This window comes from Oncorhynchus clarkii, chromosome 17 (assembly GCF_045791955.1).
Source record: "Oncorhynchus clarkii lewisi isolate Uvic-CL-2024 chromosome 17, UVic_Ocla_1.0, whole genome shotgun sequence".
Taxonomy (NCBI): Eukaryota; Metazoa; Chordata; class Actinopteri; order Salmoniformes; family Salmonidae; genus Oncorhynchus; species Oncorhynchus clarkii.
Window position 1 is genome coordinate 84,319,754 of NC_092163.1, and position 144,179 is coordinate 84,463,932.

General features: G+C 41.3%; 2 protein-coding genes across 2 annotated transcripts; both read left to right on the plus strand.

Annotated features, from left to right (window-relative positions):
* The first annotated feature begins 1,300 nt into the window (after positions 1–1,300).
* Positions 1,301–13,090, plus strand: LOC139369964 (acyl-CoA thioesterase 8). The gene is made up of 6 exons (XM_071109249.1): positions 1,301–1,625; positions 3,592–3,728; positions 9,439–9,664; positions 9,954–10,111; positions 10,620–10,811; positions 11,051–13,090. Exons 1-6 carry the CDS (start codon positions 1,495–1,497, stop codon positions 11,182–11,184), a joined length of 978 nt encoding a protein of 325 aa, XP_070965350.1. The 5' UTR covers positions 1,301–1,494; the 3' UTR covers positions 11,185–13,090.
* Positions 13,091–17,550: 4,460 nt separating this feature from the next.
* On the plus strand, positions 17,551–93,637 carry LOC139369527 (phosphatase and actin regulator 3-like). The gene is made up of 12 exons (XM_071108768.1): positions 17,551–17,677; positions 48,816–48,965; positions 49,046–49,153; positions 49,393–49,521; positions 49,785–50,015; positions 54,410–54,638; positions 55,470–55,708; positions 69,223–69,376; positions 88,677–88,732; positions 90,406–90,608; positions 90,709–90,785; positions 93,503–93,637. The coding sequence occupies exons 1-12, from the start codon at positions 17,551–17,553 to the stop codon at positions 93,516–93,518; spliced, it is 1,719 nt and encodes a 572-aa protein (XP_070964869.1). The 3' UTR covers positions 93,519–93,637.
* Positions 93,638–144,179: the final 50,542 nt, after the last annotated feature.

Consider the following 144,179-nt stretch of genomic DNA (forward strand, 5'->3'; position numbering starts at 1 on the left):
ACTAAACTACAGTAGTTCACTAAACTACAGAGGACGTTGTCCAGCCCTACTATAGTAGTTCACTAAACTACAGAGGACGTTGTCCAGCCCTACTATAGTAGTTCACTAAACTACAGTAGTTCACTAAACTACAGAGCATGTTGTCCAGCCCTACTATAGTAGTTCACTAAACTACAGAGGATGTTGTCCTGCTATAGTAGTTCACTAAACTACAGAGGACGTTGTCCAGCCCTACTATAGTAGTTCACTAAACTACAGAGCATGTTGTCCAGCCCTACAATAGTAGTTCACTAAACTACAGTAGTTCACTAAACTACAGAGGACGTTGTCCAGCCCTACTATAGTAGTTCACTAAACTACAGAGGACGTTGTCCAGCCCTACTATAGTAGTTCACTAAACTACAGAGCATGTTGTCCAGGCCCTCTATAGTAGTTCACTAAACTACAGTAGTTCACTAAACTACAGAGCATGTTGTCCAGCCCTACTATAGTAGTTCACTAAACTACAGAGGATGTTGTCCTGCTATAGTAGTTCACTAAACTACAGAGGACGTTGTCCAGCCCTACTATAGTAGTTCACTAAACTACAGAGCATGTTGTCCAGGCCCTCTATAGTAGTTCACTAAACTACAGTAGTTCACTAAACTACAGAGCATGTTGTCCATCCCTGCTATAGTAGTTCACTAAACTACAGAGGATATTGTCCAGGCCCTCTATAGTAGTTCACTAAACTACAGAGCATGTTGTCTGATACTATATGTGGAAGTTTGAAAGGGTTTGATCCACTTTAGGACACATACACACACACACACACACACACACACACACACACACACACACACACACACACACACACACACAGAGAGAGTAACCTTGCAGGCACAGTGATTCCTGGGTGAGTACTGCCACCTTCCGGTGATTTGGAGGTAATTGCAGGATCAGGCAGACTGGTGGTGGAGATTGTGAGACGAAGGACACTGCTGACTTTCAAAACGAATACTCAAAATCTATAACTGACCTTTAATCAAACCCTTAACTCTAACCCTATACTTAACCAATTATGGAATTATATATCGGTTTGCAGGTCAGGAGTGTCCGTATAGTGTTTCCCGTGGAGATTGAAATATATATGAGCATCAGCACAGAGGCGTTCCCTAATCTAAATATGCAAATACATGCTGGAACGCGCCAATAGAATGTCGCTAGGTGGTGTTTGGCTCTGCTCACTATGATGAATTGCATCCATTGGAAAACGACAGGCGGTGGTCTCTATCTTGGGTCAATATTTACATCCATCCACACACCAACTGAACCGTAACGTTAACACTCGGAAGGAGATTACAATCACATAGGATGGATCCTCTTTAAAAACACCACGGCCCCTCTCCACACTTCACATCCAGTAGGTGGCGGTGACGCGCAGTTATTCTAGTTTGCCAGCTGCTTGGAGAGTAGAGTAAGTATTCAACAAGAAGTAGAAAACAGCAGAGAAACATGGCAGAGAAAGTGAGTGGTGAAATGTCGGAAGACAGTTCGGACTCCGCTGCTGCGGTGTCGCAAGACCTTCGGAGTGTTCTGGTCACCAGCGTTCTGAACCTAGAGAAGCTGGAGATAGATCTGTACAGGTAGCGTACTGTTAGCATACTATTAGCATACTGTTAGCTGGAGATAGAGCTGTACTGGTAGCACACTGTAAGCATACTGTATGCTAGCTAGTACAGGTAGCATACATTTAGCATACTATTAGCTGGAGATAAATCTGTACAGGCAGCAAGCATACTGTAAGCATACTATTAGCATACTGTTAGCTGGAGATAGATCTGTACTGGTAGCATACTGTTAGCATACTATTAGCATACTGTTAGCTGGAGATAGATCTGTACTGGTAGCATACTGTAAGCATACTGTATGCTAGCTAGTACAGGTAGCATACATTTAGCATACTATTAGCTGGAGATAAATCTGTACAGGCAGCATACTGTAAGCATACTATTAGCTGGAGATAGATCTGTACTGGTAGCATACTGTAAGCATACTATTAGCATACTGTTAGCTGGAGATAGATCTGTACTGGTAGCATACTGTTAGCATACTATTAGCATACTGTTAGCTGGAGATAGATCTGTACTGGTAGCATACTGTAAGCATACTGTATGCTAGCTAGTACAGGTAGCATACATTTAGCATACTATTAGCTGGAGATAAATCTGTACAGGCAGCATACTGTAAGCATACTATTAGCATACTGTTAGCTGGAGATAGATCTGTACTGGTAGCATGCTGTAAGCATACTGTATGCTAGCTAGTACAGGTAGCATACATTTAGCATACTATTAGCTGGAGATAAATCTGTACAGGCAGCATACTGTAAGCATACTATTAGCTGGAGATAGATCTGTACTGGTAGCATACTGTTAGCATACTATTAGCATACTGTTAGCTGGAGATAGATCTGTACTGGTAGCATACTGTTAGCATACTATTAGCATACTGTTAGCTGGAGATAGATCTGTACTGGTAGCATACTGTAAGCATACTATTAGCAAACTATTAGCTGGAGATATATCTGTACCTGTAGCATACTGTTAGCATACTATTAGCTGGAGATAAATCTGTACTGGTAGCATACTATTAGCTGGAGATAGATCTGTACTGGTAGCATACTGTTAGCACTCTTTTAGCATACTGTAAGCATACTATTAGCTGGAGATAGATCTGTACTGGTAGCATACTGTAAGCATACTATTAGCATACTGTTAGCTGGAGATAGATCTGTACTGGTAGCATACTGTAAGCATACTATTAGCATACTGTTAGCTGGAGATAGATCTGTACTGGTAGCATACTGTAAGCATACTATTAGCATACTGTTAGCTGGAGATAGATCTGTACTGGTAGCATACTGTAAACATACTATTAGCATACTGTTAGCTGGAGATAGATCTGTACTGGTAGCATACTGTTAGCATACTATTAGCATACTGTTAGCTGGAGATAGATCTGTACTGGTAGCATACTGTAAGCATACTGTTAGCTGGAGATAAATCTGTACTGGTAGCATACTATTAGCTGGAGATAGATCTGTACTGGTAGCACTCTTTTAGCATACTGTAAGCATACTGGAGATAGATCTGCATAAATAGCATAAATCTGTACAGGCAGTAAACATACTATTAGCTGGAGATAGATCTGTACTGGTAGCATACTGTTAGCACACTTTTAGCATACTGTAAGCATACTATTAGCTGGAGATAGATCTGTACTGGTAGCATACTGTTAGCACTGTTTAGTCACCTTTTGGCCTGTTATTTTTATTTATTTATTTTATTTATTTATTTATAGATTTGTACCTTGTCAGCTCAGGGATTTGAACTTGCAACCTTTCAGTTACTAGTCCAACACTCTAACCACTAGGCTACACTGCCGCACCCCTATTAACAGATCAGTACAGCTAGCTAACTACTGCTCGACATTCACCTCTTTTGTTGTTTAGTTGTACTATGGCAATGTCAAGTTTTAATTGTGATGCAATCATCTGGGAAATGATGGTTCTCTCTCTCTCTCTCTGTGTGTGTGTGCGCCGCGTTACAGAGGGACTCACCACTGGGTACCCCGTACCCGTCGTCTGTTTGGGGGTCAGATTATTGGCCAGGCCTTGGTGGCTGCAGCAGAGTCCGTTGGGGAAAACGTCTTGGCTCACTCTCTCCACTGCTACTTTGTACGGGCAGGTGAGGAGCTACAACACTACCATAGCATTACCATAATATTACAACAATACCATAACACTACCATAGCATTACCATAATATTACAACAATACCACAACACTACCATAGCATTACCATAATATTACAACAATACCACAACACTACCATAGCATTACCATAATATTACAACAATACCACAACACTACCATAGCATTACCATAATATTACAACAATACCACAACACTACCATAGCATTACCATAATATTACAACAATACCACAACACTACCATAGCATTACCATAATATTACAACAATACCACAACACTACCATAATATTACAACAATACCACAACACTACCATAGCATTACCATAATATTACAACAATACCAAAACACTACCATAGCATTACCATAATATTACAACAATACCACAACACTACCATAGCATTACCATAATATTACAACAATATCACAACTCCACCATTACCACAACACCCCACAGGTTATACATATAACACATGCTTCTGCATTGCTTGCTGTTTGGGGTTTTAGGCTGGGTTTCTGGGGAAGCACTTTGTGACATCTGCCGATGTAAAAAGGCCATTATAAATGTAATCGATTGAACTTTTTACGGGGCCAGTGAGGAACTGACCATCAGTTAACATTACCACAACATGCCACAGATTATACAGTCCTCATTACCACAACATGCCACAGATTATACAGTCTTCATTACCACAACATGCCACAGATTATACAGTCCTCATTACCACAACATGCCACAGATTATACAGTCCTCATTACCACAACATACCACAGATTATACAGTCACCGTTTCCACAACATGCCACAGATTATACAGTCCTCATTACCACAACATGCCACAGATTATACAGTCACCGTTTCCACAACATGCCACAGATTATACAGTCAACATTACCACAACATGCCACAGATTATACACTCAACATTACCACAGATTATACACTCAACATTACCACAGATTATACACTCAACATTACCACAACATGCCACAGATTATACAGTCAACATTACCACAACATCCCACAGATTATACAGTCAACACTACCACAACATCCCACAGATTATACAGTCAACATTTCCACAACATCCCACAGATTATACAGTCAACATTACCACAACATTCCACAGATTATACAGTCAACATTACCACAACATCCCACAGATTATACAGTCAACATTACCACAACATCCCACAGATTATACAGTCAACATTACCACAACACTACCATAATTTTACAACAATACCACAACTCCACCATTACCACAACACCCCACAGGTTATACATATATAACACATGCTTCTGCATTGCTTGCTGTTTTCTGTGTAAGCACTTTGTGACATCTGCCGATGTAAAAAGGCCATTATAAATGTAATCGATTGAACAGCAACTTTTTACGGGGCCAGTGAGGAACTGACCATCAATTAACATTACCACAACATGCCACAGATTATACAGTCCTCATTACCACAACATGCCACAGATTATAGTCTTCATTACCACAACATGTCACAGATTATACAGTCAACATTACCACAACATGCCACAGATTATACACTCAACATTACCACAACATGCCACAGATTATACTGTAAACATTACCACAACATACCACAGATTATACAGTCAACATTACCACAACATGCCACAGATTATACAGTCAACATTACCACAGATTATACACTGAACATTACCACAACATGCCACATATTATACACTCAACATTACCACAACATACCACAGATTGTACAGTCAACATTACCACAACATGCCACATATTATACAGTCAACATTACCACAACATGCCACAGATTATACAGTCTTCATTACCACAACATGCCACAGATTATACAGTCAACATTACCACAACATGCCACAGATTATGCAGTCTTCATTACCACAACATGTCACAGATTATACAGTCAACATTACCACAACATGCCACAGATTATACAGTCAACATTACCACAACATGCCACAGATGATACTGTCAACATTACCACAACATACCACAGATTATACAATCAACATTACCACAACATGCCACAGATTATACAGTCAACATTACCACAGATTATACACTGAACATTACCACAACATGCCACAGATTATACACTCAACATTACCACAACATGCCACAGATTATACTGTAAACATTACCACAACATACCACAGATTATACAGTCAACATTACCACAACATGCCACAGATTATACACTCAACATTACCACAACATGCCACATATTATACACTCAACATTACCACAACATACCACAGATTGTACAGTCAACATTACCACAACATGCCACATATTATAAAGTCAACATTACCACAGATGACCTCATAATGACTCAATACCCCATAATGACACAATACCTCATAATTACTCAATACCCCCTAATGACACAATACCCCATAATGACACAATACCCCATAAATACACACTAACCCATAAATACACACTACCCTATAATGACACAATACCCCATAAATACACAATACCCCATAATGACATAATGACACAATACCACACAATGACACAATACCCCATAATGACTCAATACCCCATAATGACACAATACCCCATAATGACTCAATACCCCATAATGACACAATACCCCATAATGACACAACACCCCATAATGACACAATACCCCATAATGACTCAATACCCCATAATGACACAATACCCCATAATGACTCAATACCCCATAATGACACAATACCCCATAATGACTCAATACCCCATAATGACACAATACCCCATAATGACTCAATACCCCATAATGACACAATACCCCATAATGACTCAATACCCCATAATGACTCGATACCCCATAAATACACACTACCCCATAAATACACACTACCCCATATTGACACACTACCCCATAAATATACACTACCCCATAATGACACACTACCCCATAAATACAGACTACCCAATAAATACACACTACCCCATAATGACACAATACCCCATAATGACACAATACCCCATAATGACTCAATACCCCATAATGACCCAATACCCTATAATGACTTCACAATACCCCATAATGACTCAATACCCCATAATGACACAATACCCCATAATGACTCAATACCCCATAATGACACAATACCCCATAATGACTCAATACCCCATAATGACACAATACCCCATAATGACTCAATACCCCATAATGACACAATACCCCATAATGACTCAATACCCCATAATGACTCGATACCCCATAAATACACACTACCCCATAAATACACACTACCCCATATTGACACACTACCCCATAAATATACACTACCCCATAATGACACACTACCCCATAAATACAGACTACCCAATAAATACACACTACCCCATAATGACACAATACCCCATAATGACACAATACCCCATAATGACTCAATACCCCATAATGACCCAATACCCTATAATGACTTCACAATACCCCATAATGACCCAATACCCTATAATGACTTCACAATACCCTATAATGACTTCACAATACCCCATAATATCATCACAATACCCCACAATGACACCACAATACCCCATAATGAAATCACAATACCCCATAATGACATCACAATACCCCATCATGACACCACAATACCCCATAATGACATCACAATACCCCATAATGACATCACAATACCCTATAATGACATCACAATACCCTATAATGACTTCACAATACCCTATAATGACTTCACAATACCCTATAATGACTTCACAATACCCCATAATGACATCACAATACCCCATAATGACATCACAATACCCCATAATGACACCACAATACCCCATAATGACACCACAATACCCCATAATGACATCACAATACCCCATAATGACACAATACCCCATAATGACTCAATACCCCATAATGACACAATACCCCATAATGACTCAATACCCCATAATGACTCGATACCCCATAAATACACACTACCCCATAAATACACACTACCCCATATTGACACACTACCCCATAAATATACACTACCCCATAATGACACACTACCCCATAAATACAGACTACCCAATAAATACACACTACCCCATAATGACACAATACCCCATAATGACACAATACCCCATAATGACTCAATACCCCATAATGACCCAATACCCTATAATGACTTCACAATACCCCATAATGACCCAATACCCTATAATGACTTCACAATACCCTATAATGACTTCACAATACCCCATAATATCATCACAATACCCCACAATGACACCACAATACCCCATAATGAAATCACAATACCCCATAATGACACCACAATACCCCATAATGACATCACAATACCCCATAATGACATCACAATACCCCATCATGACACCACAATACCCCATAATGACATCACAATACCCCATAATGACATCACAATACCCTATAATGACATCACAATACCCTATAATGACTTCACAATACCCTATAATGACTTCACAATACCCTATAATGACTTCACAATACCCCATAATGACATCACAATACCCCATAATGACATCACAATACCCCATAATGACACCACAATACCCCATAATGACACCACAATACCCCATAATGACATCACAATACCCCATAATGACATCACAATACCCCATAATGACCCAATACCCCATAATGACCCAATACCCTATAATGACTTCACAATACCCTATAATGACTTCACAATACCCCATAATAACATCACAATACCCCAAAATGACATCACAATACCCCATAATGACACCACAATACCCCATAAAGCCTTCACAATACCCCATAATGACACAATACCCCATAATGACCCAATACCCCATAATGACCCAATACCCTATAATGACTTCACACTACCCCATAATGACAGAATACCCCATAATGGGGTTGTCACGGGAATTTCATAATTCCTATATGTGTTAATTAACCAATTCAATTTGAAATCACTGTCTGTTTCTAAAGTCTTATTAAAATGAGATAATAGTATTTATTCTCGGAGAGCGCTGCCATAGAACCACGTACAACAGTTTATATACTGTATAAAATATGACGTCATTGGTTATGGAATGAATCTCCTCTCGACCAAGACAAAGCAGGTTCAAAAGTTTATTCCAACCCTCTAGCGCACACTCATGACACACACACTATATCAAGATTAACTTCTGAAGTCTCACCATTATCTATCACTATTTAGCAGACAGTTCCAGATACGGAAACCCTGGAGAGGCTCTCGCTGTCTTATCTAAACGCCCCAGAGTTATAGTTGAGTCAGTTCAACATAGGTTAATGATCCTTTTTGCTTACTTACAACCCATTCCTCCCCAACCTAGTTGGAATGGGGATTATTATGTTTAATTACTCCTTGTTCAGGCTACATAATCTCTTCCTTATGAACTAACTTTATTAATCAGATATAATAAAACAGGGTAGAGTTTAATTAGTTATAGTTCTATTTACATGTAGATATTGTTTAGTCATTATTCATAAAATTCCTAACAAGGGTGTAAATACTTTCTGAATGCACTGTATCTAGTGCAAAGGTAATGGGGCGAACTCCGTGGAGTTCAATGTCATGCGTCTGCTTTTCGGCATGGCGTTTATTTCGGCTCGGCAGGCCTGGAGGAGGTGTGCAGCCTAACCTATAACCTCTGACCTAAACCTTCCTAACATATAGCCCTACCTCTGTGCCAGGAGACCCCAAGGTGCCAGTGCTGTACCAGGTGGAGAGGACCAGGGACGGTCGTAGTTTCAGCGTGCGGTCAGTGAAGGCCATCCAATACGGTCAGCCCATCCTCATCTGCCAGGCCTCCTTCCACAGTAACCAGCCCTCTCCTCTGCAGCACCAGTTCACCATGCCCTCTGTCCCCCCTCCTGAAGACCTGCTGACGGGAGAGGAACTCATACAGCTCTACCTCAGGTAACAACAGTGTTATAACCAGGGGTTGGAAACAAAATTATTTTCCTTTCGTTCTGATCAGAACCACTATTATTTTTCTTTTCGTTCCACAGTTCCGACCAGCAAAATAAAGTTCTGAACCGTTCAAACAATCAAAGTTGTTTTATATCGTTCCTTTATGTTCCTTTTTAAACCTCTGAAATATATACTTATAATGGTCCTGGTTCTGTGTAACTCAGTTGGTAGGACATGGCAATGCCAAGGGTTCACTCTGAACTGATCCTATCCACATTCTGTGTGTGTGTTCCAGTAAGCCAGACTTGGCTGAGAAAGCCAAACAGGGCCTGAACAAGCTGCTAGCTGACGAGGTTCCCATAGAGATTAAACCTGTCAATCCTCCAGACTTCTACCGCTGCGTTGCCATGGAACCCAAGAAGCTGTACTGGGTGCGCGCTAAGGGCCACATTGGTAAGATAAAGAGCCTGTGTATGACTCTAACCCAGGGCTGCCCTTCCCTCTTCCTGGAGATCTACAGTCCTGTGGTTTTCAGTCCAACCCTAACCTACCATACCTGGTTCAGGTATCGGTAAGCAGCTAATTAAGCAGCTAATTATTTACTCCAAATTAGGGTTGGCGTAAATCTACAGGAGGGTAGCTCAGCAGGAAGAGAGTTGGGCAGTCCTGCTCTAACCGGCCCTGCTCAGACCCTCCCTGCTCAAACCCCCCCTGCTCCAACCCCCCCTGCTCTGACCCTCCCTGCTCTAACCAGCCCTGCTCTGACCCTCCCTGCTCTGACCCTCCCTGCTCTAACCAGCCCTGCTCTGTCCCTCCCTGCTCTAACCCTCCCTGCTCTGACCCTCCCTGCTCTGACCCTCCCTACTCTAACCCTCCCTGCTCTAACCAGCCCTGCTCTGTCCCGACCTGCTCTAACCACTCTGCCAGAGGGAGATGCAGTAAGCTGTGTGTGTTGCCCTAGGTAAAGGTGATATGAAGCTCCACTGCTGTGTGGCAGCCTATGTGTCAGACTATTCGTTCCTGGACACTGCTCTCCTGCCCTACCCCGGGCAGCGCGCCACTTTCTTAGCCTCTCTGGATCACGCCATGTGGTTCCACAACACCTTCAGGGCAGACGAATGGATGCTCTACGAGACTGAGAGCTCTTGGACTGGTATGGACACATATACACACACACACACACTCACACACACACACACACACACACACACGCACACACACTTCCCACCCACTCACACACACACACACATAGAGAGACAGGTGGACACACAGAGACACATATACTCACGCACGCGGACACGCAAAGTTACAGGCAGCAGCATTCCAACTGGTTCTCTGTGTTAGTCTTCCCACATGCTAACGTACGTGTGTGTGTGTGTGTGTGTCCACCAGGGGGCAGCAGAGGGCTGGTTCAGGGACGTCTGTGGAGGAGAGACGGGGTGCTGGCTGCCAGCTGTGCCCAGGAGGGGGTACTCAGGGTCAAGGCCTTGACGACCAGCGCCGTGACGAACGAGAGCAAGCTATAACCATGACAACCTTTTAAATGGCTGATGAAGCCATGTAGAGTCAGGAGACTGTCTGCGTTTACACAGGCATCCCAAATATGATCTCTTTTCCGCCAATTGGTCTTTTGACCAATCACATCAGATCTCTTCATATATTTGTCAGAGCTAATATAATTTTTCAAAAGACCAATTAGTGAAAAAAAGTCTAAAGAGAGACACCCTGCTGACAAACGGCTGGTGGCCGCGGTGTGTTAATGATCACCTGCTGGGTGTTGATGAACGGCTGGTGGCCACGGTGTGTTAGTGATCACCTGCTGGGTGTTGATGAACGGTTTAACCTCATCCACAGGCTACATCCCCAGCCTTCATCCCCAGCCTTCATCCCCAGCCTCCATCCCTAGCCTTCAACTTCAGCCTACATCCCCAGCCTTCATCCCCTGCCTCCATCCCCAGCCTCCATCCCCATCCTTCAACTTCAGCCTCCATCCCCTGCCTCCATCCCCAGCCTCCATCCCCAGCCTTCAACTTCAGCCTACATCCCCAGCCTTCATCCCCTGCCTCCATCCCCAGCCTCCATCCCCAGCCTTCAACTTCAGCCTCCATCCCCTGGCTCCATCCCCAGCCTCCATCCCCAGCCTTCAACTTCAGCCTACATCCCCTGCCTCCATCCCCAGCCTCCATCCCCAGCCTTCAACTTCAGCCTCCATCCCCAGCCTTCAACTTCAGCCTACATCCCCAGCCTTCAACTTCAGCCTCCATTCCCAGCCTTCATCCCCAGCCTCCATCCCCAGCCTCCACCCCAGCCTTCAACTTCAGCCTACATCCCCTGCCTCCATCCCCAGCCTCCATCCCCAGTCTCCATCCCCAGCCTTCAACTTCAGCCTACATCCCCAGTCTTCAACTTCAGCCTACATCCCCAGCCTTCATCCCCAGCCTTCATCCCCTGCCTCCATCCTCAGCCTTCATCCCCAGCCTTCATCCCCTGCCTACATCCCCAGCCTTCATCCCCTGCCTCCATCCCCAGCCTTCATCCCCAGCCTTCATCCCCTGCCTCCATCCCCAGCCTTCACCCCCTGCCTACATCCCCTGCCTACATCCCCAGCCTTCATCCCCAGCCTTCATCCCCTGCCTCCATCCCCTGCCTCCATCCCCAGCCTCCATCCCCAGCCTCCATCCCCAGCCTTCATCCCCAGCCTTCATCCCCTGCCTCCATCCCCAGCCTTCATCCCCTGCCTACATCCCCAGCCTTCATCCCCTGCCTACATCCCCTGCCTTCATCCCCTGCCTACATCCCCTGCCTACATCCCCTGCCTACATCCCCAGCCTTCATCCCCAGCCTTCATCCCCTGCCTTCATCCCCTGCCTACATCCCCTGCCTCCATCCCCTGTCTCCATCCCCAGCCTCCATCCCCAGCCTTCATCCCCAGCCTTCACCCCCAGCCTCCATCCCCAGCCTTCATCCCCAGCCTTCATCCCCAGTCTCCATCCCCAGCCTCCATCCCCTGCCTCCATCCCCAGCCTTCACCCCCTTCTGCATCTACAATCTACTGAACCATGTGGTGATGATTATAATGAGTTGATTCTGACTGAATAGATTTTCTGATCAAGATAAAGATTTCCATATATATTAACTCTTTTATATATATTTTTTTTAACCTTTTTAAATTATTTGATAATTGTTGTTATGATATTTGTTGTGTCCATTGTGGTTCCATAAGCTTCCCTTATTAATTGTTCATATTTCAATAATGTCTATCTTTTCAGGAATGTACAGGAAATGTACAGTCAGGTCCAGTAATTATTGACATCCTTGATAAAGATGAGCAACAAAGACTGTATAAAATAAATCATTTAAATATTTAGCTATATGTAAATTGTTATTTTATCCTATAAATTTTGTTTAACAAGTAATAAAAAATCTCAAAAAGATTGAAATTATTGGCACCCTTGTTTTCAATACTCTAGCACCCTCCCCTTGTGAGGATAATGACACTGAGCTTTTCTCTAACATGTTTTATGAGACTGTAGAACACATGTGTTCTCCAATCAGATTCTGAATGGAGGAATGGTCTAAGATCCCTCCCAATGTGTTCTCCAGTCAGATTCTGTATGGAGGAATAGACCATTCTGATTGGAGAACACATTGGGAGGGATCTTCGTCTGTGCTTATTGACTGCTCTCTTCAATCCAAACCGCAGGTTCAAGTCTGGAGACTGCGTTGATCATTGCAAAATGTTGATTTTGTGGTCAATTAACCATTTCTTTATAGATTTTGATTAGCGCTTGGGGTGTAAAACCCACCACTGGTGTGCCTTGCCAAAGAGCTCTATTCTCCTGTCATCTGATCACAGCACCGGTTCCAATCCAAGTGCAGAATGTTGTTTATCAAACTCCAGCCAGTGCTGTGGTCAGATGGCATGAAAATAAAACAATTTGGCCACGCACACCAGTGGGGAGTTTGGCATTGATGTTATGGGGCTATTTTGCTTCCACTGGTCCCGGGGGCTCTTGTTAAGGTCAACGGCATCATGAACTTTATCCTGTACCAGGACATTTTAGGCTGGTTGCCAGGTTTTCTTTTTACCCTGCTGTAGGTTTTCACTCCAAGTGGATCTTCCAGCAAGTTCTGTGTGGATGGAATGGATGTAAACTGAACAAAAATATAAACTATTTTTTTCAATTATTTTTTAAAATATAAATGCAACAATGATTTTACTGAGTTACAGTTCATAAAAGGAAATGAGTCAATTGAAATAAATCCATTAGACCCTAATCTATAGATTTCACATGACTGGGCAGGGGAGCCAGGCCCAGACAATCAGAATGAGTTTTTCCACACAAAAGGGCTTTCTTACAGACAAATACTCCTCAACACCCTCCCATCCCCCCTCAGACGATCCTGCAGAAGAAGAAGCCGGATGTGGAGGTCCTGGGCTGGTGTGGTCACACCGTGGTCTGAGGTGAAGAAGCCGGATGTGGAGGACCTGGGTTGGTGTGGTTACACGTGGTCTGAGGTGAAGAAGCCTGATGTGGAGGTCCTGGGTTGGCGTGGTCACACGTGGTCTGAGGTGAAGAAGCCAGATGTGGAGGACCTGGGCTGGTGTGGTTACACGTGGTCTGAGGAGAAGATGCCAGATGTGTAGGTCCTGGGCTGGCGTGGTTACACGTGGTCTGCGGTTGAGGAGGTCCTGGGTTGGCGTGGTTACACGTGGTCTGCGGTTGAGGTCCTGGGTTGGCGTGGTTACACGTGGTCTGCGGTTGTGAGGCCAGTTGGACGTACTGCCAAATTCTTTAAAATGACATTGGAGGCAGTTTATGGTAGGGAAGTGAACATTCAATTATCTGGCAACAGCTCTGGTGGACATTCCTGAGACTGACAAAAACAGCTTCTATCTCAAGGCCATCAGACTGTTAAACAGCTTCTATCTAAAGGCCATCAGACTGTTAAACAGCTTCTATCTCAAGGCCCTCAGACTGTTAAACAGCTTCTATCTCAAGGCCATCAGACTGTTAAACAGCTTCTATCTCAAGGCCCTCAGACTGGTAAACAGCTTCTATCTCAAGGCCATCAGACTGTTAAACAGCTTCTATCTCAAGGCCATCAGACTGTTAAACAGCTTCTATCTCAAGGCCATCAGACTGTTAAACAGCTTCTATCTCAAGGCCATCAGACTGGTAAACAGCTTCTATCTAAAGGCCATCAGACTGTGAAACAGCTTCTATCTCAAGGCCCTCAGACTGGTAAACAGCTTCTATCTCAAGGCCATGAGACTGTTAAACAGCTTCTATCTCAAGGCCATCAGACTGTTAAACAGCTTCTATCTCAAGGCCATCAGACTGCTAAACAGCTTCTATCTCCATCAGACTGGTAAACAGCTTCTATCTCAAGGCCATCAGACTGTTAAACAGCTTCTATCTCAAGGCCATCAGACTGTTAAACAGCTTCTATCTCAAGGCCATCAGACTGTTAAACAGCTTCTATCTCAAGGCCATCAGACTGTTAAACAGCCGCTACTAACATTGAGTGGCTGCTGCCAACACACTGACTCAACTCCAGCCACTTTAATAATGGAAATTGATGTAATAAATGTATCACGAGACACTTTAAATAATGCCACTTAATATAATGTTTACATAGCCTACATTACTCATCCCATATGTATATGTATATACTGTACTCTATATCATCTACTGCATCTTGCCATCTTATGTAATACATGTATCACTAGCCACTTTAAACTATGCAACTTTATGTTTATATACCCTACATTACTCATCTCATATGTATATACTGTACTCTATACCATCTACTGCATCTTGTCTATGCCGTTCTGTACCATCACTCATTCATATATCTTTATGTACATATTCTTTATCCCCTTACACTGTGTATAAGGTAGTAGTTGTGGAATTGTTAGGTTAGATTACTCGTTGGTTATTACTGCATTGTCGGAACTAGAAGCACAAGCATTTCGCTACACTCACATTAACATCTGCTAACCATGTGTTTGCGACAAATAAAATTTGATTTGATTTGCAGTCAACATACCAAATGCGCGCTCCCTCAAAACTTGAGACATCTGTGGCATTGTGTTGTGTGACAAAACTGCACATTTTAGAGTGGCCTTTTATTGTCCCCAGCACAAGGTGCACCTGTGTAATGATCATGCTGTTTAATCAGCTTCTTGATATACCTGTCGGGTGAATGGATTATCTTGGCAAAAGATAAATGCTCACTAACAGGGATGTAAACAAAGTTTGAGAGAAATGCGCTTTTTGGGCGTATGGAACATTTCAGGGATCTTTTATTTCAGCTCATGAAACATGGGACCAACACTTTACATGTTGTGTTTATATTTTTGTACAGTGTGGAACAGGGGAGTCAAACTCATTCCACGAAGGGTCGAGTGTCTGCAGGTTTTAGTTTTTTCCCTTTCAATTAAGACGTAGACAACCAGGTGAGGGGAGTTGTTTATTACTTAGCGAACCAGTAGACGCTCGGCCCTCCGCGGAATGAGTTTGACACGTGATGTAGACTACAACAGCATCTGATAATGTGAGCATCCCAAATGGCATCCTATTCTCACAGGGCTCTGGTCAACAGTAGTGTTCTATATAGGGCTCTGGTCAACAGTAGTGCACTATGTAGGGAATAGGGCTCTGGTCAACAGTAGTGTTCTATATAGGGAACAGGGCTCTGGTCAACAGTAGTGTTCTATATAGGGAATAGGGCTCTGGTCAACAGTAGTGTTCTATATATGGAATAGGGCTCTGGTCAACAGTAGTGTTCTATATAGGGAATAGGGCTCTGGTCAACAGTAGTGTTCTATATAGGGAATAGGGCTCTGGGCAACAGTAGTGCACTATCTAGGGAATAGGGCTCTGGGCAATCGTAGTGCACTATATAGGGAATAGGGCTCTGGTCAACCGTAGTGCATTATATTGGGAATAGGGTGCCATTTGGGATGCTCATATTGTCATGATGGAGATGGAGTGTTGTATGTCAGTGAACAATTCTGTTTGTCCCCAAAGATAATCTAGTTTTTTTAGCCCAGGACTAACTTTAGGCCTAATCTATGTCAGGGAAACCAGCCCTATCCTTAAAGGGGCAATCTGCAGTTCAAAGCAGCTGTTTTGGTAATAGTTTAGGGAAAGGGTTGGAGAGATAACCAACTTTATCAAACTCAAAGACAGAGCTATGGATGCCATGAATGACTGTCAATGATAGACATAGTTTTAACCATGCCTTAAGGCTACCTGCCTGTGTTTACAATTGTATTGTTTATAAACCATGGGGTAAAACAAGCTGATTGTTTTTGCGTTCTGATGGGGTACAACAGTTGAACTAAACTCACGTGGCATGTATAAATTACATTCTTCAAGAATCCATGGGTATATATAATTAATGGGCAAATATATAAATCATTCGCAGATTGCCCCTTTAATGTCCTTAATCTTGTATGAGCTCAGCTAAAATTTAAAAAAAGGTCGCATTTTATATGAATTTTGCCATAATATCAGACAAACATGTCACTGTATCCTACGAACACCATCCCTCTCCTCTACGTTGGCACACATGCTCACGCAGAGAGGGAGATAGCTAGAGGTGGACAGAGAGAGGGGGACGGAGAGAGAGAGACGCGTCACTGATGGGTATATTATCTTCTTCCCGTTGCCTCTCGGGTCGCCTACTCAACGAAGATGTGGTTGGTTGTCAAACCGAATTAATTATCCGTTACTACCCATTACCGACTACCGCTGGATGTTCTGCTCGTGGTGACCTTGTATCTCTCCGACGCTGAGAACATCCTCAATATTGTATTTTCTTTCCCGACCGTTTTAGCCTGCCTGTCTCCAGTCTGTAGTCTGTAGTCTGTCTTCATCTCCATGGCTACCTCGAATGTGCTGGAGGAGTCCTGCATGCTGCAGAGAGTCAGATCTCACAGCGACCCGAGCAGCATCATCGTGGAACCTCGTGCCGCCGGAGCTACCGGAGCACAGCGTACTGCAGCAGGTTGGTGACTATCACTCATCACGGCTTGTCTGTCTGATTTCTATAGTAGTCCGTCCCTGATTCTACATTTCAGAATATCCTGGCCGTGTTGTGTTGGATGTAGGCTGTGTGTTGCAACATGAGTTGTGTTTTTCCCCTCCGGGTTGAGTGACGGCGTCCGCGGCACACTGCGAACATCAATCGTGATCATCCATGGGAGTGCGTTTGAATTTCGTATAAAACAAATGTAGCCTCATAAATACATTCATTTTTTCCTGAAAAACATGCATTATTAGCCATGAATAGTAACGTGTTATTTATATAAACTATAGGCTATACAAGCCTCCACAGACAAGCTGTGAATACAGGAGCCTAGTAATGTATTGGAGTGTTTGCATGAGAGAGCAGAAAACGACTGTGGAAAAGACAGTCCCTCCAGGATTTTGTGGGGATTGTTTAGGCCATTACAGCATATAACCTATAGATACTTGTTTTAATATACAGTGCATTCGGAAAGTATTCAGACCCATTCCCCCTTTTCACATTTTGTTGCATTATTGCCTTATTCAAAAATGTATTAAATTGTTTATTTTCTTCATCAATCTACACACAATACCCCATAATGACAAAGTGAAAACAGGTTTTTAGAAATGTTAGCAAAACTGAAATAACTTATTTTCATAAGTATTCAGACCCTTTGCTATGATACTTGAAATTGAGCTCAGGTGCATCCTGTTTCCATTGATCATCCTTGAGATGTTTCTACAACTTGATTGGAGTGCACCTGTGGTAAATTCAATTGATTTGGACATGATTTGGAAAGGCACGAAACTGTCTATATAAGGTCTCACAGTTGACAGTGCATGTCAGAGCAAAAAAAACAAGCCATGAGGTCGAAGGAATTGTCCGTAGCGCTCTGAGACAGGATTGTGTCGAGGCACAGATCTGGGGAAGGGTACCAAAACATTTCTGCAGCATTGAAGCTCCCCAAGAACACAGTGGCCTCCATCATTCTTAAATGGAAGAAGTTTGGAACCACCAAGACTCTTCCTAGAGCTTTTCGCACCAAACTGAGATATCACAGGGAAAGGGATGATGGTCACTCTGACAGAGCTCCAGAGTTCCTCTGTGGAAATGGGAGAACCTTCTAGAAGGACAACCATCTCTGCGGCAGTCCACAAATCAGGCCTTTGTGGTAAAGTGGCAAGACGGAAGCCACTCCTCAGTAAAAGGCATATAACAGTCTGCTTGGAGTTTGCCAAAAGGCATCCAAAGGACTCGCAGACCGCAGAAACAAGATTCTCTGGTCTGATGAAACCAAGATGGAACTCTTTGGCCTGAATGCCAACCTCATATCTGGAGGAAACCTGGCACCATCCCTACGGTGAAGCAAGGTGGTGGCAGCATCAACATCTGAGGTCAAATGAAACCAGGGTTTGGGCCAATTATATTTAAATTCCAGTCAATTCAGTGACAACAGAACCTGTGAAGAGCTGAACATACCATAAGAGTATAGGGAGCGTATTTGGGCGGCAGGTAGCCTAGTGGTTAGAGCGTTGGGCCAGTAACCGAAAGGTTGCTATATCGAATCCCCGAGCTGACAAGGTAAAAATCTGTCATTCTACCCCTGAACAAGGCAGTTAACCCACTGTTCCTAGACTGTCATTGAAAATAAGAATTTGTTCTTAACTGACTTGCCTCATTAAATAAAGAAAATTGAGCAGAACGCATGATCCAGTAGAGTAACAGAAAGGGGACTCAATCAAACATATTGTGATATGTTTTCATTTCCTGTCCCTGACAGTTGTTCCAGACTATTGTACTCTTATTTAAACTAAACACACACACAGCTCCCAGGTGGTGTAGTAATAGAATAGTGTTAACAGCTCAGTGTTTTGCTATAGAGCAACAGTACAACTGGGGACCAGCTGATACAGTAGGTCCCCAGTTGAACTAGTAACACTACTAAATGTCACTATATATATATATATATAGTACCAGTCAAAAGCTTGGATACACCTACTCATTCAAAGGTTTTTCTTTATTTTTTACTATTTTCTACATTGTAGAATAATAGTGAAGACATCAAAATGATGAAATAACACATATGGAATCATGTAGTAACCTTAAAAGTGTTAAACAAATCAAAATATATTTTATATTTGATATTCTTCAAAGTAGCCACCCTTTGCCTCGGTGACAGCTTTGCACACTCTTGGCATTGTCTCAACCAGCTTCATGAGGTAGTCACCTGGAATGCATTTCAATTAACAGGTGTGCCTTGTCAAAAGTTAATTTGTGCAATTTCTTTCATTCTTAATACGTTTGAGCAAATCAGTTGTGTTGTGACAAGGTAGGGGTGGTATACAGAACATAGCCCTAGTGTCCTTTTGGCTTAGTGGTCTGATTCCTCGCCCTTGCTCTGAAAGGGGTCTTCTGAGGACAGACAGCTCTGTTGCTCAGAGCTCACAGCGTAGGAATGAAACAGCGTAGATACCACAATTGGATGGGGAGTGGAGGCCAGGTGGCTTGGAGACCAGTCTGGCTTGAATTCACCCACTTAGACACAGCTACTCATCCGTAGCTTGGGTAGAAAACATATTTCTTTGTCTTCAACCTTGTGTTGCGTTTTGGGTTCGTTGACTTTTTAGACCTTGGCTGCAGCTCGGGTCACTTAGTCTGCTATGTTAATTCTTAACTCGAATGTCTTATACCCTCGGGTCAGAAGTGGGCGTAACCGCCTTTAGGGCAATTCTCTGTGCATACCAGATTTGACTCAAATCCGATTTTAGACAACTAACTTCACATTTAATCTTTACCAAAACATTATCTTTGATTTGGACATTTTCCACACAACGTACAATGTATAAGCATCAAGCATATACTAGGAAAACTCTTAAAACTCTTAAATGTTTTCGTAATAACGTCATCTATTAACCTTTAATAACAAAACAAAAATGACATACATTTTCATATTCCATCTATCGTCATGACCACCATTGTGGCTGACGGAAACCATTGTTCCAAAGTCCCTTTATTTCATGTTTAATGTTCTGAGGCTGGTTCTCCATAGTAACAGGACAAAGGAATTTTGTCTGTTGCCTAAGATTTACCATGGGCGTGAGGGGTCATAAAACCCCCACATCCCTTGAGATCCCTTCTCCTCTGGTGGGGATGAAATCTCTCTGCAGGATTGTGGTCATTGGTAACCTGAGCCGAGCAGGACAGTCATGACACTATCTTACCAGTACAAATCATGATTGGATGCGTCTCCTGTCTGATGCCATGCATGGTTTCCCTTAGTTTGACAATGTAATCCAGACTGGTGTTTTCTCCATCTCCTTAGCTATCATCCCGTAGCACGCGCTCACCCGTAGCACGCGCTCCAGCAGGTGTATCTCACTGATCATCCCTAAAGCCAACACCTCATTTGGCCGCCTTTCGTTCCAGTTCTCTGCTGCCTGTGACTGGAACGAATTGCAAAAATCGCTGAAGTTGGAGACTTTTATCTCCCTCACCAATTTCAAACATCTGCTATCTGAGCAGCTAACCGATCGCTGCAGCTGTACATAGTCTATCGGTAAATAGCCCACCCAATTTACCTACCTCATCCCCATACTGTTTTTATTTATTTACTTTTCTGCTCTTTTGCACACCAGTATCTCTACCTGTACATGACCATCTGATAATTTATCACTCCAGTGTTAATCTGCAAAATTGTAATTATTCGCCTACCTCCTCATGCCTTTTGCACACAATGTATATAGACTCCCCTTTTTTTCCACTGTGTTATTGACTTGTTAATTGTTTACTCCATGTGTAACTCTGTGTTGTCTGTTCACATTGCTTTGCTTTATCTTGGCCAGGTCGCAGTTGCAAATGAGAACTTGTTCTCAACTAGCCTACCTGGTTAAATAAAGGTGAAATAAATAAAAATAATAAATAAATATCATACTCGAATTCCACTGATTTTAAAATTCGGTCCTCCAGAAAGTGGAGAACATACACATAACGTTAGCTAGCGAGCCAGCCAGCTAACGTTAACTAGCTAACCGTACACTTTAACTTGACATTAGGTTTATACAGTTTTACTATGCAATACATTTCTAGAAAAGCTGCGTTCGACATGATAACCTAGACATACTGACCAGCTCCAATAGATAGACGTGTGCTCTATGGCAGACCAATCCAAACTCATCTCTCAGCATGTCCAGCCCACTCATTATCTTAGCCAATTATGGCTAGCGGGAAGGTTGCCCCCTCTTTTTCTGTTGCTAAACCAACTAGGCTTGTAATTTAACAAATGGCATACAAGTTTGATTTTAAAGCACATGAAAGTTCACATGTTTGAGCATTTCTGGCAAAAAAAATGCATTTTGATAAAAAAATAGTTAATGTTCAAACGGCTCTCCTGTGAAGTCGTGACTTGCGCCATACGCCTAGTTTCCTGAATCGGGTCACATATAATGGCAAGAACACTGGGGACACTGTGTTAACTAACCTCCAGACGAGCTTCAATGCCATACAACTCTCCTTCTGTGGCCTCCAACTGTTCTTAAATGCAAGAAAAAAATAAATGCATGCTCTTCAACCAATCGCTGCCTGCACCTGTCCACCCGTCCAGCATCACTACACTGGACGGTTCTGACTTAGAATATGGGGACAACTACAAATACCTAGGGGTCTGGTTAGACTGTCAACTCTCGTTCCAGACTCACATCAAACATTCCAATCGAAAGTTAAATCTAGAATTGGCTTCTTATTTCGCAACAAAGCATCCTTCACTCATGCTGCCAAACATACCCTCATAAAACTGACCATCCTACCGATCCTCGACTTCGGCGATGTCACCTATAAAATAGCCTCCAACATTCTACTCAACAAATTGGATGCAGTCTATCACAGTGCCATCCGTTTTGTCACCAAAGCCCCATATACTACCCACCACTGCGACCTGTATGCTCTCGTTGGCTGGCCCTCGCTTCATACTCGTCTCCAAACCCACTGGCTACAGGTCATCTACAAGTCTCTGCTAGGTAAAGCCAAGCCTTATCTCAGCTCACTGGTCACCATAGCATCACCCACCCGTAGCACGTGCTCCAGCAGGTATATCTCACTGGTCACCCCCAAAGCCAATTCCTCATTTGGTCACCTTTCCATCTAGTTATCTGCTGCCAATGACTGGAACGAACTGCAAAAATCACTGAAGCTGGAGACTCATATCTCCCTCACTAGCTTTAAGCACCAGCTGTCAGAGCAGCTCACAGATCACTGCACCTGTACACAGATGGGCCATCTACCTCATCCCCATACTGTATTTATTTATTTATCTTGCTCCTTTGCACCCCAGTATTTCTACTTGCACATTCAATTTCTGTACATCCTACCATGCCAGTGTTTAATTGCTATTTTGTAATTACTTCGCCACCATGGCCTATTTATTGCCTCAACTTCCTTATCTTACCTCATTCACTGTATGTAGACTTTTGTTTTCTTTTGTTCTACTGTATGTTTTTTTTCCACTAAAAGGGATCAGCTAAATATTGCGGAAAGATTTTTTGGTTCCATCAATGTAATTGTCTGCATCATTTCCAATCCCCCATATATTTTGGGGTAAATATATATATATATCCATACACACATGCATACATATACACATATATACATACACATACCTATATAGACATACATACTTTTTAAAAGAATATACCTTTATTATTATTCCCCGCAAACCCTACCTTCTTGTTGCGTGTCTGATAATCTACCATTTTATAAAGGAGTGGTTAAACATGCTAATAATGATCCTCTGAGTATATAAAAAAGGTTTGGTAAACCTCAGCTGGTATGACATCCAGCCATGGAGGCTTTAATTGTATCAATAAGTTCCTCCTCTGTAATTTGGCCTTCACATGAGTTAAATAAAGGTGAAATTAAAAAAACAAAAAAAACCCAGCTCAAATAAGCAAAGAGAAACAACTGTCCATCATTACTTTAAGATATGAAGGTCAGTCAAGAAAATTTGAAGAACTTTGAAAGCTTATTCAAGTGCAGTTGCAAAAACCATCAAGCGCTATGCTGAAACTGTCTCTTATGAGGACCGCCACAGGAAAGGAAGACCCAGAGTTACCTCTGCTTCAGAGGATAAGTTTATTAGAGTTAACTGCACCTCAGATTGCAGCCCAAATAAATGCTTCAGAGTTCAAGTAACAGACACATCTCAACATCAACTGTTCAAAGGAGACTGTGTGATTCAGGCCTTCAATGGTCGAATTGCTGCAAAGAAACCACTACTAAAGGACACCAATAAGAAGAAGGGACTTGACAGGTGGAGGGGATTAGACCGGTGTAGGGGATTAGACAGGTGGAGGGGGATTAGACAGGTGGAGGGGATTAGACAGGTGGAGGGGATTAGACAGGTGGAGGGGATTAGACAGGTGGAGGGGATTAGACAGGTGGAGGGGATTAGACAGATGGAGGGGGATTAGACAGGTGGAGGGGATTAGACAGGTGGAGGGGATTAGACAGGGAGGGGATTAGACAGGTGGAGGGGATTAGACAGTGGAGGGGATTAGACAGGTGGAGGGGATTAGACAGGTGGAGGGGATTAGACAGGTGGAGGGGATTAGACAGGTGGAGGGGATTAGACAGGTGGAGGGGATTAGACAGGTGAGGGGATTAGACAGGTGGAGGGGATTAGACAGGTAGGGGATTAGACAGGTGGAGGGGATTAGACAGGTGGAGGGGATTAGGTGGAGGGGATTAGACAGGTGGAGGGGATTAGACAGTGGAGGGGATTAGACAGGTGGAGGGGATTAGACAGGTGGAGGGGATTAGACAAGTGGAGGGGATTAGACAGGTGGAGGGGATTAGACAGGTGGAGGGGATTAGACAGGTGGAGGGGATTAGACAGGTGGAGGGGATTAGACAGGTGTAGGGGATTAGACAGGTGGAGGGGATTAGACAGGTGGAGGGGATTAGACAGGTGGAGGGGATTAGACAGGTGGAGGGGATTAGACAAGTGGAGGGGATTAGACAGGTGGAGGGGATTAGACAGGTGGAGGGGATTAGACAGGTGGAGGGGATTAGACAGGTGGAGGGGATTAGACAGGTGGAGGGGATTAGACAGGTGGAGGGGATTAGACAGGTGGAGGGGATTAGACAGGTGGAGGGGATTAGACAGGTGGAGGGGATTAGACAGGTGGAGGGGATTAGACAGGTGGAGGGGATTAGACAGGTGGAGGGGATTAGACAGGTGGAGGGGATTAGACAGGTGGAGGGGATTAGAAAGTGGAGGGGATTAGACAGGTGGAGGGGATTAGACAGGTGGAGGGGATTAGACAGGTGGAGGGGATTAGACAGGTGGAGGGGATTAGACAGGTGGAAATCTTTCCTTTGGTCTGATGAGTCCAAATTTGAGATTTTTGGTTCCACCTGCCGTGTCTTTATGAGACACAGAGTAGGTGAACGGATGATCTCCGCATGTGTGGTTCCCACCTTGAAGCATGGAGGAGGAGGTGTGATGTTTTGGGGGTGTTTAGCTGGTGACACTGTCAGTGATTGTCCCTCTCTCCTCCAGCCCTCTCTCCACCGTCCCCCTCTCCTCCCCCCTCTCTCCTCTATCCCTCTCTCCTCTATTCCTCTCTCCTCCATCCCTCCTCCGTCCCTCTCTCCACCGTCCCTCTCTCCACCGGCCCTCTCTCCTCCCCCTCTCTCCTCCGTACCTCTCTTCTATTTCTCTCTCCTCCGTCCCTCTCTCCACCGTCCCTCTCTCCTCCCCCCTCTCTTCTCTATCCCTCTCTCCTCTATCCCTCTCTCCTCTATCCCTCTCTCCTCCATCCCTCTCTCCTCCGTCCCTCTCTCCTCCGTCCCTCTCTCCTCCGTCCCTCTCTCCTCTGTCCCTCCCTCCTCCGTCCCTCCCTCCTCCGTCCCTCTCTCCTCCATCCCTCTCTCCTCTATCCCTCTATCCCTCTCTCCTCTGTCTCTTTCTCCTCCATCCCTCCTCCAGCCCTCTCCTCCGTCCATCCCTCCTCCGCTCCGTCCCTCTCCGCTTCGTCCCTCTCTCCTCCGTCCCTTTCTCCTCCGTCCCTTTCTCCTCTATCCCTCTCTCCATTCCTCTCTCCTCTATTTCTCTCTCCTCTATCCTTTTCTCCTCCATCCCTCTCTCCTCTATCCCTCTCTCCTCCATCCCGCTCTCTATCCCTCTCTCCATCCATTAGAGCCTATTTAGACATATTGTATAAAAGACAGAACATACAGAGCTCCATGTATGTGTGTGTACATACAGTTGAAGTCGGAAGTTTACATACACTTAAGTGGGAGTCATTAAAACTCGTTTTTCAACCACTCCACAAAATTCTATAGTTTTGGCAAGTTGGTTAGGACATCTACTTTGTGCATGACACAAGTCATTTTTCCAACAATTGTTTACAGACAAATAATTTAACTTATAATTCACTGTATCACAATTCCAGTGGGTCAGAAGTTTACATACACTAGTTGAATGTGCCTTTAAACAGCTTGGAAAATTCCAGAAAATGATGTCATGGCCTTAGAAGCTTCTGATAGGCTAATTGACATTATTCGAGTCAATTGGAGGTGTACCTGTGGATGTATTTCAAGGCCTACCTTCAAACTCAGTGCCTATTTGCTTGACGTCCTTGGGGGCAATTTCCAAACGCCTGAAGGTACACGTTCATCTGTACAAACAATAGTACACAAGTATAAACACTATGGGACCACGCAGCCGTCATACCGCTGAGGAAGGAGACGCATTCTGTCTCCTAGAGATGAACACACTTTGGTGAGAAAAGTGCAAATCAATCCAAGAACAACAGCAAAGGACCTTGTGAAGATGCTGAAGGAAACAGGTACAAAAGTATCTATATCCACAGTAAAACAAGTCCTATATCGACATAACCTGAAAGGCTGCTCAGCAAGGAAGAAGCCACTGCTCCAAAACCACCATAAAAAAGCCACACTATGGTTTGCAACTGCACATGGGGACAAAGATCATACTTTTTGGAGAAAAAGTAGAACTGTAGAACTGTTTGGCCATAATGGACTGGTGCACTTCATAAAATAGATGAAATCATGAGGTAGGAAAATTATGCGGATATATTGAAGAAACATCTCAAGACATCAGTCAGGAAGTTAAAGCTTGGTCACAAATGGGTCTTCCAAATGGACAATGATCCCAAGCATACTTCCAAAGTTGTGGCAAAATGGCTTAAGGACAACAAAGTCAAGGTATTGGAGTGGCCATCACAAAGCCCTGACCTCAATCCTATTGAAAATGTATGGGCAGAACTCAAAAAGCTTGTGTGAGCAAGGAGGCCTACAAACCTGACTCAGTTACACCTCCTCTGTCAGGAGGAATGGGCCAAAATTCACTCAACTTATTGTGGGAAGCTTGTGGAAGGCTACCCAAAATGTTTGACCCAAGTTAAACAATTTAAAGGCAATGCTACCAAATACTAATTGAGTGCATGTAAACTTCTGACCCACTGGGAATGTGGTGAAATAAATAAAAGCTGAAATAAATAATTATCTCGACTATTATTCTGACATTTCATATTCTTAAAATAAAGTGGTGATCCTAATTGACCTAGGTCAGGGAATTTTTACTAGGATTAAATGTCAGGAATTTTGAAAAACTGAGTTTAAATGTATTTGGCTAAGATCTAAACTTCCGACTTCAACTGTAGGTTGGACATCTGTAAGATTCAAGACCCTTTAATGACACAAAAATCTGTCAGTCAGTCTATCCATCCATGACATCCATCCATCTATCCATCCATCCATCCATCCATCCATCCACCCATCCATCCATCCATCCACCCATCCATCCATCCATCCACCCATCCATCCATCCATCCATCCATCCATCCATCCATCCATCCATCCATCATGTGTGTTCTCTGTCTCCAGAGCTGCCCACATGCTTGCTGTGTGTGTCTGACCGGCTCTGTGTACTGTGAGGGAGTTGTTCAACTGTATATATGATGAAATATGAGGTTTGTACCTTTATGATATTTACCTGATTGAGATATTCCTTTTTATTTGTGCACCTTCGTTTTTGGGTCCCCTTCGTGCCCAGTGTTTTAGGTACATTCTGACCATATTATGTCTTTTCATGTCAAGTAATCTATGCCTTAAGTTGACTGGAGAACATTTTTTGTTACATATAAGCTTATTTTTTTAAATATATTTTTTGCACCATATCCCTGGATCTCATTGAATGTTTTGGCCGTTTGACTTTTGGGAACTTCAAATGTGGACTGTATGTGTCACGGATAGATGCCCACCCGGACCCTCCCCTATAGTGTCAGGTTTGCGGCCAGAGTCCGCACCTTTGGGAGGGGGGTAGAGATCAGTAGAGATCTTTTTATTCTCTCTCGGTTGGTCAGGGTGTGACTTGGGTGGGAAACTCTATGTTCTTTGCTTCTATGTTTTGGCCGGGTATGGTTCTCAATCAGGGACAGATCGTTGTCTCTGATTGGTAATCATACTTAGGCCGCCATTTTTCCTTTTGTATTTGTGGGTAGTTGTCTTTGTTAGTGGCATTATAGCCTAAGTAAGCTTCACGGTCGTTTCCTTGTTCCTTGTTGCCTACATTTATCAATAAAAGAAATGTACGCTCACCATGCTGCACCTTGGTCCGGTCATTTCCATGACGACAGCGATCGTGACAGTATGTGTCCTAAATGACCCCTCTTCATGCTTGGGCAGTGGCTATGGTGAGTTGGTAAGGAAGTCACTGCACCATCCCTCTCTCCATCCCTCGCTCCCCCACTCCTCTCTTCCATACCTCTCTCTTCCATCTCTCTCTTCCATACCTCTCTCTTTCATCTCTCTCTTCCATCTCTCTCCCCCCCACTCCTTTCTTCCATACCTCTCTCTTCCATCTCTCTCTTCCAGAGAAGAAGGGGGGGCGTGGAGGGGCAGTGAAGGGGAGAAGAGGAGAGGAAGTGTTGGGGAGGCGGTGGAGAGGAGGGGGCGGAGGAGTGGAGGAGGCGGATGGGAGGATAGGAAGTGTTGGGGAGTAGGAGGCGATGGAGAGGAGAGGAGGGGGAGTGGAGAGGAGAGGGGGAAGGGGGAGAAGAGGTGGTGACCTAATGATGATGTAGATTTTAATACATGCTTCATATTTTATTAACCAGCTCACTATTTTCTCTCTCTGCTGCTAATATTTATAATTCTATTATATTGGGATGGAGTCAGAGAGGAGAAGAAGGGAGAGGACAAGAAATGAAGCGAGAGGATAAAGGAGAGGAGAGGACAGGAGAGAGGAGGGGAGAGGACAGGAGAGAGGAGGGGAGAGGACAGGAGAAGAGGACAGGAGAGAGGAGGGGAGGAGAGGACAGCAGAGAGCAGGGGAGGGTACAAGAGAGGAGGGGAGAGGACAGCAGAGAGGAGGGGAGAGGACAGCAGAGAGGAGGGGAGAGGACAGGAGAGAGGAGGGGAGGAGAGGACAGCAGAGAGGAGGGGAGAGGACAGCAGAGAGGAGGGGAGATGACAGGAGAGAGGAGGGGAGAGGACAGGAGAGAGGAGGGGAGAGGACAGGAGAGAGGAGGGGAGAGAACAGGAGAGGACATGAGAGAGGAGGGGAGAGGACAGGAGAGAGGAGGAGAGAGAGGAGGGGAGAGGACAGGAGAGAGGAGGGGAGAGGACAGGAGAGAGGAGGGGAGAGGACAGGAGAGAGGAGGGGAGAGGACAGCAGAGAGGACGGGAGAGGACAGGAGAGAGGAGGGGAGAGGACAGGAGAGAGGAGGGGAGAGGATAGGAGAGAGGAGGGGGGAGGACAGGAGAGAGGAGGGGAGAGGACAGCAGAGAGGACGGGAGAGGACAGGAGAGAGGAGGGGAGAGGACATGAGAGAGGAGGGGAGAGGACAGGAGAGAGGAGGAGAGAGAGGAGGGGAGAGGACATGAGAGAGGAGGAGAGAGAGGAGGGGAGAGGACATGAGAGAGGAGGGGAGAGGACAGGAGAGAGGAGGAGAGAGAGGAGGGGAGAGGACAGGAGAGAGGAGGGGAGAGGACAGGAGAGAGGAGGGGAGAGGACAGCAGAGAGGACGGGAGAGGACAGGAGAGAGGAGGGGAGAGGACAGGAGAGAGGAGGGGAGAGGATAGGAGAGAGGAGGGGAGAGGACAGGAGAGAGGAGGGGAGAGGACAGCAGAGTGTAGGGGAGAGGACAGGAGAGAGGAGGGGAGAGGATAGGAGAGAGGAGGGGAGGACATCAGAAGAAAGTTGGAAACAGGACGTCCCTTTGTTGAAGGACATGGTGTCTATGTCCCTTTTCCAATTATATTGTAGGTCCCATAAGGCTCTGGTCAAAAGGGTCTAAATAGGAATGAAGTTCAGTTTGGGACTTGAGACAGTGAGTAAATGCTGCTGTTAGAAGGTATTGAAACACTTACACACACACAGACACACACACAGACAGACACACACACACACACACACACACACACACACACACACACACACACACACACACACACACACACACACACACACACACACACACACACACACACACACACACACACACACACACACACACACACACACACACACACACACACACACACTGCTGTGACGAAGGGCATCAGTTGCTGTGTGTGTGGATGGGGAGGGAATGATTCATGTGATGCAATGCAGAAACACACTGGTCTATTTAAATAACGGGTTACTTAGAGAGGTTCTACAATATTGCCTATATAGAGGAGGAAGAGCCCTATATGTTCAGTTTCTACACACCTATGGAGCCCAAAGTAGTGCACTTTATAGGGAAGTGGTATTTAAATCTTACGCTAGGAGGGCTGGAGTACTGCCGGTAAGACTTGTACGTCTGGGAACCGACTGTACGTCTGGGAACAGCCTGGGATACGGAGACACTGAGACCAGGACACGACGTAGTTACTTGTACGTTCTGAGAACCGACTGAACTATCAGCCTGGGATACGGAGACACTGAGACCAGGACACAACGTAGTTACTTGTACGTCTGGGAACCGTGAAAGTTATTTAAGATACTCTTCAGAGAGGTAGAGTTTTGGATGTTTTCTGAAGATGGGCAGGGACTCTGCTGTCCTAGCTTCAGGGGGAAGCTGGTTCCACCATTGGGGTGCCAGGACAGGGAAATGCTTTGACTGGGCTGAGTGGGAGGGGTGGGAGGGCCAAAAGACCCGTGGCGGAACGGAGTGCTCAGGTTGAGATGTAGGGTTTGAGCATAGGCTGAAGGGTAGGGAGGAGCAGTTCCTCTTGACGCTCCGCAGGCAAGTACCGTTGTCTTGAAGATGATGCAATCTTCGATTGGAAGCCAGTGGATTGTGAGGAAGAGTGGGGTCACATAGGATTCTGGATAAATTGCAGGGGTTGTATGGGACAAGCGGGGAGCCCAGCCAACAGAGAGTTGCAGTAGTCCAGACGGGAGATAACAAGTACCTGGATTAGAACCTGCTCCACTTCCTGTGTGAGGAAAGGTCGTACTCTAAGGATATTCCTCTTCCTGTGTGAGGTAGGGTCCTACTCTACGGATGTTCCTCTTCCTGTGTGAGGTAGGGTCGTACTCTACGGATGTTCCTCTTCCTGTGTGAGATAGGGTCGTACTCTACGGATGTTCCTCTTCCTGTGTGAGGTAGGGTCGTACTCTACGGATGTTCCTCTTTCTGTGTGAGGTAGGGTCGTACTCTACTGATGTTTCTCTTCCTGTGTGAGGTAGGGTCCTACTCTACGGATGTTCCTCTTCCTGTGTGAGGCAGGGTCGTACTCTACGGATGTTGCTCTTCCCGTGTGAGGTAGGGTCGTACTCTATGGATGTTCCTCTTCCTGTGTGAGGTAGGGTCGTACACTATGGATGTTCCTCTTCCTGTGTGAGGCAGGGTCGTACTCTACGGATGTTCTTATTCCTGTGTGAGGTAGGGTCGTACTCTATGGATGTTCCTCTTCCTTTGTGAGGTTTAGTCGTACTCTACGGATGTTCCTCTTCCTGTGTGAGGTAGGGTCGTACTCTACGGATGTTCCTCTTCCTGTGCGAGGTAGGGTCGTACTCTACGGATGTTCCTCTTCCTGTGTGAGGTAGAATCGTACTCTATGGATGTTCCTCTTCCTGTGTGAGGTAGGGTCGTACTCTACGGATGTTTCTCTTCCTGTGTGAGGTAGGGTCGTACTCTACAGATGTTCCTCTTCCTGTGTGAGGTAGGGTCGTACTCTACGGATGTTCCTCTTCCTGTGTGAGGTAGGGTCGTACTCTACGGATGTTCCTCTTCCTTTGTGAGGTAGGGTTGTACTCTACGGATGTTCCTCTTCCTGTGTGAGGTAGGGTCGTACTCTACGGATGTTCCTCTTCCTGTGTGAGGTAGGGTCGTACTCTATGGATGTTCCTCTTCCTTTGTTGAGGTTTAGTCATACTCTACGGATGTTCCTCTTCCTGTGTGAGGTAGGGTCGTACTCTACGGATGTTCCTCTTCCTGTGTGAGGTAGGGTCGTACTCTACGGATGTTCCTCTTCCTGTGTGAGGTAGGGTCGTACTCTACGGATGTTCCTCTTCCTGTGTGAGGTAGGGTCGTACTCTACAGATGTTCCTCTTCCTGTGTGAGGTAGGGTCGTACTCTATGGATGTTCCTCTTCCTGTGTGAGTTAGGGTCGTACTCTACGGATGTTCCTCTTCCTGTGTGAGGTAGGGTCGTACTCTACGGATGTTCCTCTTCCTGTGTGAGGTAGGGTCGTACTCTACAGATGTTCCTCTTCCTGTGTGATGTAGGGTCCTGCTCTACGGATGTTCCTCTTCCTGTGTGAGGTAGGGTCGTACTCTACGGATGTTGTAGAGCATTAACCTGCAGGAGTGAGTCAGTGCTTTGATGTTTGCAGAGAACGACAGGATGTCACACCAAGGTTCTATAGTACACTACAGTACAGTACACTGCAGTACATTGCAGTACACTACATTATAGTACAGCACACTACATTATAGTACAGTACACTACATTATAGTACAGCACACTACAATACAGTATAGTACACTGCAGTACACTACTCTACCCAGACAGGATGACCACATCAGTGAATCAACCCACTCAGGTGACGCACCCCCTCCAGGGACGGTATGAGAGAGCCCCAGTAAAGCCAGTGACTCAGCCCCTGTAAAAGGGTTAGAGGCAGAGAATCCCAGTGGGAAGAGGGGAACCGACCAGGCAGAGACAGCAGGGGCGGTTCGTTGCTCCAGGGCCTTTCCGTTCACCTTCACACTCCTGGGCCAGGAGTGTACACCACAGTACACACCACAGTACTGTACACTATAGTACACTATAGTACATTATAGTACACTACAGTATAGAACACTACAGTATAGAACACTACAGTATAGAACACTACAGTATAGAACACTAAAGTATAGAACACTACACCTTGGGGCGGCAGGGTAGCCTAGTGGTTAGAGCGTTTGGCCAGTAACCGAAAGGTTGCAAGTTCGAACCCCCAAGCTGTCGTTCTGCCCCTGAACAAGGCAGTTAACCCACTGTTCCTAGGCCGTCATTGAAAATAGCCTAGTTAAATAAAGGTAAAATATAAAATATAAAATATAGTACACTACAGTATACAACATTATAGTACAGTACAATAGACTACATTATAATACACTACAAAATAAAATAATACATTACAGTACACTACAGATTAGTACACTATATTATAGTACAGTATAGTACACTATATTACAGTATATTACACTATGCTATAGTACAGTATATTACACTATATCACACTATGCTAGTACAGTAGACACCCCAACCTAGCCTGTATAATGCAGTTAGCCTGTGGTTGCAGCAGGCAGGGGAATCAATGCTAAAGCACTTTGTTGCAAATCCCTGTTCACCTGCTGTACTGTAGATAAGACTTAGACTACTGCTGATGTAGGTGCTGCTCCCTCCCCTCTTCCTTCCTTTCAGTGGTTTATTGGTCCTATCTAATAAAGTATTTGTAGTAAATATTGAATGAAATCCATTCCATGTTTAGAGTAGCAGACGCTTGTGTTTTGTTATGGATCTGTAATTACTGTTGTTGGTTCCCCAGGGACCCATCCAGCCCGTCTCTCCCTTCCATCACTCAGACACCAGGCTGTGAGCAGTCAGAGCTCATTCTAAATCACATCCTATTGCACTATTTTTCAAGAGTGCTCATAAAGATACATGTTTTAACTTTTATTTATTCAGGGTAGCCCAATTTTAGACCAGGGCCTCATTCCCAGTCGTGCCCTGAGTACAAACATTTTGTCACAACAGGAAGAAGAATTTACATCAAAACTAAACAAGAAGAATACAATTAACCACCAGGCACAACCTCAACAATAAACCACTGACTGACGGTCGTTGCTGTGCCGTTTCAGATGAGGGAGGGCAATTAAAAAAAAACAATTATGAGCATGACCTTATTTCTATTACAGCATATTGGATCACCGTCATTCATATTTTTTATTTAAAAATATATTGGAGTAAGATCATTTATTTATTTCAGGATATGTATACCAAGTATATCCACATCACCATCAGACCATTTTATTGGTAAACTACACGGTAATGTAAAATTTGTATTTTTCCAGTGATCCAGTACGTAATATAGTAGGCACTTATAATTTGGTTGTAATCCAGAGATTTGAGGCTGTGGAACGATTCAGATTGTGGATTTAAAAGAAAACATGAATCCACAGCGTACACCTTTGTTTCTAAGTCCTGTACTTCTAAACCCTTGATATTATTGTTGGATCTGATTTTAATAGCTAACTTTTTAATGGAAATAATAAATATATATGCTGATAGAGGACAACCTTGTTTACTCCTCTTGACAGTTTAAAGGGATTGGCATCCCGCTAGCGGGACAACTTCCGGTGAAACTAGAGTGCGTGCAATTCAAATAAAATAATCATTCAAATGATGGATATTAAACATTTAGGTACATACAAGTGTTTTATATCGGTTGAAGGCTTAAATTCTTGTAAATCTAACTGCACTGTCCGATTTACAGTAGCTATTACAGCCAAAGCATGCCATGCGATTGTTTCAGGATGGCGCCCCACATCAAAATATTTTTCCCCCGGCACAAGTTTCATAAATTCACAAATAGCAATTAAATATTCACTTACCTTTTGAAAATCTATTTGAAAATCTTCCTCTGAATAGTCATCCAAAGATCCCAGCTATAACATGTAGTGTTGTTTTGTTCGATAAAATTGTTTATATCCAAAAAAGTAAGTTTAGTTGGCGCCAGCGATTTGAGTAATCCACTCGTTCAACATGCAGAGAAAAGATTCCAAAAATCTACCCCTAAACTCCTCAGATTCCCTAAAATGTAATCAAACTATAATATTTCTTACAGAAAGAAGTATGTTCAATAGGAAACCGATTTTAGCAGGTGCGTCTTGTCTATATAACATGAATTTCCAAGACATTGTCCCTGTACTAAAACTGATATTTCTTATTCGTTTTGGAAGTTACAAGCCTGAAACCTTGAACATAGACTTCTGACACACTGTGGAAGCCATAGGAATTGCATCCTGGGAGCTAGAATTCAGTCCATGGTCTCTCAAACAAAAAATATCTGGTTTGTTTTTATTTGGATTTTCTCCTACCGTATCTGTTGTGTTATAGTCTCCTACATTATTTTAACATTTCTACAAACTTCAAAGTGTTTTATTTCCAATGGTACAAATTATATGTATATCCTGGCTTCAGGGCCTAAGTAACAGGCAGTTTACTTCAGTCAGGCGGAAATTGAGAAAAAAAGGGGCCTCACCCTAGTTAAAACTTTCTGAGAAGTAGCATCCCTCTGCTTGAGCAGGGTGTTTCAGTAGGCTAAACTAGCTAGCTGTGTAAGGGAAACTGAAAGTGAAAAAAAACCAAGATCTCTCTATTTCTCTCTTGCTTCTCCTTCATTTTGGAAGAAATGAATTTGTTCAAAACTGTTAAACTTTCTCTCTCTTTGAGTCAACTACTCACCACATTTTATGCACTGCATAGCTAGCTAGCTGTAGCGGATGCTTTCATTACTAGATTAATTCTCTGATCCTTTGATTGGGTGGACAACAAATCAGTTCATGCTGCTAGAACTCTGATCGGTTGGAGTAGGTCCTCCTAGGTTTTGTATCAAAGTCAATGTGCTCAGAGGAAGATGGAAGCTAGCTGTTCACCATGGTGCTACCAAACAGAGTGCTGTTAAGGCTTCTGTAGAACTACTGTAGAACTTATTTGCCAAATAGTGTTTTAATCAGTTATTTGGTGACGTGATCATATTTAGTGTAGCTTTATCTATTTGTTTCACCATTTTTATTGGTCCTCCACTTCCTCCTCTGAGGAGCCTCCACTGTACTACAATTCATTCAACACCAGTCATAGTGGCATCAGGGAATCAAGATACAAGGATTTTTGTAGGTTATTCCAACAGTGGGTGGCACTAAAACTAAAGGAGAATTTACCTAAATTGGTCGAGACCATAGTGACCTCAAGAGTTAACCAATCCTGCGAGTAGCTTTGGTAGCTAATTGTTTTATTCATAAGTATTAGGGTTTAGGGCACATCCCAAGTTGACTGTTCTCTAAAGGTCTGAACCACAGAGACAGATATGATTCCCAGAATATTGATTGGTCATTATAGAGCCTGTCGCTGAAGAGATTCAACATGTTCCTATTACAGATTACAAGGTTTCTCTCTCTTTCTCTCTCTGTACCTCTCTCAATTCAATTCAATTTAATTCAAGGGGCAAATAAAATTTGATTTGATTTGCATGGGAAACATTTGTTAACATTGCCAAAGCAAGTGAGGTCTCTCTCTCTCTCTCTCTCTCTCTCTCAATTCAATTAGATTCAATTAGCTTTATTTGCATGACTAAACAATGTACATATGTGACCGACTGGCTCGATTTGGTCTTATGTAGCAAAATGTGTGTTCTTTTTTACATTGGATAAAAGTATGGACTCAGAGATAAAACATTGTATGTCATACACTACAGTTGAGGAACAATGGGAAAGTCATTCTGCTTTGAAAGTTGCTAAACTTGTAACCCCACTTTTGAGAAAATGTCCCTGGAATGTTTTGGTACCTCCTGGAGAGCTCTTCTTTGTCTACACCCATTCATCATCGTTTACACCCTCTTAAGCCTTAGCCCCACCCATCTCTTTAAGGATTCACATATGAGGCCATGTGTTAACCTCTCTGATCTCCCAAACCCGGAATCGGTATCGTGACTACAGCCTCAAGCTCATTACCATAACGCAACGTTAACTATTCATGAAAATCGCAAATGAAATAAATATGCCATCTCGCAAGCTTAGCCTTTTGTAAACAACACTGTCATCTCAGATTTTCAAAATATGCTTCTCAACCATAGGAAAACAATAATTTGTGTAAAAGTAGCTAGCTAGCAAAGCATTTAGCTTTAGCATTAGCGTTAGCATCCAGCACGCAACATTTCAACAAAAACATAAAAGCCTTCAAATAAAATAATTTACCTTTGAAGAACTTCTGATGTTTTCAATGAGGATACTCTCAGTTAGATAGCAGATGCTCAGTTTTTCCAAAAAGATTCTTTGTGTATTAGAAATAGCTCCGTTTTATACATCACATTTGGCTACCAAAAAAACCCCGAAAATTCAGTCCTCAAAACGCGAACTTTTTTCCAAATTAACTCCATAATATCGACTGAAAACATGGCAAACGTTGTTTAGAATCAATCATCAAGGTGTTTTTCACATATCTCTTCATTGATACATCGTTCTTGGACACACGAGCAGCTGGCAATTGCGCACCGAATTCCACGCAGGACACCAGGCGGACACTTGGAAAATGTAGTCTCTTATGGTCAATCTTCCAATGATATGCCTACAAATACGTCACAATGCTGCTAAGACCTTGGGCGAACGACAGAAAGTGTAGGCTCATTCCTTGCGCAATCACAGCCATATAAGGAGACAATGGAAAACAGAGCTTCAGAAATTCTGCTAATTCCTGGTTGATGCATCATCTTGGTTTCGCCTGTAGAATGAGTTCTGGGGCACTTACAGACAAAATCTTTGCAGATTCTGAAACTTCAGAGTGTTTTCTTTCCAAAACTGTCAAGAATATGCATAGTCGAGCATCTTTTCGTGACAAAATATTGCGCTTAAAACGGGAACGTTTTTTATCCAAAAATGAAATAGCGCCCCTAGAGATCTAACAGGTTAAACAGAGTGAGTACAATAGTGTACTAAACAACCAAAGATTGACACTAAAGGCTGGTTTATGCTACGTCTATCGACATGTCTGCATACAATTATCGCAGTGACATCATGAACATTCTATTGTCGCCCAACATAAAACTTGTTGTTGTTGTTATGAAAAGTATAAACACAAAAATGACAGGCTGTGTGACATCAGCAGCCTGGTGGTCCAAAATAACGAAAGTGTTGTATTTTAACACCAATAATCCCAATCTGTTTAAACATGAATTTAGTACATTTCAATCTAGCAAACCAGGTAACTAAAAGCAACTTTCTAAACAATGTTTTGGTTCGTTTCTAGCTTGTTAGCTAGCTAGCTAACTTTAAGTTAACTTTAAATTAGCTTGCTAGCCAGTTCAAATAATGACATATAGCTGACAACGTCTTAACTTTAGTGAATTTGGATGAATTATTTCAGGAAAATAAACTCACAACAAGATCATTATTTAAAAGTTTAGCCGCAAGCTAATTACAGAAAATAGCCTACAGTGGTGAGTGTGACGAGGGTAAAAGCAGGGCGTTCTACCAGAGAATTTTCGAACTTGGACACTCGTTCGCCTAACGTTATCCTATATCCTTTATCTAGTCCTATACGTTGTTCTTCACACACACACTGTATCAAATAACATCTAAATGTATCTGTCACATGCATAGGATACAGAAAGTGTAAACGATATAGTGAAAGGTTACTTACAAAGTAGAGTCTTTTGTTTAGACAAAAATATATATATATATCTAAATATATTTATCTTAACAATTAATCATAATCCCAACTCAAAACATTACTACCCTGCATGAATCTGAAGGTAGCTATAGCTAACTAACTAGGTTCAATGTTAGCTCCCTAGCTAACATTAGGCTATAACTAGCAATGCAAATGGCTCTGATTGGACAATAACAATAAGCGTGCAGGTTGGTTGGTCTGTCTACTCATCTTATGTCAGGCAGCAATGTAGTGCGCTGCCAACCCACAGCTCTCTGCGTCTTCCCCCAACAGGACAGGTAGCCTATCCTCATCAGAGAGGTCTTTGAAACCTTGAATAATGCTTTCAAATTTGAGGAAATGACAATCTAATTGTTTTATATATATTTTAAACATTTTATCAGAAAATGTAGCTCTGTCTCAGGTTCTGCTGTGGTACAGTGGTTGCACAACCGTTCCTCTACAGGGAACCAGGTTTAACTGTGTTTTACCCTTCTCAATGGCAAGACTGTTCTCACTGAGCCTGTAAATTTGTCAAGGTTTTTCTAAGGTTTACTGTCAATTTAGGGTCAGATAGCACTGCATTTTGCTTTGTGCTTGTGTTTCCCAAAAGGTAATGTAGTTTTGTTTTGACTGTGTTGTAATTTGATTTATTCGGATTGATTCGATGTTCTAGTCAGCCCAGGACCAGCTGGATGAGGGGACTGAGGCTTCAGTGTGTTAGTAGAACAGGTTTGTGAACTCAGCCCCAGGACCAGCTGGATGAGGGGACTGAGGCTTCAGTGTGTTAGTAGAACAGGTTTATGAACTCAGCCCCAGGACCAGCTGGATGAGGGGACTGAGGCTTCAGTGTGTTAGTAGAACAGGTTTATGAACTCAGCCCCAGGACCAGCTGGATGAGGGGACTGAGGCTTCAGTGTGTTAGTAGAACAGGTTTGTGAACTCAGCCCCAGGACCAGCTGGATGAGGGGAGTCTTTTCTTTGCTCAGCTCTTGGCATTGCAGGGCTTGGTAATGATATGAATGGGGGCCACTGTATTTTAGATGTTTCCAAAACTTAATTGCAATTTTTTTAGTTTTCATTATTAGTGGTTATTTGCCTAATTATGTCCTGCATGTCAAGGCTCAGGAGAAGACCCAGATGCAGACAGTTTCTAAGTAACACAGTTTGTTACTCAAACAGCAGGTCAAGGGCAGGCAGAGGTCAGTAGTTCAGTGCATAGTCTGGAAGATACAGAATGGCAGGGTCAGGGTAGGCAGAACGGAGACAGACAGGAGCAGAATGGCAGGGTCAAGGTAGGCAGAACGGAGACAGACAGGAGCAGAATGGCAGGTCAGGGTAGGCAGAACGGTCAAAATCGGGAAAGCTAGAAAACAGGAACCAGAGACAGACAGGAGCATGCTGATGGGCTTGACGAAACAAAACGAACTGACAACAGACTAACTGAGAACACAGGTATAAGTACACTGGGGATAATGGGGAAGAAGGGTGACACCTGGAGGGAGGTGGAGACAAGCTCAAAGACAGGTGAAACAGATCAGGGTGAGACGCTGCATGCATTGTTTGGAGTTTTCCTCTGAACATGTAGGAGAATCTTACAGAACTCTGCATGCAAATCAAATCAAATCAAATCAAATCAAATTTATTTATATAGCCCTTCGTACATCAGCTGATATCTCAAAGTGCTGTACAGAAACCCAGCCTAAAACCCCAAACAGCAAGCAATGCAGGTGTAGAAGCACGGTGGCTAGGAAAAACTCCCTAGAAAGGCCAAAACCTAGGAAGAAACCTAGAGAGGAAACAGGCTATGTGGGGTGGCCAGTCCTCTTCTGGCTGTGCCGGGTGGAGATTATAACAAAACATGGTTAAGATGTTCAAATGTTCATAAATGACCAGCATGGTCGAATAATAATAAGGCAGAACAGTTGAAACTGGAGCAGCAGCACAGTCAGGTGGACTGGGGACAGCAAGGAGTCATCATGTCAGGTAGTCCTGGGGCATGGTCCTAGGGCTCAGGTCCTCCGAGAGAGAGAAAGAGAGAAGGAGAGAATTAGAGAACGCACACCTAGATTCACACAGGACACCGAATAGGACAGGAGAAGTACTCCAGATATAACAAACTGACCCTAGCCCCCCGACACATAAACTACTACTGCAGCATAAATACTGGAGGCTGAGACAGGAGGGGTCAGGAGACACTGTGGCCCACTCCGAGGACACCCCCGGACAGGGCCAAACAGGAAGGATATAACCCCACCCACTTTGCCAAAGCACAGCCCCCACACCACTAGAGGGATATCTTCAACCACCAACTTACCATCCTGAGACAAGGCTGAGTATAGGCCACAAAGACCTCCGCCATGGCACAACCCAAGGGGGGGGGGGGGGGGGGGGCGCCAACCCAGGGTGCAGGGTTTAAATGGGGTGTTTGTCCCATTGGGTGAAATCTTGTTTTGCAAGTGGACCCCACAACTTGTTGCCATGAAGTGCAATTGGTTCAATGACACATTCAATTACTTTTAGACATATTTTTTAAATTAAATTTGAATTGTTTGGTTAATGGCGTAGAATGCCCTGCGTGCTTTCTCTCTCAGTTCATTCACTGCCTCATTAAGGTGTCCAGTTGAGCTTATTTTAAATCTGAGTAATTGTAGTGTGTGCAGGACTCTATATACAGTATTTTGTACCAATTGAGAAGTTGGTCTAATTCCCTGAGATCTGGATCTTCTCTGGAAAATCGTATTTTGGGGCTTTTAATGCGAGGTCTGGCAGTACTGCTCTAGCAGGTCCAGGCTCTGCTGTAGGCCATGTGATGTGGGTGACAGCAGGCACAGGTCATCTGCGAAGAGCAGGCATGTAACCTCTGAATTGTGGAGACTAACACAAGGGTATTTTTTTCTTTTTCTTTCTAGAACAATTTGTTGATGTAAATATTGAAGAGCGTATGGCTCAGATTGCAGCCCTGACGAAGGCCCAGGCCCTGGTTAATGAATAATGTTATTTTCTTGCCATTTCTTCCCCAAATCAAATCAGATCAAATTCTATTTGTCACATGCCCCGAATACAACAGGGTAAACCTTACAGTAAAACGCTTACTTACAAGTTCTTAACCAACAATGCAGTTTTAAGAAAAATAAGAGGTAAGAAAAATATTTACTACATTTTATTTTTTTATTTCACCTTTATTTAACCAGGTAGGCCAGTTGAGAACACCTTTATTTAACCAGGTAGGCTAGTTGAGAACACCTTTATTTAACCAGGTAGGCTAGTTGAGAACACCTTTATTTAACCAGGTAGGCTAGTTGAGAACAAGTTCTCATTTGCAGCTGCGACCTGGCCAAGATAAAGCAAAGCAGTTCGACACATACAACAACACAGAGTTACACATGGAATAAACAAACATACAGTCAATAATACAGTAGAAAGTATCTATATACAGTGTGAGCATATGTGGTAAGATTAAGAAGGTAAGGCAATAAATAGGCCATAGTGGCAAAATAATTACAATTTAACAATTAAACACTGGAGTGATAGATGTGCAGAAGATGAATGTGCGATACCAGGGTGCAAAAGAGCACAACAAAAAATAACAATATGGGGATGATGTAGTTGGGTGGGCTATTTACAGATGGGCTATGTACAGGGGCAATGATCGGTAAGCAGCTCTGACAGCTGATGCTTAAGGATAGTGAAGGAGATATAAGTCTTCAGCTTCAGTGATTTTTGCAATTCGTTCCAGTCATTTGCAGCAGAGAACTGGAAGTAAAGGCGGCCAAAGAAGGAGTTGGCTTTGGGGATGACCAGTAAAATATACCTGCTGGAGCGCGTGCTACGGATGGGTGCTGCTATGGTGACCAGTGAGCTGAGATAAGGCTGGGTTTTACCTAGCAAAGACTTTTATAGATGACCTGGAGCCAGTGGGTTTGGCGACGAATATGAAGCGAGGGCCAGGCAACGAAAGCATACAGGTTGCAGTGGTGGGTAGTATATGGAGCTTTGGTGACAAAATGGATGGCACTGTGATAGACTACATACAATTTGCTGAGAAGTGTGTTGGAGGCTATTTTGTAAATGACATTGCCCATGTCAAGGATCGGTATGATAGTCAGTTTTACGAGGGAGTGTTTGGCAGCGTGAGTGAAGGCTGCTTTGTTGCGAAATAGGAATCCGATTCTAGATTTAATTTTGGATTGGGATATGGATCCTATTTATAGACCTAAGCTCATTACCATAACGCAACGTTAACTATTCATGAAAATCGCAAATGAAATGAAATAAAGATGCTAGCTCTCAAGCTTAGCCTTTTGTTAACCTCTCTGATCTACCCATCCCGGATCCGGTATCGTGAATACAGACTCAAGCTCATTACCATTACGCAACGTTAACTGTTCATGAAAATCGCAAATGAAATGAAATAAATATGCTAGCTCTCAAGCTTAGCCTTTTGTTAACAACACTGTCATCTCAGATTTTCAAAATATGCTTCTCAACCATAGGAAAACAATCATTTGTGTAACAGTAGCTAGCTAGCGTAGCATTTAGCGTTAGCATTATCGTTAGCATTTAGCAGGCAACACTTTCACAAAAACCAGAAAAGCATTAAAATAAAATCATTTACCTTTGAAGAACTTCAGATGTTTTCAATGAGGAGACTCTGTTAGATAGCAAATGTTCAGTTTTTCCTGAAAGATTATTTGTTTAGGAGAAATCGCTCCATTTGGTGCGTCACGTTTGGCTACCAAAAAAACCTGTATCCAGGAGTGTATTTATCCCGGCAAGCTCATTAGCATAACGCAACGTTAACTATTCATGAAAATCACAAATGAAATGAAATAAATATGCTAGCTCTCAAGCTTAGCCTTTTGTTAACAACACTGTCATCTCAGATTTTCAAAATATGCTTCTCAACCATAGGAACACAATCATTTGTGTAACAGTAGCTAGCTAGCGTAGCATTTAGCGTTAGCATTATCGTTAGCATTTAGCAGGCAACACTTTCACAAAAACCAGAAAAGCATTCAAATAATAATTTACCTTTGAAGAACTTCAGATGTTTTCAATGAGGAGACTCTGTTAGATAGCAAATGTTCAGTTTTTCCTGAAAGATTATTTGTTTAGGAGAAATCGCTCCGTTTGGTGCGTCACGTTTGGCTACCAAAAAAACCCGAAAATCCAGTCTCTTATGGCTAATCTTCCAATGATATGCCTACAAATACGTCACAATGCTGCAGACATCTTGAAGAAACCACAGAAAGCACATGGTCGTTCCTGCTGCATTCACAGCCATATAAGGAGACATTTGAAAACAGAGCTTCAGAGATTCTGCCCATTTCCTGTTAGACGTTTCATCTTGGTTTCGCCTGTAGCATGAGTTCTGTGGCACTCACAGATAATATCTTTGCAGTTTTGGAAACGTTAGACTGTTTTCTTTCCAAAGCTGTCAATTATATGCATAGTCGAGCATATTTTCGTGACAAAATATTGCGCTTAAAACGGGCACGTTTTTTTTTATCCAATAATGAAATAGCGCCCTCATAGATTCAACAGGTTAATGTGAGTCTGGAAGGAGAGTTTACAGTCTAAGCAGACCCCTAGGTATTTGTAGTTGTCCACATATTCTATGTCAGAACCGTCCAGAGTAGTGATGCTAGACGGACGGGTGGGTGTGGGCAGCGATCGGTTGAAGAGGATGCATTTAGTTTTACTTGCATTTAACAGCAGTCGGAGGCCACGGAAGGAGTGGTGTATGGCATTGAAGCGCATCTGAAGGTGTGTTAACACAGTGTAGAAGAGCCAGAAGTATACAGAATGGTGTCGTCTACGTAGAGGTGGATCAGAGAATAAGAAGCAAGAGCGACATCTTTAATGTATACAGAGAAAAGAGTCGGTCCGAGAATCGAACCCTGTGGCACACCCATAGAGACTTCCAGAGGTCCGGCCAATACGTGTCTCCGATTTGACACACTGAACTCTATCTGAGAAGTAGTTGGTGAACCAGGCGAGGCATTCATTTGAGAAACCAAGGTTGGTGAGTCTGCCGATAAGAATGCGGTGATTGACAGAGTCGAAAGTCTTGGCCAGGTCGAAGAATAGGGCTGCACAGTATTGTCTTTCATCGATGGCAGTTATGATATCGTTTAGGACCTTGAGCGTGGCTGAGGTGCACCCATGACCAGCTTGGAAGTCAGATTGCATAGCGGAGATATGATTCAAAATGGTTGGTGATCTGTTTGTTAATTTGGCTTTCGAAGACTTTAGAAAGGTAGGGTATGATATAGGTGACCGCGGCAGCTTTCCAATCTTTAGGGATTTCATACGATACAAAAGAGAGGTTGAAAAGGCTAGTAATAGGGGTTCCAGATTGTCTAGCCCAGCTGATTTGTAGGGGTCCAGATTTTCCAGCTCTTTCAGAACATCAGCTATCTGGATTTGAGAGAAATGGAGGAGGCTTGGGCAAGTTGCTGCGGGGGGTGCAGAGCTGTTGACCGGGGTTGGGGTAGCCAGGAGGAAAGCATGGCCAGCCGTAGAGAAATGCTTATTGAAATTATCGATTATCGTAGATTTATCGGTGGTGACAGTGTTTCCTAGCCTCAGTGTAGTGGGCAGCTGGGAGGAGGTGCTCTTATTCTCCATGGACTTTACAGTGTCCCAGAACTTTTTGGAGTTAGTGCTACAGGATGCACATTTCTGTTTGAAAAAGCTAGCCTTTGCTTTCCTAACTGCGTGGGTATATTGTTTCCTAACTTCACTGAAAAGTTGCATATCACGGGGGCTATTCAATGCTAATGCAGTATGCCACATTATGTTTTTGTGCTGGTCAAGGGCAGTCAGCTCTGGAGAGAACCAAGGGCTATATCTGTTCTTAGTTCTACATTTTTTGAATGGGGCATGCTTTTTTAAGATGATGAGGGAAGTACTTTTAAAGAATAACCCGGCATCCTCTACGGACGGAATGAGGTCAATATCCTTTCAGGATACCCGGGCCAGGTCGATTAGAAAGGCTTGCTCGCTGAAGTGTTTTAGGGAGCGTTTGACGGTGAGGGTGGTCATTTGACCACGGACCCATTACGGACGCAGTCAATGAGGCAGTGATCGCTGAGATCCAGGTTGAAGACAGCAGAGGTATGTTTACAGATTTAGTGTTGTACCTGGTATGTTCCTTGGTAATTTGTGTGAGATTGAGGGCATCTAGCTTAGATTGTAGGATGGCCTGGGTGTTAAGCATATCCCAGTTTAGGTCACCTAACAGAACAAACTCTGAAGATAAATGGAGGGCAATTAATTCACATATGGTGTCCAGGGCACAGCTGGGGGCTGACAGGGGTCTATAACAAGCGGCAACAGTAAGAGACTTGTTTCTGGAAAGGTGAATTTAAAAAAAGTAGAAGCTCGAACTGTTTGGGGATAGACCTGTATAGCATGACAGAACTCTGCAGGCTATCTCTGCAGTAGTTTGCAACTCCACCCTCTTTGCAGTTCTATCTTGGAGGAAAATGTTGTAGTTGGGGATGGAAATCTCCAAATTTTTGTTTGCCTTCCTAAGCCGGGATTCAGACACTGCTAGGACATCAGGGTTGGCAGAGTGTGCTAAAGCAGTGAATAAAACAAACTTAGGGAGTAGGCTTCTAATAACATGCATGAAACCAAGGCTTTTACTGTTACAGATGTCAACAAATTATAGCGCCTGGGGAATAGGAGTGGAACTGGGGGCTACAGGGTCTGGGTTAACCTCTACATCACCAGAGGAACAGAGGCGGAGTAGGATAAGGGTACTGCTAAAGGCTATAATAACTGGTTTTCTAGTGCATTGGGGACAGAGAATAAAAGGAGCAGATTTCTGGGCGTGGTAGAATAGATTCAGGGCATAATGTACAGACAATGGTATAGTAGGATGTGAGTACAGTGGAGGTAAACCTAAGTGTTGAGTGACGATGAGAGAGGTTTTGTCTCTGGTGGCGTCAGTTAAGCCAGGTGAGGTCTCCGCATATGTGTGGGGTGGGACAAAAGAGCTTTATAAGGCATTTTGAGCAGGCCTGAGGGCTCTACAGTGAAAAAGAACAATAAGAACTAGCAAAGACAGCAGTTGACGAGGCATATTGACATTAGAGAGAGGCATAAAGCAATCACAGGTGTTGCTCAGGAGAGCTAAGACAACAATGGCTAAATGGCGATGAATGGGCAGAGCGGGTCAGTTAGGCACATATAGGACCTGAGTTCGGGGCTGGGTCAGACAGGTAAACAAAATTAGGTACCGTGTTGTTGAAACAGTCCAGGGGGCATCAGCTGTGTAGCCGAGTGATCATAGGGTCAAAAGAGCAGCAATAGGTGAGTCAGGGTATCACTACTATGCTAGGTGAGCAGGACACAGCGTTCAGAAAGCTAGCGGGGCGGCGACATTGTAACAGAATAGCCTGTTGAGACCACATCGGGCGATCACGTCGGCAGTCCAGTCTTGATGGATCGGCGGGGCTCCGTGTCGATAATAAAGGGTCCAGGCCAATTGGCAAAGGAGGTATTGTAGCCCTAGAATTAGCTGGTATATGGGCCTAGCTCGAGGCTAGCTCAAGGCTAGCTGGTGCTTGCTTCGGGACCGTTAGCTAACAGTAGCCACACGTTTGCAGCTAGCTAGCTGCAATGATCCGGTGTAATGATCCAGAGCGGCAGGAATCCGGTGATGTGGTAGAGAGAAGCAGTCCGATATGCTCTGGGTTGATATCGCGCTGTGCAGACTGGTAGGTTTTGTCCGAGCTAAGGCTGGCTGGTGACTGAGAAAAAGGTGAAGACCGCTAGCCGTGGCTAACAAAGGCTAGTAGCTAGTTAGCTGGCTTGACCCTGATGGAAGTTCCAGTTTTAAGGAATACAACTTGCAGATCCGTACCACATTGGGTGAGGCAGGTTGCAGGAAAGTATATTTAGTTTGTAGATAGAAAGTGAGATTAAGTTATATACGAAAAATACTGGCTATTTACACGGGATAAGACACGGGATAAGACACGGGATAAGACACGGGATAAGACACGGGATAAGACAAAGACAAACACACACGTCCTACTGCTACGCCATCTTGGGTTTATACGATATTCTGGGTATCCATGTGATTAGCTGTTCAGCAGCCTTATGGCTTGGGGGTAGCAGCTGTTCAGCAGTCTTATGGATTGAGGGTAGAAGCTGTTCAGCAATGTTATGGATTGGGGGTAGAAGCTGTTCAGCAGTCTTTTGGATTTGGGGCAGAACCTGAAATTATTTAGGTTACCATCAGGCCCGCATGCTTTAAAAAATGTGAGTGCCTGAAATTTCTTATAGAGCTCCTGGTCAGTAAATTAGGGAATCCAATTGATTTTGATTGTCCTTTCCAGCTATTTCTAATACATTGAACTTCTCATGAATTTGACGTTGTTCTGCATTTGCATCAATTTGAACGGTGTTGCAGAGGGTTTTTAAATGGGTTGTCCGTATGTCCCCATTTTGCATCTCTAATTCCTCTAGTTTGAATTTTCTTTCAGGTTTTTCCAGTTTTGCCAGAAGTTGTTTGTGTTTATGGATTCCTCAATTAGTGTCAGCTGCTTGCTGTTGTACTGTGCTTTTTTGGTTCTGAGTGTACGTTTATAGAGTTTTAAAGTCTCACAGTAATGAAGGCGTAATTCACCATTATTTTGGGTCTCTGTGCTTTTGGTTGGATAGTGTTCTAAGTTTTTTCCTTATAATTTTACAGTCTGCATTAAACCAGTCTGTGGTCGTTTTTTTGTTGTTGAGGTAATTCAAGCAATATGTACCTGTAGGTAGAGGTAAAGGGACTATGCATAGATAATTAACAGAGAGTAGCAGCAGCGTAAAAATGGGGGGTGGAGGGGGGACAATACAAATAGGTAGCCGTTTGATTAGCTGTTCAGCAGTCTTATGGCTTGGGGGTAGAAGCTGTTAAGAAGTCTTTTGGACCTAGACTTGGCGCTCTGGTACCGCCTGCTGTGCGGTATCAGATAAAACATTCTATGACTACAGTAGGGTGGCTGGGGTCTTTGGCAATTTTTTGGGCCTTCCTCTGACACTGCCTAGTATATAGGTCCTGGATGGCAGGAAGCTTGGCACCAGTGATGTGCTGGGCCATTCGCACTACCCTCTAACAGTTCCCTGTTAGTCCTATAGGTGATGCTGTGTTAAATCTGAGCTCTCTTCTCTTCCCTTCCTCTCCTCTCCTCCTCCCTCTCTCCTCTCAGTGATGGAGCAGCAGCAGGGGGAGGGTGCTCTGGGGGGTGTGGTCTCGGGGGTGCGGACCCCTCCCGTAAGGATGAACAGTAAACTGGCCAGTCTGGGGCGGATCTTTAAACCCTGGAAGTGGAGGAAAAAGAAGCAGCAGAACTCCTCAGGTGAGAGACCAAGATGGACACTTGACTTTTATCTAACGGAATGTAGGATGAACCTGCTGATATTGTTCTGTGTGTTTCAGCTGTAGAGAGGAAGGAAGCGGTACCACAGACCCCAGACCAACTGGTTAGGAGGGGCCTGGAGACCCCAGACCAACTGGTTAGGAGGGGCCTGGAGGGGACTGAGCCAGGTACACACACACACACACACACACACACACACACACAGGTACACGCACACACAGGGCACACACACACACACACACACACACACACACACACACACACACACACACACACACACACACACAGTAATAATAAAAAAGTTAATACTTTCATGCCGATAAACGTATAACTCCTGTGTGTGTTTGTTTGTGTGTGTTTGTGTGTGTTTGTTTGTGTTTGTTTGTGTTTGTGTGTGTGTGTTTAGACTGTTGTGAGGTGTGTGGGGGGGTAGAGGACCCTCCCAGCCAATCAGATGCAGAGGAGGAGGAACCTCTGGCTCCCCTGGCAACCACCTCAGAGGACCTGGTCAGCGACGAAGACAACCCCTCTACAGGTACGACCTCTAACCTCTGACCTCTTACCCCTCTACAGGTAGGACAAATGTCCCCCCAAATTTTGATTTAGGACTGCAGTGCAGTGTCGGCTGTTTTCGTGAACCTCTGCAGTCATATTATGTATGGCATCTTATAAAGGCACAATGATAGGTGATCAGAACCACAGTAAGCCAGCTGATTCATTTCAGATTCACAAGAAAACTTTTAATATCAATAATTTGACAGAGGACTGTGTTGTTGATGATGATATTGTTTGTTTCAGTGATGGACCTGACAGAGGATACTGTGATGGTGGCTGTCCCTAGCCAGAATGAGGAGGGTGGAGAGGAGGATGCGTCCCTCTGTGAGTCCTGTGTGGACAATAATCTGGGACAGGCTGAGACAGGAGGGGGACAGGAGACACCCCACCCAATGGACCCACCATCCTGCCGGGCCGGCACCCCGCCACCCCCCAACCGGCCCAAACTACTGACCAGGCTGGGCAGTCTAGAGGGTAAGTCTCAAATCAGCTTCTAGCTAGCCTCTGTTACTGGCCTGTTAGCCTGCTAGCTAACGCTAAGAAGCCTCATACTGCTGGCTTAATACGGTCCAAGCTGGGCTGACAGGGGGTTAGGTTGAACTATCACAGATCATCATAATATCTCATACCTCTCCACCAGGCTAGTATGTTATATATATATATATATATATATATATATATATATATATATATATATATATATATATATATACTGTATACAGTGCATTCGGAAAGTATTCAGACCCCTTGACTCTGTCCACATTTTGTTACATTACAGCCTTATTCTAAAATGAAATAAATTATTTTTTGCCCTCATCAATCTACACACAATACCCCATAATGACAAAGCAAAAACAGGTTTTGAGTAATTTTTGAAAAACAAATTATAAGTATTCAGACCCTTTACTCAAGACTTTGTCGAAGCACCTTTGGCAGTGATTACAGCCTCAAGTCTTCTTGGGTATGACGCTACAAACTTGGCACACCTGTATTTGGGTAGTTTCTCCCATTCTTCTCTGCAGATCCTCTCAAGCTCTGTCAGATTGGATGGGGAGCGTTGCTGCACAGCTATTTTCAGGTCTCTCCAGAGATGTTCGATCAGGTTCAAGTCCGGGCACTGGCTGGGCCACTCAAGGACATTCAGAGACTTGTCTTGGCTGTGTGCGTAGGGTTGTTCTTCGCCCCAGTCTGAGGTCCTGAGCACTCTGGAGCAGGTTTTTTATCAAGGATCTCTCTGTACTTTGTTCCGTTCATCTTTCTCTTGATCTTGACTAGTCTCCTAGTCCCTGCTGCTGAAAAACATCCCCATAGAATGATGCTGTCACCACAATGCTTCACCGTAGGGATAGTGCCAGGTTTCCTCCAAATGTGGCGCTTATAGCATTCAGGCCCAAGGGTTCAATCTTGTTTTCATAAAAATTTATTTTATTTGTCATTTGCGCCAAATACAACAGGTGTACTGTGAAATGCTTACTTACAAGCCCTTAACAGACAATGCAGTTTTAAGAAAATAGAGCTAAGTAATTGTTTATTAAATAAATTAAAGTAAAAAATAAAACACTGAAATGTCTTGATTCAATAAATATTCAATCCCTTTGTAATGACAAGCCTAAAACGAGTCACATAATAAGTTGCATGGACTCACTCTGTGTGCAATAAATGGTGATTTTTTTTAATGACTACCTCATTTGTCACGCCCTGGCCATAGAGAGGCTTTTATTCTCTATTTTGGTTAGGCCAGGATGTGACTAGGGTGGGTATTCTCATTTCCACCCTGACGACGCCCGTGACTGAACTACCCACCACAAACGGACCAAGCGGCGTTGCCGGGAGGAGCAGCGTTTTCTGTAGGAATGGAGATATTGGAATACAAGGGACCCTGGGCAAAGGCTGGTGAGTCCAAGGGAGGCGATACAAGCGGCAAACGCAGAGCGGCGACAGTACGAGGAGTTGACACAGCGGGGCAGGCACGATAGGCAGACCCAAATTATTTTTGGGGGGTGGCACACGAGGAGATTGGCTGAGTCAGGTTGGAGACTTGAGCCAACACCCTGTGCTTACCGGGGGGAGCGTGTGACTGGTCAGGCACTGTGTTAGGCAGGGATGCGCACGGTGTCTCCAGTGCGCTCTCATAGCCCGGTGCGCTATATGCCAGCTCTCTGCTAGAGTGGGCATCCAGCCAGGGCGGAGCCACCTCAGCGCGTTTGGTCTCCGGTGCGCCGTTTCGGCCCAGGGTATCCTGCGCCGGCTCTGCGCACTGTGTCTCCGGTGCGCTGTGACTGCTCAGGGTGTCCTCTGCCTGCGCTCCGCACGTGTCGGGCTAAAGTGGGCATTCAGCCTGGAAGAGGGATGCCAGGGATACGCACCAGATCTCCAGTGCTCCCCCACAGCCCGGTTCATCCTGTGCCTTCTCCAAGGACCAGGCCTCCAGTAAGTCTCCCCAGCCTGGTGAATCCTGTGCCTCCTCCAACGACCAGGCCTCCAGTAGGTCTCCCCAGCCTGGTGAGTCCTGTGCCTGCTCCACGGGCCAGTCCGGGGCCGGCAGCGAGGGTCCCCGCACCAGAGGCGCCACCAAAGTGGGGGGAGACAGAGGCGGAGGGGGGTCTACGTGCCGCCACCAAAGGGATGCCCACCCGGACCCTCCCCTTTAGAGTCAGTTTTTGGTGGATATTCTAGTTTCTTTATTTCTATGTTTTCTATTTCTTTGTGTTAGGCCGGGTATGGTTCTCAATCAGGGACAGCTGTCTATCGTTGTCTCTGATTGGGAATCATACTTAGGCAGCCTGTTTTTCCACCTTAGTTGTGGGTAGTTGTCTTTGTTAGTGGCCTGTATAGCCCTAGTGAGCTTCACATTCATTTTTTTTGTTGTTTCTTGTTTTGTTGGCGACATTTATAATAAAGTAAAATGTACGCTGACCACCCTGCACCTTGGTCCGGTCATTTCCACTACGGCGATTGTGACATCATCTCTGTATAATATACAATTATTGTAAGGTCCTTCAGTCGAGCAGTGAATTTCAAACACAGATTCAACCACAAAGACCAAGGAGGTTTTCCTTGCAAGGTAGGGCAACTATTGGTAAAAAAAATCAGACTTTCAATATCCCTTTGCGCATGTTGAAGTTATTTATTACACTTTGGATGGTGTATCAATACACCCAGTCACTACAAAGATACAGGTGTCCTTCCTAACTCAGTTACCAGAGAGGAAGCAAACCATGAGGCCAATGGTGACTTTAAATGAGGTACAGAGTTTAATGGCTGTGATAGGAGAAAACTGAGGATGGATCAACAGCATTGTAGTTACTCCACAATACTAACCTAAATGACAGCGTGAAAAGAAGGAAGCCTGTACAGAATAAACATATTCCAAAACATGTATCCTGTTTGCAACAAGGCACTAAAGTAATATCGCAAAAAAATTGGCAAATTAGGCCAAATCCAACACATTACTGAGTACCGTTCTGCATATTTTCAACAACAGTGGTGGCTGCATCATGTTATGGGTATGCTTGTAATCATTAAGGATTGGAGAGTTTTTTGAGGATAAAAAAGAAACGGAATGAAGCTAAGCACAGGCAAAATCCTAGAGGAAAACCTGGTTCAGCCTGCTTTCCACCAGACACTGGGAGATGAATTCACCTTTCAGCAGGACAATAACCAAAAACACAAGGCCAAATCTACACTGGAGTTGCTTACCAAGAAGACAGTGAATCTTCCTGAGTGGCTGAGTTAGAGTTTTGACTTAAATCTGCTTAAATCTATGAGAAGACCTGAAAATTGTTGTCTAGCAATGATCAACAACCAATTTGACAGAGCTTGAAGAATTATTTTGAAAAGAGTAATGGGCAACTGTTTCACAATTCTGTTGTGGAAAGCTCTTAGAGTCCCATAATGACTCACAGCAGACAAAGGTGTTTCTAACATGTATTGACTCAGGGATGTGAAAACCTATGTGACATTTCAAACATTTCTAAAACCATGTTTTCACTGTGTCATTATGATGTATTGTGTGTTGATTAGTGAGGGAAAAAAAATATCATCCATTTTATATTCAGGCTGTAACAAAACAAAATGTGGAAAAAGTTATGAATACTTTTTGAAGGCAAGGGGGACTCAGGCGTGGGCTCAGGTATATATTTTTTTCGGGGGGGGACTCAGTCGTGGGCTCAACTTGCTATTATGAGTTGGAATAGTAGAATACATTTCGATTTCAAAATTTGGAGGACGACCAGTGGCCCCTCATGATGAGTTCAGATTTTGTGTGGCCCCCATCCCCATCACAGTTGCCCATCCCTGCTGTAGGTCCACACCCAGCCACTCTACCCAGGAACTTGGCTAACAGAGTATTACGTATATAATGTCTGATAACAGACAGGTCCTCAACCTAATCCATGAAGAGGTCTCCAACCATAATGTCTGATAACAGACAGGTCCTCAACCTAATCCATGAAGAGGTCTCCAACCATAATGTCTGATAACAGACAGGTCCTCAACCATAATGTCTGATAACAGACATCCATGAAGAGGTCTCCAACCATAATGTCTGATAACAGACAGGTCCTCAACCTAATCCATGAAGAGGTCTCCAACCATAAGAGGTCTCCAACCATAATGTCTGATAACAGACAGGTCCTCAACCTAATCCATGAAGAGGTCTCCAACCATAATGTCTGATAACAGACAGGTCCTCAACCTAATCCATGAAGAGGTCTCCAACCATAATGTCTGATAACAGACAGGTCCTCAACCTAATCCATGAAGAGGTCTCCAACCATAACGTCTGTACCATTTTACCCAGGACCTTCACCAATTATATTTACCAACAGAGTAACAGTAACATTGTATTATTATAATACTCTCTCCAGGTCCTCACCCTTTCCCTAAGTCGGGTGCTAACCCAGAGAGGAAGAAGTCTCCAGCCACTTTCCCCAGGACCTTCACCCTGCCCAGAACCTCCCCGGATTCCTTGCTGAGAGGACGGATCACCACGCCTACTGGCTCTCCCCACCTGGGGATGCTGCACCCCCCACCACCACCCAGCTGCATCATTGAGGAGCTCCATCGCGCCCTCGCCACCAAACATAGACAGCACAGGTAGGACACCAATCAATCAATCACCAAACATAGACAGCACAGGTAGGACACCAATCACAGACAGCACAGGTAGGACACCAATCAATCAATCACCAAACACAGACAGCACAGGTAGGACACCAATCAATCAATCACCAAACACAGACAGCACAGGTAGGACACCAATCAATCAATCACCAATCACAGACAGCACAGGTAGGACACCAATCAATCAATCACCAAACACAGACAGCACAGGTAGGACACCAATCAATCAATCACCAAACATAGGCAGCACAGGTAGGACACCAATCACAGACAGCACAGGTAGGACACCAATCACCAAACACAGACAGCACAGGTAGGACACCAATCAATCAATCACCAAACACAGACAGCACAGGTAGGACACCAATCAATCAATCACCAAACATAGACAGCACAGGTAGGACACCAATCAATCAATCACCAATCACAGACAGCACAGGTAGGACACCAATCAATCAATCACCAAACACAGACAGCACAGGTAGGACACCAATCAATCAATCACCAAACATAGGCAGCACAGGTAGGACACCAATCAATCAATCACCAAACACAGACAGCACAGGTAGGACACCAATCAATCAATCACCAAACACAGACAGCACATGTAGGACACCAATCAATCAATCACCAAACACAGACAGCACAGGTAGATGGATGGAAAGCATGTTGTTGTAGGGTAAAGTGCCTTGCTCAAGGCCACAACGGTAGAGGATTGTTAGGATTTGAACCCAGCAGCCCTTCAGTTGCCAGATCAATCCCCCCTTTTATTTGAAGGTATCTATGTGCTCTGTTGTCCTCCAGTTTCCAACCAAAGGAGATACACTCTTCTCCGAAGCGTTGGTCCGACGGTCATCTGTTGCATACAGCCAGCGTGGAGAAAGAGCTGTTCGGAGCCTCGGAGAGAGAGAAGGAGAGAGAGAAGGAGAGGGAGAAGGAGAGAGAGAAGGAGAGGGAGAAGGAAAGAGAGAGAGAGTCAGATGAGAACAAGGAGAACAGACGTCTAGACGATCCTGACCGTTGGAACGACTCCGTCATCTCCGGTAAACACACACACTCACACACACACACACAAACACGCAAACGCACACATGCACACGCACACAAACGCACACAAACACACACACACAAACACACACAAACACACACGCATGCACACACAAACACACACACAAACACGCACACATGCACACGCACACAAACACACACACAAACACACACAAACACACACGCATGCACACATGCACACACACAAACCCGCACACATACACACACACAAACCCACACACACACACACAAACACACCCACAAACACACATACACACACACAAACCCGCACACACATGCACACACACATACACACACACAAACCCACACACACACACACACACAAACACACCCACAAACACACATACACACACACAAACCCGCACACACATGCACACACACAAACACACGCAAACACACACACACACAAACACACACCCACAAACACACATACACACACACAAACCCACACACACACACAAACCCACACACACACACACACACAAACACACCCACAAACACACATACACACACACAAACCCGCACACACATGCACACACACAAACACACACACAAACACGCACACATGCACACGCACGCACACACACACACACAAACACACACACAAACACGCACACAAACACACACTCAAACACACATTCAAACACACACAAACACACACACACACAACACACACACACACACACACACACACACACACACACACACACACACACACACATACACACACACACCCAACACACACACACACACACAAACACACACACATACACACGCACACACAGACACATACAAACACACACACACAAACACGCACACAAACACGCACACAAACACGCACACAAACACGCACACAAACACACACACACACGCACACACACACAAACACAAACACACACACACACATGCACACGCACAGAAACACACACACACGCACAGAAACACACACACATGCTCACATGCACACAAACACATGCACACAAACACACACACATGCACACAAACACACACACACACACATGCACACGCACACAAACACACACACATGCACACAAACACACACGCACGCACACAAACACACACACACACATGCACACAAACACACACACATGCACACAAACACACACACACACACAAACACACACACACATTCACACGCACACAAACACACACACATGCACACGCACACAAACACACACACACATGCACACAAACACGCACACATGCACACAAACACACGCACAGAAACACAAACACACGCACAGAAACACACACACGCACACGCACACAAACACACACACACACAAACACACACACACATTCACACGCACACAAACACACACACATGCACACAAACACACAAACACACACACAAACACACACACGTGCACACAAACACACACACATGCTCACACACATGCACAAGCAAACAAACACACACACATCGAATCACACATTCAGCCAATCAGTGTTTGGCTGTGCTGCTGTAGTGCACTGTGTCCTCTACTCTCTGAGGCCTCAGAGAGTATCTCTCCTCTTCTATATATACAAAGGTATGTGGACACACCTTCAAATTAGTGGATTCGGCTATTTCAGCCATACCTGTTACTGATAGGTGTATAAAATCGAGCACACAGCCATGCAATCTCCATAGACGAACATTGTCAGTAGGTCTTAGCATCATGTCTGATTCTCTGTAATAATGCTAAGGGAATAATAATGTATTGTATTTTGTATAGTATTTTCTTTCACCAAACAACATGTTCAGTCACCTCCTTGCTGAGCTGTAGTCAATGAACAGCATTATTACATAGGTATTCTTCTTGACCAGATGGGATAGGGCAGTGTGCAGTGGGATGGAGATTGCATCGTCTGTGGATCTATTGGGGTGGTATGCAAACTGAAGTGGGTCTAGGGTGTCCGATAAGGTGAAGGTGATATGATCCTTGACTAGCCTCTCAAAGCACTTCATGATGACAGAAGTGAGTGCTATGGGGCAATAGTCATTTAGTTCAGTTGCCTTTGCTTTCTTGGGTACAGGAACAATGGTGGCCATCTTTAAGCAAGTGGAGACAGCAGACTGGGATCGGGAAAGATTGAATATGTAAACACTCTAGCCGACTGGTCTGCACATGTTCTGAGGACACGGATAAGGATGCCGTTTGCTGGATTAATGTTTTTGTTATATATTTGAATTGTATTTATGAGTTTTATCGATAGACAAACGGGTAATTTTATTTATTATTTTTTTTTATTTCACCTTTATTTAACCAGGTAGGCTAGTTGAGAACAAGTTCTCATTTGCAACTGCGACCTGGCCAAGATAAAGCATAGCAGTGTGAACAGACAACACAGAGTTACACATGGAGTAAACAATTAACAAGTCAATAACACAGTAGAAAAATGGGGAGTCTATATATACATTGTGTGCAAAAGGCATGAGAAGGTAGGCAAATAATTACAATTATGCAGATTAACACTGCAGTGATAAATGATCAGATGGTTATGTACAGGTAGAGATATTGGTGTGCAAAAGAGCAGAAAAATATATAAATAAAAACAGTATGGGGATGAGGTAGGTGAAAATGGGTGGGCTATTTACCAATAGACTATGTACAGCTGCAGCGATCGGTTAGCTGCTCAGATAGCAGATGTTTGAAGTTGGTGAGGGAGATAAAAGTCTCCAACTTCAGCGATTTTTGCAATTCGTTCCAGTCACAGGCAGCAGAGAACTGGAACGTAAGTGCCAAAACAAAGGAAACACATGAGTAATGAGGGATACAAAGTATATTTAAAGCACGTGCTTTCACACAGGTATGATTCCTGAGTTAATTAAGCAATTAACATTCCATCATGCGTAAAATTACAGAGTTGCCCATTATTTTGTCTATTATGTCAAGAAGAAGAGATCTCAGTGACTTTAAAAGAAGAGATCTCAGTGACTTTAGAAGAAGAGATCTCAGTGACTTTAAAAGAAGTGATCTCAGTGACTTTAAAAGAAGAGATCTCAGTGACTTTAGAAGAAGAGATCTCAGTGACTTTAAAAGAAGATATCTCAGTGACTTTAAAAGAAGAGATCTCAGTGACTTTAAAAGAAGAGATCTCAGTGACTTTAAAAGAAGAGATCTCAGTGACTTTAGAAGAAGAGATCTCAGTGACGTTAAAAGAAGGGTCTCAAAGGAGGTGTGTCTCTGTCACCCAATTGAACACTTCTGGGAGATTCTGGAGACATTTTCCACCACCATCATCAAGACACCAAATGATGGAAATTCTCGTGGAAGAATGTTTTCACATCCCTCCAACAGAGTTCCAGACACTTGTAGAATCTATGCCAAGGAGGTGCATTGAAGCTGTTATGGCTCGTGGAGGCCCAACGCCCTATTAAGACACTATGTGATTGTTTCCTTTATTTAGGAGTAGATTATGAGACGAGAGGGATAAAGAGTAACCGAATGGGGAATGGAACCACTGCCTCCATGGGGATATGTGTCCAATGCAGTAGTACTACTACTATACCAGCCCCTGGCACTATATAATACATTGTTCACAGTATAAATACATTCACTGTCTTTATCAATAGAGTTGCAATAAACGTTATCCCATAGTAGTTGTTTAATTAATTGTTTTTCACATGTGGACTGTACTTGGCAGCTAAAAGCTGAATTACAGTACACAGCACCAAAATAAATTATCTAATGACTCTGCCTCCTCACAGCAAAGTTTGCAGAGCTGGGAAGATTGTATCCCCCATATATATAACATTCTATTGGTTGCATGGATTTCGTATAGTAATTTAAATTGAAAAATCTGAAGTCTTTACTCCGGTGTTGTTTAGCGTATCAATTCATAAACCATGTGCCATGGAACGGGTACATCAAAAATCTCTTCCCAACTATTTTGCTATTTATATGGCACAGCTGTCAGTTTTTTGGTCCTTAAATGAAATTAGTATATGTTTTAATATATCACACTTTTCTTTAACCATTTATGTTCTTTAATACAGGGCCGACAAACAAGTTCCTTACGTTTTTGCCTCTTCCATTTTCCATTTTATTTATCACGCTGCAATTAGTTGGTTGTAATTTTGGGTAGAGCAGACATTTCCATATGTCTGTGTTAGCTGCATGTGTGACATAACACCACCAGTCCTATTTATGATATAATTCACTAAAATGATACCTTTTTGAAAAATGTATTTTGTATGATTGATGCCTTTAGTGAGAGGTCTAATGCTTTAATGTTTAATCATTTCTGCCCTCCGAATTCATACTCGTTGTATAAATAGGCCCTTTTAATTTTGTCTGGCTTGCTATTACAAATAAAATTGAATCTTTTTTGTTTCTATAATTTAAAAAGCAGGTCACTAGCTGTAGGCAAAACCATAAGCAAATAGGTAAACTGTGATATGACTAAAGAGTTACAGTTTTTTACAATCCCTTTGGCACTAATTTCAGAACCTTGTGGTCATTTTTCAAAACTCAAGATACAAAACTCAAACCGGTCATCACTTGTAACACAGTTCAAAACATTGCATTGTGCATTCATATCTTTAAAGAAACCTTGCACTTGCAGAATCATTGGTTCAAATAACTAATGTATCATGAAATACCACAGGAACACTCATTTAGATCACCCACACACAAGACACACAAGATAGTTTCACTGTGTAGTTGTTCGTACAATCATTAAATATTGTAGTACAAAATATGTGATACATGTTTCATTATGGTACTACACGTAAATACATCACTGTAAAATGACTAGTAGAGAGAATACTACAGACACAGTGGAATCATTGAACAAAATATGAAATGTTTTGATGAAATACAATAAAATCACAACAGGTTTCTTTGAATCAAAGCAAAAATAATTAGCTACAAAAAAAGAAAAAAAACTACAGTAAAACATCAACTGCAGTGTTCCTCACCTGGTTTACTGTAAAACATCACCTGGCTTACTGTAAAACATCACTGCTGTGTTCCTCACCTGGCTTACTGTAAAACATCACCTGGCTTACTGTAAAACATCACTGCTGTGTTCCTCACCTGGCTTACTGTAAAACATCACTGCTGTGTTCCTCACCTGGCTTACTGTAAAACATCACTGCTGTGTTCCTCACCTGGCTTACTGAAAAAACATCACTGCTGTGTTCCTCACCTGGCTTACTGTAAAACATCACTGCAGTGTTCCTCACCTGGCTTATTGTAAAACATCACTGCTGTGTTCCTCACCTGGCTTACTGTAAAACATCACTGCAGTGTTCCTCACCTGGCTTACTGTAAAACATCACTGCTGTGTTCCTCACCTGGCTTACTGTAAATCATCACTGCAGTGTTCCTCACCTGGCTTACTGTAAAAAGCAAAACAAAGGATGGATTACTGTACTTTTATATTTCCCTCAACCCTGTCTTGTGGAGTTGGCCACAGGTTCTCATCCACATCACAATAGATGTTTTCATTAGCCAATCATCTTGGGAAGAATCTTCGGGCATGGCGAAACCAGGCCTGACACTGGTCTGCCGTGATGTCATTGCATGCGTCATCCATGGCCTGGAGAAGGGTGGCTTGTTTGTGAGGGCGCCTATCATATACCTTCCACCTCCATGTGGAGAAAAATTCCTCAATCGGGTTAAGGAATAGGAGAGTATGGGGGTAAGTACAGGGTGGTAAATTGTGGATGGGCCTGAAACCATGCTTGCACCATTTGAGCATGGTGGACCTTGTCATTTTCCCACACAATGACATAGGTCATGCCATCAGCTCTACAGACCTGATTTAGCTCATCAAGGAAGGTTACATTCAAACAGCGAATCATGTGGCTGCCTGCAACTCAATATATAGAGTATATAGTGTAGAGAGCTATAGATGTTGTTCGACCAAACATTAGAAGGGGCAAGATGCGTAATCTAAGCAACTTTGACCGTGTATGATTGTTGATGCCACACATGGTGATTCCAGCATCTCAGAAACAGCTGCCTTCCTAGGATTTTTACGCACTACAGTCTCTAGAGTTTAGAGAGAATGGTGCGACAAACAAAACACATTCAGTGTTAATGAGAGAGGTCAGAGGAGAATGTCCAGACTCATTCAAGCTAACAGAAAGACCACAAATGCTCAAATAACAGCTGTTTAAAACAGTCGTGTGCAGAAGGGCATCTCTTAACGTACAACACCGTGAATAATTCAGGCTGTTGTGGAGGCAAAAAGGGGTCATACCCAGTACTAGATAGGTGTACCTAATGCAGTGGCCGGTGAGTGTACAGTAATGTCAAATCTGAAAACATGGTCTGGAAAAGTGGTACATGGGACCATAGAAACAGTGTCTGATAAAGAATGATGATGAAATATTACATCCATAGATAATGTAGTCCAATTGGTTCATGGTCCACGGTAATTGGTGTCAATGGATCTCGTTATCCTGAAACTTTCATGATCTAAACATGGAATATTGTTCATCAGTTTCCGTAAATCTATGCATTAAGAGTAACGCAGCAGTTACTTATCATTTTGAGCAGTTGTATCAATTGATAGTTAGATCATTGTAATGAAATTAATAGACAGACATCTCAGATGTAATGTCTGAATTGCATTTTGAAATGGTAATACTTTGATTTTCAATTGTGGTATTTTTAACAGGTGATTTTAGTTCAATGAACAAATGATCTTAGCTTTTTGCATTTTGATCATTGCTTGTGAGTTTTTTGTCTAGAGTTTTGAAAAATGACATCAAGGTTCCGAAATTAGTGCCAAAGTGATTGTAAAAAACTGTAATCAGTGTGTTTTTTCCACAAATAGACACGCATTTTCCTTTCCATGGTAGCAAGATCTTATCTATTTTTGCTAACTTTCTATAAAAATTTATTGGAGTGAGATCATTTCTTTCTTTTGGGATTTGTATACTGAGTATGTCCACATCTCTGTCAGACTATTTAATTGGTAAACTACTAGGTAATGTAAAATTAGCATTTTTAAAAAATCCAATACGTAATATAGTACACTCATCATAATTTGGTTTTAATCCAGAGAGGATAGCAAAAGTATCTCCTCTATGAGGCCGTGGAGAGATTCTAATTGTGGATTTGAAAGAAAACATGAATCATCAGCGTACAATGACACCTTAGTTTTTAAGCCACGGATTTCTAATCCCTTAATATTATTGTTTGATCTAATCTTAACAGCTAAAATTTCGATGGCAATAATAAATAGATAAACCTAGGCCCTGCATGTCCCAGGCACCCTCATTATTTGACTTCTGTGATCAAAAAAGCCTTGGTTTCATGCATGTCAACATCAGAAGCCTCCCCCCTAAGTTTGTTTTACTCACTGCTTTAGCACACTCTGCCAACCCTGATGTCCTTGCCGTGTCTGAATCCTGGTTTAGGAAGGCCACCAAAAATTCAGAGATTTCCATACCCAACTATAACATTTTCCGTCAAGATAGAACTGCCAAAGGGGGAGGAGTTGCAGTCTACTGCAGCGATAGCCTGCAAAGTAATGTCATACATTCCAGGTCCATACCCAAACAGTTCCAACTTCTAATTTTAAAAATTAATCTCTCCAGAAATAAGTCTCTCACTGTTGCCGCCTGCTACCGACCCCCCTCAGCTCCCAGCTGTGCCCTGGACACCATTTGTGAATTGATCGCCCCCCATCTAGCTTCAGAGTTTGAGAGTCTGTTAGGTGACCTAAACTGGGATATGCTTAACACCCCAGCAGCCCTACAATCTAAGCTAGATGCCCTCAATCTCACACAAATCATCAAGGAACCCACCAGGTACAACCCTAAATCTGTAAACAAGGGCACCCTCATTGACGTTATCCTGACCAACTGGCCCTCCAAATACACCTCCGCTGTCTTCAATCAGGATCTCAGCGATCACTGCCTCATTGCCTGTATCCGCTACGGGTCCGCGTTCCAACAACCACCCCTCTTCACTGTCAAACGCTCCCTAAAATACATCTGCAGCAGGCCTTTCTAATCGACCTGGCCCGTGTATCCTGGAAAGATATTGACCTCATCCCGTCAGTTGAGGATGCCTGGTCATTCTTTAAAAGTAACTTCCTCACCATCTTAGATAAGCATGCTCCGTTCAAAAAATGCAGAACTAAGAACAGATATAGCCCTTGGTTCACTCCAGACCTGACTGCCCTCGACCAGCACAAAAACATCCTGTGGCGGACTGCAATAGCATCGAATTGTCCCCTCGATATGCAACTGTTCAGGGAAGCCAGGAACCAATACACGCTGTCAGTCAGGAAAGCAAAGGCAAGCTTTTTCAGGCAGAAATTTGAATCCTGTAGCTCTAACTCCAAAAAGTTCTGGGACACTGTAAAGTCCATGGAGAACAAGAGCACCTCCTCCCAGCTGCCCACTGCACTGAGGCTAGGTAACACGGTCACCACCGATAAATCCATGATAATTGAAAACTTCAACAAGCATTTCTCAACGGCTGGCCATGCTTTCCTCCTGGCTACTCCAACCTCGGCCAACAGCTCCCCCCCCCCCCCCCCCCCCCCCGCAGCTACTCGCCCAAGCCTCCCCAGCTTCTCCTCTACCCAAATCCAGATAGCAGATGTTCTGAAAGAGCTGCAAAACCTGGACCCGTACAAATCAGCTGGGCTTGACAATCTGGACCCTCTATTTCTGAAACTATCCGCCGCCATTGTCGCAACCCCTATTACCAGCCTGTTCAACCTCTCTTTCATATAATCTGAGATCCCCAAGGATTGGAAAGCTGCCACGGTCATCCCTCTCTGCAAAGCGGGAGACACCCTGGACCAAAACTGTTACAGACCTATATCCATCCTGCCCTACCTATCTAAGGTCTTCGAAAGCCAAGTCAACAAACAGATCACTGACCATCTCGAATCCCATCGTACCTTCTCCGCTATGCAATCTGGTTTCCGAGCTGGTCACGGGTGCACCTTAGCCACGCTCAAGGTAGTAAACGATATCATAACCGCCATCGATAAAAGACAGTACTGTGCAGCCGTCTTCATCGACCTGGCCAAGGCTTTCGACTCTGTCAATCACCATATTCTCATCGGCAGACTCAGTAGCCTCTGTTTTTCTAATGACTGCCTTGACTGGTTCACCAACTACTTTGCAGACAGAGTTCAGTGTGTCAAATCGGAGGGCATGTTGTCCGGTCCTCTGGCAGTCTCTATGGGGGTGCCACAGGGTTCAATTCTCGTGCCGACTCTTTTCTCTGTATATATCAATGATGTTGCTCTTGCTGCGGGCGATTCCCTGATCCACCTCTACGCAGACGACACCATTCTGTATACTTCTAGCCCTTCCTTGGACACTGTGCTATCTTACCTCCAAACGAGCTTCAATGCCATACAACACTCCTTCCGTGGCCTCCAACTGCTCTTAAACGCTAGTAAAACCAAATGCATGCTTTTCAACCGTTCGCTGCCTGCACCCGCACGCCCGAATAGCATCACCACCCTGGATGGTTCCGACCTAGAATATGTGGACATCTATAAGTACCTAGGTGTCTGGCTAGACTGTAAACTCTCCTTCCAGACTCATATCAAACATCTCCAATCTAAAATAAAATCTAGAGTCGGCTTTCTATTTTGCAAAACAAAGCCTCCTTCACTCACGCCGCCAAACTTACCCTAGTAAAACTGACTATCCTACCGATCCTCGACTTCGGCGATGTCATCTACAAAATAGCTTCCAATACTGTAGTCAGAAAACTGGATGCAGTTCATCACAGTGCCATCCATTTTGTTACTAAAGCACCTTATACCACCCACCACTGCGACCTGTATGCTCTAGTCGGCTGGCCCTCGCTACATATTCGTCGCCAGACCCACTGGCTCCAGGTCATCTACAAGTCCATGCTAGGTAAAGCTCCGCCTTATCTCAGTTCACTGGTCACGATGGCAACACCCACCCGTAGCACGTGCTCCAGCAGGTGTATCTCACTGATCATCCCTAAAGCCAACACCTCATTTGGCCGCCTTTCCTTCCAGTTCTCTGCTGCCTGTGACTGGAACGAATTGCAAAAATCGCTAAAGTTGGGGACTTTTATCTCCCTCACCAACTTTAAACATCGGCTATCTGAGCAGCTAACCGATCGCACCAGCTGTACATAGTCCATCGGTAAATAGCCCACCCAATTTACCTACCTCATCCCCATACTGTTTTTATTTATTTACTTTTCTGCTCTTTTGCACACCAGTATCTCTACCTGCACATGACCATCTGATCATTTATCACTCCAGTGTTAATCTGCTAAATTGTAATTATTCGCCTACCTCCTCATGCCTTTTGCACACAATGTATATAGACTCTTTTCCCCCCTTTTTTTCCTACTGTGTTATTGACTTGTTTATTGTTTACTCCATTTCTGAGATGTAGCCATGATTTACTATTTTACACCTATGGTTACTATGCATAACTTTAACCCATTTTATAAGAGATTGCCCAAAATTAAAATATTCTAGGCATTTATATATACTCTCCAGTCATACTTTTCAAAAACAGCTATGAAAACCAGGCCTGGCCGATATTTCATAGTATTCTATTGTTTCCAGTACTTGTCTTATATTATCTCCAATGTATCGTCCATGTAAAAAATATCTTATTAGGATGAATAATGTCTGACAATACTTTTTAAACTCTATGCGCCAAGCATTTTGCTAGGAGTGAAGTGTAAGAGGTCTCCAATTTTTTAAATGGACTGGATCTTTATATATACCACTTGGGTCCTGTTTCAGTAATAATGATATCAGACCTTCTTGTTCCGTGTCTGATAATCTACCATTTTATAAAGGAGTGGTTAAAACATGCTAATAATGATCCTCTGAGTATATAAAAAAGGTTTGGTATACCTCAGCTGGTATGACATCCAGCCATGGAGGCTTTAATTGTATCAATAAGTTCCTCCTCTGTAATTTGGCCTTCACATGAGTCTTACTGTACAGATTTTAATTTTACATTATTATTATGAAAAAAATCCATACAATTAGTTTCAGTTAGTGGAGATGGAGGAGACTGAAACAGAAACATATTCTTAAAGTATTTTACTTCCTCTTTCAAAATATAATTTGGTGAATCAAATGTACACCTTTTCCCTGAAACACCCACAACACAGTCCCCCGTATTGACCATATTCCCTGAAACACCCACAACACAGTCCCCCGTATTGACCATATTCCCTGAAACACCCACAACACAGTCCCCCGTATTGACCATATTCCCTGAAACACCCACAACACAGTCCCCCGTATTGACCATATTCCCTGAAACACCCACAACACAGTCCCCCGTATTGACCATATTCCCTGAAACACCCACAACACAGTCCCCCGTATTGACCATATTCCCTGAAACACCCACAACACAGTCCCCCGTATTGACCATATTCCCTGAAACACCCACAACACAGTCCCCCATATTGACCATATTCCCAAGCATCTACGTGCAGTCAGACCTTTGATTTTGTGCCACCAGGGCCACAATAATATGCCTTCTCTCTGATTGTCCGAGTGTGACCTCCTCCCCATGGGTTACTGCAGCCAGTGTTACCAACACTGCCACTGGCTGGGTGGGGTACCCACCGGAATCCCCACCAGCTAGGTACAAGGCCGCCAAGGTTCTCATTAGCAGTTTTAAAAATTCCTTGTATATTATGCTCTCCCTTTAGGGGACTTTGGCTTTGCAGGACCAACTCTGCCAAGCAGGCTCATAATCTTGAGGGGGCAGTGCTACTCTAGGTCTCTGACTGCATTTTGGCTGCATACAGACTGCTTACAGCAGGCCCATAAAACAGTTTGGGACTTCTCCTTAGTATCTGGGTCATTCAGGTGGGTGTCTAGGGAATAGGGTTGTGGACCGTTCCATCAATATAGGATCATAAATAAATACATTTGATATAGTTTATTTTAAAAATGTAGTTCCCCATGATAGAACAATAAATTAATCAAATGTATAATTTATTTTAAAACACTGTTCCACAATGATAGGACAATAAATAAATCAAATGTATAATTTATTTTAAAACACTGTTCCACCATGATAGGACAATAAATAAATGAGATGTATAATTCATTATAAAAGTATATCCATCATCTGAACAACATTGAAAGCTCTCTCACACCCCCTGCTCACAATAATACATTGGTTCTGGGATATGCAACCATTTCCTTTCTCACTCAACGCAACACTTTTCCAAACATAAAATAAACACACACCATCCATCCACACATACCGTGTCTTCTGTTTACTGAGTTTTTATCTTCACAATGTTGAATTAGTGCTTTTGTGTTCCAGTTAGTTATATGTGAAGATAAATAGAAAAGCCATATGTTTTATTGTATTATTATCCTTATTTTCCTCGTCTATAAGAACTTTTTAAACATAGCCATAGGGTAGTCTTTGTGTCTCTGAACAACTGCTTATCAATATATAGTTTATCGACGACGAGAGTTACTCGTTTCCCTTTTCATCTATTTTCCTTGAAAATTGGATACAATTGGATAAAGGACTTCACGCCGTTCTGCAATTTCCTTCGGTAACTGGTCATTAATGCCAATTTTGGTCCCAGCAAGTCTCTTTCTCTCTTTCTCTCAGAGGACCTGAGCCCTAGGATCATGCCTCAAGACTACCTGGCATGATGACTCCTTGCTGTCCCCAGTCCACCTGGCCGTGCTGCTGTTCCAGTTTCAACTGTTCTGCCTGCGGCTATGGAATCCTGACCTGTTCACTGGACGTACTACTTGTCCCAGTCTCTAGAGACAGCAGGAGTGGTAGAGATACTCTTAATGATCGGCTATGAAAAGCCAACTGACATTTACTCCTGAGGTGCTGACTTGCTGCACCCTCGACAACTACTGTGATTATTATTATTTGACCATGCTGGTCATTTATGAACATTTGAACATCTTGGCCATGTTCTGTTATAATCTCCACCCGGCACAGCCAGAAGAGGACTGGCCACCCCTCATAGCATGGTTCTTCTCTAGGTTTCTTCCTAGGTTTTGGCCTTTCTAGGGATAGTTATAACTGGTTATAACACTGACAGGCACCCTGCCCCGGTACTTACTGTGGTAATAATGGGTAATAAATGGTTATAACTGGTTATAACACTGACAGGCACCCTGCCCCAGTACTTACTGTGGTAATAATGGGTCATAAATGGTTATAACTGGTTATAACACTGACAGGCACCCTGCTCCGGTACTTACTGTGGTAATAATGGGTAATAAATGGTTATAACTGGTTATAACATTGACAGGCACCCTGCCCCGGTACTTACTGTGGTAATAATGGGTAATAAATGGTTATAACTGGTTATAACACTGACAGGCACCCTGCCACAGTACTTACTGTCTTTATCAATGGAGTTACAATGTGTGTGTGTGTGTGTGTGTGTGTGTGTGTGTGTGTGTGTGTGTGTGTGTGTGTGTGTGTGTGTGTGTGTGTGTGTGTGTGTGTGTGTGTGTGTGTGTGTGTGTGTGTGTGTGTGTGTAGGCACCCTGCCCCGGCGGATGCGTAAGGAGTTGTTAACGGTGAAGCTTCGTAACCGGCCCAGTCAGCAGGAGCTGGAGGACAGAAACATCTTCCCTGTTCGCTCAGACCTGGAGAGACAGGAGACACGACAGCACATAGAGACCAAGCTGGCCAAGTGAGTCCCCTATCTATCTATCTACTTGTCTACATAGAGACCAAGCGAGTCCTCTCTCTATATCTATCTATTTAATGGACAAGTGAGTTATTTACACACACAGTGTGACCTGGACACACACACTCTCTCTCTCTCTCTCTCTCTCTCTCTCTCTCTCTCTCTCTCTCTCTCTCTCTCTCTCTCTCTCTCTCTCTCTCTCTCTCTCTCTCTCTCTCTCTCTCTCTCTCTCTCTCTCTCTCTCTCTCTCTCTCTCTCTCTCTCTCTCTCTCTCTCTCCCTCCCTCCCTCCCTCCCTCCCTCTCCCTCTCCCTCTCCCTCTCCCTCAGTTCCGAAGCGTCTTTACTCCGTTTGATTTGTTGTATTTAAAAGTCTGCTTTGTAGCCTTGTCTCATGTTTAACCAGGATCGGATCATTGCTTCCTTTTGGACTACACATCTGTTGGTCTCCGCTGGTTCTTCTGTTGGTCTCCGCTGGTTGGCAGAATGGATTGTCTGACTGACCGATTGACTACATATATTTTGCATATGATATTTCATTTGTTTTAGTATGATCTGTGCCTTGATGAGTTATGTGGTCAGTTGTAGTTGAAGACATATTGAGATTTGATACTCTTTATGGTTGTGTGGTAAAATAGTTTGATATTTTGATTGTGTGATTGAGACTGGGTTTATGCTACTCTTCATGAATGGACAAACATTGCGTGACTAAGGTCACTTGAGTCTGGACTCTTTTAGGGCCGAGGTATGGACTTTTCTTGAGAAACCAGAGCTTGTTGTTTGTTATATTATTATGTGTGTGATCATTTATGTTGGTAATACAACCCACGTGTGTGTGTGTGTGTGTGTGTGTGTGTGTGTGTGTGTGTGTGTGTGTGTGTACAGATGCAGTCAGCCACACTCGTCTGGTTCAAAATCACCTGGGGAAGAATATTTGACTGCATTAAACTGACATGATGAATGTCATGCGTCCTCGTCATCACCTGGGAAATGTCAGTATTTTGTATCTTCTGTGCTGTTAGAACATCTGTATGGCCAGGGAATACAGTTTAGTGTATTGTACAGCAAAACTCAGTTGGTTTTGAAGAGGAGACTAGGGGAGAAGTGAAGAGGGGAAGGGAATCCTGGTGTGCTATATATAGCTTTGTAGTTGTCAGCTCAGCTGAAATACTGCGGCACACAGCCCTAATCAATGTCTCCTCTATGTCACACAGCCCTAATCAATGTCTCCTCTATGTCACACAGCCCTAATCAATGTCTCCTCTATGTCACACAGCCCTAATCAATGTCTCCTCTATGTCACACAGCCCAAATCAATGTCTCCTCTATATCACACAGCCCTAATGAATGTCTCCTCTATGTCACACAGCCCTAATCAATGTCTCCTCTATTTCACACAGCCCTAATCAATGTCTCCTCTATGGCACACAGCCCTAATCAATGTCTCCTCTATGGCACACAGCCCTAATCAATGTCTCCTCTATGGCACACAGCCCTAATCAATGTCTCCTCTATGGCACACCGCTGCTCTCCTCCCCTCGCTGAAAAGGAGGGAGATGGAGGCGGGTATGCAGGGTGGTAGATTGTATTTTCTCCCTGATTGACTCTCCCATTCCTGTTTTGTTGTGGAATCTTGCTGTTACCGCAGTGATCTACATCTCTACCCTCAGTAATACCAGAGGTATCCTCTCCTCTGGCTGTGTCTCAGTAATACCAGAGGTATCCTCTCCTCTGGCTGTGTCTCAGTAATACCAGAGGTATCCTCTCCTCTGGCTGTGTTTCAGTAATACCAGAGGTATCCTCTCCTCTGGCTGTGTCTCAGTAATACCAGAGGTATCCTCTCCTCTGGCTGTGTCTCAGTAATACCAGAGGTATCCTCTCCCTGTCTCCTCTCTCTCATTTGGCTATACCGTGTCCTATGTGAGACTGGCAAAGTGTCCTTAAGTTTAGACCTTACTATCTACACTGGATAAAAATATAAATGCAACATGCAAGAATTTCAAAGATTTTACTGAGTTACAGTTCAAATAAGGTAATCAGTCAATTAAAATAAATGTATTAGCACCTAATCTATGGATTTCACTTGACTGGGAATACAGATATGCATCTGTTGGTCACTGATACCTTTTTTTTAAAAAGAGTTAGGAGCGTGGATTAGGAAATACGTTAGTTTCTGGTTTGACCACCATTTGCCTCATGCAGCGCGATGCATCTCCTTTGCATAGAGTTGATCAGGCTGTTGATTATGTAATGTGGAATGGTGTCCCACTCCTCTTCAATGGCTGTGCGAAGTTGCTGTATATTGGCTGGAACTCGAATGCACTGTCATACTCGTCAATACAGAGCACCCCAAACATGCTCAATGGGTGACATGTCTGAGTATGCAGGCCATGGAAGAACTAGGACATTTTCAGCTTCCAAGAATTGTGTGCAGATCCGTGCAGATCCTTGTGAAATGTGGTTGTGCATTATCATGCTAAAACGGTGGATGAATGGCACGACAGTGGGCCTCAGAATCTCGTCACGGGATCTTACATTTACATTCTATCATAATGGCGCCGGAAGGGATGGCTGCTATTTTGTGGGGGGTTTTCCGCGTCGTTTGTAACTTATTTTGTACATAATGTTGCTGCTACCATCTCTTATGACCGAAAAGAGCTTCTGGATATCAGAACAGCGGATACTCACCTCGAACTGGAAGAATACTTTTTCTTTAATTAGTCCAACGCGAAGGATATACTGCTTCTCTGAGACCAGGTCCAAATCTCCATAATTCGCATGAAGAAAAGATGGAAATACAGTGGGTGCCTTGTGAGAATTCGTCAGCAAGTGGGTAACCCTCCTCTACCATTCAACACAGACAGTTGGCTGGGTTTTCCGTTCATCAGCAGAACAGAACAGCTACGTCTGGTAAGAAAACAGGTCGGGGTGTGTGTCTATTTGTCAAAAACAACTGGTGCGCTAAGTCTATTCATTTTATTTTTTATTTCACCTTTATTTAACCAGGTAGGCTAGTTGAGAACAAGTTCTCATTTGCAACTGCTACCTGGCCAAGATAAAGCGTAGCAATTCGACACATACAACAACACAGAGTTACACATGGAACAAACAAAACATACAGTTAAATAATACAGTAGAACAAAAGAAAACAAAGTCTATATACAGTGAGTGCAAATGAGGTAACTTAAGGAGATAAATAGGCCATGGTGGCGAAGTAATTACAATATAGCAATTAAACACTGGAATGGTAGATCGGCAGAAGATGTATTATTACGGTATCATCAATGTATTGCTCGCCTGAGGTAGTTTTCATGAGGTACTCTATCTACACAGACAGTTTTCATCCATATTTTACGTAGCCATCTATTTACCACCACAAACTGATGCTGGCACTATGAATGCACTCAACCAACTCTATAAGGCCGTAAGAAAACAAGAAAATGCTCATCCAGAGGTGGCGCTCCTAGTGGCCAGGGACTTTAATGCAGGCAAACTTAAATCCATTTTATTACATCATTTCTACCAGCATGTCACATGTGCAGACAGAGGAAAAACAACTCTAGACCACCTTTACTCAACACACAGAGATGGATACAGAGCTCTCCCTTGCCCTTCATTTGGCAAACCTGACCACAATTCTATCCTCCTGATTCCTGCTTACAAGCATAAACCAATGCAGTGACTCACTCAATACGGAAGCGGTCAGATGACCCGGATGCAACGCTACAGGACTGTTTTGCTAGCACAGATTGGAATATGTTCTTGGATTCATCCAATGGCATTGAGGAGTATAGCACATCAGTCACTGACTTAATCAATAAGTGCATCGACGACGTCGTCCCACAGTGACCGTACGCACATATCCCAACAAGAAGCCATGTATTACAGGCAACATCCGCACTGAGATAAAGACTAGTGCTGCTGTTTTCAAGGAGCTGGACACAAATCCGGATGCTTATGAGAAATCCCGCTATGCCCTCAGACTAACCATCAAACAGGCAAAGCACCAATACAGAACTAAGTTTGAATCCTACAACACCGGCTCTGACGCTCATCAGATGTGGCAGGGCTTGAAAACTATTACGGACCACAAAAGGAAACCCAGTGATGCGAACCTACCAGACAAGTTAAATGCCTTTTGCGCACGCTTCGAGGCAAGGGCTTGAAAACTATTACGGACCACAAAAGGAAACCCAGTGATGCGAACCTACCAGACAAGTTAAATGCCTTTTGCGCACGCTTCGAGGCAAGCAACACTCAAGCATGCATGAGAGCACCAGCTGTTCCGGAAGACTGTGTGATCATGCTCTCCGTAGCCGATGTGAGCAAGCCTTTAGATAGGTCAACATTCCCAAGGCTGCGGGACAGATTAATTACCAGGACGTGTACTCAGAGCATGTGCCGACCAACTGGCAAGTGACTTCACTGACATTTTCAATCTCTCCCTGACCGAGTCTGTAATACCAACCTGTTTCAAGCAGACTACCATAGTCCCTGTGCCCAAGAAAGTGTAACCTGCCTAAATGACTACCACCCCGCAGCACTCACGTCTGTAGCCATGAAGTGCTTTGATACGCTGGTCATGGCTCACATCAACACCAACCCTAGACCCACTCCAATTCGCATACCGTCCCAACAGATCCACAGATTATGAAATCTCAATCCACAATCATCTCAAAGGAGATAATTGTGGACTACAGGAAAAAGTGGACTGAGCACACCCCCATTCTCATCGACAGGGCTGCAGTGGAGCAGGTTGAGAGCTTCTAGATCCTTGGTGTCCACATCACCAACAAAATATCATGGTCCAAACACACCAAGACAGTCATGAAGAGGGCACAACAACATCCTCAAAGTTCTGCAGCTGCACCATCGAGAGCATCCTGACCGGTTGCATCACCACCTGGTATGGCAACTGCTCGGCATCAGAGGGTAGTGCGTACGGCCCAGTACATCACTGGGGCCAAGCTTCCTGCCATCCAGGACCTATATACTAGGCGGAGTCAGAGGAACGCCCCAAAAAATTGTCAGACTCCAGTCACCCAAGTCATAGACTGTTCTCTCTGCTACGACACGGCAAGAGGTACCGGAGCGACCAACCTGTACCCCGGCACATTCTACCCCCAAGCCATAAGACTGCTGAACAATTAATCAAATAGCCACCAGACTATTTACATATTGACTCGGTACTGTGTATATAGCCTTGTTATTTTATTGTGTTACTTTTTCGTTTTTTTAGCAAACATTTCTTAAATCTATTTCGTGCATAATGTTTTGTTTTGAGGGGGGGGGGGTCAAGGTGAGGAGGAGCATTTTTTTGAGGTACTGTTTTCAAAAGAAGATTCAAATTCCCATTGATGAAATGCAATTGTGTTCATTGTCCATGGGTTATTCCTGCCCATAACCCCACCTCCACCATGGGGTACTCCACTCGCCCACACGATGCCACACACGCTGTTTGCCATCTGCCTGGTGCAGTTGAAAACAAATTCATCCGTGAAGAGCACACTTCTCCAGCGTGCCATTGGCCATAGAAGGTGAGCATTTGTCCATTGAAGTTGGTTACAATGCCAAACTGCAGTCAGGTTAAGACCCTGGTGAGGATGACATGCACGCAGATGAGCTTCCCTGAGGGATTCTGACAGTTTGTACAGAAATTCTTTGGTTGTTCAAACCCACAGTTTCATCAGCTGTCCGGGTGGCTGGTCTCAGATGATCCCGCAGTTGAATAAGCCGGATGTGGTGGTCCTGGCCTGGTGTGGTTACACGTGGTCTGCGGTTGTGAGTCATTTTGCGCGTACCGTCAACTTCTCCAAAATGATGTTGGAGGCGGCTTTTGGTAGAGAAATTAACAAAATTCTCTGGCAACAGCTCTGGTGGACATTCCTCATAACTCCCTCATAACTTGAGACATCTGTGGCATTGTGTAGTGTGACAACTTCACATTTTCTAGTAGCCTTTTATTGTCCCCAGCACAAGGTGCACCTGTGTAATGATCATGCTGTTTGATCAGCTTCTAGATATTCCACACCTGTCAGATGGATGGATTATCTTGGCAAAGGAGAAATGCTCAGTAACAGGGATGTAAATTAATTTGTGCACGAAATTTGAGACTTTTTGTGCATATTGAACATTTCTGTGATCTTTTATTTCAACTAATAAAAAATGGAAACAGCATGTTTCATTTATATTTTTGTTCAGTCTGTATATTTATCTATAACTACAACAATACTTTTCCTGTAGAAAATGTGGTATGCTTCCTTGCTTGATTTAAATAATTTATGGTTGTGAAATAATTTATAGTAGTGGTAGTGACTGGTTATAGTAGTGGTAGTGACTGGTTATAGTAGTGGTAGTGACTGGGTATAGTAGTGGTAGTGACTGGTTATAGTAATGGTAGTGACTGGGTATAGTAGTGGTAGTGTCTGGTTATAGTAGTGGTAGTGTCTGGTTATAGTAGTGGTAGTGACTGGTTATAGTAGTGGTAGTGACTGGTTATAGTAGTGGTAGTGACTGGTTATAGTAGTGGTAGTGACTGGTTATAGTAGTGGTAGTGACTGGTTATAGTAGTGGTAGTGACTGGTTATAGTTATAGTAGTGGTAGTGACTAAATGAGTAATGTTAGTGACTGGTTATAGTAGTGGTAGTGACTGGTTATAGTAGTGGTAGTGTCTGGTTATAGTTATAGTGGTGGTAGTGACTGGTTATAGTAGTGGTAGTGACTGGTTATAGTAGTGGTAGTGACTGGTTATAGTAGTGGTAGTGACTGGTTATAGTTATAGTAGTGTAATGTTAGTGACTGGTTATAGTAGCGGTAGTGACTGGTTATAGTAGTAGTGACTGTTATAGTAGTGACTGGTTATAGTAATAGTAGTGGTAGTGACTGGTTATAGTAGTGGTAGTGACTGGTTATAGTAGTGGTGTGGTTATAGTAGTGACTGGTTATAGTAGTGGTAGTGACTGGGTATAGTAGTTATAGGTAGTGGTTATAGTAGTCTGGTGTTATAGTAGTGTTATAGTGGTGACTGGTTATAGTAGTGGTAGTAGCGGTAGTGACTGGTTATAGTAGTGGTGGTGACTGGTTATAGTAGTGGTAGTGTGGTTATAGTAGTGGTAGTGACTGGTTATAGTAGTGGTAGTGACTGGTTATAGTAGTGGTAGTGACTGGTTATAGTAGTGGTTATACTGGTTATAGTAATGGTAGTGACTGGGTATAGTAGTGGTAGTATCTGGTTATAGTAGTGGTAGTGTCTGGTTATAGTAGTGGTAGTGTCTGGTTATAGTAGTGGTAGTGACTGGTTATAGTAGTGGTAGTGACTGGTTATAGTAGTGACTGGTTATAGTAGTGGTAGTGACTGGTTATAGTAGTGGTAGTGACTGGTTATAGTAGTGGTAGTGACTGGTTATAGAATTGGTAGTGACTGGTTATAGTTATAGTAGTGGTAGTGACTGGTTATAGTAGTGGTAGTGACTGGTTATAGTTATAGTAGTGGTAGTGACTGGTTATAGTAGTGGTAGTGTTTACAGTAGTAGTGGTAGTGACTGGTTATAGTAGTGGTAGTGACTGGTTATAGTTATAGTAGTGGTAGTGACTGGTTATAGTAATGGTAGTGACTGGGTATAGTAGTGGTAGTGTCTGGTTATAGTAGTGGTAGTGACTGGTTATAGTAGTGGTAGTGACTGGTTATAGTAGTGGTAGTGACTGGTTATAGTAGTGGTAGTGACTGGTTATAGTAGTGGTAGTGACTGGTTATAGTAGTGGTAGTGACTGGTTATAGTAGTGGTAGTGACTGGTTATAGTAGTGGTAGTGACTGGTTATAGTAGTGGTAGTGACTGGTTATAGTAGTGGTAGTGACTGGTTATAGTTATAGTAGTGGTAGTGACTGGTTATAGTAGTGGTAGTGACTGGTTATAGTTATAGTAGTGGTAGTGACTGGTTATAGTAGTGGTAGTGTTTACAGTAGTAGTTGTAGTGACTGGTTAAATTAGTGGTAGTGACTGGTTATAGTTATAGTAGTGGTAGTGTTTACAGTAGTAGTGGTAGTGACTGGTTATAGTTATAGTAGTGGTAGTGTCGACAGTAGTAGTGACTGGTTATAGTTATAGTAGTGGTAGTGACTGGTTATAGTTATAGTAGTGGTAACACTGGTTATAGTAGTGGTAGTGACTGGTTATAGTAGTGGTAGTGACTGGTTATAGTAGTGGTAGTGACTGGTTATAGTAGTGGTAGTGACTGGTTATAGTAGTGGTAGTGACTGGTTATAGTAGTGGTAGTGACTGGTTATAGTTATAGTAGTGGTAGTGACTGGTTATAGTAGTGGTAGTGACTGGTTATAGTTATAGTAGTGGTAGTGACTGGTTATAGTAGTGGTAGTGTTGGTAGTGACTGGTTATAGTAGTTAGTAGTTATAGTGGTAGTGACTGGTTATAGTAGTGGTAGTGGTTATAGTTATAGTAGTGGTAGTGACTGGTTATAGTAGTGGTAGTGACTGGTTATAGTAGTGGTAGTGATAGTTATAGTAGTGGTAGTGTTTACAGTAGTAGTGGTAGTGACTGGTTATAGTTATAGTAGTGGTAGTGTCGACAGTAGTAGTGACTGGTTATAGTTATAGTAGTGGTAGTGACTGGTTATAGTTATAGTAGTGGTAACACTGGTTATAATAGTGGTAGTGACTGGTTATAGTAGTGGTAGTGTCGACAGTAGTAGTGGTAGTGACTGGTTATAGTAGTGGTAGTGACTGGTTATAGTTATAGTAGTGACTACAGTAGTAGTGGTAGTGACTGGTTATAGTAGTGCTAGTGACTGGTTATAGTAGTGGTAGTGACTGGTTATAGTAGTGGTAGTGACTGGTTATAGTAATGATAGTGTCTACAGTAGTAGTGGTAGTGACTGATTATAGTAGTGGTAGTGTCTGGATATAGTAGTGGTAGTGTCTGGATATAGTAGTGGTAGTGTCTACAGTAGTAATGGTAGTGACTGGTTATAGTAGTGGTAGTGACTACAGTAGTAGTGGTAGTGACTGGTTATAGTAGTGGTTGTGTCTACAGTAGTAATGGTAGTGACTGGTTATAGTAGTGGTAGTGACTGGTTATAGTAGTGGTAGTGTCTACAGTAGTAGTGGTAGTGACTGGTTATAGTTATAGTAGTGGTAGTGTCTACAGTAGTAGTGGTAGTGACTGGTTATAGTTATAGTAGTGGTAACACTGGTTATAGTAGTGGTAGTGACTGGTTATAGTTATAGTAGTGATAGTGACTGGTTATAGTAATGGTAGTGACTGGTTATAGTAATGGTAGTGACTGGTTATAGTAGTGGTAGTGACTGGTTATAGTAGTGGTAGTGTCTGGTTATAGTTATAGTGGTGGTAGTGACTGGTTATAGTAGTGGTAGTGACTGGATATAGTAGTGGTAGTTACTAGTTATAGTAGTGGTAATGACTGGTTATAGTAGTGGTAGTGACATGGTAGTGACTACAGTAGTAATGGTTGTGACTGGTTATAGTTATAGTAGTGGTAGTGTCTGCAGTAGTAATGGTAGTGACTGGTTATAGTAGTGGTAGTGACATGGTAGTGACTACAGTAGTAATGGTATTGACTGGTTATAGTAGTGGTATCACATTTTATTGGTCACATACACATGGTTAGCAGATGTTATTGGTCACATACACATGGTTAGCAGATGTTATTGGTCACATACACATGGTTAGCAGATGTTATTGGTCACATGGTTAGCAGATGTTATTGGTCACATGGTTAGCAGATGTTATTGGTCACATGGTTAGCAGATGTTATTGGTCACATAGTTAGCAGATGTTATTGGACACATGGTTAGCAGATGTTATTGGTCACATGGTTAGCAGATGTTATTGGTCACATGGTTAGCAGATGTTATTGGTCACATGGTTAGCAGATGTTATTGGCCACATGGTTAGCAGATGTTATTGGACACATGGTTAGCAGATGTTATTGGTCACATGGTTAGCAGATGTTATTGTGAGTGTAGTGAAATGCTTCTAGATCCGACAGCGCAGCAGGATCTAACAGGTAATATCTAACAGGTAATATCTAACAATTCCACAACAAAAGCTAATATCTAACAAAACCCAATACACACACAATCTAGTAAAGGAATGGGATGAGAATATATAAAATATATTGATGAGCAGTGACAGGAGGCTAAGATAGATACATACAATAGATAGTAGAATAGATAGATACAATAGAAAATAATAGATAGATACAACAGATAGTAAAGAACAGTTGGTATAGATAGTAAAGAATAGATCGATACAATAGATAGTAGAATAGATGGTAAAGAATAGATAGATACAATAGATAGTAAAGAATAGAAAGATACAATAGATAGTATAGAATAGACAGTATAGAATAGATACAGTAGATAGTAGATACAGTAGATAGTAAAGAATAGATAGTAAAGAATAGATACTAGAATAGACAGTATAGAATAGATAGATACAATAGATGGTAAAGAATAGAACGATACAATAGATAGTAAAGAATATATGGTATAGAATAGATGATATAGAATAGATGGTAAAGAATAGATAGTAGAATAAATGGTAAAGAATAGATAGATACAATAGATAGTAAAGACTAGAAAGATACAATAGATAGTAAAGACTAGAAAGATACAATAGATAGTATAGAATAGACAGCATAGAATAGATAGTATAGAATAGATGGTAAAGAATGGATAGTATAGAATAGATAGTAGAATAGATAGTAAAGAATAGATAGATACAATAGATAGTAAAGAATAGATAGATACAATAGATAGTATAGAATAGACAGTATAGAATAGACAGTATAGAATAGATAGATACAATAGATTGTATAGAATAGAAAGATACAATAGTTAGTAAAGAATAGATAGTAAAGAATAGACAGTATAGAAGATGGTAAAGAATAGATAGATACAATAGATAGTAAAGAATATATAGATACAATAGATAGTAAATAATAGAAAGATACAATAGATAGTAGAATAGATGGTAAAGAATAGATAGATACAGTAGATAGTAAAGAATAGATACTAGAATAGACAGTATAGAATAGATAGATACAATAGATGGTAAAGAATAGATAGATACAATAGATAGTAGAATAATGGTAAGATGGTAAAGAATAGATAGATACAATAGATAGTAAAGAATAGATAGCAAAGAATAGATACTAGAATAGACAGTATAGAATAGATAGATACAATAGATGGTAAAGAATAGATAGATTCAATAGATAGTAAAGAATAGAAAAATACAATAGATAGTAGAATAGATGGTAAAGAAACAATAGATAGTAAAGAATAGTTGGTATAGAGTAGATTGTATAGAATAGACAGTATAGAATAGACGGTATAGAATAGATGGTATAGCATAGATAGTAAAGAATAGATAGTAGAATAGATAGTAGAATAGATAGTATAGAATAGATAGTAGAATAGATGGTAAAGAATAGATAGATACAATAGATAGTGTAGAATAGATAGATAGATAGATACAATAGATAGAATAGATAGATACGATAGATAGTAAAGAATAGATAGATAGTGATGATAGATGGTAAAGAATAGATAGATACGATAGATAGATAGTAAAGAATATATAAGAATAGAATAGTTGGTATAGAGTAGATGGTATAGAATAGAATATACAGTATAGAATAGACGGTATAGAATAGATAGTAAAGAATAGTTGGTATAGAATAGATGGTATAGTATAGATAGTAAAGAATAGATAGTAGAATCGATAGTAAAGAGTAGACAGTATAGAATAGATAGGAAAGAATAGTTGGTATAGAATAGATAGTAGAATAGATAGTAAAGCATAGGTAATATAGAATAGATTGTAAAGAATAGATGGATACAATAGATAGTAAAGAATAGTTGGTATAGAGTAGATGATATAGAATAGATAGTAAAGAATAGATAGTAAAGACTAGATAGATACAGAATAGATAGATACAATAGATGGTAAAGAATAAATAGATACAATAGATAGTAAAGAATAGAAATATACAATAGATAGTAAAGAATAGAAAGATACAATAGATAGTAGAATAGGTGGTAAAGAATAGATACTAGAATAGACAGTATAGCATAGATAGATACAATAGATGGTAAAGAATAGATAGATACAATAGATAGTAAAGAATAGAAAGATACAATAGATAGTAAAGAATAGTTGGTATAGAGTAGATTGTATAGAATAGACAGTATAGAATAGACGGTATAGAATAGATAGTAAAGAATAGTTGGTATAGCATAGATAGTAAAGAATAGATAGTAGAATAGATAGTAGAATAGATAGTATAGAATAGATAGTAGAATAGATGGTAAAGAATAGATAGATACAATAGATAGTGTAGAATAGACAGTATAAAATAGATAGATGGTATAGAATAGATAGTAAAGAATAGATTGTAGAATATATAGTCAAGAATAGAGATAGAATAGATGGTATAGAATAGATAGTAAAGAATAGATGGTGTAGTATAGATAGATACAATAGATAGTAAAGAATAGATAGATACAATAGATAGTAAAGAATAGATGGTATAGAATAGATGGTATAGAATAGATGGTATAGAATAGATAGTAAAGAATAGATAGTAAAGAATAGACAGTATAGAATAGATAGTGGAGAATAGATAGATACAATAGATAGTAAAGAATAGATAGATACGATAGATAGTAAAGAATAGATAGATAGTGATGATAGATGGTAAAGAATAGATAGATACGATAGATAGATAGTAAAGAATATATAGATACAATAGATAGTAAAGAATAGATAGATACAATAGATAGTAAAGAATAGATAGATAGAATAGATAGTGATGGAAGCGGGGTGAACAGGCAGTGGCTCGGGTGGTTATTGTCCTTGATGATTTGTTTTGCCTTCCTGTGACATCGGGTGGTGTAGGTGTCCTGGAGGGCAGGTAGTTTGCCCCTGGTGATGCGTTGTGCAGACCTCACTACCCTCTGGAGAGCCCTGCTGTTGTGGGCGGTGCAGTTGCCGTACCAGGCGGTGATACAGCCCGACAGGATGCTCTCGATTGGTCATCTGTAAAAGTTAGTTAGGGTTTTCGGTGACAAGTTACATTTTTTAAGCCTCCTGAGGTTGAAGTGGCACCTTCTTCACCACACTGTCTGTGTGGCTGGACCGTTTCAGTTTGTCGGTGATATGTACACAGAGGAACTTAAAACTTTCCAACTTCTCCACTGCTGTCCCGTCGATGTGGATAGGGGGTTGCTCCCTTTGCGGTTTCCTGAAGTCCACGATCATCTATTTTGTTTTGCTGACATTGAGTGAGAGGTTATTTTCCTGACACCACACTCCGAGGGTCTTCACCTCCTCCCTGTAGGCTGTCTCGTCGTTGTTGGTATTCAAGCCTACCACTTATGTCGTCTGCAAACTTGATGATTGAGTTGGAGGCGTGCATGACCACGCAGTCGTGGGTGAACAGGGAGTACAGGAGAGGGCTCAGAACGCACCCTTGTGGGGCCCCAGTGTTGAGGATCAGCGGAGTGGAGATGTTGTTTCCTACCTTCACCACCTGGGGGCGGCCCGTCAGGAAGTCCAGGATCCAGTTGCACAGGGTGGGTTCAAGACCCAGAGACTCAAGCTTAATGATGAGTTTGGAGGGTACTCTGGCGTTGAATGCTGAGCTGTAATCAAAGGACAGCATTCTTACATAGGTATTCCTCTTCTCAAGATGGGATAGGGCAGTGTGATGGCAATTACATTGTCTGTGGACCTATTCGGGGGCTGGCAAACTGAAGTGGGTCTAGGGTGTCAGATAAGGTGAAGGTGGTATGATCCTCAAAGCGAGCAAAGAAGTTGTTTAATTGATCTGGAAGCAAGACATCTGTCCGCGACGGGCCTGGTGTTCTTTTTGTAATCCGTGATTGACTTTAGACCCTGACTCATACGTCTTGTGTTTGAGCCGTTGAATTGCGACTCCACTTTGTCTCTATACTGACACTTTGCTTGTTTGATTGGTTTATGGAGGGAATAACTACACTATTTGTATTCTGGTTAGGGAAGGTTTTAATAGTCACAGTGGGGTACAACATCTCCTATACACTTCCTTATAAATTTGCTCACAGAGTCAGCGTATATGTCAATGTTGTTCTCTGAGGCTGCCCGGAACATTTCCCAGTCCAAGTGATCGACGCAATCTTGAAGCGTTGAATCCGAGTTCTCTTGGGAGATAATACAGTCGGCATTTGATTGTGAGGAATTCTAGGTCAGGTGGACTTGAGTTCATGTATGTTGTTACAAATACACCATGAGTTGTTAATCATGAAACATACAACCCACCCTTCTTCTTACTGGTGAGATGTTTATTCCTGTCGGCGCGATGCACTGAAAATCCCGTTGGCTGTACTGACAGCATGTCCCCAGCTAGCCATGTTTCCATGAAACAGAGTATGTTACAATCCTGAATATCACTTTGGAAAGCATCTATTGCCCTGATCTCGGCGACTTTGTTAACTAGGAACTGGTTATTAGCGAGTAATGTACTCGGGAGCGGTGGGTGGTGTGCGCGCATCCGAACTCTCACTACAAGACCGCCCCGGCATCCTCTCCTCGGAAGGCATTGTTTTGGGTCGGCCTCTGGAATCAGTTTGAATGCCCTGGAAGATGCAGATAAAGGATCCACTTTGGGAAAGTCGTATTCCTGGTAGTAATGCTGGTTGTGCTGGTAAGTTGACGTCTCTCCGATATCCAATAGTTATTCTCGGCTGTACAGTGGTTGCTCCACTAAAAGTTTTGCGATTATGCTGCAGGACTTAGAGGTAATTTGTGGTTTAGTACGGTACCCTGTGTCACCACTTCATTGTTCCAGACTACCACAAGAGGGAGTTAGAGCACTTATTCTGCTTTTGGGTCCTACTGTGTCTCTAACTGACAGTGAAGGGCAACATAAACCTACAGTAAATATTAGTAACAATGTCTCATCCCGTGTTCAACAACAGACTTTTTTTCTCGCTCGTTTTGTGTTAATTGAAAAGAAAATAATTTCCAAAATATTGTTATTTTTTAAACAAAGCGATTATTATTATTAATTTAGAATTGTATAAAAGCCGTTGGATATTCCCACAGATATATTATCAACCCTGTTATTAGCAGGACAATATATATTGGTCATATTGGTCATGGCTACCGAGTGGCACACAATGGGACTGCCTTGCAGTCCTCCAGCTGTACCCACTGAAAGCACGCAAGGTTTAAGGCACAAGGGCCGGGGGCACGGGATGGGCTGCAGAGTCGCGCACAGAAGACTGACCTAGCCCATGGGGATGGAAGGCGGAGGAAAATTAGTGCATAGAAATGTTGTCCCAGTAAGATTTATATTCATTGTTTGACCATGTTGTCCTATTCAGCACATGGTACCCTTGTTGTGTGTAGAGATCTCAGTGGTCCCTACTGTCTACACTCCCACACACATAAACACACATCTCCGTGGTCCCTACTGTCCACACTCCCACACACATAAACACACATCTCAGTGGTCCCTACTGTCCACACTCCCACACACCTAAACACACGTCTCAGTGGTCCCTACTGTCCACACTCCCACACACCTAAACACACGTCTCAGTGGTCCCTACTGTCCACACTCCCACACACATAAACACACATCTCAGTGGTCCCTACTGTCCACACTCCCACACACATAAACACGTCTCAGTGGTCCATACTGTCCACACTCCCACACACATAAACACACATCTCAGTGGTCCCTACTGTCCACACTCCCACACACCTAAACACATGTCTCAGTGGTCCCTACCGTGCAGTGCCTTAGTCACAGCTGAGCCCTCAGAATGGCTGTTCTATTTCAGTTCTGTAACCCAGGTGTTTTGCTCCACCTCTCTCTGCCAGGGCTGGGCTGGGACATACGCTGGGCTTTATATAGACTGGAATCCCAAATGGTAACGTATTACCTTTAAAGCCCACTACTTTTGACCAGGGCCCATAGGGAACAGGGACAGGACAGAACAGAACCAGAACAGGGACCGGACCAGAAGAGGGACAGAACCAGGGACAGGACCAGAAGAGGGACAGGACCAGAAGAGGGACAGGACCTGGGACAGGACCTGAAGATGGACAGGACCTGAAGAGGGACAGAACCAGGGACAGGACCTGGACAGGACAGGACCTGAACAGAAGAGGGACAGAACCAGGGACAGGACCTGAACAGGGACGGGACCTGAACAGGGACGGGACCAGAACAGGGACGGGACCAGGGACAGGACCTGAACAGGGACAGGACCTGAACAGGGACAAACACTGTTTTAAATAGACTGATTTATTTAGAGCTGTAATGTTTAAAACACCACTCTTTTCAGTGCTTACCTGTGTGTGTGTGTGGTGTGTGTGAGAGACGAGAGGGGTGCATTTTTACTGGCTGTAAATACCAGTTGGATGCATTCACATGCTTTGAACTCATTGAGAAATGCTGATTGGCTAATGGTCAACCAGCTTTGTCAGCTATTAACTAAAAGTACAGATTTCATGCTTGTAAATTAAATATAGTATTCAAAAACCATATTAATAGATACATTTTATAACTAACTGCTGAAAATGCTTTTATCGAGGTAATTTCCTTAGTAGACGAAATTAGTGGTCAGCATGTGCGAGAAGTTAAAGTTTAGGAATAAAGTAAGAGTTTCCAACTAAATACCAGCTTCCCACTTGGTTATGAACACAGCATACTCATCTACTGTAATTGCTGCCTCAATAATGTCCAAAACAACCCACAAATAGCAAATAAATAATCTGTCTGCCTGTTGTACTTAGTATTTTAATACAAGGGGTGTGCATTATTTAGGAATCTCATCTACAGCTTTGTGTAGCAATAGGTTCAAATTTTATACAATTCTATCGGCTATGTAAACTACATTTAGGAAGTCCGATTTGATGACAGTAGAAGGAACATCAACCCTCAGTTAGAGGAGCATAGCTTTGTCTTGGTTCAGGAGAGGAGAGGCTGCCTGCTAGTGATGTGCATTTCATGAACGATTCGTTATTTTTTAACTATTTCTATTGACTCAACATTCATGAGTCGTTTTATTAGAGTGACTCGTTCATTTTGAGTTCGTTTGACCTGCTAGTGCTGTACGGAGTGGCCACAATGAGTCCTACAGCAGGATAAACACACGGCTCAGCGGTTCCAGAGACTTGCTCTGACTTTCTGTCATATGCACGCAGGAAAATAGATCATCACTGCTGGTCACTGCTGGTCACTACTAATCACTACTAATCACTAGTGGTCTCTAGTGGTCACTACTAATCACTAGTGGTCACTACTAATCACTAGTGGTCACTGCTGGTCACTAGTTGTCTTTCTGTCATATGCACGCAGGAAAATAGATCATGAAAAAAAGACAAGTTTAGAGCTAATAATTGAACGCATGGTGCAAGAATGGATGCATTTAATTGATTATTGAATGGTTTGACGGACACATAGGCTACACACAGCCTTTTCTCCTCAAACTTGAACTCGAGAACAAATCGTTTGGTGGGCTGCGGTCGCGAACAACGTGCGTATCACCCCCCTCCGCAGTCAAACAATGTATTCCGTCAAGAGTCGTTCAGTCTAGTCCGGATGCGGCCACGACTAGATGTAGTTTCAAATGTATCAACAAATAACCTTACTGGCACAGCCTAGAGACCAACAAAATGTACATTGTTTAAAGCACACGTTTTCAAGTCTCAGTAACAAATGCCAGCTCCAATAACCCGCCTATGGTGAACGTCATGTGAAGGAGAGGCTTGTGGAATTAAGACCGTTTCCAGTTTTTAGTTCACCGGTTGGGGGTCCTGCGTGCTCAGGGCTTAAATGACGCAGATCAACGAAATTTGTCGAAAAAAAATTGTTATTTTGGCTGAACGATTCGAAAAGATCCGAGTCAGTAAAAAGAGACAAACTTCCCATCACTACCGCCTGCCTGCTGAATCTCTGGCTGCAGCATTTTAAGGCGTGAACCTTTTGAGTCGTAGGTGGGAATTTCCTATCTACGTAGAAACGCACATTCCCTCCTTGCGGTGACGCTGTTGTTCTGAAGTGAAAAGGTTCTTGCTATCCGGGATCCTTGGGATCTTGCAAAAGCAAGAGCTCTCCAGCACCAGGGTACATTTATTTAACTAGGCAAGCCAGTTAAGAACAAATTCTTATTTACAATGACGGCCTACACCAGACCAGTGGTGGAAAAGTACCCAATTGTCAGAGTTGAGTAAAAGTAAAGATATACTTTAATAGAAAATGACTCAAGTAAAAGTGAAAGTCACCCAGTAAAATAGTACTTGAGTAAAAGTCTTAAAATATTTGGTTTTGAATATACTTAAGTATCAACAGTAAATGTAATTGCTAAAATGTACTTAAGTATCAAAAGTAAAATTGTAAATAATTTAAAGTTCTTTATAGATATGATTTTCTTTTTTTTTTTTTAATGTATGGATAGCCAGGGGCACACTCCAACACTTAGACATCATTTACAAACGAAGGATTTGTGTTGAATGAATCTGCCAGATTAGGTAGTAGGGATGACCAGGAATGTTCTCTTGATAAATGCGTGAATTGGACAGTTTTTATTTTCTGCTCAGCATTCAAAACGTAATGAGTACTTTTGGGTGTCAGGAAAACAGTATGGAGTTAAACGTACATTATTTTCTTTAGAAATGTAAAGTAAAAGTTGTCAAAAATATATAAATAGTAAAGTACAGACAAAAAAAAAAAAGACTTAAGTAGTACTTTAAAGTATTTTTGCCTAAGCACTTTACTCCACTACATCGGACAGCACAGCGTCAGTAGCCAGACAGAATAGTTAGAGGAGAGACCCGAGCAGGACACTCCTCATTCTGCTACAGACACTAACTGAGCTCAGTCCTTCATCTACCTGGACACATATCATCGTCATCAGACAGATTTATCATTTTACTTTCCAGTCGCGCTCAAACTATCCTTACTGTTTTATCTTGGGAAATATTTATTGAAGGGAAAAGAACGCTCTAAAACTGGACAAATATTCTGCCTTACATTCTACCCCGATGTGGAGGCGCTCTCGGTTCAGTCACAGAAGAGGGTTTCTAGACTCCAGATGGTAACTAGGAAGTGTAGATCCTGGAGCGGTTCTGCACGCCGACTCAGACATCTTTGACCTCTGCTGCTGCTAGTAGAGACTGTCTGTCAGAGACTGTGACCAGGGGACCAGGACCAGGGGGGGAACAGACAACAACATCATGGTTCAGAACGTGATTCTAGTGTTTTTCCGCAGGCGGCTGAGCCAGAGACCCGCGGTAGAGGAGCTGGAGAGTCGGAACATCCTCAAACGTGAGTATTGGATCATGATACATAGTTTATAATCGATTAAAACGAGAGGATATAACAAATATGATCCTTTATAAGGGATCATAGTTTATTATCAGTTTTAATAAGTGAAACTGTCCCACTGTCTGTATCGACTCTCCAGATGAGCCGGGTGGGCTTCATCGCAACATGACTAAATGTCAAAATTACTTCAGTGTTGAATGTATTGCCATGGTGATTAATACATGTTGCATGGAACTACGACACTACAGTTTATACTCCATTTGTTTCTTTAAAAAAAAATGAAACAATTTAAAACAACTTTGTTAGGGCTTCCCGATAAGGCACTGCATCGCAGTGCTTGAGGCGTCACTAAAGACCCGGGTTCGATCCCGGCCTGTGTTGCAGCCGGCCGCGACCGCGAAGCAGGGTACAATTGGCCTAGCGTCTTTCGGGTTAGGGGAATTAGTTGTCAGATCAATGTCAGGGTCCAGTTGTCAGATCAATGTCAGGGTCCAGTTGTCAGATCAATGTCAGGGTCCAGTTGTCAGATCAATGTCAGGGTCCAGTCACAGATCAATGTCAGGGTCCAGTTGTCAGATCAATGTCAGGGTCCAGTTGTCAGATCAATGTCAGGGTCCAGTCACAGATCAATGTCAGGGTCCAGTTGTCAGATCAATGTCAGGGTCCAGTTGTCAGATCAATGTCAGGGTCCAGTCTCAGATCAATGTCAGCGATCAGACAGTGTGGATGATCATAACTACATCACCATGACAACAAGATGGAATGCACGGGTCAATGTAGACTATCCTACTCCCTCTCTCCTCCCTCCATCTCTCTTTCCATCTCTCTCCTTCTCTTCTCTATCTCTCTCCACCACCTCTTTCCTCTATCCATCTCTCTTTTCCATCTCTCTCTCTTCTCCATCGCTCTCCTCCATCTCTACAGCTCTCTCCTCCCTCCATCGCTCCTCCATCTCTTCTCCATCTGTCTACATCTCTTCTCCATCTGTATCCTCCATCTCTTCTCCGTCTCTTCTCCATCTGTCTCCTCCATCTCTCCTCCATCTGTCTCCTCCATCTGTCTCCTCCATCTTCCTCCTCCATCTGTCTCCTCCATCACTTCTCCATCACTTCTCCATCTGTCTCCTCCATCTGTCTCCTCCATCTCTTCTACATCTGTCTCCTACATCTCTTCTCCATCTGTCCCCTCCATCTCTTCTCCATCTGTCTCCTCCATCTGTCTCCTCCATCTGTCTCCTCCATCTTCCTCCTCCCATCTCTTCCATCTGTCTCCTCCATCTTCCTCCTCCCTCCATCTATCTCTTCTCCATCTATCTCCTCCCTTCATCTATCTCATCCATCTCTCTCCTCCCTCCATCTCTCATCCATCTCTCTCCTCCCTCCATCTCTCATCCATCTCTCTCCTCACTCCATCTATCTCATTCATCTCTCTCCTCCCTCCATTTCTCCATCTCTCCTCCCTCCATTTCTCCATCTCTCTCCTCCATATCTCTCTCCTCCATCTCTCCATCTCTCCATCTCTGTCCTCTCTCCATCTCTCTCCTCCATTTCTCTCCCTCCTTCATCTCTCTCCTCCATCTGTCCTCCATCTCTGTCCTCCCTTCATCTCTCTTCCCCATCTCTCTCCTCCTGTACTGTGTTTCTGACCTGTTGTTCTTCCTGTTTCATCTCCAGAGAGGAATGACCAGTCAGAGCAGGAGGAGAGGAGGGAGATCAAACAGAGACTCAACAGGAAGTTGAACCAGCGTCCTACAGTAGATGAGTTAAGGGACAGGAAGATACTGATTCGTTTCAGTGACTATGTTGAGGTGGCCAAGGCTCAGGACTACGACCGCAGGGCAGATAAACCCTGGACCAGGCTGTCTGCTTCAGACAAGGTCAGCTCAACTCGCACAGACACACATAAACAGCTGAGCTCCTGTTTTTACCTCTACCACCTGTTGTTGTTGACATGGTTGTTGTTGATGTGTTCCCCAGGCAGCAATAAGGAAGGAGCTGAATGAGTTCAAGAGTAACGAGATGGAGGTTCACAATTCTAGCAAGCACCTGACGAGGTATGTGAGGGTGGTTTTGTGTGTGTGTGTGTGTGTGTGTGTGTGTGTGTGTGTGTGTGTGTGTGCTTTTGGTTTTACTATCCTAGACTGTTCAGGGTCTGGCCTGCTCCCCTCCTCTACAGAGGGAGTTAGTCTGAGCTCTCCACTCCCCTCCCCTGCTGTCGCTATACCCCCTTTCTATCTGACACAGTTACAAAATCCTGGATTGCTTCTCCACAGATGACCATTACCTAACTATTCTATTCCGTTTCTGTCCAGCACTGAGGACAGAGCACCTTCAGTCCATTCAGTTGTTAATAGATCACCTTCAGTCCGTTCAGTTATTAATAGATCACCTTCAGTCCGTTCAGTTATTAATAGATCACCTTCCGTCCGTTCAGTTATTAATAGATCACCGTCAGTCCGTTCAGTTATTAATATATCACCTTCAGTCCGTTCAGTTATTAATAGATCACCTTCAGTCCGTCCAGTTATTAATAGATCACCTTCAGTCCGTTCAGTTATTAATAGATCACCTTCAGTCCGTTCAGTTATTAATAGAGCACCTTCAGTCCGTTCAGTTATTAATAGATCACCTTCAGTCCGTTCAGTTATTAATAGATCACCTTCAGTCCGTTCAGTTATTAATTGATCACCTTCAGTCCGTTCAGTTATTAATAGATCACCTTCAGTCCGTTCAGTTATTAATAGATCACCTTCCGTCCGTTCAGTTATTAATAGAGCACCTTCCGTCCGTTCAGTTATTAATAGAGCACCTACAGTCCGTTCAGTTATTAATAGATCACCTTCAGTCCGTTCAGTTGTTAATAGATCACCTTCAGTCCGTTCAGTTATTAATAGATCACCTTCAGTCCGTTCAGTTATTAATAGATCACCTTCAGTCCGTTCAGTTATTAATAGATCACCTTCAGTCCGTTCAGTTATTAATAGATCACCTTCAGTCCGTTCAGTTATTAATAGATCACCTTCAGTCCGTTCAGTTGTTAATAGATCACCTTCAGTCCGTTCAGTTATTAATAGATCACCTTCAGTCCGTTCAGTTATTAATAGATCACCTTCAGTCCGTTCAGTTGTTAATAGATCACCTTCCGTCCGTTCAGTTGTTAAAAGATCACCTTCCGTCCGTTCAGTTGTTAAAAGATCACCTTCAGTCCGTTCAGTTGTTAATAGATCACCTTCAGTCCGTTCAGTTATTAATAGATCACCTTCAGTCCGTTCAGTTATTAATAGATCACCTTCAGTCCGTTCAGTTATTAATAGATCACCTTCAGTCCGTTCAGTTATTAATAGATCACTTTCAGTCCGTTCAGTTATTAATAGATCACCTTCAGTCCGTTCAGTTGTTAAAAGATCACCTTCAGTCCGTTCAGTTATTAATAGATCACCTTCAGTCCGTTCAGTTATTAATAGATCACCTTCAGTCCGTTCAGTTATTAATAGATCACCTTCAGTCCGTTCAGTTATTAATAGATCACCTTCAGTCCGTTCAGTTGTTAATAGATCACCTTCAGTCCGTTCAGTTGTTAATAGATCACCTTCAGTCCGTTCAGTTATTAATAGATCACCTTCAGTCCGTTCAGTTGTTAATAGATCACCTTCCGTCCGTTCAGTTGTTAATAGATCACCTTCAGTCCGTTCAGTTGTTAATAGATCACCTTCAGTCCGTTCAGTTGTTAATAGATCACCTTCAGTCCGTTCAGTTGTTAATAGATCACCTTCAGTCCGTTCAGTTATTAATAGATCACCTTCAGTCCGTTCAGTTATTAATAGATCACCTTCAGTCCGTTCAGTTGTTAATAGAGCACCTTCAGTCCGTTCAGTTGTTAATAGAGCACCTTCAGTCCGTTCAGTTATTAATAGATCACCTTCAGTCCGTTCAGTTATTAATAGATCACCTTCCGTCCGTTCAGTTGTTAATAGATCACCTTCAGTCCGTTCAGTTATTAATAGATCACCTTCAGTCCGTTCAGTTATTAATAGATCACCTTCAGTCCGTTCAGTTATTAATAGATCACCTTCAGTCCGTTCAGTTATTAATAGATCACCTTCAGTCCGTTCAGTTATTAATAGATCACCTTCAGTCCGTTCAGTTATTAATAGATCACCTTCCGTCCGTTCAGTTATTAATAGATCACCTTCCGTCCGTTCAGTTATTAATAGATCACCTTCAGTCCGTTCAGTTATTAATAGATCACCTTCAGTCCGTTCAGTTATTAATAGATCACCTTCAGTCCGTTCAGTTATTAATAGAGCACCTGCAGTCCGTTCAGTTATTAATAGATCACCTTCAGTCCGTTCAGTTATTAATAGATCACCTTCAGTCCGTTCAGTTATTAATAGATCACCTTCAGTCCGTTCAGTTATTAATAGATCACCTTCAGTCCGTTCAGTTATTAATAGATCAACTTCAGTCCGTTCAGTTATTAATAGATCACCTTCAGTCCGTTCAGTTATTAATAGATCACCTTCCGTCCGTTCAGTTATTAATAGATCACCTTCCGTCCGTTCAGTTGTTAATAGATCACCTTCAGTCCGTTCAGTTATTAATAGATCACCTTCAGTCCGTTCAGTTATTAATAGATCACCTTCAGTCCGTTCAGTTATTAATAGATGTATTTCTGGGAATGGATCAGTTCATCTAACACTGACTGCCCTCTCTTTCTTCTCCTCTTTCCTCTTTCTCTTTCCTCTCTCTCTCTCCTCTCTCCTGTTTCTAGGTTCCATCGGCCGTAGTGTAGTGGTGGTTTCTTCTGCAGAAGCTGGGTGGTCCAATTATCAGTGAAGACCATATGACAGTGTTCCCAGGCTCCTACCCACGGCCCCAGACTGTCCTGTCTTGATATGTGGGCTAGTTCCCGGATGTTCAACCTACAGATATCTGTCTGTCTTTGTGCCAACTTGGAGGCTGTCTGTCTCTCTGTGTGTCACCATGGAGGCTATGTCTCTAGAGCTGGCGCCCAGGAAAGATCACAGGAGACATCAGACTGATATTCTCTTAAAGGAGCTATCAAAATGTCTCTGGCCACTTTCTCCTAGACGTCAACAAATGAGAAAAAGATTAATGAAAAAGATGACAGCACTTGTTAGTTCATGAGTTGTTTCTCTCGATTCACTCCATACCAGCAGTCTAAAAGAATCAGAAAACTATTGCCATGCAACAAATTGTTCTCAGAATTTCTCTTGGTGTGGTGAAGGTTAAAAAGAAACCTACAAAGAAGGCTAAAGGATGAAAGAGTACATCCCTGAGACTGCTGCTGTGGAATAAACTGAAATAAATAACGTTGACTGTGAGTGCTTGGGGTCTGGTTTCAAAGTGGATCCTTGGATCAGCCACAGGAGGAACTACGAGGAGCCTCCAACCTGGAGGAACCAGCCTGATCGCTGCATTCACCATTCTATTTCACTTCACGCACCAATCTCACATTCCTCCTCAGTTTGAGCCTATGTCCGTGACGAGAGGCAGTATTCAAAATGTACTTATCAGCGATTGCATCACCTTCAACCAATCACTGTTTCTGAGAGGAATCTGATTGGATCAGTCATTTTCTGATGTATTCCAAACACCTATTGGATAAAGACGGATAAGTGCAGTGAGACAGAATGGTGAAGGCAGCGATCAGGCTGGTTCCTCCTCCAACCTGCTCAGAGGAAACAGCACATCTCCTTCAGAGGACCATCTGAACATTTTCCTCAACACCTTGTTTCTCCATGTTAGAGGACGGAGGAGACACATTGGAATGCATCCCAAATGGCACCTTATTCCTTATTTTATAACAGACTCTTTGAAAGCTGAAAGAACGATGGCAGACAAAGGATGTGGTGCATGTGACCAACGAACCCTTTCCTCCCCTCTTCAGAAACGCTAGTTAAAAGGCTGCAAAATTCCAGAAAATTTGGAGGGTTTCAGGATTTTATGCTTAATTTATTCTCTCCTGATTCCAGGAATCTCTAACCAGGATTTCTGGAAAACCTGGGGATTTTGGGAAAGTGACAGGATTTTGCGACCCTAAACGCTAGTCTCCCCTCCAGCACCCAGGCATCTCTCTCTATGGGCTGACAGTGTTAATGTTGTTGGTAACCATGTCCGTCTAAAGCAGGGGTATCAAGCTCATTCCACGGTGGGCCGAGTGTCTGCAGGTTTTCGTTTTTTCCTTTCAATTAAGACCTAAATAGTGACCTTAATTCATCAATCAAGTACAAGGGTGGAGAGAGAACCTTCAGAGACACAGCCACCCGTGGAGTGAGTTTAACACGTGGTCTAAAGCACCTTTGTAAGCACTATTTATCGTCTGCACAATACAAGTTGACTTTTTAAGAACTGCTTTTGTTGTAGTGTCTTTAATAAGGTGGTTGGTTGGAGTGGTCTTTAATAAGGTGATTGGTTGGAGGGGTCTTTAATGTGGTTGGTTGTAGTGGGTCTTTAATAAGGTGGTTGGTTGGAGGGGTCTTTAATAAGGTGGTTGGTTGGAGGGGTCTTTAATAAGGTGGTTTGCTGGAGGGGTCTTTAATAAGGTGGTTGGTTGGAGGGTCTTTAAAAAGGTGGTTGGTTGGGTCTTAAATAAGGTGGTTGGTTGGGTCTTTAATAAGGTGGTTGGTTGGAGGTGTCTTTAATAAGGTGGTTGGTTGGAGGGGGTTGGGGTGTCTTTAATAAGGTGGTTGGTTGGAGGGGGTTGGAGGGTCTTTAATAAGGTGGTTGGTTGGAGGGGGTTGGAGGGTCTTTAATAAGGTGGTTGGTTGGAGGGTCTTTAACGTGGTTGGTTGTAGTGGGTCATTAATAAGGTGGTTGGAGGTGTCTTTAATAAGGTGGTTGGTTGGAGGGGGTTGGAGGGTCTTTAACGTGGTTGGTTGTAGTAGGTCTTTAATAAGGTGGTTGGTTGGGTCTTTAATAAGGTGGTTGGTTGGAGGGGTCTTTAATAAGGTGGTTGGTTGGAGGGGTCTTTCAGGTGGTTGGTTGGAGGGGTCTTTAATAAGGTGGTTGGTTGGAGGGTCTTTAATAAGGTGGTTGGTTGGAGGGGTCTTTAATAAGATGGTTGGTTGGAGGGTCTTTAATAAGGTGGTTGGTTGTAGTGGGTCTTTAATAAGGTGGTTGGTTGGAGGGTCTTTAATAAGGTGGTTGGTTGGAGGGGTCTTTAATAAGGTGGTTGGTTGGAGGGGTCTTTAATAAGGTGGTTGGTTGAGGGGTCTTTAATAAGGTGGTTGGTTGGAGGGGTCTTTAATAAGATGGTTGGTTGGAGGGGTCTTTAATAAGGTGGTTGGTTGGAGGGGTCTTTAATAAGGTGGTTGGTTGGAGGGTCTTTAATAAGGTGGTTGGTTGTAGTGGGTCTTTAATAAGGTGGTTGGTTGGAGGGTCTTTAATAAGGTGGTTGGTTGGAGGGTCTTTAATAAGGTGGTTGGTTGGAGGGTCTTTAATAAAGTGGTTGGTTGGAAGGTCTTTAATAAGGTGGTTGGCTGGGTCTTTAATAAGGTGGTTGGTTGGAGGGTCTTTAATAAGGTGGTTGGTTGGAGGGTCTTTAATAAAGTGGTTGGTTGGAGGGTCTTTAATAAGGTGGTTGGTTGGTTGGAGGGTCTTTAATAAGGTGGTTGGGTTGGTTGGAGGGGTCTTTAATAAGGTGGTTAGTTGGAGGGTCTTTAATAAGGTGGTTGGTTGTAGTGGGTCTTTAATAAGGTGGTTGGTTGGTTGGGTCTTTAATAAGGTGGTTGGTTGTAGTGGGTCTTTAATAAGGTGGTTGGAGGGGGTTGGACGGTCTTTAATAAGGTGGTTGGTTGGAGGGTCTTTAATAAATTGGTTGGTTGGAGGGGTCTTTAATATGGTGGTTGGTTGGAGGGGTCTTTAATAAGGTGGTTGGTTGGAGGGGTCTTTAATAAGGTGGTTGGTTGGAGGGTCTTTAAAAAGGTGGTTGGTTGGAGGTGGTTGGTTGGTTGGGTCTTTAATAAGGTGGTTGGTTGGAGGGTCTTTAATAAGGTGGTTGGTTGGAGGGGTCTTTAATAAGGTGGTTGGTTGGAGGGGTCTTTAATAAGGTGGTTGGTTGGAGGGTCTTTAATAAGGTGGTTGGTTGGAGGGGTCTTTAATAAGGTGGTTGGTTGGAGGGGTCTTTAAGGTGGTTGGTTGGTTGGAGGTGTCTTTAATAAGGTGGTTGGTTGTAGTGGGTCTTTAAGGTGGTTGGTTGGAGGTGGTTGGTTGGTTGGGTCTTTAATAAGGTGGTTGGTTGGAGGGTCTTTAATAAGGTGGTTGGTTGGAGGGGTCTTTAATAAGGTGGTTGGTTGGAGGGGTCTTTAATAATGTGGTTGGTTGGAGGGGTCTTTAATAAGGTGGTTGGTTGGAGGGTCTTTAAAAAGGTGGTTGGTTGGAGGGTCTTTAAAAAGGTGGTTTGGTTGGAGGGTCTTTAATAAGGTGGTTGGTTGGAGGGGTCTTTCAGGTGGTTGGTTGGAGGGGTCTTTAATAAGGTGGTTGGTTGGAGGGGTCTTTAATAAGGTGGTTGGTTGGAGGGTCTTTAATAAGGTGGTTGGTTGGAGGGGTCTTTAATAAGATGGTTGGTTGGAGGGTCTTTAATAAGGTGGTTGGTTGTAGTGGGTCTTTAATTAGGTGGTTGGTTGGAGGGTCTTTAATAAGGTGGTTGGTTGGAGGGTCTTTAATAAGGTGGTTGGTTGGAGGGGTCTTTAATAAGGTGGTTGGTTGGAGGGTCTTTAATAAGGTGGTTGGTTGGAGGGGTCTTTAATAAGATGGTTGGTTGGAGGGTCTTTAATAAGGTGGTTGGTTGTAGTGGGTCTTTAATAAGGTGGTTGGTTGGAGGGTCTTTAATAAGGTGGTTGGTTGGAGGGTCTTTAATAAGGTGGTTGGTTGGAGGGTCTTTAATAAAGTGGTTGGTTGGAAGGTCTTTAATAAGGTGGTTGGCTGGGTATTTAATAAGGTGGTTGGTTGGAGGGTCTTTAATAAGGTGGTTGGTTGGAGGGTCTTTAATAAAGTGGTTGGTTGGAGGGTCTTTAATAAGGTGGTTGGTTGGTTGGAGGGTCTTTAATAAGGTGGTTGGGTTGGTTGGAGGGGTCTTTAATAAGGTGGTTAGTTGGAGGGTCTTTAATAAGGTGGTTGGTTGGAGGGGTCTTTAATAAGATGGTTGGTTGGAGGGTCTTTAATAAGGTGGTTGGTTGTAGTGGGTCTTTAATAAGGTGGTTGGTTGGAGGGTCTTTAATAAGGTGGTTGGTTGGAGGGGTCTTTAATAAGGTGGTTGGTTGGAGGGGTCTTTAATAAGGTGGTTGGTTGAGGGGTCTTTAATAAGGTGGTTGGTTGGAGGGGTCTTTAATAAGATGGTTGGTTGGAGGGGTCTTTAATAAGGTGGTTGGTTGGAGGGTCTTTAATAAGGTGGTTGGTTGTAGTGGGTCTTTAATAAGGTGGTTGGTTGGAGGGTCTTTAATAAGGTGGTTGGTTGGAGGGTCTTTAATAAGGTGGTTGGTTGGAGGGTCTTTAATAAAGTGGTTGGTTGGAAGGTCTTTAATAAGGTGGTTGGCTGGGTCTTTAATAAGGTGGTTGGTTGGAGGGTCTTTAATAAGGTGGTTGGTTGGAGGGTCTTTAATAAAGTGGTTGGTTGGAGGGTCTTTAATAAGGTGGTTGGTTGGTTGGAGGGTCTTTAATAAGGTGGTTGGGTTGGTTGGAGGGGTCTTTAATAAGGTGGTTAGTTGGAGGGTCTTTAATAAGGTGGTTGGTTGTAGTGGGTCTTTAATAAGGTGGTTGGTTGGTTGGGTCTTTAATAAGGTGGTTGGTTGTAGTGGGTCTTTAATAAGGTGGTTGGAGGGGGTTGGACGGTCTTTAATAAGGTGGTTGGTTGGAGGGTCTTTAATAAATTGGTTGGTTGGAGGGGTCTTTAATATGGTGGTTGGTTGGAGGGGTCTTTAATAAGGTGGTTGGTTGGAGGGGTCTTTAATAAGGTGGTTGGTTGGAGGGTCTTTAAAAAGGTGGTTGGTTGGAGGTGGTTGGTTGGTTGGGTCTTTAATAAGGTGGTTGGTTGGAGGGTCTTTAATAAGGTGGTTGGTTGGAGGGGTCTTTAATAAGGTGGTTGGTTGGAGGGGTCTTTAATAAGGTGGTTGGTTGGAGGGTCTTTAATAAGGTGGTTGGTTGGAGGGGTCTTTAATAAGGTGGTTGGTTGGAGGGGTCTTTAAGGTGGTTGGTTGGTTGGAGGTGTCTTTAATAAGGTGGTTGGTTGTAGTGGGTCTTTAAGGTGGTTGGTTGGAGGTGGTTGGTTGGTTGGGTCTTTAATAAGGTGGTTGGTTGGAGGGTCTTTAATAAGGTGGTTGGTTGGAGGGGTCTTTAATAAGGTGGTTGGTTGGAGGGGTCTTTAATAATGTGGTTGGTTGGAGGGGTCTTTAATAAGGTGGTTGGTTGGAGGGTCTTTAAAAAGGTGGTTGGTTGGAGGGTCTTTAAAAAGGTGGTTTGGTTGGAGGGTCTTTAATAAGGTGGTTGGTTGGAGGGGTCTTTCAGGTGGTTGGTTGGAGGGGTCTTTAATAAGGTGGTTGGTTGGAGGGGTCTTTAATAAGGTGGTTGGTTGGAGGGTCTTTAATAAGGTGGTTGGTTGGAGGGGTCTTTAATAAGATGGTTGGTTGGAGGGTCTTTAATAAGGTGGTTGGTTGTAGTGGGTCTTTAATTAGGTGGTTGGTTGGAGGGTCTTTAATAAGGTGGTTGGTTGGAGGGTCTTTAATAAGGTGGTTGGTTGGAGGGGTCTTTAATAAGGTGGTTGGTTGGAGGGTCTTTAATAAGGTGGTTGGTTGGAGGGGTCTTTAATAAGATGGTTGGTTGGAGGGTCTTTAATAAGGTGGTTGGTTGTAGTGGGTCTTTAATAAGGTGGTTGGTTGGAGGGTCTTTAATAAGGTGGTTGGTTGGAGGGTCTTTAATAAGGTGGTTGGTTGGAGGGTCTTTAATAAAGTGGTTGGTTGGAAGGTCTTTAATAAGGTGGTTGGCTGGGTATTTAATAAGGTGGTTGGTTGGAGGGTCTTTAATAAGGTGGTTGGTTGGAGGGTCTTTAATAAAGTGGTTGGTTGGAGGGTCTTTAATAAGGTGGTTGGTTGGTTGGAGGGTCTTTAATAAGGTGGTTGGGTTGGTTGGAGGGGTCTTTAATAAGGTGGTTAGTTGGAGGGTCTTTAATAAGGTGGTTGGTTGTAGTGGGTCTTTAATAAGGTGGTTGGTTGGTTGGGTCTTTAATAAGGTGGTTGGTTGTAGTGGGTCTTTAATAAGGTGGTTGGTTGTAGTGGGTCTTTAATAAGGTGGTTGGAGGGGGTTGGACGGTCTTTAATAAGGTGGTTGGTTGGAGGGTCTTTAATAAATTGGTTGGTTGGAGGGGTCTTTAATATGGTGGTTGGTTGGAGGGGTCTTTAATAAGGTGGTTGGTTGGAGGGGTCTTTAATAAGGTGGTTGGTTGGAGGGGTCTTTAATAAGGTGGTTGGTTGGAGGGGTCTTTAATAAGGTGGTTGGTTGGAGGGTCTTTAAAAAGGTGGTTGGTTGGAGGGTCTTTAATAAGGTGGTTGGTTGGAGGGTCTTTAATAAGGTGGTTGGTTGGAGGGGTCTTTAAGGTGGTTGGTTGGTTGGAGGTGTCTTTAATAAGGTGGTTGGTTGTAGTGGGTCTTTAAGGTGGTTGGTTGGAGGTGGTTGGTTGGTTGGGTCTTTAATAAGGTGGTTGGTTGGAGGGTCTTTAATAAGGTGGTTGGTTGGAGGGGTCTTTAATAAGGTGGTTGGTTGGAGGGGTCTTTAATAAGGTGGTTGGTTGGAGGGGTCTTTAATAAGGTGGTTGGTTGGAGGGTCTTTAAAAAGGTGGTTGGTTGGAGGGTCTTTAAAAAGGTGGTTTGGTTGGAGGGTCTTTAATAAGGTGGTTGGTTGGAGGAGTCTTTGAGGTGGTTGGTTGGAGGAGTCTTTAATGTGGTTGGTTGGAGGAGTCTTTAATAAGGTGGTTGGTTGGAGGGTATTTAATAAGGTGGTTGGTTGGAGGGTCTTTAATAAGGTGGTTGGTTGGTTGGAAGGTCTTTAATAAGGTGGTTGGTTGGTTGGAGGGGTCTTTAATAAGGTGGTTAGTTGGTTGGAGGGGTCTTTAATAAGGTGGTTGTTTGGAGGGTCTTTAATAAGGTGGTTGTTTGGAGGGTGTTTAATAAGGTGGTTGGTTGTAGTGGGTGTTTAATAAGGTGGTTGGTTGGAGGGTCTTTAATAGGGTGGTTGGTAGGAGGGTCTTTAAGGTGGTTAGTTGGAGGGGTCTTTAAGGTGGTTGGTTGGAGGGGTCTTTAATAAGGTGGTTGGTTGGAGGGTGTTTAATAAGGTGGTTGGTTGTAGTGGGTCTTTAATAAGGTGGTTGGTTGGAGGGGTCTTTAATAAGGTGGTTGGTTGGAGGGTGTTTAATAAGGTGGTTGGTTGTAGTGGGTCTTTAATAAAGTGGTTGGTTGGAAGGTCTTTAATAAAGTGGTTGGTTGGAAGGTCTTTAATAAGGTGGTTGGTTGGGTCTTTAATAAGGTGGTTGGTTGGATGGTCTTTAATAAGGTGGTTGGTTGGGTCTTTAATAAGGTGGTTGGTTGGAGGGTCTTTAATAAGGTGGTTGGTTGGGTCTTTAATAAGGTGGTTGGTTGGAGGGTCTTTAATAAGGTGGTTGGTTGGTTGAAGGGTCTTTAATAAGGTGGTTGGTTGGTTGGAGGGGTCTTTAATAAGGTGGTTGGTTGGTTGGAGGGGTCTATAATAAGGTGGTTAGTTGGAGGGTCTTTAATAAGGTGGTTGGTTGTAGTGGGTCTTTAATAAGGTGGTTGGTTGGAGGTGGTTGGTTGGTTGGGTTTTTAATAAGGTGGTTGGTTGGAGGGTCTTTAATTAGGTGGTTGGAGGGGGTTGGAGGGTCTTTAATAAGGTGGTTGGTTGGAGGGGTATTTTAATAAGGTGGTTGGTTGGAGGGTCTTTAATAAGGTGGTTGGTTGGAGGGGTATTTTAATAAGGTGGTTGGTTGGAGGGGTCTTTAAGGTGGTTGGTTGGTTGGAGGGGTCTTTAATAAGGTGGTTGGTTGTAGTGGGTCTTTAAGGTGGTTGGTTGGAGGGGTCTTTAATAAGGTGGTTGGTTGGAGGGTGTTTAATAAGGTGGTTGGTTGTAGTGGGTCTTTAATAAGGTGGTTGGTTGGAGGGGTCTTTAATAAGGTGGTTGGTTGGAGGGTGTTTAATAAGGTGGTTGGTTGTAGTGGGTCTTTAATAAAGTGGTTGGTTGGAAGGTCTTTAATAAAGTGGTTGGTTGGAAGGTCTTTAATAAGGTGGTTGGTTGGGTCTTTAATAAGGTGGTTGGTTGGAGGGTCTTTAATAAGGTGGTTGGTTGGGTCTTTAATAAGGTGGTTGGTTGGGGGGTCTTTAATAAGGTGGTTGGTTGGTTGAAGGGTCTTTAATAAGGTGGTTGGTTGGTTGGAGGGGTCTTTAATAAGGTGGTTGGTTGGTTGGAGGGGTCTATAATAAGGTGGTTAGTTGGAGGGTCTTTAATAAGGTGGTTGGTTGTAGTGGGTCTTTAATAAGGTGGTTGGTTGGAGGTGGTTGGTTGGTTGGGTTTTTAATAAGGTGGTTGGCTGGAGGGTCTTTAATTAGGTGGTTGGAGGGGGTTGGAGGGTCTTTAATAAGGTGGTTGGTTGGAGGGGTATTTTAATAAGGTGGTTGGTTGGAGGGTCTTTAATAAGGTGGTTGGTTGGAGGGGTCTTTAAGGTGGTTGGTTGGTTGGAGGGGTCTTTAATAAGGTGGTTGGTTGGTTGGAGGGGTCTTTAATAAGGTGGTTGGTTGTAGTGGGTCTTTAAGGTGGTTGGTTGGAGGTTGTTGGTTTGTTGGGTCTTTAATAAGGTGGTTGGTTGTAGTGGGTCTTTAATAAGGTGGTTGGTTGGAGGGTCTTTAATAAGGTGGTTGGTTGGAGGGTCTTTAATAAGGTGGTTGTTTGGAGGGTGTTTAATAAGGTGGTTGTTTGGAGGGTGTTTAATAAGGTGGTTGGTTGGAGGGGTCTTTAATAAGGTGGTTGGTTGTAGTGGGTCTTTAAGGTGGTTGGTTGGAGGTGGTTGGTTGGTTGGGTCTTTAATAAGGTGGTTGGTTGTAGTGGGTCTTTAATAAGGTGGTTGGTTGGAGGGTCTTTAATAAGGTGGTTGGTTGGAGGGGTCTTTAAGGTGGTTGGTTGGTTGGAGGGTCTTTAATAAGGTGGTTGGTTGGAGGAGTCTTTGAGGTGGTTGGTTGGAGGAGTCTTTAATGTGGTTGGTTGGAGGAGTCTTTAATAAGGTGGTTGGTTGGAGGGTATTTAATAAGGTGGTTGGTTGGAGGGTCTTTAATAAGGTGGTTGGTTGGTTGGAAGGTCTTTAATAAGGTGGTTGGTTGGTTGGAGGGGTCTTTAATAAGGTGGTTAGTTGGTTGGAGGGGTCTTTAATAAGGTGGTTGTTTGGAGGGTCTTTAATAAGGTGGTTGTTTGGAGGGTGTTTAATAAGGTGGTTGGTTGTAGTGGGTGTTTAATAAGGTGGTTGGTTGGAGGGTCTTTAATAGGGTGGTTGGTAGGAGGGTCTTTAAGGTGGTTAGTTGGAGGGGTCTTTAAGGTGGTTGGTTGGAGGGGTCTTTAATAAGGTGGTTGGTTGGAGGGTGTTTAATAAGGTGGTTGGTTGTAGTGGGTCTTTAATAAGGTGGTTGGTTGGAGGGGTCTTTAATAAGGTGGTTGGTTGGAGGGTGTTTAATAAGGTGGTTGGTTGTAGTGGGTCTTTAATAAAGTGGTTGGTTGGAAGGTCTTTAATAAAGTGGTTGGTTGGAAGGTCTTTAATAAGGTGGTTGGTTGGGTCTTTAATAAGGTGGTTGGTTGGATGGTCTTTAATAAGGTGGTTGGTTGGGTCTTTAATAAGGTGGTTGGTTGGAGGGTCTTTAATAAGGTGGTTGGTTGGGTCTTTAATAAGGTGGTTGGTTGGAGGGTCTTTAATAAGGTGGTTGGTTGGTTGAAGGGTCTTTAATAAGGTGGTTGGTTGGTTGGAGGGGTCTTTAATAAGGTGGTTGGTTGGTTGGAGGGGTCTATAATAAGGTGGTTAGTTGGAGGGTCTTTAATAAGGTGGTTGGTTGTAGTGGGTCTTTAATAAGGTGGTTGGTTGGAGGTGGTTGGTTGGTTGGGTTTTTAATAAGGTGGTTGGTTGGAGGGTCTTTAATTAGGTGGTTGGAGGGGGTTGGAGGGTCTTTAATAAGGTGGTTGGTTGGAGGGGTATTTTAATAAGGTGGTTGGTTGGAGGGTCTTTAATAAGGTGGTTGGTTGGAGGGGTATTTTAATAAGGTGGTTGGTTGGAGGGGTCTTTAAGGTGGTTGGTTGGTTGGAGGGGTCTTTAATAAGGTGGTTGGTTGTAGTGGGTCTTTAAGGTGGTTGGTTGGAGGGGTCTTTAATAAGGTGGTTGGTTGGAGGGTGTTTAATAAGGTGGTTGGTTGTAGTGGGTCTTTAATAAGGTGGTTGGTTGGAGGGGTCTTTAATAAGGTGGTTGGTTGGAGGGTGTTTAATAAGGTGGTTGGTTGTAGTGGGTCTTTAATAAAGTGGTTGGTTGGAAGGTCTTTAATAAAGTGGTTGGTTGGAAGGTCTTTAATAAGGTGGTTGGTTGGGTCTTTAATAAGGTGGTTGGTTGGAGGGTCTTTAATAAGGTGGTTGGTTGGGTCTTTAATAAGGTGGTTGGTTGGAGGGTCTTTAATAAGGTGGTTGGTTGGTTGAAGGGTCTTTAATAAGGTGGTTGGTTGGTTGGAGGGGTCTTTAATAAGGTGGTTGGTTGGTTGGAGGGGTCTATAATAAGGTGGTTAGTTGGAGGGTCTTTAATAAGGTGGTTGGTTGTAGTGGGTCTTTAATAAGGTGGTTGGTTGGAGGTGGTTGGTTGGTTGGGTTTTTAATAAGGTGGTTGGCTGGAGGGTCTTTAATTAGGTGGTTGGAGGGGGTTGGAGGGTCTTTAATAAGGTGGTTGGTTGGAGGGGTATTTTAATAAGGTGGTTGGTTGGAGGGTCTTTAATAAGGTGGTTGGTTGGAGGGGTCTTTAAGGTGGTTGGTTGGTTGGAGGGGTCTTTAATAAGGTGGTTGGTTGGTTGGAGGGGTCTTTAATAAGGTGGTTGGTTGTAGTGGGTCTTTAAGGTGGTTGGTTGGAGGTTGTTGGTTTGTTGGGTCTTTAATAAGGTGGTTGGTTGTAGTGGGTCTTTAATAAGGTGGTTGGTTGGAGGGTCTTTAATAAGGTGGTTGGTTGGAGGGTCTTTAATAAGGTGGTTGTTTGGAGGGTGTTTAATAAGGTGGTTGTTTGGAGGGTGTTTAATAAGGTGGTTGGTTGGAGGGGTCTTTAATAAGGTGGTTGGTTGTAGTGGGTCTTTAAGGTGGTTGGTTGGAGGTGGTTGGTTGGTTGGGTCTTTAATAAGGTGGTTGGTTGTAGTGGGTCTTTAATAAGGTGGTTGGTTGGAGGGTCTTTAATAAGGTGGTTGGTTGGAGGGGTCTTTAAGGTGGTTGGTTGGTTGGAGGGGACTTTAATAAGGTGGTTGGTTGGTTGGAGGGGTCTTTAATAAGGTGGTTGGTTGTAGTGGGTCTTTAAGGTGGTTGGTTGGAGGTGGTTGGTTGGTTGGGTCTTTAATAAGGTGGTTGGTTGTAGTGGGTCTTTAATAAGGTGGTTGGTTGGAGGGTCTTTAATAGGGTGGTTGGTTAGAGGGTCTTTAAGGTGGTTAGTTGGAGGGGTTTTTAAGGTGGTTGGGTGGAGGGGTCTTTAATAAGGTGGTTGGTTGGAGGGTCTTTAATAAGGTGGTTGGTTGGAGGGGTCTTTAATAAGGTGGTTGGTTGGAGGGGTCTTTAATAAGGTGGTTGGTTGGAGGGGTCTTTAATAAGGTGGTTGGTTGGAGGGTCTTTAATAAGGTGGTTGTTTGTAGTGGGTCTTTAATAAGGTGGGTGGATCTCAGTGGTTTATTGGAGGATTAATGCTTTCTCTGTAAATATAGGGAACGTTACTTTATTTACCGCGAACGCCGATCAGTGTTTACCCATCTATCTTTTTACCACTACATCAATGGCTGGGCTGTTGAATAGTACCTGTAGTGGTGATGGTTCTTCGACGGAAATTGAGAGTTATAACTTTATTATATAATTCTCTTTCTGAAAAGCCTGTCACTAAGCATGACGTCTCTAAACCATGGCTGGACAGGACACCAAAACAATTATATATTCAGAACTGTCTGAATTTATCAAACACGTAGTTTCTATGTTTCATTCCTCTCAATTCATTCCATTTCGGTCATTATTATGAGCCGTCCTCCCCTCACCTGCCTCCACTAGTCTTCAGCACCTTATAGCAGGTTAAGTGCAGTGTTACTGTTTTTCACGGCGTATATTACTAGACAGTTTGACTGCTGACTGAAGATCTTAGCTAGCTACCTACTGTTCACCTTGGTTGTTGTTCGTCTCTGCACTGGTTGGCTGAGAATGTTAGCAGAAGTAGTTTGTAGACAATACGCTGTGTATGTAGCCTGTTACAGAACCAGAACGTAAGTCAGACCCTGGGTTACCTGTGTACTGTACGACAGATGGCAGCTTCCCTGTCCAACACAACACACACCTAATATATTAGTCTTTAATCCCTAATTACAGTCTCAGAGCAGTTTACTCTCTAACCAGTGTTGAATCGTCCGGGAACAAACAGGTACTCTCGAACCCAGTGTTGAATTGGGCCGGAACAAACAGGTACTCTCTAACCCAGTGTTGAATTGGGCCGGAACAAACAGGTACTCTCTAACCCAGTGTTGAATTGGGCCGGAACAAACAGGTACAATCTAACCCAGTGTTGAATTGGGCCGGAACACACCGGTACTCTAACCCAGTTTTGAATTGGGTCGGAACACACAGGTACTCTCTAACCCAGCGTTGAATTGGGCCGGGACACACAGGTACTCTCTAACCCAGTGTTGAATTGGGCCGGAACAAACAGGTACTCTCTAACCCAGTGTTGAATTGGGCCGGAACACATCAGTACTCTAACCAGTGTTGAATTGGACCGGAACAAACAGGTACTCTCTGCCCAGTGTTGAATTGGGCCGGAACACACCGGTACTCTCTAACCCAGTGTTGAATTGGGCCGGAACACACCGGTACTCTCTAAACCAGTGTTGAATTTGGCCGGAACACACCAGTATAGAGTACCTCAGATGTTCTACTATCTATGATAGAATAAAGGTGTAGTTCCGGCTACTAAATATAAACAGCACCAGTACTGGAACGTATTTTAGTCCACGGTTTGTTTTTCATTACGTTTCTTATTAGATCAACAGAATGTGTCAGACCAATCATCTGTGTACTGTCCAGCAGTTTCCCTGTTCACCAACACACACAGACCCCTCACTGCTCACAGTCATGACTAGCTAGGCCTGTATATGGAGCAGCCTGGACCAGAGAGGTGAGTGGGATGGAGGGAAGGATGCTCTCTAACATGTCCAACACAAACCAAGAACCCTGATTGCTTGCAGTAATGACAACTAAATATGGACCGGGAGTTGAGTGGAAGTGAGGTAGGGATCGAAAAAGCTTTGTTTTGGAATCAATCAAACAAATGTATTTATTTATAAAGCCCTTCTACATCAGCAATTGTCACAGAGTGCATATACAGAAGTCCAGCCTAAAACCCCAAATATTTGAAAAAAACATGTTTCCTTTATTTTGACAGAGTCGATGCTGAGACCAAATTTTATTTGTCACAAACACATGGTAAGCAGCTGTTAATGCGAGTGTAGTGAAATTCTTGTGTTTTTAGTTCTGACAATGCAGTAATAAGGTGTCTTTATTTAGACAGGGAGTCAGTGCTGAGACCAAGGTCTATTTATTTAGACAGGGAGTCAATGGTCTGTCATAATATAATAGAGACAGTAGATCTAGATGGTCTGTCATATTATAATAGAGACAGTAGATCTGGCTGGTCTGTCAAAGTACAATAAGGACAGTAGATCTAGCTGGTCTGTAATAATACAATAGCGACAGTAGATCTCGCTGGTCTGTCAGAATATAATAGAGACAGTAGATCTAGCTGGTCTGTCTTAATATAGAGACAGTAGATCTAGCTGGTCTGTCATAGTATAATATAGACAGTAGATCTAGCTGGTCTGTCACAATATAATACAAACATACAGACAGTAGATCTAGCTGGTCTGTCATATTATAATTGAGACAGTCGATCTAGCTGGTCTGTCATAAGACATTAAGCACAGTAGATCTAGCTGGTCTGTCATATTATAATAGAGACGGTAGATATAGCTGGTCTGTCATACAATAATATAGACAGTAGATCTAGCTGGTCTGTCATAATATAATAGAGACATTAAATCTAGATGGTCTGTCATATTATAATAGAGACAGTAGATCTAGCTTGTCTGTCATAGTATAACAGACAGTAGATCTAGCTGGTCTGTCATATTATAATATAGACAGTAGATCTAGCTGGTCTGTCATAATATAATAGAAACATACAGACAGTAGATCTAGCTGGTCTGTCATATTATAATAGAGACAGTCGATCTAGCTGGTCTGTCATAATATAATAGAGACAGTAGAACTAGCTGGTCTGTCATACTATAATAGAAACATACAGACAGTAGATCTAGCTGGTCTGTCATAACATAATAGAGACAGTAGATCTAGCTGGTCTGTCATAATACATTAAGGACGGTAGATCTAGCTGGTCTGTCATATTATAACGGAGACAGTCGATCTAGCTGGTCTGTCATATTATAATACAAACAGTAGATCTCTCTGGTCTGTCATAATATAATAGAGACAGTAGATCTAGGTGGTCTGTCATAATATAATAATGACAGTAGATCTAGCTGGTCTGTCATAACATAATAGAGACATTTAGATCTAGCTGGTCTGTCATATTATAATAGAGACAGTAGATCTAGCTGGTCTGTCATAATAAAATAGAGACACTATATCTAGGTGGTCTGTCATAATATAATAATGACAGTAGATCAAGCTGGTCTGTCATAATATAATAGAGACATTTAGATCTAGCTGGTCTGTCATATTATAATAGAGACACTATATCTAGGTGGTCTGTCATAATATAATAATGACAGTAGATCTAGCTGGTCTGTCATAATATAATAGAGACATTTAGATCTAGCTGGTCTGTCATATTATAATAGAGACAGTAGATCTAGCTGGTCTGTCATAATACATTAAGGATAGTAGATCTAGCTGGTCTGTCATATTATAATAGAGACAGTAGATCTAGCTGGTCTGTTATAATATAATAGAGACAGTAGATCTAGCTGGTCTGTCATAATATAATAGAGACAGTAGATCTAGCTGGTCTGTCATATTATAATAGAGACAGTACATCTAGCTTGTCTGTCATAGTATAATAGACAGTAGATCTAGCTGGTCTGTCATATTATAATATAGACAGTAGATCTAGCGGTTCTGTCATAATATAATAGAAACATACAGACAGTAGATCTAGCTGGTCTGTCATATTATAATAGAGACAGTCGATCTAGCTGGTCTGTCATAATATAATAGAGACAGTAGAACTAGCTGGTCTGTCATACTATAATAGAAACATACAGACAGTAGATCTAGCTGGTCTGTCATAACGTAATAGAGACAGTCGATCTAGCTGGTCTGTCATATTATAATACAAACAGTAGATCTCGCTGGTCTGTCATATTATAATGGAGACAGTCGATCTAGCTGGTCTGTCATATTATAATTCAAACAGTAGATCTCGCTGGTCTGTCATAATATAATAGAGACAGTAGATCTAGGTGGTCTGTCATTATATATTAATGACAGTAGATCTAGCTGGTCTGTCATAACATAATAGAGACAGTTAGATCTAGCTGGTCTGTCATATTATAATAGAGACAGTAGATCTAGCTGGTCTGTCATAATATAATAGAGACAGTATATCTAGCTGGTCTGTCATAATACATTAAGGACGGTAGATCTAGCTGGTCTGTCATAATATAATAATGACAGTAGATCTAGCTGGTCTGTCATAATATAATAGAGACATTTAGATCTAGCTGGTCTGTCATATTATAATAGAGACAGTAGATCTAGCTGGTCTGTCATAATACATTAAGGATAGTAGATCTAGCTGGTCTGTCATATTATAATAGAGACAGTAGATCTAGCTGGTCTGTCATATTATAATAGAGACAGTACATCTAGCTTGTCTGTCATAGTATAATAGACAGTAGATCTAGCTGGTCTGTCATATTATAATATAGACAGTAGATCTAGCGGTTCTGTCATAATATAATAGAAACATACAGACAGTAGATCTAGCTGGTCTGTCATATTATAATAGAGACAGTCGATCTAGCTGGTCTGTCATAATATAATAGAGACAGTAGAACTAGCTGGTCTGTCATACTATAATAGAAACATACAGACAGTAGATCTCGCTGGTCTGTCATATTATAATGGAGACAGTCGATCTAGCTGGTCTGTCATATTATAATTCAAACAGTAGATCTCGCTGGTCTGTCATAATATAATAGAGACAGTAGATCTAGGTGGTCTGTCATAATATAATAATGACAGTAGATCTAGCTGGTCTGTCATAACATAATAGAGACAGTTAGATCTAGCTGGTCTGTCATATTATAATAGAGACAGTAGATCTAGCTGGTCTGTCATAATATAATAGAGACAGTATATCTAGCTGGTCTGTCATAATACATTAAGGACGGTAGATCTAGCTGGTCTGTCATATTATAATAGAGACAGTCGATCTAGCTGGTCTGTCTTATTATAATACAAACAGTAGATCTCGCTGGTCTGTCATAATATAATAGAGACAGTAGATCTAGGTGGTCTGTCATAATATAATAATGACAGTAGATCTAGCTGGTCTGTCATAATATAATAGAGACATTTAGATCTAGCTGGTCTGTCATATTATAATAGAGACAGTAGATCTAGCTGGTCTGTCATAATATAATAGAGACAGTATATCTAGCTGGTCTGTCATAATACATTAAGGACAGTAGATCTAGCTGGTCTGTCATATTATAATAGAGACAGTAGATCTAGCTGGTCTTATAATATAATAGAGACAGTAGATCTAGCTGGTCTGTCATATTATAATAGACACAGTAGATTTGGCTGGTCAGTCATAGTACAAAAAGGACAGTAGATCTAGCTGGTCTGTCATAATATAATAGCGACAGTAGATCTCGCTGGTCTGTCATAATATAATAGAGACAGTAGATCTAGATGGTCTGTCATATTATAGAGACAGTATAATAGACAGTAGATCTAGCTGGTCTGTCATATTATAATATAGACAGTAGATCTAGCTGGTCTGTCATAATATAATAGAGACAGTAGATCTAGCTGGTCTGTCATAATATAATAGAGACAGTAGATCTAGCTGGTCTGTCATAATTCATTAAGGACAGTAGATCTAGCTGGTCTGTCATATTATAATAGAGACAGTAGATCTAGCTGGTCTGTCATAATATAATAGAGACAGTAGATCTAGCTGGTCTGTCATAATTCATTAAGGACAGTAGATCTAGCTGGTCTGTCATATTATAATAGAGACAGTCGATCTAGCTGGTCTGTCATATTATAATAGCGACAGTAGATCTAGCTGGTCTGTCATAATATAATAGAGACAGTAGATCTAGCTGGTCTGTCATATTATAATAGAGACAGTAGATTTGGCTGGTCTGTCATAGTACAATAAGGACAGTAGATCTAGCTGGTCTGTCATAATATAATAGCGACAGTAGATCTCGCTGGTCTGTCAGAATATAATAGAGACAGTGGATCTTGCTGGTCTGTCTTAATATAATAGAGACAGTAGATCTAGCTGGTCTGTCATAATATAATAGAGACAGTATATCTAGCTTTTCTGTCATAATATAATAGAGACAGTAGAACTAGCTGGTCTGTCATAATATAACATAGACAGTAGATCTAGCTGGTATATCATAATATAATAGAAACATACAGACAGTAGATCTAGCTGGTCTGTCATATTATAATAGAGACAGTAGATCTAGCTGGTCTGTCTTAATATAATAGAGACAGTAGATCTAGCTGGACTGTCATAATACATTAAGGACAGTAGATCTAGCTGGCCTGTCATAATATATTAGAGACAGTAGATCTAGCTGGCCTGTCATAGTATAATATAGACAGTAGATCTAGCTGGTCTGTCTTAATATAATAGAGACAGTAGTTCTAGCTGGTCTGTCTTAATATAATAGAGACAGTAGATCTAGCTTGTCTGTCATAATATAATAGAGACAGTAGATCTAGCTGGTCTGTCTCAATATAATAGAGACAGTAGATCTAGCTGGTCTGTCTTAATATAATAGAGACAGTAGATCTAGCTTGTCTGTCATAATATAATAGAGACAGTAGATCTAGCTGGTCTGTCATAATATAATAGAGACAGTAGATCAAGCTGGTCTGTCAAATTATAATAGAGACAGTAGATCTAGGTGGTCTGTCATAATATAATAATGACAGTAGATCTAGCTGGTCTGTCATAATATAATATCGACAGTTAGATCTAGCTGGTCTGTAATAATACAATTGAAACATACAGACAGTAGATCTAGCTGGTCTGTCAAATTATAATAGAGACAGTAGATCTCGCTGGTCTGTCAGAATATAATAGAGACAGTGGATCTTGCTGGTCTGTCAGAATATAATAGAGACAGTAGATCTAGCTGGTCTGTCATAATATAATAGAGACAGTAGATCTAGCTTGTCTGTCATAATATAATAGAGACAGTAGAACTAGCTGGTCTGTCATAATATAACATAGACAGTAGATCTAGCTGGTATATCATAATATAATAGAAACATACAGACAGTAGATCTAGCTGGTCTGTCATACTATAATAGAGACAGTAGATCTAGCTGGTCTGTCATATTATAATAGAGACATTAGATCTAGCTGGTCTGTCTTAATATAATAGAGAGAGTAGATCTAGCTGGTCTGTCATATTATAATATAGACAGTAGATCTAGCTGGTCTGTCATATTATAATAGAGACATTAGATCTAGCTGGTCTGTCTTAATATAATAGAGACAGTAGATCTAGCTGGACTGTCATAATACATTAAGGACAGTAGATCTAGCTGGCCTGTCATAATATATTCGAGACAGTAGATCTAGCTGGCCTGTCATAGTATAATATAGACAGTAGATCTAGCTGGTCTGTCTTAATATAATAGAGACAGTAGATCTAGCTTGTCTGTCATAATATAATAGAGACAGTAGATCTAGCTGGTCTGTCTCAATATAAAAGAGACAGTAGATCTAGCTGGTCTGTCATAATATAATAGAGACAGTAGATCTAGCTTGTCTGTCATAATATAATAGAGACAGTAGATCTAGCTGGTCTGTCATAATATAATAGAAACAGTAGATCTAGCTGGTCTGTCAAATTATAATAGAGACAGTAGATCTAGGTGGTCTGTCATAATATAATAATGACAGTAGATCTAGCTGGTCTGTCATAATATAATAGAGACAGTTAGATCTAGCTGGTCTGTCATAATACAATTGAAACATACAGACAGTAGATCTAGCTGGTCTGTCAAATTATAATAGAGACAGTAGATCTCGCTGGCCTGTTAGAATATAATAGAGACAGTGGATCTTGCTGGTCTGCCAGAATATAATAGAGACAGTAGATCTAGCTGGTCTGTCATAATATAATAGAGACAGTAGATCTAGCTTGTCTGTCATAAAACATTAAGGACAATAGATCTAGCTGGCCTGTCATAATATATTAGAGACAGTAGATCTAGCTGGCCTGTCATAATATAATATAGACAGTAGATCTAGCTGGTATATCACAATATAATAGAAACATACAGACAGTAGATCTAGCTGGTCTGTCATAAAACATTAAGGACAATAGATCTAGCTGGCCTGTCATAATATATTAGAGACAGTAGATCTAGCTGGCCTGTCATAATATAATATAGACAGTAGATCTAGCTGGTCTGTCTTAATATAATAGAGACAGTAGTTCTAGCTGGTCTGTCCTAATATAATAGAGACAGTAGATCTAGCTTGTCTGTCATAATATAATAGAGACAGTAGATCTAGCTGGTCTGTCTCAATATAATAGAGACAGTAGATCTAGCTGGTCTGTCTTAATATAATAGAGACAGTAGATCTAGCTTGTCTGTCATAATACAATTGAAACATACCGACAGTAGATCTAGCTGGTCTGTCAAATTATAATAGAGACAGCAGATCTAGCTGGTCTGCCATAATATAGTAAAGACAGATCTAGCTGGTCTGTCATAATAGAATAGAGACAGTAGATCTAGCTGGTCTGTCATAATACATTAAGGACAGTAGATCTAGCTGGTCTGTCATAATATAATAGAGACAGTAGATCTAGCTGGTCTGTCATAATACATTAAGGACAGTAGATCAAGCTGGTCTGTCATATTATAATAGAGACAGTCGATCTAGCTGGTCTGTCATATTATAATACAAACAGTAGATCTAGCTGGTCTGTCATAATATAATAGAGGCAGTAGATCTAGCTGGTCTGTCATAATATAATAGAGACAGTAAATCTAGATGGTCTGTCATATTATAATAGAGACAGTAGATCTAGCTTGTCTGTCATAGTATAATAGACAGTAGATCAAGCTGGTCTGTCATATTATAATATAGACAGTAGATCTAGCTGGTCTGTCATATTATAATAGAAGCATACAGACAGTAGATCTAGCTGGTCTGTCATATTATAATAGAGACAGTAGAACTAGCTGGTCTGTCATACTATAATAGAAACATACAGACAGTAGATCTAGCTGGTCTGTCATAACAAAATAGAGACAGTAGATCTAGCTGGTCTGTCATAATACATTAAGGACGGTAGATCTAGCTGGTCTGTCATATTACAAAGGAGACAGTCGATCTAGCTGGTCTGTCATATTATAATACAAACAGTAGATCTCTCTGGTCTGTCATATTATAATAGAGACAGTCGATCTAGCTGGTCTGTCATAATATAATAGAGACAGTAAATCTAGGTTGTCTGTCATAGTATAATAGACAGTAGATCTAGCTGGTCTGTCATATTATAATATAGACAGTAGATCTAGCTGGTCTGTCATAATATAATAGACAGTAGATCTAGCTGGTCTGTCATATTATAATAGAGACAGTAGAACTAGCTGGTCTGTCATACTATAATAATGACAGTTGATCTAGCTGGTCTGTCATAACATAATAGAGACAGTAGATCTAGCTGGTCTGTCATAATACATTAAGGACGGTAGATCTAGCTGGTCTGTCATATTACAAAGGAGACAGTCGATCTAGCTGGTCTGTCATATTATAATACAAACAGTAGATCTCTCTGGTCTGTCATATTATAATAGAGACAGTCGATCTAGCTGGTCTGTCATAATATAATAGAGACAGTAAATCTAGGTTGTCTGTCATAGTATAATAGACAGTAGATCTAGCTGGTCTGTCATATTATAATATAGACAGTAGATCTAGCTGGTCTGTCATAATATAATAGACAGTAGATCTAGCTGGTCTGTCATATTATAATAGAGACAGTAGATCTAGCTGGTCTGTCATAATATAATAGAGACAGTATATCTAGCTGGTCTGTCATAATACATTAAGGACGGTAGATCTAGCTGGTCTGTCATATTATAATAGAGACAGTCGATCTAGCTGGTCTGTCATATTATAATACAAACAGTAGATCTCGCTGGTCTGTCATAATATAATAGAGACAGTAGATCTAGGTGGTCTGTCATAATATAATAATGACAGTAGATCTAGCTGGTCTGTCATATTATAATACAAACAGTAGATCTAGCTGGTCTGTCATAATATAATAGAGGCAGTAGATCTAGCTGGTCTGTCATAATATAATAGAGACAGTAGATCTAGCTGGTCTGTCAAATTATAATAGAGACAGTAGATCTGGCTGGTCTGTCATAGTACAATAAGGACAGAAGAATCTAGCTGGTATGTAATAATATAATAGCGACAGTAGATCTCGCTGGTCTGTCAGAATATAATAGAGACAGTAGATCTAGCTGGTCTGTCATAATATAATAGAGACAGTAGATCTAGCTGGTCTGTCATAATATAATAGAGACAGTAGATCTAGCTGGTCTGTCATAATACATTAAGGAAAGTAGATCTAGCTGGTCTGTCATATTATAATAGAGACAGTAGATCTAGCTGGTCTTATAATATAATAGAGACAGTAGATCTAGCTGGTCTGTAATATTATAATAGAGACAGTAGATTTGGCTGGTCAGTCATAGTACAAAAAGGAAAGTAGATCTAGCTGGTCTGTCATAATATAATAGCGACAGTAGATCTCGCTGGTCTGTCATAATATAATAGAGACAGTAGATCTAGATGGTCTGTCATATTATAGAGACAGTAGATCTAGCTGGTCTGTCATAGTATAATAGACAGTAGATCTAGCTGGTCTGTCATAATTCATTAAGGACAGTAGATCTAGCTGGTCTGTCATATTATAATAGAGACAGTAGATCTAGCTGGTCTGTCATAATATAATAGAGACAGTAGATCTAGCTGGTCTGTCATAATTCATTAAGGACAGTATATCTAGCTGGTCTGTCATATTATAATAGAGACAGTCGATCTAGCTGGTCTGTCATATTATAATAGCGACAGTAGATCTAGCTGGTCTGTCATAATATAATAGAGACAGTAGATCTAGCTGGTCTGTCTTAATATAATAGAGACAGTAGATTTGGCTGGTCTGTCATAGTACAATAAGGACAGTAGATCTAGCTTGTCTGTCATAATATAATAGAGACAGTAGAACTAGCTGGTCTGTCATAATATAACATAGACAGTAGATCTAGCTGGTATATCATAATATAATAGAAACATACAGACAGTAGATCTAGCTGGTCTGTCATATTATAATAGAGACAGTAGATCTAGCTGGTCTGTCTTAATATAATAGAGACAGTAGATCTAGCTGGACTGTCATAATACATTAAGGACAGTAGATCTAGCTGGCCTGTCATAATATATTAGAGACAGTAGATCTAGCTGGCCTGTCATAGTATAATATAGACAGTAGATCTAGCTGGTCTGTCTTAATATAATAGAGACAGTAGTTCTAGCTGGTCTGTCTTACTATAATAGAGACAGTAGATCTAGCTTGTCTGTCATAATATAATAGAGACAGTAGATCTAGCTGGTCTGTCTCAATATAATAGAGACAGTAGATCTAGCTGGTCTGTCTTAATATAATAGAGACAGTAGATCTAGCTTGTCTGTCATAATATAATAGAGACAGTAGATCTAGCTGGTCTGTCATAATATAATAGAGACAGTAGATCTAGCTGGTCTGTCAAATTATAATAGAGACAGTAGATCTAGGTGGTCTGTCATAATGTAATAATGACAGTAGATCTAGCTGGTCTGTCATAATATAATATAGACAGTTAGATCTAGCTGGTCTGTCATAATACAATTGAAACATACAGACAGTAGATCTAGCTGGTCTGTCAAATTATAATAGAGACAGTAGATCTCGCTGGCCTGTCAGAATATAATAGAGACAGTGGATCTTGCTGGTCTGCCAGAATATAATAGAGACAGTAGATCTAGCTGGTCTGTCATAATATAATAGAGACAGTAGATCTAGCTTGTCTGTCATAATATAATAGAGACAGTAGAACTAGCTGGTCTGTCATAATATAACATAGACAGTAGATCTAGCTGGTATATCACAATATAATAGAAACATACAGACAGTAGATCTAGCTGGTCTGTCATAAAACATTAAGGACAATAGATCTAGCTGGCCTGTCATAATATATTAGAGACAGTAGATCTAGCTGGCCTGTCATAATATAATATAGACAGTAGATCTAGCTGGTCTGTCTTAATATAATAGAGACAGTAGTTCTAGCTGGTCTGTCCTAATATAATAGAGACAGTAGATCTAGCTTGTCTGTCATAATATAATAGAGACAGTAGATCTAGCTGGTCTGTCTCAATATAATAGAGACAGTAGATCTAGCTGGTCTGTCTTAATATAATAGAGACAGTAGATCTAGCTTGTCTGTCATAATACAATTGAAACATACCGACAGTAGATCTAGCTGGTCTGTCAAATTATAATAGAGACAGCAGATCTAGCTGGTCTGCCATAATATTTTAAAGACAGATCTAGCTGGTCTGTCATAATAGAATAGAGACAGTAGATCTAGCTGGTCTGTCATAATACATTAAGGACAGTAGATCTAGCTGGTCTGTCATAATATAATAGAGACAGTAGATCTAGCTGGTCTGTCATAATACATTAAGGACAGTAGATCAAGCTGGTCTGTCATATTATAATAGAGACAGTCGATCTAGCTGGTCTGTCATATTATAATACAAACAGTAGATCTAGCTGGTCTGTCATAATATAATAGAGGCAGTAGATCTAGCTGGTCTGTCATAATATAATAGAGACAGTAAATCTAGATGGTCTGTCATATTATAATAGAGACAGTAGATCTAGCTTGTCTGTCATAGTATAATAGACAGTAGATCAAGCTGGTCTGTCATATTATAATATAGACAGTAGATCTAGCTGGTCTGTCATATTATAATAGAAGCATACAGACAGTAGATCTAGCTGGTCTGTCATAACAAAATAGAGACAGTAGATCTAGCTGGTCTGTCATAATACATTAAGGACGGTAGATCTAGCTGGTCTGTCATATTACAAAGGAGACAGTCGATCTAGCTGGTCTGTCATATTATAATACAAACAGTAGATCTCTCTGGTCTGTCATATTATAATAGAGACAGTCGATCTAGCTGGTCTGTCATAATATAATAGAGACAGTAAATCTAGGTTGTCTGTCATAGTATAATAGACAGTAGATCTAGCTGGTCTGTCATATTATAATATAGACAATAGATCTAGCTGGTCTGTCATAATATAATAGACAGTAGATCTAGCTGGTCTGTCATATTATAATAGAGACAGTAGAACTAGCTGGTCTGTCATACTATAATAATGACAGTTGATCTAGCTGGTCTGTCATAACATAATAGAGACATTTAGATCTAGCTGGTCTGTCATATTATAATAGAGACAGTAGATCTAGCTGGTCTGTCATAATATAATAGAGACAGTATATCTAGCTGGTCTGTCATAATACATTAAGGACGGTAGATCTAGCTGGTCTGTCATATTATAATAGAGACAGTCGATCTAGCTGGTCTGTCATATTATAATACAAACAGTAGATCTCGCTGGTCTGTCATAATATAATAGAGACAGTAGATCTAGGTGGTCTGTCATAATATAATAATGACAGTAGATCTAGCTGGTCTGTCATATTATAATACAAACAGATCTAGCTGGTCTGTCATAATATAATAGAGGCAGTAGATCTAGCTGGTCTGTCATAATATAATAGAGACAGTAGATCTAGCTGGTCTGTCAAATTATAATAGAGACAGTAGATTTGGCTGGTCTGTCATAGTACAATAAGGACAGTAGATCTAGCTGGTCTGTAATAATATAATAGCGACAGTAGATCTCGCTGGTCTGTCAGAATATAATAGAGACAGTAGATCTAGCTGGTCTGTCTTAATATGGAGACAGTAGATCTAGCTGGTCTGTCATAGTATAATATAGACAGTAGATCTAGCTGGTCTGTCATAATATAATACAAACATACAGACAGTAGATCTAGCTGGTCTGTCATATTATAATAGAGACAGTAGATCTAGCTTGTCTGTCATAGTATAATAGACAGTAGATCTAGCTGGTCTGTCATATTATAATATAGACAGTAGATCTAGCTGGTCTGTCATAATATAATAGAAACATACAGACAGTAGATCTAGCTGGTCTGTCATATTATAATAGAGACAGTCGATTTAGCTGGTCTGTCATAATATAATAGAGACAGTAGAACTAGCTGGTCTGTCATTCTATAATAGAAACATACAGACAGTAGATCTAGCTGGTCTGTCATAACATAGAGACAGTAGATCTAGCTGGTCTGTCATAATACATTAAGGACGGTTGATCTAGCTGGTCTGTCATAATATAATGGAGACAGTCGGTCTAGCTGGTCTGTCATATTATAATAGAGACAGTAGATCTAGCTGGTCTGTCATAATATAATAGAGACAGTATATCTAGCTGGTCTGTCATAATACATTAAGGACGGTAGATCTAGCTGGTCTGTCATATTATATTACAAACAGTAGATCTCGCTGGTCTGTCATAATATAATAGAGACAGTAGATCTAGGTGGTCTGTCATAATATAATAATGACAGTAGATCTAGCTGGTCTGTCATAATATAATAGAGACATTTAGATCTAGCTGGTCTGTCATATTATAATTGAGACAGTAGATCTAGCTGGTCTGTCATAATATAATAGAGACAGTAGATCTAGCTGGTCTGTCATAATACATTAAGGACAGTAGATCTAGCTGGTCTGTCATATTATAATAGAGACAGTAGATCTAGCTGGTCTGTTATAATATAATAGAGACAGTAGATCTAGCTGGTCTGTCATAATATAATAGAGACAGTAGATCTAGCTGGTCTGTCATAATATAATAGAGACAGTAGATCTAGATGGTCTGTCATATTATAATAGAGACAGTAGATCTAGCTTGTCTGTCATAGTATAATAGACAGTAGATCTAGCTGGTCTGTCATATTATAATATAGACAGTAGATCTAGCTGGTCTGTCATAATATAATAGAAACATACAGACAGTAGATCTAGCTGGTCTGTCAAATTATAATACAAACAGTAGATTTCGCTGGTGTGTCATAATATAATAGAGACAGTAGATCTAGGTGGTCTGTCATAATATAATAATGACAGTAGATCTAGCTGGTCTGTCATAACATAATAGAGACAGTTAGATCTAGCTGGTCTGTCATATTATAATAGAGACAGTAGATCTAGCTGGTCTGTCATAATATAATAGAGACAGTATATCTAGCTGGTCTGTCATAATACATTAAGGACGGTAGATCTAGCTGGTCTGTCATATTATAATAGCGACAGTCGATCTAGCTGGTCTGTCATATTGTAATACAAACAGTAGATTTCGCTGGTCTGTCATAATATAATAGAGACAGTAGATCTAGGTGGTCTGTCATAATATAATAATGACAGTAGATCTAGCTGGTCTGTCATAATATAATAGAGACAGTAGATCTAGCTGGTCTGTCATAATATAATAGAGACAGTAGATCTAGCTGGTCTGTCATAATACATTAAGGAAAGTAGATCTAGCTGGTCTGTCATATTATAATAGAGACAGTAGATCTAGCTGGTCTTATAATATAATAGAGACAGTGGATCTAGCTGGTCTGTAATATTATAATAGAGACAGTAGATTTGGCTGGTCAGTCATAGTACAAAAAGGAAAGTAGATCTAGCTGGTCTGTCATAATATAATAGCGACAGTAGATCTCGCTGGTCTGTCATAATATAATAGAGACAGTAGATCTAGATGGTCTGTCATATTATAGAGACAGTAGATCTAGCTGGTCTGTCATAGTATAATAGACAGTAGATCTAGCTGGTCTGTCATAATTCATTAAGGACAGTAGATCTAGCTGGTCTGTCATATTATAATAGAGACAGTAGATCTAGCTGGTCTGTCATAATATAATAGAGACAGTAGATCTAGCTGGTCTGTCATAATTCATTAAGGACAGTATATCTAGCTGGTCTGTCATATTATAATAGAGACAGTCGATCTAGCTGGTCTGTCATATTATAATAGCGACAGTAGATCTAGCTGGTCTGTCATAATATAATAGAGACAGTAGATCTAGCTGGTCTGTCTTAATATAATAGAGACAGTAGATTTGGCTGGTCTGTCATAGTACAATAAGGACAGTAGATCTAGCTTGTCTGTCATAATATAATAGAGACAGTAGAACTAGCTGGTCTGTCATAATATAACATAGACAGTAGATCTAGCTGGTATATCATAATATAATAGAAACATACAGACAGTAGATCTAGCTGGTCTGTCATATTATAATAGAGACAGTAGATCTAGCTGGTCTGTCTTAATATAATAGAGACAGTAGATCTAGCTGGACTGTAATAATACATTAAGGACAGTAGATCTAGCTGGCCTGTCATAATATATTAGAGACAGTAGATCTAGCTGGCCTGTCATAGTATAATATAGACAGTAGATCTAGCTGGTCTGTCTTAATATAATAGAGACAGTAGTTCTAGCTGGTCTGTCTTACTATAATAGAGACAGTAGATCTAGCTTGTCTGTCATAATATAATAGAGACAGTAGATCTAGCTGGTCTGTCTCAATATAATAGAGACAGTAGATCTAGCTGGTCTGTCTTAATATAATAGAGACAGTAGATCTAGCTTGTCTGTTATAATATAATAGAGACAGTAGATCTAGCTGGTCTGTTATAATATAATAGAGACAGTAGATCTAGCTGGTCTGTCATAATATAATAGAGACAGTAGATCTAGCTGGTCTGTCATAATATAATAGAGACAGTAGATCTAGATGGTCTGTCATATTATAATAGAGACAGTAGATCTAGCTTGTCTGTCATAGTATAATAGACAGTAGATCTAGCTGGTCTGTCATATTATAATATAGACAGTAGATCTAGCTGGTCTGTCATAATATAATAGAAACATACAGACAGTAGATCTAGCTGGTCTGTCAAATTATAATACAAACAGTAGATTTCGCTGGTGTGTCATAATATAATAGAGACAGTAGATCTAGGTGGTCTGTCATAATATAATAATGACAGTAGATCTAGCTGGTCTGTCATAACATAATAGAGACAGTTAGATCTAGCTGGTCTGTCATATTATAATAGAGACAGTAGATCTAGCTGGTCTGTCATAATATAATAGAGACAGTATATCTAGCTGGTCTGTCATAATACATTAAGGACGGTAGATCTAGCTGGTCTGTCATATTATAATAGCGACAGTCGATCTAGCTGGTCTGTCATATTGTAATACAAACAGTAGATTTCGCTGGTCTGTCATAATATAATAGAGACAGTAGATCTAGGTGGTCTGTCATAATATAATAATGACAGTAGATCTAGCTGGTCTGTCATAATATAATAGAGACAGTAGATCTAGCTGGTCTGTCATAATATAATAGAGACAGTAGATCTAGCTGGTCTGTCATAATACATTAAGGAAAGTAGATCTAGCTGGTCTGTCATATTATAATAGAGACAGTAGATCTAGCTGGTCTTATAATATAATAGAGACAGTGGATCTAGCTGGTCTGTAATATTATAATAGAGACAGTAGATTTGGCTGGTCAGTCATAGTACAAAAAGGAAAGTAGATCTAGCTGGTCTGTCATAATATAATAGCGACAGTAGATCTCGCTGGTCTGTCATAATATAATAGAGACAGTAGATCTAGATGGTCTGTCATATTATAGAGACAGTAGATCTAGCTGGTCTGTCATAGTATAATAGACAGTAGATCTAGCTGGTCTGTCATAATTCATTAAGGACAGTAGATCTAGCTGGTCTGTCATATTATAATAGAGACAGTAGATCTAGCTGGTCTGTCATAATATAATAGAGACAGTAGATCTAGCTGGTCTGTCATAATTCATTAAGGACAGTATATCTAGCTGGTCTGTCATATTATAATAGAGACAGTCGATCTAGCTGGTCTGTCATATTATAATAGCGACAGTAGATCTAGCTGGTCTGTCATAATATAATAGAGACAGTAGATCTAGCTGGTCTGTCTTAATATAATAGAGACAGTAGATTTGGCTGGTCTGTCATAGTACAATAAGGACAGTAGATCTAGCTTGTCTGTCATAATATAATAGAGACAGTAGAACTAGCTGGTCTGTCATAATATAACATAGACAGTAGATCTAGCTGGTATATCATAATATAATAGAAACATACAGACAGTAGATCTAGCTGGTCTGTCATATTATAATAGAGACAGTAGATCTAGCTGGTCTGTCTTAATATAATAGAGACAGTAGATCTAGCTGGACTGTAATAATACATTAAGGACAGTAGATCTAGCTGGCCTGTCATAATATATTAGAGACAGTAGATCTAGCTGGCCTGTCATAGTATAATATAGACAGTAGATCTAGCTGGTCTGTCTTAATATAATAGAGACAGTAGTTCTAGCTGGTCTGTCTTACTATAATAGAGACAGTAGATCTAGCTTGTCTGTCATAATATAATAGAGACAGTAGATCTAGCTGGTCTGTCTCAATATAATAGAGACAGTAGATCTAGCTGGTCTGTCTTAATATAATAGAGACAGTAGATCTAGCTTGTCTGTTATAATATAATAGAGACAGTAGATCTAGCTGGTCTGTTATAATATAATAGAGACAGTAGATCTAGCTGGTCTGTCAAATTATAATAGAGACAGTAGATCTAGCTGGTCTGTCATAATGTAATAATGACAGTAGATCTAGCTGGTCTGTCATAATATAATATAGACAGTTAGATCTAGCTGGTCTGTCATAATACAATTGAAACATACAGACAGTAGATCTAGCTGGTCTGTCAAATTATAATAGAGACAGTAGATCTCGCTGGTCTGTCAGAATATAATAGAGACAGTGGATCTTGCTGGTCTGTCAGAATATAATAGAGACAGTAGATCTAGCTGGTCTGTCATAATATAATAGAAACATACAGACAGTAGATCTAGCTGGTCTGTCATATTATAATAGAGACAGTAGATCTAGCTGGTCTGTCTTAATATAATAGAGACAGTAGATCTAGCTGGACTGTCATAATACATTAAGGACAGTAGATCTAGCTGGCCTGTCATAATATATTAGAGACAGTAGATCTAGCTGGCCTGTCATAGTATAATATAGACAGTAGATCTAGCTGGTCTGTCTTAATATAATAGAGACAGTAGTTCTAGCTGGTCTGTCTTAATATAATAGAGACAGTAGATCTAGCTTGTCTGTCATAATATAATAGAGACAGTAGATCTAGCTGGTCTGTCTCAATATAAAAGAGACAGTAGATCTAGCTGGTCTGTCTTAATATAATAGAGACAGTAGATCTAGCTTGTCTGTCATAATATAATAGAGACAGTAGATCTAGCTGGTCTGTCATAATATAATAGAAACAGTAGATCTAGCTGGTCTGTCAAATTATAATAGAGACAGTAGATCTAGGTGGTCTGTCATAATATAATAATGACAGTAGATCTAGCTGGTCTGTCATAATATAATAGAGAGTTAGATCTAGCTGGTCTGTCATAATACAATTGAAACATAGAGACAGTAGATCTAGCTGGTCTGTCAAATTATAATAGAGACAGTAGATCTCGCTGGTCTGTCAGAATATAATAGAGACAGTGGATCTTGCTGGTCTGCCAGAATATAATAGAGACAGTAGATCTAGCTGGTCTGTCATAATATAATAGAGACAGTAGATCTAGCTGGTCTGTCATAATATAATAGAGACAGTAGATCTAGCTGGTCTGTCATAATACATTAAGGACAGTAGATCTAGCTGGTCTGTCATATTATAATAGAGACAGTAGATCTAGCTGGTCTTATAATATAATAGAGACAGTAGATCTAGCTGGTCTGTCATATTATATTAGAGACAGTAGATTTGGCTGGTCAGTCATAGTACAAAAAGGACAGTAGATCTAGCTGGTCTGTCATAATATAATAGCGACAGTAGATCTCGCTGGTCTGTCATAATATAATAGAGACAGTAGATCTAGATGGTCTGTCATATTATAGAGACAGTAGATCTAGCTGGTCTGTCATAGTATAATAGACAGTAGATCTAGCTGGTCTGTCATAATTCATTAAGGACAGTAGATCTAGCTGGTCTGTCATATTATAATAGAGACAGTAGATCTAGCTGGTCTGTCATAATATAATAGAGACAGTAGATCTAGCTGGTCTGTCATAATTCATTAAGGACAGTATATCTAGCTGGTCTGTCATATTATAATAGAGACAGTCGATCTAGCTGGTCTGTCATATTATAATAGCGACAGTAGATCTAGCTGGTCTGTCATAATATAATAGAGACAGTAGATCTAGCTGGTCTGTCATATTATAATAGAGACAGTAGATTTGGCTGGTCTGTCATAGTAGAATAAGGACAGTAGATCTAGCTGGTCTGTCATAATATAATAGCGACAGTAGATCTCGCTGGTCTGTCAGAATATAATAGAGACAGTGGATCTTGCTGGTCTGTCTTAATATAATAGAGACAGTAGATCTAGCTGGTCTGTCATAATATAATAGAGACAGTAGATCTAGCTTGTCTGTCATAATATAATAGAGACAGTAGAACTAGCTGGTCTGTCATAATATAACATAGACAGTAGATCTAGCTGGTATATCATAATATAGTAGAAACATACAGATAGTAGATCTAGCTGGTCTGTCATATTATAATAGAGACAGTAGATCTAGCTGGTCTGTCTTAATATAATAGAGACAGTAGATCTAGCTGGACTGTCATAATACATTAAGGACAGTAGATCTAGCTGGCCTGTCATAATATATTAGAGACAGTAGATCTAGCTGGCCTGTCATAGTATAATATAGACAGTAGATCTAGCTGGTCTGTCTTAAAATAATAGCGACAGTAGTTCTAGCTGGTCTGTCTTACTATAATAGAGACAGTAGATCTAGCTTGTCTGTCATAATATAATAGAGACAGTAGATCTAGCTGGTCTGTCTCAATATAATAGAGACAGTAGATCTAGCTGGTCTGTCTTAATATAATAGAGACAGTAGATCTAGCTTGTCTGTCATAATATAATAGAGACAGTAGATCTAGCTGGTCTGTCATAATATAATAGAGACAGTAGATCTAGCTGGTCTGTCAAATTATAATAGAGACAGTAGATCTAGGTGGTCTGTCATAATATAATAATGACAGTAGATCTAGCTGGTCTGTCATAATATAATATAGACAGTTAGATCTAGCTGATCTGTCATAATACAATTGAAACATACAGACAGTAGATCTAGCTGGTCTGTTAAATTATAATAGAGACAGTAGATCTCGCTGGTCTGTCAGAATATAATAGAGACAGTGGATCTTGCTGGTCTGTCAGAATATAATAGAGACAGTAGATCTAGCTGGTCTGTCATAATATAATAGAAACATACAGACAGTAGATCTAGCTGGTCTGTCATATTATAATAGAGACAGTAGATCTAGCTGGTCTGTCTTAATATAATAGAGACAGTAGATTTAGCTGGACTGTCATAATACATTAAGGACAGTAGATCTAGCTGGCCTGTCATAATATATTAGAGACAGTAGATCTAGCTGGCCTGTCATAGTATAATATAGACAGTAGATCTAGCTGGTCTGTCATAATATAATAGAGACAGTAGATCTAGCTGGTCTGTCTCAATATAAAAGAGACAGTAGATCTAGCTGGTCTGTCTTAATATAATAGAGACAGTAGATCTAGCTTGTCTGTCATAATATAATAGAGACAGTAGATCTAGCTGGTCTGTCATAATATAATAGAAACAGTAGATCTAGCTGGTCTGTCAAATTATAATAGAGACAGTAGATCTAGGTGGTCTGTCATAATATAATAATGACAGTAGATCTAGCTGGTCTGTCATAATATAATAGAGACAGTTAGATCTAGCTGGTCTGTCATAATACAATTGAAACATACAGACAGTAGATCTAGCTGGTCTGTCAAATTATAATAGAGACAGTAGATCTCGCTGGTCTGTCAGAATATAATAGAGACAGTGGATCTTGCTGGTCTGCCAGAATATAATAGAGACAGTAGATCTAGCTGGTCTGTCATAATATAATAGAGACAGTAGATCTAGCTTGTCTGTCATAATATAATAGAGACAGTAGAACTAGCTGGTCTGTCATAATATAACATAGACAGTAGATCTAGCTGGTATATCACAATATAATAGAAACATACAGACAGTAGATCTAGCTGGTCTGTCATATTATAATAGAGACACTAGATCTAGCTGGTTTGTCTTAATATAATAGAGACAGTAGATCTAGCTGGACTGTCATAAAACATTAAGGACAGTAGATCTAGCTGGTCTGTCATAATATATTAGAGACAGTAGATCTAGCTGGCCTGTCATAATATAATATAGACAGTAGATCTAGCTGGTCTGTCTTAATATAATAGAGACAGTAGTTCTAGCTGGTCTGTCCTAATATAATAGAGACAGTAGATCTAGCTTGTCTGTCATAATATAATAGAGACAGTAGATCTAGCTGGTCTGTCTCAATATAATAGAGACAGTAGATCTAGCTGGTCTGTCTTAATATAATAGAGACAGTAGATCTAGCTTGTCTGTCATGATACAATTGAAACATACCGACAGTAGATCTAGCTGGTCTGTCAAATTATAATAGAGACAGCAGATCTAGCTGGTCTGCCATAATATAGTAAAGACAGATCTAGCTGGTCTGTCATAATAGAATAGAGACAGTAGATCTAGCTGGTCTGTCATAATACATTAAGGACAGCAGATCTAGCTGGTCTGTCATACTAAAATAGAGACAGTATATCTAGCTGGTCTGTCATAATACATTAAGGACAGTAGATCAAGCTGGTCTGTCATATTATAATAGAGACAGTCGATCTAGCTGGTCTGTCATATTATAATACAAACAGTAGATCTAGCTGGTCTGTCATAATATAATAGAGGCAGTAGATCTAGCTGGTCTGTCATAATATAATAGAGACAGTAAATCTAGATGGTCTGTCATATTATAATAGAGACAGTAGATCTAGCTTGTCTGTCATAGTATAATAGACAGTAGATCTAGCTGGTCTGTCATATTATAATATAGACAGTAGATCTAGCTGGTCTGTCATATTATAATAGAGACAGTAGAACTAGCTGGTATGTCATACTATAATAGAAACATACAGACAGTAGATCTAGCTGGTCTGTCATAACATAATAGAGACAGTAGATCTAGCTGGTCTGTCATAATACATTAAGGACGGTAGATCTAGGTGGTCTGTCATATTACAATGGAGACAGTCGATCTAGCTGGTCTGTCATATTATAATACAAACAGTAGATCTCTCTGGTCTGTCATATTATAATAGAGACAGTCGATCTAGCTGGTCTGTCATAATATAATAGAGACAGTAAATCTAGGTTGTCTGTCATAGTATAATAGACAGTAGATCTAGCTGGTCTGTCATATTATAATATAGACAGTAGATCTAGCTGGTCTGTCATAATATAATAGACAGTAGATCTAGCTGGTCTGTCATATTATTATAGAGACAGTAGAACTAGCTGGTCTGTCATACTATAATAATGACAGTTGATCTAGCTGGTCTGTCATAATATAATAGAGACAGTAGATCTAGCTGGTCTGTCATAATATAATAGAGACAGTAGATCTAGCTGGTCTGTCATAATATAATAGAGACAGTAGATCCAGGTGGTCTGTCATAATATAATAATGACAGTAGATCTAGCTGGTCTGTCATATTATAACACAAACAGTAGATCTAGCTGGTCTGTCATAATATAATAGAGGCAGTAGATCTAGCTGGTCTGTCATAATATAATAGAGACAGTAGATCTAGCTGGTCTGTCAAATTATAATAGAGACAGTAGATCTGGCTGGTCTGTCATAGTACAATAAGGACAGTAGATCTAGCTGGTCTGTAATAATATAATGGCGACAGTAGATCTCGCTGGTCTGTCAGAATATAATAGAGACAGTAGATCTAGCTGGTCTGTCTTAATATAGAGACAGTAGATCTAGCTGGTCTGTCATAGTATAATATAGACAGTAGATCTAGCTGGTCTGTCATAATATAATACAAACATACAGACAGTAGATCTAGCTGGTCTGTCATATTATAATAGAGACAGTCGATTTAGCTGGTCTGTCATAATATAATAGAGACAGTAGAACTAGCTGGTCTGTCATACTATAATAGAAACATACAGACAGTAGATCTAGCTGGTCTGTCATAACATAGAGACAGTAGATCTAGCTGGTCTGTCATAATACATTAAGGACGGTAGATCTAGCTGGTCTGTCATATTATAATGGAGACAGTCGATCTAGCTGGTCTGTCATATTATAATAGAGACAGTAGATCTAGCTGGTCTGTCATAATATAATAGAGACAGTATATCTAGCTGGTCTGTCATAATACATTAAGGACGGTAGATCTAGCTGGTCTGTCATATTATAATACAAACAGTAGATCTCGCTGGTCTGTCATAATATAATAGAGACAGTAGATCTAGCTGGTCTGTCATAATATAATAATGACAGTAGATCTAGCTGGTCTGTCATAATATTATAGAGACATTTAGATCTAGCTGGTCTTTCATAATATAATAGAGACAGTAGATCTAGCTGGTCTGTCATAATATAATAGAGACAGTAGATCTAGATGGTCTGTCATATTATAATAGAGACAGTAGATCTAGCTGGTCTGTCATATTATAATATAGACAGTAGATCTAGCTGGTCTGTCATAATATAATAGAAACATACAGACAGTAGATCTAGCTGGTCTGTCATAATATAATAGAGATAGTAGAACTAGATGGTCTGTCATAATATAATATAGACAGTAGATCTAGCTGGTATATCATAATATAATAGAAACATACAGACAGTAGATCTAGCTGGTCTGTCATATTATAATAGAGACAGTAGATCTAGCTGGCCTGTCATAATATATTAGAGACAGTAGATCTAGCTGGCCTGTCATAATATAATATAGACAGTAGATCGAGCTGGTCTGTCATAATATAGTAGAGACAGTAGAACTAGCTGGTCTGTCATAATATAATAGAGATAGTAGAACTAGATGGTCTGTCATAATATAATATAGACAGTAGATCTAGCTGGTATATCATAATATAATAGAAACATACAGACAGTAGATCTAGCTGGTCTGTCATATTATAATAGAGACAGTAGATCTAGCTGGCCTGTCATAATATAATATAGACAGTAGATCTAGCTGGTCTGTCTTAATATAATAGAGACAGTAGTTCTAGCTGGTCTGTCTTAATATAATAGAGACAGTAGATCTAGCTTGTCTGTCATAATATGAGACAGTAGATCTAGCTGGTCTGTCTTAATATAATAGAGACAGTAGATCTAGCTTGTCTGTCATAATATAATAGAGACAGTAGATCTAGCTGGTCTGTCATAATATAATAGAGACAGTAGATCTAGCTGGTCTGTCAAATTATAATAGAGACAGTAGATCTAGGTGGTCTGTCATAATATAATAATGACAGTAGATCTAGCTGGTCTGTCATAATATTATAGAGACAGTTAGATCTAGCTGGTCTGTCATAATACAATTGAAACATACAGACAGTAGATCTAGCTGGTCTGTCAAATTATAATAGAGACAGCAGATCTAGCTGGTCTGCCATAATATAGTAAAGACATATCTAGCTGGTCTGTCATAATTGAATAGAGACAGTAGATCTAGCTGGTCTGTCATAATACATTAAGGACAGTAGATCTAGCTGGTCTGTCATAATATAATAGAGACAGTAGATCTAGCTGGTCTGTCATAATACATTAAGGACAGTAGATCAAGCTGGTCTGTCATATTATAAAAGAGACAGTAGATCTAGCTGGTCTGTCATATTATAATACAAACAGTAGATCTAGCTGGTCTGTCATAATATAATAGAGGCAGTAGATCTAGCTGGTCTGTCATAATATAATAGAGACAGTAGATCTAGCTGGTCTGTCATATTATAATAGAGACAGTAGATCTGGCTGGTCTGTCATAGTACAATAAGGACAGTAGATCTAGCTGGTCTGTAATAATATAATAGCGACAGTAGATCTCACTGGTCTGTCAGAATATAATAGAGACAGTAGATCTAGTTGGTCCATCTTAATATAGAGACAGTAGATCTAGCGGGTCTGTCATAGTATAATATAGACAGTAGATCTAGCTGGTCTGTCATAATATAATACAAACATACAGACAGTAGATCTAGCTGGTCTGTCATATTATAATTGAGACAGTCGATCTAGCTGGTCTGTCATAAGACATTAAGGACAGTAGATCTAGCTGGTCTGTCATAAAATACCAGAGACAGTAGATCTAGCTGGTCTGTCATATTATAATAGAGACGGTAGATATAGCTGGTCTGTCATAATATAATAGAGACAGTAGATCTAGATGGTCTGTCATATTATAATAGAGACAGTAGATCTAGCTTGTCTGTCATAGTATAATAGACAGTAGATCTAGCTGGTCTGTCATATTATAATGTAGACAGTAGATCTAGCTGGTCTGTCATAATATAATAGAAGCACACAGACAGTAGATCTAGCTGGTCTGTCATATTATAATAGAGACAGTCGATCTAGCTGGTCTGTCATAATATAATAGAGACAGTAGAACTAGCTGGTCTGTCATACTATAATAGAAACATACAGACAGTAGATCTAGCTGGTCTGTCATAACATAGAGACAGTCGATCTAGCTGGTCTGTCAGATTATAATACAAACAGTAGATCTCGCTGGTCTGTCATATTATAATGGAGACAGTCGATCTAGCTGGTCTGTCATATTATAATACAAACAGTAGATCTCGCTGGTCTGTCATAATATAATAGAGACAGTAGATCTAGGTGGTCTGTCATAATATAATAGAGACAGTATATCTAGCTGGTCTGTCATAATACATTAAGGACGGTAGATCTAGCTGGTCTGTCATATTATAATAGAGACAGTCGATCTAGCTGGTCTGTCATATTATAATACAAACAATAGATCTCGCTGGTCTGTCATAATATAATAGAGACAGTAGATCTAGGTGGTCTGTCATAATATAATAATGACAGTAGATCTAGCTGGTCTGTCATATTATAATAGAGACAGTAGATCTAGCTCGTCTGTTATAATATAATAGAGACAGTAGATCTAGCTGGTCAGTCATAATTTAATAGAGACAGTAGATCTAGCTGGTCTGTCATATTATAATAGAGACAGTAGATTTGGCTGGTCAGTCATAGTACAATAAGGACAGTAGATCTAGCTGGTCTGTCATAATATGATAGCGACAGTAGATCTCGCTGGTCTGTCATAATATAATAGAGACAGTAGATCTAGATGGTCTGTCATATTATAGAGAAAGTAGATCTAGCTGGTCTGTCATAGTATAATAGACAGTAGATCTAGCTGGTCTAACATATTATAATATAGAAAGTAGATCTAGCTGGTCTGTCATAATATAATAGAGACAGTAGAACTAGCTGGTCTGTCATAATATAATATAGACAGTAGATCTAGCTGGTATGTCATAATATAATAGAAACATACAGACAGTGGATCTAGCTGGTCTGTCATATTATAATTGAGACAGTTGATCTAGCTGGTCTGTCTTAATATAATAGAGACAGTAGATCTAGCTTGTCTGTCATAATATAATAGAGAGAGTAGATCTAGCTGGTCTGTCATAATATAATAGAGACAGTAGATCTAGCTGGTATGTCATAATACATTAAGGACAGTAGATCTAGCTGGCCTGTCATAATATATTAGAGACAGTAGATCTAGCTGGCCTGTCATAATATAGACAGTAGATCTAGCTGGTCTGTCTTAATATAATAGAGACAGTGGTTCTAGCTGGTCTGTCTTAATATAATAGAGACAGTAGATCTAGCTTGTCTGTCATAATATAATAGAGAGAGTAGATCTAGCTGGTCTGTCATAATATAATAGAGACAGTAGATCTAGCTGGTCTGTCATATAAAAATAGAGACAGTAGATCTAGGTGGTATGTCATAATATAATAATGACAGTAGATCTAGCTGGTCGGTCTTAATATAATATTGACAGTAGTTCTAGCTGGTCTGTCTTAATATAATAGAGACAGTAGATCTAGCTTGTCTGTCATAATATAAGAGAGACAGTTAGATCTAGCTGGTCTGTCATAATATAATAGAAACATGCCGACAGTAGATCTAGCTGGTCTGTCATATTATAATTGAGACAGTCGATCCAGCTGGTCTGTCATAAGACATTAAGGAAGTTGATCTAGCTGGTCTGTCATAAAATAATACAGACAGTAGATCTAGCTGGTCTGTCATATTATAATAGAGACAGTAGATATAGCTGGTCTGTCATACAATAATATCGACAGTAGATCTAGCTGGTCTGTCATAATATAGAGACAGTAGATCTAGATGGTCTGTCTTATTATAATAGAGACAGTAGATCTAGCTTGTCTGTCATAGTATAAGAGACAGTAGATCTAGCTGGTCTGTCATATTATAATATAGACAGTAGATCTAGCTGGTCTGTCATAACATAATAGAGACAGTAGATCTAGCTGGTCTGTCATAATACATTAAGGACGGTAGATCTAGCTGGTCTGTCATGTTATAATAGAGACAGTTGATCTAGCTGGTCTGTCATATTATAATACAAACAGTAGATCTCGCTGGTCTGTCATAATATAATAGAGACAGTAGATCTAGGTGGTCTGTCATAAGATAATAATGACAGTAGATCTAGCTGGTCTGTCATAATATAATAGAGACATTTAGATCTAGCTGGTCTGTCATAATATAATAGCGACAGTAGATCTCGCTGGTCTGTCAGAATATAATAGAGACAGTGGATCTAGCTGGTCTGTCTTAATATAATAGAGACAGTAGATCTAGCTTGTCTGTCATAATATAATAGAGAGAGTAGATCTAGCTGGTCTGTCATAATATAATAGAGAAACTAGATCTAGCTGGTCTGTCATATAAAAATAGAGACAGTAGATCTAGGTGGTCTGTCATAATATAATAATGACAGTAGATCTAGCTGGTCTGTCATAATATAAGAGAGACAGTTAGATCTAGCTGGTCTGTCATAATATAATAGAGACAGTAGATCTGGCTGGTCTGTCATAGTACATAAAGGACAGTAGATCTAGCTGGTCTGTCATAATATAATAGCGACAGTAGATCTTGCTGGTCTGTCAGAATATAATAGAGACAGTAGATCTAGCTGGTCTGTCAGAATATAGAGACAGTAGATCTAGCTGGTCTGTCATAGTATAATATAGACAGTAGATATAGCTGGTCTGTCATAATATAATAGAGACAGTAGATCTAGCTGGTCTGTTATATAATAGAGACAGTAGATCTAGCTGGTCTGTCATATTATATTAGAGACAGTAGATTTGGCTGGTCAGTCATAGTACAATAAGGACAGTAGATCTAGCTGGTCTGTCATAATATAATAGCGACAGTAGATCTCGCTGGTCTGTCAGAATATAATAGAGACAGTAGATCTAGATGGTCTGTCATATTATAGAGACAGTAGATCTAGCTGGTCTGTCATAGTATAATAGACAGTAGATCTAGCTGGTCTGTCATATTATAATAGAGACAGTAGATCTAGCTGGTCTGTCATAATATAATAGAGACAGTAGAACTAGCTGGCCTGTCATAATAAAATATAGACAGTAGATCTAGCTGGTCGGTCTTAGTATAATAGAGACAGTAGTTCTAGCTGGTCTGTCTTAATATAATAGAGACAGTAGATCTAGCTTGTCTGTCATAATATAATAGAGAGAGTAGATCTAGCTGGTCTGTCATATAAAAATAGAGACAGTAGATCTAGGTGGTATGTCATAATATACAAAATGACAGTAGATCTAGCTGGTCCGTCATAATATAATAGAGACAGTCAGATCTAGCTGGTCTGTCATAATATAATAGACACAGTAGATCTAGCTGGTCTGTCATAATATAAGAGAGACAGTTAGATCTAGCTGGTCTGTCATAATATAATAGAAACATACAGACAGTAGATCTAGCTGGTCTCTCATATTATAATAGAGACAGTCGATCTAGCTGGTCTGTCATAAGACATTAAGGACAGTAGATCTAGCTGGTCTGTAATATTATAATATAGACAGTCGATCTAGCTGGTCTGTCATATTATAATAGAGACTGTCGATCTAGCTGGTCTGTCATATTATAGTAGAGACTGTCGATCTAGCTGGTCTGTCATAATATAATAGAGACAGTAGATCTGGCTGGTCTGTCATAGTACATAAAGGACAGTAGATCTAGCTGGTCTGTCATAATATAATAGCGACAGTAGATCTTGCTGGTCTGTCAGAATATAATAGAGACAGTAGATCTAGCTGGTCTGTCTTAATATAGAGACAGTAGATCCAGCTGGTCTGTCATAGTATAATATAGACAGTAGATATAGCTGGTCTGTCATAATATAATAGAGACAGTAGATCTAGCTGGTCTGTTATATAATAGAGACAGTAGATCTAGCTGGTCTGTCATTATATATTAGAGACAGTAGATTTGGCTGGTCAGTCATAGTACAATAAGGACAGTAGATCTAGCTGGTCTGTCATAATATAATAGCGACAGTAGATCTCACTGGTCTGTCAGAATATAATAGAGACAGTAGATCTAGATGGTCTGTCATATTATAGAGACAGTAGATCTAGCTGGTCTGTCATAGTATAATAGACAGTAGATCTAGCTGGTCTGTCATAATATAATAGAGACAGTAGAACTAGCTGGCCTGTCATAATATAATATAGACAGTAGATCTAGCTGGTCTGTCTTAATATAATATAGACAGTAGATCTAGCTGGTCGGTCTTAATATAATAGAGACAGTAGTTTTAGCTGGTCTGTCTTAATATAATAGAGACAGTAGATCTAGCTTGTCTGTCATAATATAATAGAGAGAGTAGATCTAGCTGGTCTGTCATATAAAAATAGAGACAGTAGATCTAGGTGGTATGTCATAATATACAAAATGACAGTAGATCTAGCTGGTCCGTCATAATATAATAGAGACAGTTAGATCTAGCTGGTCTGTAATAATATAATAGACACAGTATATCTAGCTGGTCTGTCATAATATAAGAGAGACAGTTAGATCTAGCTGGTCTGTCATAATATAATAGAAACATACAGACAGTAGATCTAGCTGGTCTGTCATATTATAATAGAGACAGTCGATCTAGCTGGTCTGTCATAAGACATTAAGGACAGTAGATCTAGCTGGTCTGTCATGAAATAATAGAGACATTAGATCTAGCTGGTCTGTCATATTATAATAGAGACAGTCGATCTAGCTGGTCTGTCATAAGACATTAAGGACAGTAGATCTAGCTGGTCTGTCATATTATAATATAGACAGTAGATCTAGCTTGTCTGTCATAATATAGAGACAGTAGATCTAGATGGACTGTCATATTATAATAGAGACAGTAGATCTAGCTTGTCTGTCATAATATAGAGACAGTAGATCTAGCTGGTCTGTCATATTATAATATAGACAGTCGATCTAGCTGGTCTGTCATATTATAATAGAGACTGTCGATCTAGCTGCTCTGTCATAATATAATAGAGACAGTAGAACTAGCTGGTCTGTCATACTATAATAGAAACATACAGACAGTAGATCTAGCTGGTCTGTCATAACATAATAGAGACAGTAGATCTAGCTGGTCTGTCATAATATAATAGAGACAGTCGATCTAGCTGGTCTGTCATATTATAATACAAACAGTAGATCTCGCTGGTCTGTCAAAATATAATACAAACAGTAGATCTAGCTGGTCTGTCATAACATAATAGAGACAGTAGATATAGCTGGTCTGTCATATTATAATAGAGACAGTCGATCTAGCTGGTCTGTCATATTATAATACAAACAGTAGATCTCGCTGGTCTGTCATAATATAATAGAGACAGTAGATCTAGGTGGTCTGTCATAAGATAATAATGACAGTAGATCTAGCTGGTCTGTCATAATATAATAGAGACATTTAGATCTAGCTGGTCTGTCATATTATAATAGAGACAGTAGATCTAGCTGGTCTGTCATAATATAATAGAGACAGTAGATCTAGCTGGTCTGTCATAATACATTAAGGACAGTAGATCTAGCTGGTCTGTTATAATATAATAGAGACAGTCGATCTAGCTGGTCTGTCATAATAGAATAGAGACAGTAGATCTTGCTGGTCTGTCATAATATAATAGAGACAGTAGATCTGGCTGGTCTGTCATAGTACAATAAGGACAGTAGATCTAGCTGGTCTGTCATAATATAATAGTGACAGTAGATCTCGCTGGTCTGTCAGAATATAATAGAGACAGTAGATCTAGGTGGTCTGTCATAATATAATAATGACAATAGGTCTAGCTGGTCTGTCATAATATAATAGAGACAGTTAGATCTAGCTGGTCTGTCATAATGTAATAGAGACAGTAGATCTAGCTGGTCTGTCATAATACATTAAGGACAGTAGATCTAGCTGGTCTGTCATAATATAATAGAGACAGTAGATCTAGCTGGTCTGTCATAATACATTAAGGACAGTAGATCTAGCTGGTCTGTCATAATATAATAGAGACAGTAGATCTAGCTGGTCTGTCATAATACATTAAGGACAGTAGATCTATCTGGTCTGTCATATTATAAGAGAGACAGTCGATCTAGCTGGTCTGTCATAAGACATTAAGGACTGTAAATCTAGCTGGTCTGTCTTAATGTAATAGAGACAGTCGATCTAGCTGGTCTGTCATATTATAATACAAACAGTAGATCTAGCTGGTCTGTCATAATATAATAGAGACAGTAGATGGAGCTGGTCTGTCTTAATATAATAGAGACAGTAGTTCTAGCTGGTCTGTCATAATATAATAGAGACAGTAGATCTAGCTGGTCTGTCATAATACATTAAGGACAGTAGATCTAGCTGGTCTGTTATAATATAATAGAGACAGTCGATCTAGCTGGTCTGTCATAATAGAATAGAGACAGTAGATCTTGCTTGTCTGTCATAATATAATAGAGACAGTAGATCTGGCTGGTCTGTTATAATATAATAGAGACAGTCGATCTAGCTGGTCTGTCATAATAGAATAGAGACAGTAGATCTTGCTGGTCTGTCATAATATAATAGAGACAGTAGATCTGGCTGGTCTGTCATAGTACAATAAGGACAGTAGATCTAGCTGGTCTGTCATAATATAATAGTGACAGTAGATCTCGCTGGTCTGTCAGAATATAATAGACAGTAGATCTAGGTGGTCTGTCATAATATAATAATGACAATAGGTCTAGCTGGTCTGTCATAATATAATAGAGACAGTTAGATCTAGCTGGTCTGTCATAATGTAATAGAGACAGTAGATCTAGCTGGTCTGTCATAATACATTAAGGACAGTAGATCTAGCTGGTCTGTCATAATATAATAGAGACAGTAGATCTAGCTGGTCTGTCATAATACATTAAGGACAGTAGATCTAGCTGGTCTGTCATAATATAATAGAGACAGTAGATCTAGCTGGTCTGTCATAATACATTAAGGACAGTAGATCTATCTGGTCTGTCATATTATAAGAGAGACAGTCGATCTAGCTGGTCTGTCATAAGACATTAAGGACTGTAAATCTAGCTGGTCTTTCTTAATGTAATAGAGACAGTCGATCTAGCTGGTCTGTCATATTATAATACAAACAGTAGATCTAGCTGGTCTGTCATAATATAATAGAGACAGTAGATGGAGCTGGTCTGTCACAATATAATAGAGACAGTAGAACTAGCTGGCCTGTCATAATATAATATAGACAGTAGATCTAGCTGGTCGGTCTTAATATAATAGAGACAGTAGTTCTAGCTGGTCTGTCATAATATAATAGAGACAGTAGATCTAGCTGGTCTGTCATAATACATTAAGGACAGTAGATCTATCTGGTCTGTCATATTATAAGAGAGACAGTCGATCTAGCTGGTCTGTCATAAGACATTAAGGACAGTAAATCTAGCTGGTCTGTCTTAATGTAATAGAGACAGTCGATCTAGCTGGTCTGTCATATTATAATACAAACAGTAGATCTAGCTGGTCTGTCATAATATAATAGAGACAGTAGATGGAGCTGGTCTGTCACAATATAATAGAGACAGTAGAACTAGCTGGCCTGTCATAATATAATATAGACAGTAGATCTAGCTGGTCGGTCTTAATATAATAGAGACAGTAGTTCTAGCTGGTCTGTCTTAATATAATAGAGACAGTAGATCTAGCTTGTCTGTCATAATATAATAGAGAGAGTAGATCTAGCTGGTCTGTCATATAAAAATAGAGACAGTAGATCTAGGTGGTATGTCATAATATACAAAATGACAGTAGATCTAGCTGGTCCGTCATAATATAATAGAGACAGTAGATGGAGCTGGTCTGTCACAATATAATAGAGACAGTAGAACTAGCTGGCCTGTCATAATATAATATAGACAGTAGATCTAGCTGGTTGGTCTTAATATAATAGAGACAGTAGTTCTAGCTGGTCTGTCATAATATAATAGAGACAGTAGATCTAGCTGGTCTGTCATAATACATTAAGGACAGTAGATCTAGCTGGTCTGTTATAATATAATAGAGACAGTCGATCTAGCTGGTCTGTCATAATAGAATAGAGACAGTAGATCTTGCTGGTCTGTCATAATATAATAGAGACAGTAGATCTGGCTGGTCTGTCATAGTACAATAAGGACAGTAGATCTAGCTGGTCTGTCATAATATAATAGTGACAGTAGATCTCTCTGGTCTGTCAGAATATAATAGAGACAGTAGATCTAGGTGGTCTGTCATAATATAATAATGACAATAGGTCTAGCTGGTCTGTCATAATATAATAGAGACAGTTAGATCTAGCTGGTCTGTCATAATGTAATAGAGACAGTAGATCTAGCTGGTCTGTCATAATACATTAAGGACAGTAGATCTAGCTGGTCTGTCATAATATAATAGAGACAGTACATCTAGCTGGTCTGTCATAATACATTAAGGACAGTAGATCTAGCTGGTCTGTCATAATATAATAGAGACAGTAGATCTAGCTGGTCTGTCATAATACATTAAGGACAGTAGATCTATCTGGTCTGTCATATTATAAGAGAGACAGTCGATCTAGCTGGTCTGTCATAAGACATTAAGGACTGTAAATCTAGCTGGTCTGTCTTAATGTAATAGAGACAGTCGATCTAGCTGGTCTGTCATATTATAATACAAACAGTAGATCTAGCTGGTCTGTCATAATATAATAGAGACAGTAGATGGAGCTGGTCTGTCACAATATAATAGAGACAGTAGAACTAGCTGGCCTGTCATAATATAATATAGACAGTAGATCTAGCTGGTCGGTCTTAATATAATAGAGACAGTAGTTCTAGCTGGTCTGTCTTAATATAATAGAGACAGTAGATCTAGCTGGTCTGTCATATAAAAATAGAGACAGTAGATCTAGGTGGTATGTCATAATATACAAAATGACAGTAGATCTAGCTGGTCCGTCATAATATAATAGAGACAGTTAGATCTAGCTGGTCTGTCATAATATAATAGACACAGTAGATCTAGCTGGTCTGTCATAATATAAGAGAGACAGTTAGATCTAGCTGGTCTGTCATAATATAATAGAAACATACAGACAGTCGATCTAGCTGGTCTGTCATAAGACATTAAGGACAGTAGATCTAGCTGGTCTGTCATATTATAATATAGACAGTCGATCTAGCTGGTCTGTCATATTATAATAGAGACTGTCGATCTAGCTGGTCTGTCATATTATAATATAGACAGTCGATCTAGCTGGTCTGTCATATTATAATATAGACAGTCGATCTAGCTGGTCTGTCATATTATAATAGAGACAGTAGATCTGGCTGGTCTGTCATAGTACATAAAGGACATTAGATCTAGCTGGTCTGTCATAATATAATAGCGACAGTAGATTTTGCTGGTCTGTCAGAATATAATAGAGACAGTAGATCTAGCTGGTCTGTCTTAATATAGAGACAGTAGATCTAGCTGGTCTGTCATAGTATAATATAGACAGTAGATATAGCTGGTCTGTTATATAATAGAGACAGTAGATCTAGCTGGTCTGTCATATTATATTAGAGACAGTAGATTTGGCTGGTCAGTCATAGTACAATAAGGACAGTAGATCTAGCTAGTATGTCATAATATAATAGAGGCAGTAGATCTAGCTGGTCTGTCATAATATAATATAGACAGTAGATCTAGCTGGTCTGTCTTTATATAATATAGACAGTAGATCTAGCTGGTCGGTCTTAATATAATAGAGACAGTAGTTCTAGCTGGTCTGTCTTAATATAATAGAGACAGTAGATCTAGCTTGTCTGTCATATATAATAGAGAGAGTAGATCTAGCTGTTCTGTCATAAAAAAATAGAGACAGTAGATCTAGGTGGTATGTCATAATATACAAAATGACAGTAGATCTAGCTGGTCCGTCATAATATAATAGAGACAGTAAGATCTAGCTGGTCTGTCATAATATAATAGACACAGTAGATCTAGCTTGTCTGTCATAGTATAAGAGACAGTAGATCTAGCTGGTCGGTCTTAATATAATAGAGACAGTAGTTCTAGCTGGTCTGTCTTAATATAATAGAGACAGTAGATCTAGCTTGTCTGTCATAATATAATAGAGAGAGTAGATCTAGCTGGTCTGTCATATAAAAATAGAGACAGTAGATCTAGGTGGTATGTCATAATATACAAAATGACAGTAGATCTAGCTGGTCCGTCATAATATAATAGAGACAGTTAGATCTAGCTGGTCTGTCATAATATAATAGACACAGTAGATCTAGCTGGTCTGTCATAATATAAGAGAGACAGTTAGATCTAGCTGGTCTGTCATAATATAATAGAAACATACAGACATTAGATCTAGCTGGTCTGTCATATTATAATAGAGACAGTCGATCTAGCTGGTCTGTCATAAGACATTAAGGACAGTAGATCTAGCTGGTCTGTCATAAAATAATAGAGACAGTAGATCTAGCTGGTCTGTCATATTATAATAGAGACTGTCGATCTAGCTGGTCTGTCATAAGACATTAAGGACAGTAGATCTAGCTGGTCTGTCATATTATAATAGAGACAGTAGATATAGCTGGTCTGTCATACAATAATATAGACAGTAGATCTAGCTGGTCTGTCATAATATAGAGACAGTAGATCCAGATGGTCTGTCATATTATAATAGAGACAGTAGATCTAGCTTGTCTGTCATAGTATAAGAGACAGTAGATCTAGCTGGTCGGTCTTAATATAATAGAGACAGTAGTTCTAGCTGGTCTGTCTTAATATAATAGAGACAGTAGATCTAGCTTGTCTGTCATAATATAATAGAGAGAGTAGATCTAGCTGGTCTGTCATATAAAAATAGAGACAGTAGATCTAGGTGGTATGTCATAATATACAAAATGACAGTAGATCTAGCTGGTCCGTCATAATATAATAGAGACAGTTAGATCTAGCTTGTCTGTCATAGTATAAGAGACAGTAGATCTAGCTGGTCTGTCATAATATAATAGACACAGTAGATCTAGCTGGTCTGTCATAATATAAGAGAGACAGTTAGATCTAGCTGGTCTGTCATAATATAATAGAAACATACAGACAGTAGATCTAGCTGGTCTGTCATATTATAATAGAGACAGTCGATCTAGCTGGTCTGTCATAAGACATTAAGGACAGTAGATCTAGCTGGTCTGTCATATTATAAAAGAGACAGTAGATATAGCTGGTCTGTCATACAATAATATAGACAGTAGATCTAGCTGGTCTGTCATAATATAGAGACAGTAGATCTAGATGGTCTGTCATATTATAATAGAGACAGTAGATCTAGCTTGTCTGTCATAGTATAAGAGACAGTAGTTCTAGCTGGTCTGTCATATTATAATATAGACAGTCGATCTAGCTGGTCTGTCATATTATAATAGAGACTGTCGATCTAGCTGGTCTGTCATATTATAATAGAGACTGTCGATCTAGCTGGTCTGTCATAATGTAATAGAGACAGTAGATCTGGCTGGTCTGTCATAGTACATAAAGGACAGTAGATCTAGCTGGTCTGTCATAATATAATAGCGACAGTAGATCTTGCTGGTCTGTCAGAATATAATAGAGACAGTAGATCTAGCTGGTCTGTCATAATATAATAGAGACAGTATATCAAGCTGGTCTGTCATAATACAATAGAGGCAGTAGATCTAGCTGGTATGTCATAATACAATAGAGGCAGTAGATCTAGCTGGTCTGTCATAATATAATATAGACAGTAGATCAAGCTGGTCTGTCATATTATAATACAAACAGTAGAACTAGCTGGTCTGTCATAATATACAGACAGTAGATCTAGCTGGTCTGTCATATTACAATAGAGACAGTAGATCTAGCTGGTCTGTCTTAATATAATAAAGACAGTAGATCGATCTGGTATGTCATAATATAATAGAAACATACAGACAGTAGATCTAGCTGGTCTGTCATATTATAATAGAGACAGTA

Bases quoted from the DNA above. Each gene is read 5' to 3' on its own strand.
- LOC139369964 (XM_071109249.1), top strand. From the start codon at position 1,495: ATGGCAGAGAAAGTGAGTGGTGAAATGTCGGAAGACAGTTCGGACTCC. The intron at 10,112-10,619 runs GTAAGATAAAGA...GTGTTGCCCTAG, and splicing joins GCGCGCTAAGGGCCACATTG to GTAAAGGTGATATGAAGCTC. The intron at 10,812-11,050 runs GTATGGACACAT...TGTGTCCACCAG, and splicing joins GACTGAGAGCTCTTGGACTG to GGGGCAGCAGAGGGCTGGTT.
- LOC139369527 (XM_071108768.1), top strand. From the start codon at position 17,551: ATGGCTACCTCGAATGTGCTGGAGGAGTCCTGCATGCTGCAGAGAGTC. The intron at 54,639-55,469 runs GTAGGACACCAA...GTTGTCCTCCAG, and splicing joins ACCAAACATAGACAGCACAG to TTTCCAACCAAAGGAGATAC. The intron at 55,709-69,222 runs GTAAACACACAC...GTGTGTGTGTAG, and splicing joins GAACGACTCCGTCATCTCCG to GCACCCTGCCCCGGCGGATG.